This window comes from Rana temporaria, chromosome 1 (genome assembly GCF_905171775.1).
Source record: "Rana temporaria chromosome 1, aRanTem1.1, whole genome shotgun sequence".
Taxonomy (NCBI): Eukaryota; Metazoa; Chordata; class Amphibia; order Anura; family Ranidae; genus Rana; species Rana temporaria.
The window spans coordinates 357,168,542-357,312,720 of record NC_053489.1 but is presented as its reverse complement, the minus strand read 5'-3'; the positions used below and the strand labels follow the sequence as shown (position 1 = coordinate 357,312,720).

The 144,179-nt window shown below is 44.7% G+C and overlaps 1 protein-coding gene across 2 annotated transcripts; it reads left to right on the top strand.

Moving 5' to 3' along the window:
* The first annotated feature begins 57,787 nt into the window (after positions 1-57,787).
* On the top strand, positions 57,788-114,979 carry LOC120909662 (N-acetyllactosaminide beta-1,3-N-acetylglucosaminyltransferase 3-like). 2 transcript variants are annotated; one of them, XM_040321423.1, is made up of 3 exons: positions 57,788-58,175; positions 77,987-78,071; positions 113,506-114,979. In XM_040321423.1, exon 3 carries the CDS (start codon positions 113,513-113,515, stop codon positions 114,659-114,661), a length of 1,149 nt encoding a protein of 382 aa, XP_040177357.1. In that variant the 5' UTR covers positions 57,788-58,175; positions 77,987-78,071; positions 113,506-113,512; the 3' UTR covers positions 114,662-114,979. The 2 variants fall into 2 exon arrangements, with proteins under 2 accessions (XP_040177357.1, XP_040177356.1); XM_040321422.1 differs by lacking the exon at positions 77,987-78,071 and having other exon boundaries at positions 57,789-58,175.
* The last annotated feature ends 29,200 nt before the right edge of the window (positions 114,980-144,179 follow it).

The following is a 144,179-nucleotide window of genomic DNA, read 5'->3' as shown; positions in this document are numbered from 1 at the left end:
TCACGGGGGGGGGGGGGCCATAGTGCCACATGTGTGCAATCAATGGCCCCCACGGTGCGTGGGAATCCTGCAATTCTGACGAAATCTGCCATTGCCTTCTGCTGCAGATGCTCCTGGGTGGGTCGGATGAAGTGGTGGGACATGCGTCTGAGAATTGCGGGGACAACCTGGTGCACACATCTGCTCATGGAGTATTGTGACATCCCAGCCACTACTCCACTTGTTCTTTGAAAAGATCCACTGGCAAGGAAATGCAGTGTTGCCAGTACCTTGACCAGTGGCTGCACTGCATGTACGCGGTGTGTCTTGCTGGTGATGTCATCGTGCAGGGTTCTGGCTAATTCCAGGATGGCATCAGGGCTGAATCTGAACATGCGATACACCTCAGATTCACCCATGCCAAAGACGTCTATGCGCGTTCGATATATCCTCTCCCGTGCCCTCCCCCGTGCCCTCCTACGTGCCCGTAGATGCAGTAGTGCTATGACCACGGCTGCCCCTGGCATGTTGGCATACAGATGTGTTGTCCTGCAAGTGTTGTTGCTCAGCTCGTCTGAAATGGTGCTGCTGTAGCTGCTCTCCAGCTGACTTGAGCAAGTCTGGTGCAAAGTTACCCATGCTTTATGAGGGGTAACTTTACGCCAGATATTCCACTTACGCACACCGCGCGTAGCCTGCGCCGGCCAAACGTACGTTTCTGAATTGGCGTATCTCGCTCATTTGCATATTTGAATACGAAAACAATGGGAGCGGCAGATGCGTCCAGCGTAAATATGCGCCTACGATACGCCGGCGTAAAAAATTTACATCGGTCGGAGGAAGCCTATTTTACGGCGTATCTAGTTTTCTGGGTACGGCGCAAAGATACGACGGCGCAAATTTACACTTACGCGGCGTATATCGAGATACGTCAGCGTAAGTGCTATCTGAATCCGGCCCACAGTGAATAACTTTGCTTTTGTCTCTCACATATAAACATGTGCATTACATTTAGGTTCTTAGCAGGTTTAGCTGTATATACAGTACAGACCAAAAGTTTGGACACACCTTCTCATTCAAAGAGTTTTCTTTATTTTCATGACTATGAAAATTGTAGATTCACACTAAAGGCATCAAAACTAAATATAAAAATAAATAAAATATATTTCATATTCTAGGTTCTTCAAAGTAGCCACCTTTTGCTTTGATTACTGCTTGGCACACTCTTGCCATTCTCTTGATGAGCTTCAAGAGGTAGTCACCTGGCGCAGCACCCCATCACTCTCCTTCTTGGTCAAATAGCCCTTACACAGCCTGAATGTGTGTTTGGGGTCATTGTCCTGTTGAAAAATAAATGATGGTCCAACTAAACGCAAACCGGATGGAATAGCATGCCGCTGCAAGATGCTGTGGTAGCCATGCTGGTTCAGTATGCCTTCAATTTTTATTAAATCCCCAACAGTGTCACCAGCAAAGCACCCCCACACCATCACACCTCCTCCTCCATGCTTCACGGTGGGAACCAGGCATGTAGAGTCCATCTGTTCACCTTTTCTGCGTCGCACAAAGACATGGGGGTTGGAACCAAAGATCTCAAGTTTGGACTCATCAGACCAAAGCACAGATTTCCACTGGTCTAATGTCCCTTCATTGTGTTCTTTAGCCCAAACAAGTCTCTTCTGCTTGTTGCCTTTCTTTAGCAGTGGTTTCCTAGCAGATATTCTACCATGAAGGTCTGATTCACACAGTCTCCCCCTAACAGTTCTAGAGATGTGTCTGCTGCAAAAGGTGGCTACTTTGAAGAACCTAGAATATGAAATATATTTTCAGTTGTTTCACACTTTTTTGTTATGTATAATTCCACATGTGTTAATTCATAGTTGTGATGCCTTCAGTGTGAATCTACAATTTTCATAGTCATGAAAATAAAGAAAACTCTTTGATTGCGAAGGTGTGTCCAAACTTTTGGTCTGTACTGTACATGTAGGTTATATTAGCTACCTAGGACAGGTTCTAGCTGGCCAGCTACACTCCCACCAAAATTACCTAGAATTCTTGTTCTCTATAGTAGGATGTGAACATGAATTTGGGGAATTTTCCATCAGGTTCTCAACTTCCAAGTGTCTTTTATTACTCTCAAGTAGAACAACTAACTTATGTATAGGACTTTCCAACCCGAGTGGAGTAGTGAGACGTTTTTCCCTTTTTGTCAAGTTTTGAGTCTCCTATTTGTAACAACGCTCTTCTTTCTAGTTTGTCTTCATCCTTTTGAACTTCTAGAACTTTGGCCAATTTCCATTGACTTCTAGGTAAATCTTCTTCTTTCACTAATACTATTGGCTGGATTCAGATACGGCGCCGCATCTTTAACCAGTTCCCGACCACCGCATGTACATATACGTCCACAATATGGCACGTACAGGCACATGGGCGTATAGGTACGTCCCCGCCTTACCTCGGTTCAGGGGTCCGATCGGGACCCCCTCCGGTACATGCGGCGGCCGGGAACGGTGTACGGGAGGTCCGGGAGGAGGGGGCGGCTATTGGTTTCCAGCCGTCCCCTCTCGATCTCCCTCGGCGAATCGGATTGCAGCAGAGCCCTCCCTGCCTGTGTAACTGTAAACACAGGCAGGGAGGAAGTGACGTTTTCTCCCCTCTGGCGGTCTTTTCGTTTGATTCCAGAGGAGAGAAGACGTCAGTACTGTGAGTTGCACCAACAGCACACTGACACAGCACACATAGGCACATAACCCCCCCCGATCACCCCCCCAGCACCCCCAGATCACCCCCTGTCACAGTGTCACTGATTGCAGTGATCATTTATTTTCTGATCACTGCTTTTAGTGTCAGTGTGACAGAAAAAAGTGTCAGGGCAGTTAGGTTTAGGCCCCTTTAGGTCCAGGGTAGCCCCCTACCCCCCCCCCAATAAAGGTTTAACCCCTGATTGCCCCTAAAGTTAACCCTTTCACCCCTATTGCCAGTGTCACTAAGCGATCGGTTTCTGATCGCTGTATTAGTGTCACTGTTGCCGCTAGGCAGTTAGTTTTTTTTGAGGTTCGCCGCCAGGTTTATATAGCGTTAGGTACCCCCATAAATAAAGGTTTTAACCCCTGATTGCCCCTAGAGTTAACCCTTTCACCCCTATTGCCAGTGTCACTAAGCGATCGGTTTCTGATCGCTGTATTAGTGTCACTGTTGCCGCTAGGCAGTTAGTTTTTTTTGAGGTTCGCCGCCAGGTTTATATAGCGTTAGGTACCCCCATAAATAAAGGTTTTAACCCCTGATTGCCCCTAGAGTTAACCCTTTCACCCCTATTGCCAGTGTCACTAAGCGATCGGTTTCTGATCGCTGTATTAGTGTCACTGTTGCCGCTAGGCAGTTAGTTTTTTTTGAGGTTCGCCGCCAGGTTTATATAGCGTTAGGTACCCCCATAAATAAAGGTTTTAACCCCTGATTGCCCCTAGAGTTAACCCTTTCACCACTGATCACTGTATAAGTGTCACTGGTGACGTGGTTAGCCAGTTAGTTATTTAGTTATTTTAGGTTCGCCACCAGGTTTTTAGAAAGCGTTAGGTACCCCCATATATTACCGAATAAAGGTTTTAACCCCCTGATTGCCCCCTAGTTAACCCTTTCACCAGTGATCACCGTATAAGTGTTACGGTTGACGCTGGTTGGTTAGTTTGCTGTTTATAGCATCAGAGCACCCGCCGTATATAACCCAATAGGTTTAACCCCCTGATCACCCGGCGGGTGATATAAATTTAATTTTAGCGCCAGTCAGGGTCTGCGTCACCCCAGGCAGCGTTAGGTTAGAGCCAGTACCGCTTACACCCACTCGCTAAGCATACACCCCCCTTAGTGGTATAGGATCTGAACGGATCGATACCTGATCTGATCAGATCTATACTAGCGTACCCAGCAGTTTAGGGTACCCAAAAACGCATTGTTAGCGGAATCAGCCCAGATACCCGCTAGCACCTGCGTTTTCCCCCTCTGCCCAGCCCAACCCACCCAAGTGCAGTATCGATCGATCACTGTCACTTACAAAACACAAGACACATAACTGCAGCGTTCGCAGAGACAGGCCTGATCCCTGCGATCGCTTACAGTTTTTTTTGAAGCGTTTTCTACATTTGCTTTTCTATAGTCAGGTGCTTTTTTTACCTGTGAATCCTTACCATTGTACCACTAAATTTAGAGTCCAAAATGGCAAACCGAAGGTACAATGATAAGCAGGCCTTGGAGTTCATGTGCATGTCAGATAGTGAAGAGGAGGAGGTCACGCATCTGACAGATTCTGGCTCAGAATATGAACCCATTTACGACAGCGGCTCCATGTCAGATAGCTCGCACGACGAAGTTGAGGTCCCTGCTAAGGCCAGGCGTACCCGATCCCATTCTGATGTTGTTGAGCAGCAAGAACCGCAGGACCCTCGTATGGAGCAGAGATCCAGTACTAGCGCCGCTATTCCTTCTGGTGAATTGGCAAGCACCAGCGGCCTAGTACACCCTGGTCGTTTATCCAGCACTGCAGTAACACTTGGTGACGTGGCGAGTCCCATAAGTGCAGTTGAAGCTGGCGATGTGGCAAGCACAAGTAGTGTCCCGCTGCCACCAAGAAAAAGACAGAGACAGGCCCGTCGTGCCCATAGTGCCCTTCCTGTAGAATTTGCCTATCCTGATTGGGTCCCCACCACTTCTACAGCACCTGTACTTCCCCCATTCACTGGCCAACCCGGTATTCAGGTGGATACAGCGAACTTTATGTCACTTGATTTTTATTCGCTGTATTTCACGGAAGATCTCTATAGATCTATTGTGGACCAGACTAATTTATATGCTGGTACTTACATCGCCGCTAACCCCCAGTCTCGCCTTGCCAAAGAATGGAAACCTCTCGAGGTTTCCGAATTTAAGACCTTTCTGGGCCTTACCCTCAACATGGGCATACACAAATTTCCGTCATTGCGGATGTATTGGTCCACACATCCCATTGACCATATGTACATTTTCTCTGCTCACATGGCCAGGAGACGATACGAGGCGATCCTGCGGTTCCTGCATTTCAGTGACAATGCACTTTGTCGTCCACGTGGAGACCCTGAATTTGACCGGCTCTACAAAATTCGGCCCCTCGTAAACCATTTCAACGAACGTTTTGCAGCCTTGTTTAATCCCCAGCAGGTTGTATGCGTTGATGAGTCCCTGATTAAATTTGCTGGCCGCTTGTCTTTCAAACAGTTCCTTCCCAGCAAGCGTGCCAGATACGGGGTCAAGCTCTATAAGCTCTGTGACAGGGCCACAGGCTACACATGGAGCTTTAGGGTTTACGAGGGAAAAGATAGTCAGGTAGAGCCGGAAGGATGCCCAGATTACATGGGGAGCGCTGGCAAGATTGTTTGGGACTTGGTGTCACCCTTATTCGGAAAGGGGTACCATTTGTATGTGGACAATTTTTACAGCAGCGTGCCACTTTTTAGCCACTTATTTGATCAACAGATTGGAGCATGTGGCACCGTGCGACCTAATCGCCGGGGCTTCCCCCAGCGGCTTGTAGATGCCCGTGTTAGGCCGGGGGCGAGAGCCTGCTGCAGATGTAAAAATTTGCTCGCTGTGAAGTGGCGGGACAATAGGAATGTTTTCGTTCTTACCACCCTTCACGCAGACACGACAGTCCAAATTCGTACGGCGACTGGTGTTGTGGAGAAACCCCTCTGTGTCCACAAATATAACCTTAATATGGGAGGGGTGGACCTCAACGACCAGTTGATGGCGCCGTATCATATTGCCCGTAAGACGAGACGCTGGTACAAAAAAGTGTCTCTACATTTATTTCAATTGGCTCTACTGAATGCTCATGTCGTATACAGAGCTTCAGGACGGAATGAATCCTTCCTTCAATTCCAGAGGGATATCATCACAGAACTCCTGTATCCAGGCGGTATTGTACCTCACCATCTCCTACCAAATGCAGTAAGCCGACTGCATGAGAGGCATTTTTCTTATGTCCTCCCGAGTACCCCTACCCAACGAGCCCCCCAAAGAAAATGTCGTGTCTGTACCAAGCGCGGATTTAGGCGTGACACCCGTTATTTTTGTCCCAAATGTCCTGGCAATCCTGGTCTTTGTATTGGTGAATGTTTTGAACGCTTCCACACACACGTTAATTATTAGTGTAGGGTGAAACATTTCACAGGCTAGGCACACTCACACAGGGTCTCCCAAGATGCCATCGCATTTTGAGAGACCCAAACCTGGAACCGAAAAGTTGAAGTTACAGTTCACAGTTACAAAAAAAAGTGTTAAAAAAAAAAAAAAAAAAAGTAAAAAATAAAAACACACAAAAAAATATAAAATAAAAAAACCAAAAATAGTTGTCGTTTTATTGTTCTCTCCCTCTCTATTCTCTCTCTATTGTTCTGCTCTTTTTTACTGTATTCTATTCTGCAAAGTTTTATTGTTGTTATGTTTTTTCATGCTTGCTTTTCAGGTATGTAATTTATTTTACTGTTTTCAGGTACGCCATTCAGCTGTTGCGCGGACTTATTTATCTTGACAGCAACAGCGTTTGCTCCCACGATATATAAAGCCGCGACTCCAGTGCTGTAGGAGGTGATTTCACCACCACAGTTAAAAAAAAGAGCATATATGCCGAAGCATGCGGGCAGCAGGGGCGGAGGAGCGATTTTGCTCCTAATGCCGCGTACATACGGTTGACATTCCTACGGAGGCTTTCCCGTGGAAAAGTCTGACCATGTGTACACGGCATAGAAAAGTCCGACCGTGTGTACGCGGCATAGAAAAGTCCGACCGTACGCGGCATAACTTTTTTGCGGGAGGATGCCCCCATGCTTTGGCATATATATATATTTTAGGCACAGGTTGCGTTAAAAAATGTTTTATTTTTTACTATGTTTTTTTATAGGTATTTGCTTTGCAGGTATGGTATGATCTTACTGTTATACTGGAATGTTACTTTGTTTTAATGTTAACCATCATTTGCTTAGCAGGTACGCCATTCAGTTGCAGTGCGGATTTATTTAGCGTGACAGCAACAGCGTTTGCTCCCACGATATATAAAGCCGCGACTCCAATGCTGTAGGAGGTGATTTCACCACTACAGTTCAAAAAAGAGCATATATGCCGGAGCATGGGGGCATTAGGGGCGGAGGAGCGATTTTGCTCCTAATGCCGCGTACATACGGTTGACATTCCTACGGAGGCTTTCCTGTGGAAAAGTCTGACCATGTGTACACGGCATAGAAAAGTCCGACCGTGTGTACGCGGCATAGAAAAGTCCGACCGTACGCGGCATAACTTTTTTGCGGGAGGATGCCCCCATGCTTCGGCATATATAAATGGTGCATGTATGCCCATCATTAGAAGTGGGTGGATGAAGGGAGGTATTCTAATGGTGGGCATACCCACCGATCAATCTTTTTTTTGTTCAGCCAACAGACTGCATGAAAAAAAAAAAGATTACAATACATGTCCAACAAGAACCATCAACGTACTGGTATGTTGCAGGACTTTGAATGGTTATACCAGAATGATGCCTGCGGGTTTAGGCATCATCTTGGTATCATTCTTTTCAGCCAGCGGTCGGCTTTCATGTAAAAGCAGTCCTAGCGGCTAATTAGCCTCTAGACTGCTTTTACATTCAGTGGGAGGGAATGTCCCCCCCCCCAGATATAAACGGCGCCATTGAGAATATGGGAAAGCATTTTATCACACCGATCTTGGTGTGGTCAGATGCTTTGAGGGCAGAGGAAAGATCTAGGGTCTAATAGACCCCATTTAAAAAAAAAAAAGAGTACCTGTCACTAACTATTGCTATCATAAGGGATATTTACATTCCCTGAGATAACAATAAAAATGGTAAAAAAATAAATAAATGGAAGGAACAGTTAACAAATAAAATAAAAAAAGCGAAATAAATATATAAAAAAATAAAAAAATAAAAAAAAGCATCCCTGTCCCCCCCTGCTCTTGCGCAAAGACGAACGCAAGCGTCGGTCTGGAGTCATATGTAAACAGCAATTGCACCATGCATGTGAGGTATCACCGCGAAGGGCAGATCGAGGGCAGTCATTTTAGCAGTAGACCTACTCTGTAAATCTAATGTGGTAACCTGTAAAGGCTTTTAAAGGCTTTTAAAAATGTATGTAGTTTGTCGCCACTGCGCGTTTGTGCGCAATTTTAAAGTATGTCGTGTTTGGTATCCATGTACTCGGCCTAAGATCATAATTTTTATTTCATCAATAATTTGGGCAATATAGTGTGTTTTAGTGCTTTAAAATAAAAAAAAGTGTATTTTTTCCCCAAAAAATGCGTTTGAAAAAACGCTGCGCAAATACTGTGTGGAAATTTTTTTTGCAACACCTACCATTTTAATCTGTAGGGCCTTTGCTTTAAAAAAATATATAATGTTTGGGGGTTCAACTTTACTTTCTTGCAAAAAAATAATATGTTTTTATGTAAACAAACAGTGTCAGAAAGGGCTTTTTCTTCAAGTGGTTAGAAGAGTGGGTGATGTGTGACATAAGCTTCTAATTGTTGTGCATAAAATGCCAGGACAATTGAAAACCCCCCCAAATGACCCCATTTTGGAAAGTAGACACCCCAAGCTATTTGCTGAGAGGCATCTTAAGTCCATGGAATATTTTAGATTTTGACCCAAGTTGCGGGAAATATAAATATATATATATATATATATATTTTTTTTGCGCAAAGTTGTCACTAAATGATATATTGCTCAAACATGCCATGGGCATATGTGGAATTACACCCCAAAATGCATTCTGCTGCTTCTCCTGAGTACGGGGATACCACATGTGTGAGACTTTTTGGGAGCCTAGCCGCGTACGGGACCCCAAAAACCAATCACCGCCTTCAGGCTTTCTAAGGGTGTAAATTTTTGATTTCACTCCTCACTACCTATCACAGTTTCGAAGGTCATAAAATGCCAAAATAGCACAAAAAAAACCCAAATGACCCCATTTTGGAAAGAAGACACCCCAAGGAAACTGCTGAGAGGCATGTTGAGTCCATTGATTTTTTTTTTTTTGTCCAAAGTGATTGAATAATGAGAAAAAAAAAAAAAAAAAAAAAAAATGTGTCACTAAATGATATATTGCTCACACATGCCATGGTTATATGTGGAGTTGCACCCTAAAATACATTCTGCTGCTTCTCCTGAGTACGGGGATACCACATGTTTGGGACTTTTTGGGAGCCTAGCCGCGTACGGGACCCCGAAAACCAAGCACCGCCTTCAGCATTTCTAAGGGCGCAAATTTTTGATTTCACTCCTCACTACCTATCACAGTTTCGAAGGCCATAAAATGCCAAAATAGCACAAAAAACCCCCAAATGACCCCATTTTGGAAAGTAGACACCCCAAGCTATTTGCTGAGAGGCATGTTGAGTCCATGGAATATTTAATTTTTTTGCCCCAAGTGATTGAATCATGACCAAAAAAAATTAAAATAAAAAAATGTACAAAACATTGTCACTAAATGATATATTTCTCACACATGCCATGGTTATATGTGGAATTGCACCCCAAAATACATTCTGCTACTTCTCCTGAGTACGGGGATACCACATGTGTGGGACTTTTTGGGAGCCTAGCCGCGTATGAGACCCCGAAAACCAAGCACCGCCTTCAAGATTTCTAAGGACATAAATTTTTGATTTCACTCACACAAATCTTGAAGGCAGTGCTTGGTTTTCGGGGCCCCGTACGTGGCTAGGCTCCCAAAAAGTCCCACACATGTAGTATCCCCGTACTCAGGAGAAGCAGCAGAATGTATTTTGGGGTGCAATTCCACATATAACCGTGGCATGTGTGAGAAATATATCATTTAGTGACAACGTTTTGTATTTTTTTTTTTTTGGTCATTATTCAGTGACTTGGGGCAAAAAAATTAAATATTCCATGGACTCAACATGCCTCTCAGCAAATAGCTTGGGGTGTCTACTTTCCAAAATGGGGTCATTTGGGGGGGTTTTGTGCTGTTTTGGCATTTTATTGCCTTCGAAACTGTGATAGGTAGTGAGGAGTGAAATCAAAAATTTATGCCCTTAGAAATCCTGAAGGCGGTGATTGGTTTTCGGGGTCCCGTACGCGGCTAGGCTCCCAAAAAGTCCCACACATGTGGTATCCCCGTACTCAGGAGAAGCAGCAGAATGTATTTTGGGGTGCAATTCCACATATAACCGTGGCATGTGTGAGAAATATATCATTTAGTGACAACGTTTTGTATTTTTTTTTTTTTGGTCATTATTCAGTGACTTGGGGCAAAAAAATTAAATATTCCATGGACTCAACATGCCTCTCAGCAAATAGCTTGGGGTGTCTACTTTCCAAAATGGGGTCATTTGGGGGGGTTTTGTGCTGTTTTGGCATTTTATTGCCTTCGAAACTGTGATAGGTAGTGAGGAGTGAAATCAAAAATGTATGCCCTTAGAAATCTTGAAGGCGGTGCTTTGTTTTCGGGGTCCCGTACGCGGCTAGGCTCCCAAAAAGTCCCACACATGTGGTATCCCCGTACTCAGGAGAAGCAGCAGAATGTATTTTGGGGTGCAATTCCACATATGCCCATGGCATATGTGAGAAATATATCATTTAGTGACAACGTTTTGTAAAAAAAAATCAGTTTGTCATATTCCCGCAACTTGTGTCAAAATATAAAATATTCCATGGACTCGACATGCCTCTCAGCAAATAGCTTAGGGTGTCTACTTTCCAAAATGGGGTCATTTGGTTTTTTTTTTTGCTATTTTGGCATTTTATGGCCTTCGAAACCTTGATAGGTAGTGAGGAGTGAAATCAAAAATTTGTGCCCTTAGAAATGCTGAAGGCGGTGCTTGGGTTTTGGGGCCCCGTATGCGGCTAGGCTCCCAAAAAGTCCCACACATGTGGTATCCCCGTACTCAGGAGAAGCAGCAGAATGTATTTTGGGGTGCAATTCCACATATAACCATGGCATGTGTGAGAAATATATCATTTAGTGACAACTTTTTGTAAACATTTTTTTTTTTTTTTTTTTTCGTCATTATTCAATCACTTGGGACAAAAAAATTAAATATTCAATGGACTCAACATGCCTCTCAGCAGTTTCCTTGGGGTGTCTACTTTCCAAAATGGGGTCATTTGGGGGGGTTTTGTACTGCCTTGCCATTTTAGCACCTCAAGAAATGAGATAGGCAGTCATAAAATAAAAGCTGTGTAAATTCCAGAAAATGTACCCTAGTTTGTAGACGCTATAACTTTTGCGAAAACCAATAAATATACGCTTATTGCGATTTTTTTTACTAAAGACATGTGGCTGAATACATTTTGGCCTAAATGTTTGACTAAAATTTAGTTTATTCGATTTTTTTTACTTTTTGTTATAAGAAAAATCATTTTTTTTCAAAATTTACGGTCTTTTTGCGTTTATATCGCAAAAAATAAAAATCGCAGAGGCGATCAAATACCATCAAAATAAAGCTCTATTTGTGGGAAGAAAAGGACGCAAGTTTCGTTTCGGTACAACATTGCATGACCGCGCAATTACCAGTTAAAGCAGCGCATTGCCAAATTGTAAAAACACCTCTGGTCTTTAGACAGCGTATTGGTCCGGAGCTTAAGTGGTTAAGGCGGCGTAGCGTATCGTATTTACGCTACGCCGCCTTAAGTCAGAGAGACAAGTACTGTATTCACAAAGTACTTGCCTCCTAACTTACGGCGGCGTATCGTAAATGTGGCTGGCGTAAGCTCGCCTAATTCAAATGAGGATGGGGGGCGTGTTTTATGAAGAAAAAGGAAATCTTGCTCCAAAATATTTTAAACTAAATACTTAATTCCTTAAGTGAATTACTAAGTGAAGCTGCTCCCTAAAAAAATGCAGAATTTTCATAGTATGTGGTTGTGGGTAAGGGGCGCTAGATAGTGAATAAACTATATCATAAAATACACAATAAAAGATTGCAGTGAAATCCAACTTGACTGCATGCATAGAAACTTGTGATAGTATCCTAGTGTAACAGTCAGATGACTAAATGGTGTCCATGTGTACAGTTGAACCAATAACAAAATATTATAATACACAGTCAAATGTACTGAAGGAGTCCATGTGCAAATTATTGCAAATAGATGGGTAAAGTGCAACGTGCTCATATGTCTTCCAAATCCAAAGTACAAAAGGGAAGTGATCCACCTTCACCAATAAGTCACCAAAGATAAAGATAGATGGCTCCTTACCAAAAGATGTTGACCTAATTCATTAAAATAAGGTCAATAGTAGCTTAGTGTTAATATGGGTCGGCTGGATGTCATACAGGTTCCGGTGTCAGCAACAGATAGCAGAACGAATGCCAAAAAGAAGAAAAAAGGCCGCCATAGTGTAAAACGTTTATTTTAAAACATAGAAGTAAAAACACAGTGCCGAGTGGCCCCTTACTTTTACTGGTGCCTGTGTCTGGGCACTGAGGCTGTACGCTTGTAGGAAGTTTTGGAGAGAGATGGTCGTGTCCTGGGAAGCTGGCGTGCGTTCCACCGCTAGCAGCTCGTTGACCAATGAGACCGGAAGTGCGTGGCTTGTGAGTGCCCAGGTACCACCTCGACGTACGTTTCGTCTAAAACGTCATCAGGAAGCGTACCTGGTGCACGCACCAGACGTATAATATAGGTCTGTCTATCAGCCAGTGGGAGGGGCAATCAGATCGAATGACAGCCTCTGTCCCGGTTACCGCAGCCGCAATGGTAATTCCAACCCAATTGTACAATTGCGACCTATTTACATAAAGATATATCTACATTATCGTAATCCTTTGCTCCATAGGTGCTATGAAATGCACATAATAAGATCACATATACTATGATGCATTTAAAAGATTAACATTGAGTGGGGATGGCAGTTCACCACCCAGGGATAAGCCCTACCAGAGGGAACTGAATACTCATTGCGCCATCTAAGGGCAATCCCTAAACATTGTCTTGAGACTAATAATGGTTAGGGAATGCAAACTTATGATTTTTATCTTATTCCCACAAAAAATATTTTTTAATTAGTAAAGTTAAAATGATTAAAATGGTTAAAAAGGGCACAGATAGTGGTGATAATTGGACCGATTGGGATGATACCAGAGCTGCCTTTCCTGTTTTAAGTGAATCTCAGCTAGACGTGAATTGGGTGGATGGGTTACATTTGACCCCTATTGTATTCCTAACCCAGATGTTAACAGTTCACTCGTCAGTTAGAAAACAGTTGAGGTCAAGCTCTATGTTGAGACCCTGTGGCCGCATCGTCCTTAGGCGATGTATCCACTGGGTCTCATTCTGGGATACCGCCTTGGTGAGGTCAGTTCCACGCCAATGGTTGGTGATCCTATCGATCCCATAGAATGTTAACAAACGTGGGTCCCTATTATGGTATAGGTCAAAGTGCTTTGACACGCTGTGCTCAGGGAACCCTTTAATTATGTTAGCCACGTGTTCATTTATTCTAACTTTCAGCTCTCGGGTGGTCCGGCCCACATATTGGAGGGTGCACGTACATTCCAGGACATACGTGACATATTTGGAATGGCATGTTATCAATGGTTTTATAGTAAATTCTTGCTTGGTTACACTAGACCTGAATTTACTGACTTTTTTACCTTGCCTTTTTGTTTTTTTACAGGATCTACAGTGGGTACAGTAGTGGAAACTGGACCCATCAAGAAAGGTGAGTGGTTTTGCTGGGGGATCTGGGACGTTCATTGCAACCATATTTCTCAGACCCGGTGCCCTCTTATATATAAAAGTGGAATGTTTCGGCAGAATTTTGACCAAATCTATATCTTTAAAGGATCACTAAAGGCATTTTTTTTTTTAGCTAAATAGCTTCCTTTACCTTACTGCAGTACTGGTTTCATGTCCTTATTGTTCATTTTTGCTTTGAAGTTGCTGTAATTCTGCTGTGATCTCCACACTTCCTGCTTGTCTGGCTCCTTATAACCACAGTACTGGGAGCTTTTCACGGTGGTCTAAGCTGTCATTACTGTGTGTCTAAAACTTAACAGAACCAATCAGATTCATTTTAAAAACAAAACACTGCCCTGGATTTGTTTGTTTTTGTTCTGTGTGTCTCTCTAGTTCACAGGAACATGAAACCAGTTTAAAAGTGAAAGTGAAACTACAGGCACATTATATGATTGATTTGTATCTATTTGTAATCATTTTTAAAAGGAATCAGTTAACTTTTATGTCTCTATACCCTGTAAACAGTCATTTCAGAAAAAAAATGTTTTTCCTTTAGTGACCCTTTAAGTAGGATAGGCCAAAATTGTCTGAAAATTTTCTCTACACTCTTATATTGCCTGTGGTATCCAGAGAGGAAAGGCACATCCTCTTTTCTTGGGGATCTGCCCCTAGACTCCAGGAGAGACTGCCTATCCATCTCCAGAACCTCTTTTTGAGTTTGCAATAGTGTACTTAGGGTATAACCCTTTTCAATGAATTTCTCAGTTAACATCTCGGCCTGTTGCTCAAAGTCGATTATATCATTGCAGTTTCGGCGGATCCTCATATATTGCCCCTTCGGTATGGCACCCAGCAATTTAGGATGGTGGCAACTTGAGGTGGGTACAAATCCATTGCGGTCCGTCGGTATGAAATATGTTTTGGTATGGACCTGGTTACCCTTTTTCATTAGTGTGAGATCCAAGAAATGGATGGAGGTCTTACTGGACTCTGCTGTGAAACTGAGACCGTAGCTGTTGGCATTCATTTTGGATAGAAAGAGTTCCAATGATGTTTGGGAACCTTCCCATAGTAGTATAATGTCATCAATGTACCTTTTGTAGTATATCAAAGGTGTGACATTATCCCTAAAAATGGTCTCATCCTCCCATCTGTTGAGTACCAAGTTAGCTACACTGGGTGCATAACGTGCACCCATTGCAACTCCTTTAATTTGCTTAAAGAAATCGCCCTGAGCCCAAAAATAGTTGTTACCCATAGCCAATTGGAGTCCTTTGACTAGGAACATAATTTGGGCTTGGGGTAGTGAGGATTTTTCTTCCAATGCCTCTTTAACCGCCGAAATTGCATCTGCTTGTCGGATATTGGTATAAAGCGACTCAACGTCTACCGTTACCAGCCAAGTATTTTCAGAAACTGTTATGGATGCTAATGATTTAATGAGTTCTCTGCTGTCCTTGAGATAGGATTTTCCCTGTGTGACTAGAGGTTGGAGAAAGATGTTCAAGTATTCTCCCACTCTAGAATAGAGTGATCCTATCCCACTGATGATGGGTCTCCCTGGTGGATGGGTTCTGTTTTTGTGAATCTTTGGAACAATGTAAAGGACAGGTGTGCGAGGTACTTTTGGTACTAAATAATGTGCTTCTTTCAGTCATTTGACTGTGTATTATAATATTTTGTTATTGTTTATTTTTTGTTATTGGTTCAACTGTACACATGGACACATTTAGTCATCTGACTGTTACACTAGCATACTATCACAAGTTTCTATGCATGTAGTCAAGGGGCGTGTTTTATGTTAATGTTTGGTGACCCGACGTGATTGACGTTTTTTACGAACGGCGCATGCGCCGTCCGTGTATATATCCCAGTGTGCATTGCTCTAAAGTACGCCGCAAGGACGTATTGGTTTCGACGTGAACGTAAATTACGTCCAGCCCTATTCACGGACGACTTACGCAAACAACGTAAAATTTTCAAATTTCGAAGCTGGAACGACGGCCATACTTAACATTGACTAGGCCAGCTATTTGATGGAATAACTTTACGCCGGAAAACGCCTTACGTAAACGGCGTATCTTTACTGCGACGGGCGCACGTACGTTTGTGAATCGGCGTATCTAGGCATTTACATATTCTACGCCAAACTCAACGGAAGCGCCACCTAGCGGCCAGCCTAAATATTGCACCCTAAGATACGACGGCGCAGGCTGTTGTATCTTAGCTAGGTTTAAGTGTATCTCAGTTTGAGAATACACTTAAACTTACGACGGCGCAGATTCAGAGTTACGTCGGCGTATCTACTGATACGCCGGCGTAACTCTCTCTGAATCTGGCCATATGTCACCAACTTGGACATTTCTCCTGGGTGTTTGCCATTTACTTCTCAGCGTAAGATTGGCTAAGTACTCTTTCCTCCATCTTTTCCAAAACTGTTCTGATATATATTGAACTCTTCGCCACCTCTTTTTGGCATATAAATCCTCTTTGGTGAATTTGTCAGGCGGTAGTTGTGCGCAATCAGACTTAAGGTGAAGTAGATGGTTAGGAGTTAAAGGTTCCAAACTTGTTGGATCATTGATGTTGTCAACTGTAAGTGGACGACTGTTAACAATAGACATTACTTCATAGAATAGAGTCCTGAGTGAAGCATCATCCATTCTTCCGGAGTTCTTTTTCAACATTGAACTTAACACATTTCTTACAGTTCTGATTTGTCTTTCCCAAACTCCTCCTGTGTGGCTTGCATGTGGAGCATTCATATGAAAGTCACATTGATTCTGTAACAAGTACTCAGTTACCTTTTCTTTATCGATCTCTTTTAGAGCTTTCTTCAATTCATTTTTTGCTCCGACAAAATTAGATGCCTGGTCAGATCTAAGCTCTCTGACAGTACCTCTAATGGCTATGAAACCTCAAGGCATTGATGAATGCGACATATCTTCTAACATTTCCAGGTGAATTGCTCTGGAGCTCAGACATGTGAATATTAGTCCATGGGCCAGATTCAGATAGGAGATACGACAGCGTATCTCCTGATACGCCATCGTATCTCTAAGGCCGGCCGGTCGTATCTATGTGACTGATTCATAGAATCAGTTACGCATAGATATCCCTAAGATCCGACAGGTGTAAGTGACTTACATCGTCGGATCTTAGGCTGCAATTCCTGGCTGGGCGCTAGGTGGCGCTTCCGTGTCTTTTACGCATCGAATATGCAAATGAGCATTTACACCGATTCAGAAACGAACGACCGCCCGGCGCTTTTTTTTTAGGTCGTTTGCGTTCGGCTTTTTCCGGCGGAAAGTTACCCCTGCTATAGCAGGGGTAAGTGCGTCGTATCCTATGTTAAGTATGACCGTAGTTCCTGCGCCGAGTTTTGAATTTTTTACGTTGTTTGCGTAAGTCGTTCGCAAATACGGCTGGACGTAATTTACGTTAACGTCGAAACCAATGACGTCCTTGCGACGTCATTTGGAGCAATGCATGCTGGGAAAATTTGTGGACGGCGCATGCGCTGTTGGATCATCGCGGGGACACGCCTGATTTAAATAGTACGCTCCCCCTAGCCGCAGAATTTGAATTCTGCCGGGGGGTTTACGATACGCCCCAAGTTTTGAGGTAAGTGCTTTCTGAATTAAGCACTCACCTCAAAAACTTGCGGCGGCGGATCATAAATCAGATAGGTTAGCGGATCTTTAGATCCGCGTAACCTATCTGAATCCGGCCCTGTATCTCTTGTATTCCTTGCGGTTTTGCTTGGTGATGAATGGGCCAAAGCAATCCATTCCACTATAAAGAAATGGTGATGATGGGTTCACACGATCTACTGGTAAATCTGCCATTCTTTGTTCTTCGGTAGGTCTACGTGCCTTTCTACAGGTTACGCATTTATTCATATACTTTGCTATAACTTTGCTTTCTTTCACTATCCAGTAACCACCTTCTCTCAAACAGTTCTGGGTAAAGCTTCTTCCTTGATGCAAGGATTTGTTGTGGTAATGATCAATAATCAATCTTGTGAAAGTAGAATTTTTGGGTAGAATTGCTGGATGCTTCACTCTGCTGGGTAACAATGCATTTTCCAGTCTCCCTCCCACCTTCAGTATACCATCCTGTAGAACAAGATTGAGCTTGTACAGTGGGTGGTTGTTGGGAATCCTTTTAGGTTCTTGACTGAGTCTCTTGCACTCTTCACTATAGAATCTCTGTTGAATGAGTCTTACGACTGTTTCTTCAGCTTTCATTCTTTCCTCTACATTCAATGATTCAATGATTCCTTCTTTTTGATTCCCCTTGCCAAACGTTGAATTCGAGCCATTCCATTTTGAACATCTGGCTAGTCTTTCAAGTATGTCATCTTGACACTTGGCAGCAGTGCTCAATGTTTGTACAACCTTTACTTCTGGAACACCCATAGACAATTCTGTGTAACCTTCACTGGGTATGATCTCCCTTTCCCAAAGGAACTCTGGACCGGTGAACCAATTTGAATTTTTCAATTCTGTTACATTCAGACCTCTTAAAGCATGATCTGCCGGGTTATGCTTTGTATCAACGTAATGCCAATGTTCCAGATTTGTAATTTCCTGAATTTTCTGAACTCTGTTGGCAACAAAGATATGGAATCTTCGAGCTTCGTTGTTTATGTATCCTAGGACAACTTGTGAGTCCGTCCAGAAATATTGTTCATCTATTTTTAACTCTAATTCTTCTCTTAGAAACTTGCTTACTGATGCTGAAACAACAGCTGCTGTCAGTTCAAGTCTTGGTATTGTCTAAATACTGGTAGGTGCAACTCTGGTTTTTCCCATAACCAGGGCACAATGGCCCATATTCTCTCTAAAAATCCGCGGGCTGTGCTTAAGGCACTTACACTCCGCTGTCCCAACTTACAAGAGCAAGTGTTGTATTCCCCAAACACTTGCTCCATAAGTTGGGACGGCGGAGTGTAAATGCCCCGGCGTAGCCTGGCGGATCTCCAAGGGGGCGGCTTGTATTCAAATTAAGCGCGCCCCCGATTCTAATGAACTGCCCATGCACCGGGCTTCAAAAAGCCCAGTGCGCATGCTCCAGTTCTCGGCGTAAAACGTCAATGACGCCGACGTGTGCGTCATTGACGTAAAGTTGTATTCAAGAACGACTTAGTAAAGCGACGTACCCGACGAAAAAACACGACGCGGACCCGACGCCATCCATAACATGGCCTACGTGGGACTTGCGGAAGTTTACTCCTCATATAGCAGGAGTAAATTTCCGCTTACGCAAACGACGTTAGCGACGGTTACGCGACGCGAACTCGTTCGGGAATCGGCGTAGAAGGATCATTTGCACACGCAAATTAGTCCTTCGCGTAAATGCCATCTAGCGGCGGCCGGCGTCATTACATTTAAGATCCGCCAGTGTAAGTGACTTACAGATGGCGGTTCTTAAGTGTATCTATGCGAAAATGATTCTAAGAATCAGTCGCATAGATACACGGGCCAAAAAAGGGAGTTACGATGGAGTATCCTGAGATACTCCATCGTAACTTCTATGAGAATATGGCCCAATGTATTTTTCCTTCTCCTATCACTCTGATGTAGGAGCACGGAACATAGCCATAACTACTGGTGTCTGAGAAGTGATGAAGTTCTATTCCCTTGTACTCTCCGAAGTCATGAGGTACAAAACATCTGGGTATCCGAACTTCTTTCAAATTTTGCAAGTCTCTTTTCCAAGTCTCCCACCTTGGCCTCAAATCTTCAGGTATGGGTTCATCCCATCCCAACTTCCGTCTGCATAATTCTTGCAGTAATTATTTTGCTTTGAGGATTACTGGGGCCAAGAATCCCAGTGGATCATATATAGAAGCCACTGCGGAAAGAATGGTACGTCTGGTTGCAACTTTCTCTTCAAAGGATATTTCAAAGAAGAACTCATCATTCTCTACATTCCATCCCAAGCCAAGTATATTCTGAACTGGAAGATGATCATAATTGAGATCTACGGGGCCAGATTCACGTAGAATCGCGGCGGCGTAACGTATCGTAGATACATTACACCGCTGCAAGTTTTCATCGCAAGTGCCTGATTCACAAAGCACTTGCGAGAAAACTTCCGCCGGCGGCCTCCGGCGTAAGCCCGCGTAATTCAAAGGGGCGTGTGCCATTTGAATTAGGCGCGCTCCCGCGCCGGACCTACTGTGCATGCTCCCTTTTGAATTTCCTGCCGTGCTTTGCCCGAAGTGACGTCATTTTTTCGAACGGCGACGTGCGTAGCGTACATCCGTATTCCTGGACGTCTTACGCAAGAAGGAAAACATTTTAAATTTTGACGCGGGAACGACGGACATACTTTATACAGCACATACGTGTGCTGTGTAAAGTTAGGGCACCTAAAACGACGACTAACTTTGCGATGGAAAACTAGACTAGCAGCGACGTAGCGAACGCAAAAAAACGTTGTGGATCGCCGTAACTACTAATTTGCATACCCGACGCTGATTTACGACACAAACTCCCCCCAGCGGCGGCCGCGGTATTGCATCCTAAGATCCGACAGTGTAAAACAATTACACCTGTCGGATCAAAGGGATATCTATGCGTAACTGATACTCTGAGAGATACGACGGAGTATCTGAGATACTCCGTCGTATCTCGGCTGTGAATCTGGCCCTACATTCTTCATTGTTGATGCACGTTCAGAGTCACTAATGGATTCCAGTACCTCTCTGTTTGAGATGAATTTGTGAAGGCGCAGGTTTCCTCTTGCACATAATTCTTGGCTTTCCTTTACTAATTTGATTGCAGATTCTGTGGACTCTAGACTTATAAGACCATCATCTACATAGAAGTTTTTCTTAAGAAAATTTGCTGCTGATGGACAATCCTTTTCATTTTTATTAGCCAAGTACTTCATACCATAATTGGCGCAACCTGGAGACGATGCTGCTCCAAACAGATGTACTTTCATTCTGTATTCTGCTGGCTCTGTATCTGTATCTCCGTCCTCCCACCATAGGAACCTCAGGAAGTCTCTATCTTCATTCTTCACATGTAGTACTCCAGGCAGAGTGTTTGTAAGATCTGGTCCTTTCAGCAGATGATAGTTCAATGCAACACCATCATACTTTGCTGAGCAATCAAATACTACTCTAATTTTATCTGGTTTCTTTGGGTGGTAAACACCTTGATGTGGGATGTACCACACTTCTCCTCCTTTAGGTTGGTTATTCACCTTCTCTGCATGTCCTTCTTCAAGGATGCCTTCCATGAATTTCAAATAATCCCGCTTGAATTTGGGATCTCTTCCCATCTTTTTCTTCAAGCATTTCAATCTTGCTAGGGCAAGATTTCTGTTATTTGGCAGACGAGGTCGTTCTCTGAAGGGTAAGGTCATTTCAAGATAACCTTGTTGATTCTGCCGAATACTTTCTTCTAGAGTGTGTACGAACGTTATGTCTTCCTGGGATACACTCTTTTCTTCAGAACTTATGTCTACAAAGTCAGATTCAAGGATCTTGATTACCTTTGCTGAACTTACAGTTGGTAGCTCTTGGACAGATATTTGATGACACAATCCTGTCACATGTCTTGAGTTCGCAATCTGCTGTTTTCCTCCAACAACACCCCATCCTAGATCAGTTCGAACAACGTAGGGTTCACCTTTTCCTCCTGTGATTACCTCTTGTGGTACCAAAGCTTCGGGACAATCGTAGCCTATCAACAGTCCGACACCAAATTCCTTCAGCGGGGACATTTCATGAGATATGATAGATAGGTGCTCCCATTTATTGTCTGTTTCACAGGTAGATATGCAATCTCGATCTAGAGGTATGTCGTCTTTCGTATAAGATGGAGGTAGATTTAATGTGAGGTTTGAATGAAGTCCTCTAACTCTCAGTCCTTTAACCTTTTGACTGTTCACTAATGTGTCTCTCCCCGTCATTGTGGTGAGCTTGAGCTTCACAGGTTCCGTAGCCATTTCTTGCTGATTTCTTGATCAATGAAGGTGACGTCGCTTTGGGCATCCAGTAGTGTATAGGCGTATACCTTCTTGTTCCTCTTTTTAGGATTTAAAATGCACACTGGTACAATCATTGATGTGACGTTGCTTTCTCCTTCCCTTACTCTGCAAGAGAATACTGATACTTTCTTTTCTTCCTCAGCATCTTTATGTATTGAGGATTCATCCTTCTTTGGACGTTCTTCATGTAGTGGGGTAGGATGGCGCTGCATGTAGCCTTTTTCTTACACTCCTTAGTAATATGGCCTTTTCTTAAGCATCCAAAACACAGTTGGTTATCAAGTACAAATTTTTTCTTTTCACTTGAGGACTTCTCTTTCAATTGTTGGCACTTGTGTATGGAGTGGTTCTCTCCACAGAACATACACTTAAAGGTAGTCTGAGGATTTGTCGGTTCTGTCTCTTTACTCAACCCAGTAGTGACTTTAAACTTGCTTCCGCAGGTATCTAGACCTTTAGCTGCTGAGTTGATTGCAAAGCTAGTTTCTCTTGCACGTCTTGTATCTCTTGCATGCCTTTCTTCTAATGATTTTAAGGTATAAGATGCTGTTACTGGATTACATGCTATTCGTGCTTCCCTATTAACGAACTCAGAGAACTTTTGAAAACTTGGGAAGTCCTTATTTAGATCTAACTGTTCAGTCACATAGCAATTCCATCTAGAAGCCACTTCTTCAGGTAGCTTAGCTAGCATCCTGTGATTTTCTAGATAGACGTTCAGTACTTCTAATCCTCGTACATGTGGGATGGCATTGCTGCATGCTTGCAGGAAATCACCATACTCTTGGAGTTTGAAGTGTACCTTGGGACCTATTTTAGGCCAGTTATTCAATTTCTCCCTAAAGGCTCTTTGTACTAAGAAAGGATGACCATATCTCGCATTTAACTTTTCCCAAGCTTGCTTGTAGGCTTCTTCGTCTGTTCTATAGAAGTTACCTTCAAGAGCTTTCTTTGCTTCTCCACCAACATATCTCTGAAGGTAGAATAACTTGTCAACTGATCTGGAACAATGATGCTCAATGATCATTTCAAAACTTGCCTTCCACTCTATGAACTTTAGTATGTCCCCTGAAAATACAGTAGGTTCTGGAATGGGAAGTCTTGCTGGGACTGTTCTCTGCCGTCCTGCTGGGACAATAGTCGCAACATTCTCCTGGTCATTGCAGTGACATCTAGGAGGGGAATTGTCTTAGAACTGTTTTATTTTCTCACTTAGTTCTACATTAAGTGAGTCTCTCTTTTCGTCTTTCTGAGCAGGGATGGAATGGCAATGACTTTTTTCTTCACTACATACTGGAGGTTTCCTCTCATTTTCCTGGATGTATGAAGGTAAGTAGGAGTCTGATTCTTCACTTAGTACAAATTTGGACCTATGACTACCATTCATGTCCTCATCGTGCACTCTTAGTCTGGCTTCTATAATCTTAACTTCTTTCAGCCTTTCCAGACTTTTCAGTTGATGGCGCTGTGCTTCAATGGCAGGTTCCATCTCGATTTCTGCTTTCTTGACAGCAAGTTGTTCAACAAGTTCCTTTCTTTTGGCTAGAGTACTTGAGGGCTCTGATGTATAACTGGCACTTCTGCTAGTGAAGGAAGTCCCACTTGAGATTCTGGTTCCCCCTAAGGACCTAGCATAGTCTGTTGTGAAGAGCTTGTTCATCCTCTTCCTCGCCTTAACTTCATCATAGTTAGCTTCAGATGATAATTCTCTCATGAGCTTTACTAAATCTTTAGGCTGCATTCACACCTCGGCGTACTAAATCGCGGCGTTTTGTCCCGCGAATTGCGGCGACAAATAGCGGCGTTTTGTACCGCGATTGTGAATGCAGCCTTCACCCCCTCTATGGAGATGGTTCCCATCTCCTATGCCGAACGCCGAAAGACGCCTGAAAAAAAGGTCCGGGACTTTTTTTCAGGCGACAGGCGGCAGGCGGCAGGCGTGGAGATGTGAACCATCTCCATAGAGGGCAATGTTACATCATCCCTCTGGTGTGTCGGGGCGGCAGCGGGCGTCACACTACAGGCGACAAAACGCCTAGGTGTGAATGGGCTCTTAGTGACTGCAGTACATTAAGAGTCGGCTGCAATTTGAGTAAACCCACTTCTATGGCCTCTATAGTAGCTCCGCTGAGGTGTCTTTACTTGCTCACTCAGGGATCGGTTGCTGCGCAGCAGTATATGCTGGTGCTCCGCTGCTCAAATGCGTTCTTTACTGTGCAAGTTTAGGAGTGCTATCGCTTTTCCCTCAAAGGGAAAAATAGTTCCACTGTGGCAGGCGCAACACTATAAAGTGCCTCATGTGCTGTGGCATTAGAAGAATTGTGATATCTCTGACTTTTCAGTCCAACAAGACTGTCTATTACTCTGAAAATTCCTCTATTGCAGTTCTATGGAAGCAGTAAGGTTTAAAGAGCACACCAAATGCTTAAATAACTTCTTTATTAACTTCACTTTCTTCATAGACAACACTGCTGCTTTGCAGCAGACAGTCCATGTACAAACACGTGTTGAATAAGTATCACAAAATGTCGGTTCAAATATTCAATCTTGTCATTCAACATAAAATGGTGGGTATATTTCTTTCTTCAGTATTTATACTCTCTCTCTCTCTCTCTCTCTCTCTCTCTCTCTCTCTCTCTCTCTCTCTCTATGTAAGTTATCAAAGCATTCTCGGATTTCTCTGAAAGGTATAACTGTGGTTTGCAACTTGGTTTGCAGGGTTGCTTTAGTTCGGTTAGTTTGTTAGAGTGGATGGATGGATGTGACTTAGTTCGTTCGAGTGCAGTTAGGGCGGTTAGATGACTTTGTTTAGTGGAACTACAAGTGAACACACAACTAGATCAGTATTCAGTTCTGATCACACTATGTACAATAAGAACATATATATATATATATTAGGGCTGTGCGTTAAACGCGATATTAACGGCGTTAACGCAAACCCATGTTAACGCGTCAATATTTTTATCGCGCGATTAACGCGGGAGCGCTCGGGGTGGACGTGCAGAGTGTGCAGCGGCGCGGCGCGGCTTACCTTCTCGCTGGATTCACAGGCAAGTTACTCACCTTGTCCCTGGATCCAGCGATGCCACCCCGCTGTGTGATCGGCGATGCCACCCCGCTGTGTGATCGAGCGGGTCCTCCTCGCTTGGCGGGTCCTCCTCGCTCGGCGGGTCCTCCTCGCTCGGCGGGTCCTCCTCGCTTGATTCACAGTGTCTGTGTGCCGCCGATCTCCGTTCCCTGCGACGTTACGACGCACGGGAGCGGAGAACGGCGCCAAATTCAAAAAAGTAAACAAACACAATACACACAGTATACTGTAATCTTATAGATTACAGTACTGTATGTAAAAAATACACACCCCCCTTGTCCCTAGTGGTCTGCCCAGTGTCCTACATGTACTTTTATAAAATAAAAACTATTCTTTCTGCCTGAAAACTGTAGATTGTCCAAAAGTGTCCCTTTATGTCAAAAATGGTTTTAGATCAGCTAGAAAACAGCGATCATAAATTATAATCACTTGCAGAATTGTGCGATATTTGTGGGGAAATTCGTCATAAATTAGATAGATTAATCGTGAGTTAACTATGACATTAATGCGATTAATCGCGATTAAAAATTTTAATCGTTTGACAGCACTAATATATATATATATATATATATATATATAACTTGTGTAACGTACCTATTTAGGCCCTTGCTTCCATAAAACTGAACTCTGTATGTCTGCTCTGCTCTCTGTCTTTATGTGGAATAAACTTGCAGCACATGTACAGTATTAGGAACCTCCCAGACAGAATGGATGCAAAGGTGGCTGTGATAGGTCAAGACTCTGCTCAATGTGAGATTAGCTGTGATTGGGCAAGGCTACTGATGAGTCACAAAAGCTTAACTCTATGTTTTCTGGCATGAATTCTACTGTGTTATTTGAGCTTACCTTCACTGTCATATAAATAAACGATTCTTAAAGGCATATTTTTTCTTTTGCCTCTGTGAACACAACATACAACTGTTATATGACATTCAAGCATAAAATCTTCTTAGCAGGTTTAGCTGTATATACATGTAGGTTATATTAGCTACCTAGGACATGAAATTGAATTCCCCGCGGTGTGACGCTCCTTGGACCCCACCCCCCTCTGACGCCACAGATAAACTCATAAGACAGTCCCCGTGTGGTACATGTGCGTCCGGGGAATTCAATTTCAAGCGCAGTGTCCGGGGAAGAAGAAGAAGATGCGGGGCGAGAAGGCCGACGGAAGGAGAAGAAGATGGAAGAATACGCCGGTCAAGAAGCGGACGAGAAGACCCAAGAAAGAAGCAGAGGAAGATGGAGGAAGAAACCTGAATAAAAGAAGAAGATTAAGGAAGAAGAAGAAGAAGCACCCTCCCCATGTTGAGGGCATGTGGCCTGGTACGGTTCAGGAGAGGGGGGGGGCGCACTCTGTCCCCCCTCCTTTCTGTGGCCGGCCAGGTTAACGTGCTTGGATAAGGGTCTGGTGTGGATTTTTGGGGGGACTCCACGCCATTTTTTTTTAAATTTGGGGTGGAGTTCCCCTTAAAATCCATACCACACCTGAAGGGCCTGGTAATTGAATTTGGGGGGACCCCCACGTTTTTTTTTTTTTTAATGAGCAATGACTATGAACCAGATTCACGTAGAGCGGCGCAAATTTAGTTTGCCCTAACGTATGTCAGTTAAGTTAAGGCGGCTGAATTTTGTGACGTAAGTGCAGTATCCACAGAGCATTTGCGCCCAAATTTGCGCCATCGCGACGTAAATACCGAGGCGTAAGGCTGGGTTATTGCAAGTGGGAAGGAAGTGGGCGTGCTCCATTGAAATGAGCCGTGACCCCATGCAAATGAAGGGCCGGCTGTACTGCGCATGTGCGCACGAATCTGTGCAGAACTCGGCTCGGCGCAATCAGTGAGATAGGAAAAAGGCCAAGCATACTTAGTTTGAGAATCGCCCTGTGCTTAAATAGCCCCAGACAAATGCACTTCAATTGCAAAAGTACATCCCTGTGTTCCCCTTTCCTAAAGCAAGTTGCTTTTGCTCTGTTGTCTGTTGCTGTTTGTTGGTGAGTGTATTGTTAGCTAAAAGATTTATTGTAGTAGGAAGTTGTAGTAGTTGTGTTTTTTTTCTGAGTGTTTTTTCTGTGTTTGTTTTTGAATTTGTATTAGCTGTCTGCTTGTGTTGTTTGATATTGCTGTCTTGTGTTTGCGGTTGGATTTTTGTGTGTGTTTGTTCAGTGTCTTTTTGTGTGTGTTTGGTCTGTGTCTTTTTGTGTGTGTTTGTTCTGTGTGTATTTGTGTTTGTTTGTTGTGTTTGATTTTTGTGTGTGTGTTTGGTGCTGAGTGTTGGGTGTTATGGCACCAAAGAGACACAAGTTGAACTTTTCAGTGAGAGAAAAGCAAATACTTGCCAGGGCTATCACCCGATTTGGGCGATATTTGCATGGCCCTGAGAGCCGGGACACCCCCCCGGCCAGGAAGAGAGCCATCATCCAGGAGATTACGGATCAGATCAATGCGGAGGGGGGGGAGACGAGGACCCCCAGTGGGATCTCTAAGAAGATAAATGACCTGAGGAGCCTGGTCCGTGACAAGATGGCCAAGATAAATGCCCATGCCACGGGTACAGGCGGTGGACCACCCTGCTCCGTCAGGCTGACTGAGGAGGAGTGGGCAGTGGCCCGGTGCTTCCACCGACAACAAGTGGTGGGCCTGCCTGGCTTTGACTCCGAGGAGGTCGTGAGGACAGGTTATTTTTTTTATTTTTTTCTATCTGGTGTGTAGCATGTGTGGGGGGGAAGGGAATATGTGCCAAGTGTGTGGATCCTCCAACCTGTGAATGTTTTGTGTCTTCCACAGATGGCCAGGAGATTGCTGGGCCATCAGGCCAGGCTGCACCACCCCCAGGACAACAGGCTGCTGAAGAGCCCCAAAAAGGGCAGGAGTCCTCAGGGGAGGGGAGTGGCCACACCTCCCCTCATGAGGAGGTTGAGGGGGGGGGATGAGGGGGAGGAGGATGGGGATGATCCGATGGACCTTGCAAGGGAAATATTTTTGACTTCGGATGTGGTTCCCCATGAGGCTACCCCTGAGGCTAGCAGCAGTCAGGCCTCCATCAGGAGTAGCCCCTCCCACTCCTCCCCCAACAGGGCTCCCCTCACAAGGGTCTCTCTCCCCTCCTCCCAGGCCACAAGCCTCATCTGTAGGCAGGAAGGCTACCCAGAAGACCAGGGGGGTGGCCGAGGTTCTGCCGGCCAGTCTGCGGAGGGACCAGGCCCGGCAGACCCAACATCTGGGTCAGCTCACCCAGTCTTTGGCCCAGATGGAGGACAGCCTGGGCTTAATTAAGGACTCGGTCAGTGATGTGGGCACCAACTCCTTGGCGGTCATAACATGCATTTGTGACCTGCAGACCGCCACAGCAGGCGTGGCCCTGGAGGTGTCTGCCCTGACCCAGGCTGTCAATGCAAATACCCAGGCTGTCCAGGCCAATACGGCTGCCCTCACTGTGGGTCTGATCAGGATCGCCGTGGCCTTGGAGGGCAGGCCAGCAGGAGGACAGTCACCAGGGGAGGCTCCTCCTTCCCCTGCTCCCCCCCATGAGGCTCCTCCTTCCCCTGCTCCCCCCCATGAGTCTCCCCTGGTTGGCCGTGGCCGTGCCCGTGGCCGGCCCAGGAGTAGCTCACGCCGTCGCCATTAATTGTTGGTTGTACTTTTGTTTTTTTATTTTTATTTATTTTTTTCTTATACTGTGATTATGATTTGGTTTATGTGTGTGAATGATGTGTGAATGTGGGGGTGACATTCCTGGTGAAAAAGGGTGTCACCCTCAGTTTTGGTGGATTAGGGATCCCCAGGACCAGGGAGAAGTGATCCCAGGTCCATGTGAAAGGTATATGAATGCACAGTGACATAATTGGAGCCGTGGCGTGGCGTTGCTGCTCCCTAATACCATTGGGGGTACTTGGGTCTAATCCAATTCAATGTGCATGTGATGTGTCTGTGCTAGGGACCACAGTGGGTGTGCATGCATGCATTCTCATTGTGCCATGATTAATGTGTGTGTTTACTGTGCAAAGATGCCTTCTGCGAGGCGTCTCCTGGCTGCTGTTCCCTCAGAAGAGGGGGTACCCTTGGTTACTAAAGTCACTAGTATAGCTATGAGCATGGATGCCCCTGGCATGTTGGCATACAGATTGTTGTCCTGCAAGTGTGTGTGCTCAGCTCTTTCCTAACGGTGTTGCTTTAGCTGACATTTACACGGCTGGTGTAAAGTTAGGGCACGTTTTATAAGGTGTAATTTTACACCATGAAACTAGCAGATGCGCATAGGGCGTAATCTACGCCGCACAAACGTACTTTTGTGGATCGCCCTATCTCCTTCATTTGTATATTAGCATCGAAAATCAATGGTGTGTCTAGCGTATTTTGCGCTTCAAGACGCGCCGGTGTAATCGTTTTAAGTAGGACGGAAAAATCTGGATTTCAGGCGTATTTCGTTTTGAGGATCAGGCGCAAAGATACGCGCGGCGCATTTTTCAATTACGCCGCGCAACTTTATATACGTCGGCGTAAGGGCTTTGTGAATCTGGCACCTTTATTCTTTATAGCCATGATTACTTTTAAATTACTTTTTTTTTCACTTTAGAAATGACATCTTGTACAGGGACAGTTCTAAGCACGGGAAACATGCGCTACTTCACAGGCATGTTTTTCCCCCCTTCCCCCTGTATGAAATTTAAAGGAATATTTCACTTTTATTGTTTCACTTTAACCACTTCCATACCGTGCCTATTCTAGCACTTCTCTCCTTCATGTAAAAATTATATTTTGTTCCTGGAAAATTACTCAGGACCCCCAAACATTATATATATTTTATTATAAGACACCCTAGGGAATAAAGTGGCGGTCATTATTTTTTTTATTTCCAACGGTATTTGCCAAAAAAAAAAACGGTTTCATGAATTAAAAAATAACAAAGCAGTAAAGTTATCACAATTTTTAGGGATAACGTGAAAGACGATGTTACACCGAGTAAATAGATACCTAACTTGTCACGCTTTAATATTGCGCACACTCATGGAATGGCGCCAAACTTCGGGACTTAATATCCATAGGCGACGCTTTAATTTTTTTTACATGTTACTAGTTTAGAGTTATAGAGGAGGTCTAGTGCTAAAATTATTGCTCTCGCTCTAACGCACGCGTCAATACCTCACATGTGTGGTTTGAACGGCGTTTACATATGTGGCCGGGACTTACATGCATGTTCACTTCTGAGTGCGAGCTACTAGGGACAGGGGCGTTTTAATGTTTTAATTGTTTTTGTTCTTTTTTTTAACGTAATATTTTTCTTTTTGCACTTTTTTGTCTCTTTTTATCACTTTTATTCCTATTACAAGGAATGTAAACATCCCTTGTAATAGGACTAGTGTGTGACAGGTCCTCTTTATGGAGAGAGGCAGGGTCAATAAGACCCCACATCTGTCCACATCTGTCCTCCAGTCATGAGATCGGAAAAAAAAAAACACTGATCTCATGCTCTCAGCCGCGATCATGTTCGTTCAGCACAGTGGTGTAGTGGATAGCACTTTCACCTAGCAGCAAAAAGGGTCGCTGGTTCGAATCCCGCCCGTGACACCATCTTCCTGGAGTTTGCATATTCTCCTTGTGCCTGCGTGGGTTTCCTCCCACAATCTAAAAAACATGCTGTAAATCGGATCCTGTCTAAATAAGCCCTAATATGCAGTAGTATATTTAGGTTTTGTGCTGCCCTAGGCCTGACTAAACTTCTGCACCTCCTAATAGAAAAATTACCCACCCCTTCCTATCAAGGCCACACCCTGTTTTTTTATGACCCGCCCAGAAATTTTCAGGGGACACACACACTAGTTCTGGGGGGGAGGGGGGGCACTGGATTCCCTTAATTTGCATAGTTTTTCTCTCACTTCCTGTTTGGCTATGGGGCAGGAAGTGAAGGCAAATCTCCCTAATTAGACAGGGATGGTACAAAATGAACTGACAGGGCCTATAACCCTCCCTCACATCCAAAATGAAAGAAAAAAAAAAGTGTTGATTATAGTTCTACTTTAACCACTTCCCGACCTCCTCATGTACATTTACGTCAGCAGAATGGCACGGACAGGCACATGTACGTACCTGTACGTCCTCTGCTAGACGTGGGTGTGGGGTCCGATCGGGACCCCCCCCGGTACATGCGGAGGTCGGGTCCGCTCGGGGAGCGATCCGGGACGACGGCGCGGCTATTTGTTTATAGCCGCTCTGTCGCGATCGCTCCCCGGAGCTGAAGAACGGGGAGAGCCGTGTGTAAACACGGCTTCCCCGTGCTTCACTGTGGCGGCGCATCGATCGGGTGATTCCCTTTATAGGGAAGACCCGATCGATGATGTCATTCCTACAGCCACACCCCCCTACACTAGTAAACACACACTAGGTGATCCCTAAATGTTACAGCGCCCCCTGTGTTTAACTCCCAAACTGCAACTGTCATTATCAGAAATTTGTGCTTAACCACTTAAGCCCCGGACCATATTGCTGCCTAAAGACCCAAGGGGTTTTTACAGTTCGGGACTGCGTCGCTTTAACAGACAATTGCGCGGTCGTGCGACGTGGCTCCCAAACAAAATTGGCGTCCCTTTTTCCCCACAAATAGAGCTTTCTTTTGGTGGTATTTGATCACCTCTGCGGTTTTTATTTTTTGCGCTATAAACAAAAATAGAGCGACAATTTTGAAAAAAATGCAATATTTTTTACTTTTTGCTGTAATAAATATCCCCCAAAAACATTTATAAAAATTTTTTTTCCTCAGTTTAGGCCGATACGTATTCTTCTACCTATTTTTGGTAAAAAAAAATCGCAATAATCGTTTATCGGTTGGTTTGCGCAAAATTTATAGCGTTTACAAAATAGGGGATAGTTTTTTTGCATTTTTATTTTTTTTATTTTTTTTACTACTAATGGCGGCGATCAGCGATTTTTTTCGTGACTGCGACATTATGGCGGACACTTCGGACAATTTTGACACATTTTTGGGACAATTGTCATTTTCACAGCAAAAAATGCATTTAAATTGCATTCTTTATTGTGAAAATGACAGTTGCAGTTTGGGAGTTAACCACAGGGGGCGCTGTAGGAGTTAGGGTTTACTTTGTGTGTGTTTACTAGTGTAGGGGGTGTGGCTGTAGGAATGACGTCATCGATCGTGTCTTCCCTATAAAGGGAATGACGCGATCGATGCGCCGACACAGTGAAGCACGGGGAAGCCGTGTTTACACACGGCTCTCCCCGTTCTTCAGCTCCGGGGAGCGATCGCGACGGAGCGGCTATAAACAAATAGTCGCGCCGTCGTCCCGGATCGCTCCCCGAGCGGACCCGACCTCCGCATGTACCGGGGGGGGGGTCCCGATCGGACCCCCCACCCACGTCTAGCAGAGGACGTACAGGTACGTGATTGTGCCTGTTCCGTGCCATTCTGCCGACGTAAATGTACATGAGGAGGTCGGGAAGTGGTTAATGCAATTGAAAACACATGGACAAAGTTCAGTCTCTACAATGGGTGAACTTGTAAGTGGGTCCACCTGTTAAGGATGTCCTTAAATTACTAACCCTAGAAGTCTTCAATACCTCCCTCAAGGAGGGGCATCTGCCGCCCTTGATGGCCAGGGCAAATGTCATCTTGCTACTTAAGCCTGGGAAGGATCCGGTTGACCCGGGTTCCTACAGACCTATTTCTCTCCTTCAGAGTGATGTTAAAATCCTGGCTAAGGTCTTGGCACTGCGGGTCAACGGGATCATAGCTTCTATAATACACCCTGACCAGGCAGGTTTTATGCCGCAAAAGTCCACAGCCACCAATCTTAAGCACCTTTTCCATGATTAAGCACTAGTTCAGTGCGAGGTGACCACCATGATATCAAGATTCGGACACTTCTCCGGCCTGACAATTAACTGGTCCAAGTCGGCCCTGATGGTGCTGGATGGGGAACGAGCGGTGGATCTACCTAATTCCTGCCCGATCCCGGTGGTGATCTCATTTAAATACCTGGGGGTACAAATCTCACCTAAACTTACGGACTATTGCTCTTTAAATATACACCCCCTACAGTCTAGATTTAGAGACATAGGGCCAGATTCAGATACATTTGCACTTGCGCCGCGTATCATTGATACGCTACGCCACCGTATCTTACCTGGCGGAATTTCAGATCCACAGCGAAATCGCGCCGTAAGTTACGGTGGCGTAGTGTTTTTCTGGCGGCGTATTTGAAATTGGGCGGGTTGGGGGCGTGCTTCATTTAAATGAAGCGCGTCCCTGCGCCGAATGAACTGCGCATGCTCCGTTTTAAAAATTTCCCGCCGTGCTTTGCGCGAAATGACGTCGCACCGACGTCATTTTTTGAATGTAGACGTGAGTTACGTCCTTTCCTATTCACGGACGACTTACGCAAAAAAAAATATTTAAAAATTTGACGCGGGAACGACGGCCATACTTTAACATGGCACGTCTATCTATACGCCACGAAATAGCAGCTTTAACTATACGCCAGGAAAAGCCGACTAGCGACGATGTAAAAGGATGCGACAGCCGTGCGTACCTTCGTGGATCGCCGGAAAAAGCTAATTAGCATACCCGACGTGGAAAACGATGCAAACTCCACCCAGCGGGCGCCAAAGTATTGCACCTACGATCCAAAGGCGTACGAAGCCGTACGCCTGTCGGATCGAAGCCAGAAGCCGTCGTATCTTGGTTTGAGCATTCAAACTAAAGATACGACGCGGCAAATTTGAAAGTACGCCGGAGTATCAGTAGATACTCCAGCGTACTTCTTTTGTGAATCTGGCCCAAAATTAACACCTGGAACAATCTTAAACTTTCGCTGGCAGGTAGGGACAATTTAATAAAAATGATACTGATGCTGCAGCTACTATACTTTATACACAACTCTCCGGTTGTGATCCCCCTGAAAATCTTTCGGGTGGTTAACACTCTCTTTAGACGTTTACTATGGAAGGCAGGTCCCCCCAGAATTAAACTAGAACAGTTGCAGAATCCTAAGGAAAGTGGAGGATTGGCAGTGCCCAACCCTTGGCTGTATTACATTGCGGCCCAAATGCAACATTTGATTGGATCCATGGACAAGGATCCAACCGGCTCCTCGGCACGATTGATACTGATTGGATCTGGAGCAGAGACTGTCCCGATGGGCCTGGAGGCTAAGATGTTCCACGGGTCTAATAAACAGACACCCACCTTTACTTTAATCCAGAAAATATGGAATAAGGGCAGACAGATACAAGAGGTGACAGGCTTTACTGACTATAGTCCGATATGGGGGAATCTCTCCTATGTTGAACTGGGGCCCCAGGTGGCGCTCCGGTGTGACTTTGCTATCACACATATTTCAAGACGGCAAGTTGTTATCCTTCCCTGAGTTGAGAACCAAGTTCAATCTGCCCTCTAACTACTACTGTACAACTCTTATCTCTAGCTCCGACATGCGGTGGGCGCGCAGGAAGACGCTGCCGGCTGGGCCCTGTCAAGCACCCCCATTTTTCACTTGCTACAGACTAGCACTGGAACTAAGGGGATCATATCACTTTGTTACCAAATGCTACTGACACACCACTTAAAAGCCCACCCCACTAAGGCACCATCCCTGTGGGAGAAAGATGTAGGTCCACTCACGAAAGACCAATGGGAAGAAGTCCTGCAGTCAATTACTACTTGCTCTTTAACCACTTGACCACTGGGCACGTAAACCCCCTTAATAACCAGACCAATTTTCAGCTTTCGGTGCTCTCACAATTTGAATGACAATTACTCAGTCAAACAACACTGTACCCAAATGAAATTTTCGTCCTTTTTTTCACACAAATAGAGCTTTCTTTTGGTGGTATTTAATCACCGTTGGGTTTTTTATTTTTTGCGCTATAAGAGAAAAAAGACTGAAAATTCTGTAAAAAATAATAATTTTTCTTTGTTTCTGTTATAAAATTTGCCACATTTAGTATTTTTTCTTCATTCTTTTGCTTAAATGTGAAAGATGAAGTTACGCCGAGTAAATAGATACCCAACATGTCACCCTTCAAAATTGCACACGCTTGTGGAATGGCGCCAAACTTTGCTACTTAAAAATCCCCATAGACGACGTTGCAGGGTATTGTGGAGTATTGTGGGGTATTGCGGAGTATTGTGGGGTATTGTAGAGTATTGTGGGGTATTGTAGAGTATTGTGGGGTATTGTAGAGTATTGTGTGGTATTGCAGGGTATTGCGGGGTATTGTGGAGTATTGCGGGGTATTGTGGGGTATTGTGGGGTATTGCAGGGTATTGCGGGGTATTGCGGGGTATTGCGGGGTATTTCGGGGTATTGCGGGGTATTCTGGGGTATTGTGGGGTATTGTGGGGCATTGCGGAGTATTGCGGGGCATTGCGGAGTATTGCGGGGCATTGCAGAGTATTGCGGGGCATTGCGGAGTATTTTGGGGCATTGCAGAGTATTTTGGGGCATTGCAGAGTATGGGTGCATTGCAGAGTATGGGGGCATTGCAGAGTATGGGGGCATTGTAGAGTATGGGGGCATTGTAGAGTATGGGGGCATTGTAGAGTATGGGGGCATTGCAGAGTATTGCACAGGGAGGGATGGATGGATGGCTGGATCTGTGACTACATGTGTCACAGATCCAGCCCGCAGCAGCAGCAGCTGCCCTCTCTCCCCTCTCCTCTCTCACACTGTACCGTTCTGTACAGAGAGGAGAGGGAGGAACCGGCGTCATCACATGACGCCGGTTTGTTTACTAGTGATCGCTCCGTCATTGGACGGAGCGATCACGTGGTAAATCGCCGCTATCAGCGGGGATTTACCGTGATCCGTGATCAGCCGGGTCCGGAGGACCCGGCGGTCACGGAGACTCCCGTGTGCGCGCCCCACAGGGCGCGCGGGAGCGCGACTCTGGGAGGACGTACATTGACGCCCTCCCAGAGTTAAGCAACCGCCTTGTAGACGTATTTCGTCTATAGGGCGGTTGCTAACTGGTTAAACGTGGCTCAAAAAGTTTCCCAACAGTACATTGTACTTAGGGTGCATTACACCCCACTTAGATTGTATAGGATGGGCAGGCGGCCTGACTCCCTGTGTAGCAGATGCAAGCGCCATCAGGGTGACCTCATCCATCTGCTGTGGAGGTGCCCAAAACTCCACAGATATTGGAATGAGGTGTTGGGAACGCTTAATCAACCGTCCCCTTGGACCCGATTCATTGCATATTAGGGGTGCTGGGATTGGTTAAAGGGGTTGATATCCGGGGCGTGGTCTGGAGCTGCATGTAGCAGGACGTGCAGAGTGAGAGCTCCGCCGAGACTTATCCTTTTTGACCGATCCTGGGGGATTTTCTTCCCAATCACAGGCTACCTGAAGTCCCCGGACACTGCTCACCTGCGGACCTCCATGTCTTCTCCTAAGAGATCCGGGGCTCTAGCCAAACTGGCCAAATTCCGCCACGATGGGCACGACACGGAGGAGGAAGATGGCGCCGACCAGCCGCGTGCGGAAGAGACCCAGGCCTCGGGAGACACGGCCAGAGTGCTGGAGGCGATCGCCCTTTGCCAATCTACCCTCACGTCCAGAATCGAGGAGGTGAAGATTGACATCTCCCTGATCTGCCAAGATGTCTAGAAGCTACGCGAGCGGGTGTCTGAGACGGAGCGCCGGGTCGACCACGTGGAGGAAGGCCTGCATCCCCTCCAGGTCACCATGGAACAGCTGCAATACCAACTCCACGCTGTTCTCTCCAAACAGGACGACATGGAGAATCGTCTTAGGAGATGTAATCTGCGCTTCGTGGGCATCCCCGAGAGATCAGAAGGCGCCGACCCCCCAACATACCTTGAGAATCTGCTGATCAGGTCGTTCGGGAGGGAGGCCTTCTCCTCGACTTTCATTGTGGAACGTGCGCATCGCCTTGCCGCAAAGCCCCCTCCCGCCGGGGCCCCCGCCACAGACCTTCATTGCAAAGTTCCTCAACTACCGAGACCGAGACGCAATCCTTCGGCTCACCCGTGAGAGAGCAAATATCCTCATCGGCAAAGTGCACGTGGCGGTGTATCCGGATTTCTCGGCCGAGGTCCAGAAGAAGAGGGCGCGATTTATTGAGGCCAAGCGGCAGCTCCGCGCCCGCCACCTTCCGTATGCCATGCTCTTCCCCGCGAGGCTCCGTGTGGTGTGTGAGGGCAAGGCCCAGTTTTTCGAAGACCCACAGGCTGTCCTATCCTGGGTGGAGTACCGCGGAGCGGCCGACCAGGCTCCGGTCTAGGCCCTGGCTATCCCTTCCGCCGCCCCATCGATTCATAACGGCTGAGGACCCCCGCTCTCTGGACACCCCGCAAATCCAGGTTCCCCGGTGAAACCGTGAGTCAACAAAGCTCCCCCTTTTCTCTTTTTATGCTCTGACGGGTACCCTGTTACATCCCTAGTCTGCGGTACCAGGCAGTGTTTACTTTCCCCTTTCTCCTTGGCAGACCTCCTCCACCTCCCCCTTGCACTAAGAAGCGGCCTGCGGGTCCTGGCCTGGATCCACATTACCTTGTTGGCCATTCCCGCCAACCCGCTGCAGCTGAGATCCTTCGCTCCATGGTCATCATGCACGCCTGACATCCTCCACAGAACCGTGAGTTGTCTTTTGTAATTTCTCCCCCCCGTGCATTTACCCCTCTGCCTGGTGCCCTCCATGCCCAGATGGATACTACACCTCCGGACTGGGGTGTGAAGCGGTGTCTGTTCCCCCCTTCCCTGTGATTGAATTCCCCTCCTCTCCCCCTTTGTCTCAATGGGTCTCGGGCGGCTCACCTGCACCCACATGCAAAGTGACTGGATACCCCCCCTGCACCGTTGTGCGCTCTTCAGTTTGGTCGCCCCCCCGACCCCACCATCACTATGGCACCTACGCCATACAGGAACACTGTTCTTCAACCCATGTTTCCCTGGCCAGCCCCTGCCCACCTATGTTTGGTGAACGGTAGTGTGACGGATCTGCACTGCTGGTCCAGTGCCTGTGCAGACTGTTTAGCTTCGGCTTATATGTACATATGTTTTTTTTTTTTTTTCTTTTTTCTTTTTCATTATTTGACTCCATTTTGACTTGTGATGTGCGCCGGGGCCTCCCCCGTGCGTTTATGCTCCTGGGAATAGCCTGGCTCCTCAATGTTATGCTATACTGTGTGGTATGCCGGTCTAATTGTTGCTTCTTTTGCTGTGTGCTGCCCCCTGGGTGTCCGACTGCTCACTCCATCCCCCCTAACCTGTCATGGCCTCCCTTAAGATTCTAACGTGGAATGTCTGGGGCCTCGGGGAGAAGGCGAAGCGCACTGCTGTCCTCTCGTATCTCAAATCACTCCGGGCCGACATATCCATCCTGGTCGAGACCCACCTAGTGGGCCAGAAACAGCTGTGCCTCAAAAAAACATGGGTTGGCTGGCTTTACCAGGCCCCACACACCTCTAACTCTCGTGGAATTGCGGTTCTCATAGCCAAGACAGCGCAATTCTGCCTCCATTCCTTGCAGTCGGACCCCCAGGGCAGATCATTGTTTATACATGCAACTGTGGGGGGCCTTGAGGTTCTCCTTCTTGCCTTTTACATTCCTCCCCCCTTCCAGTTTACTATGCTTCAGGAGGGGGTGGCCTTCATGGCCCGGCATCCTCTGGTGCCGGCCCTCTGGGCCGGAGACTTTAATATGGTAATTTCCCCTACCCTAGACAGACTGAGTCCCACTGCCACCCCCCCTCAGCCCCTGACATCACCAGATTTGGGAGGTTTCTTGCAGACTTCACCCTCACGGACACGTGGCGCCACATACACCCGACACAAACGCACTTCTCATGCTTCACCCCTTCACGTTCAGCAATGTCCCGCATTGACCTCATACTCACTACCCCTTCCCTCCTCCCTCACCTCCTTGAGGCAGAAATTGGTACTAGAGTACTCTCTGACCACTCCCCGTGTTGGATTACGCTACGGCTCCCGGACCCTCCCACCGCCAGAATCTTGAAACTGAACCCGTTCTGGCTCACTGTCCTATCGGACCTGGACCAGGTCCAGCTCGAGTGGGACCACTTTTTCCGCACAAACGCTGGCTCCGCTTCATTCGGCTCCATCTGGGAGACTTTTAAATCACATGCCCGCCTGATTCTGTCTACGCGCATTAATAGGCATAAAGCCACCTCCAAGGTACTGCTCCGCCAGGCGGAAGAGTGCCTTGACGCCCTCGAACAGGATTTTCAGAGTGATCCTACTGCAGTCAACTCCACCCGCGTCCGGGTACAGACCAGACTCACGGACCAGTTGCACTTTAAAAAGGCCAAGCAAGGCATTTTCTTTTGCAAACAGCGCATCTATGAATTTGGTGAGCGCGCTGGCAAGCTCCTCACCTACCTTGCCCACCTAGAGTACAAACCCCCAGTGGTAGTCACACTCCAGTTGGCCTCCGGGGCCAGGGTGACTGACCCTGACCAGGTGGCCACGGAGTTTAGATCCTTCTACTCCGAACTCTACTCCTCCACTGTCCACCACACCCAGGACGAGTTGTCAACCTTCCTGCGTGACGTTGACTTCCCCACGCTTACTCCCCCCCAGGTAGCCCAACTGGAGGCACCCGTAACCGAAGAATGTATTGCAGAGGCCCTGGCGTCGCTCCCCACATCTAAGGCGCCCGGTTCCGACGGACTCCCCCTCGAATTCTACAAACAATTTGGTGAAACCCTTATCCCGCGACTCTGTCAGTTGTACACGCACATATTCGACACGGGCTCCCTCCCACCATCCATGGGCAAGGCAATGATTGTCCTTATCCCCAAACCGGGCAAGGACCCCTTGTTCCCCGAATCCTATAGGCCCATTTCCCTCCTCCAGCTCGACGTCAAAATCCTGGCCAAGATCCTAGCCCTGTGCCTCAACAAGGTTATCCTCAGTCTCATACACCCACACCAGTCTGGGTTTATGCCAGGCAAAAACACGGCCTTCAACCTCAGACGGTTACACATGAATCTCCAAGCGCGGCACTCGGAAGTCGGCTCCAGGGTGGTTTTTAGTCTGAACGCTGCCAAGGCATTCGACTCCGTCGAATGGAGCTATCTGTGGGAATGCCTCTATAGATTTGGGTTTGGCCCCAGGTTTGTCAAGTGGCTCCAACTCCTCTATCAGTCCCCTTCGGCACGCGTCCAGGTTAACGGTCGGATTTCGGCCCCCTTCTCCCTCTCCCGAGGCACGCGACAGGGGTGTCCTATTCCTCCCCTGCTCTACGCCCTGGCTGTGGAGCCCCTTGCCATCGCCCTCAGAGCTCACACCAACATCAGGGGTCTCCGGTGCGGCCAGCTGACCGAGGTTGTTAGCCTCTACGCTGACGACATGCTCCTGCTCCTGACCTCGCGGACGCGGGTCCCTCACTCCAGACAGCTCTCCAGGTCATCACGGACTTCGGGTCGTACTCGGGACTCCGGATAAATTGGACCAAATCTCAAATTCTCCCCATAGACATTGGTGCTCCCACTGCCGACCAGGCCTCCCTCCCCCTTATTAGAGCCAGTACTATTAAATACCTTGGTGTGCCGGAGGGAGAGGGGGGTGTGACCGGAAGATGGTGGAGTAGAGACAGACACGCTCCACAGCTACAGCCACGCTCCTCCACCCCTGACCAGGACTAGATGAAGTATCTATCCCACAACACCTGGAAATCCTGAAAAATATTCAAAAATTTGTCGAAATTTTTTTGCATGCTACGGCGGTACGGACAGTGAATATCGCACCTCACAAAACCCTCCTGGATAGAGGGTACCGGGGGATCAGGCTCGAACGGGAGATCGGGTAATGAGGAGGAAAAAGGAGGCTATTGAATTACCTGGAGAGGAGCGGCTTAAGGAGCTGTCCCTGGAGCCGCAGACACTTGAGCCGTCCGTACTGGGTAGACAGCCTAAGCAGATCCCCCTGTCTCAGCCGGAGATTCAGCGCTACTTCCCGCTGACAAGGTCGGCTGCAAACAGACATCGCGAGACCTGGTCACGTGTAGTCGTGACGTGCGAGGAGACGCTCAAGCCCGCGGCGGTTCTTTCTACGAAGCCGACAGGGGGGACGGTGATGCTGCAGTCCGGAGGAGGAGAGGTAAGGGGGAGCGGAGGAGGAGGAGGAGGAGGTGAAAACCTGCAGGCTCAGAGAGACCTGGACGGCACAGTTAACACAAGTCCATCACTAGGAGACCAGGGGTCAGAGCTGAAAGAGCTGAAAGCTATGTTATTGGCTATGCCGACTAAGATTGATATGGAGACCCTGGTGAAGCGAATGGAGGAAGCCCACCGAAAGGATATGGAGGTGGTCCGAGAGGAAGTAATGCAGTTAAATTGGATAGAGATGAACAGTTGTTGGCAAATATAGATGCACGGGTCTCAGTTATAGAACAGACATATAGGTCAAAAGTTGACGACATGCAGCTGAAGTTGGAGGAAATGGAGGACCGGAGCAGACGAAGGAATTTAAGATTTACAGGGGTCCCTGAGACGGTGGAGAAGGAGACTTTGCAGACAATGATAAATGGCCTATGTAACCAGTTGGTGCGATCCCCTCCCCCCCAGGGGTTTGAATTTGAAAGACTCCATAGAGCACTGGGACCTCGTTCAGCGAACCTGGACAGGCCTAGGGACATAATTGGGTGCTTCCATAGATACGCTCATAAAGAGATGGTCAGCAGAGCAGCATGGGAAGCCGGCGAGATTGTGTGTGAAGGGGTGCAAATAAAAATCCTCCCTGATCTATCTAAGGCAACGTTGCAACGAAGGGCCATGTTGCGCCCTTTATTGGACAAAGTGAAAGGGTTGGGGGGGAGTTACAGATGGGGGTACCCAATATCGGTATCAATTAGAAAGGGGACGGAGTCTTTCCCTCTACAGCAGCATAAGGACCTTCCAGCCCTGTTTAAGTTTTTGGGAATGGAACCTATGGAGGTACCAGATTGGCTACAGCAAATACCGGGGTTACCCAGACTAAGAAAATAAGGGAAGATAAAGACTGAGGAGTATCAGAAGGGACCCCCGCTCCTTTTTTTTTTTTTGCGGGTCCCCTCCAAAGGAGAAGAGAGGAGGGGAAGGGAGGAAATACACCTCCTTTTTTTCCCCAGGTTTTGGAAGTTGTTGCGTCCCCTACCCACCGGTTGGCCCACCAAACTGCTTTTTTTTTATTTTTAATTATTCTCTCTCTCACTGGAGGGAGGGTTTTTTTTTTTTGGGACACAATAGCACAAGTCACAGGACTAGAAATGAAGACAAAATTTGAGATAAGAAGAAGATTAGAACTAGGGGTCCGAGACACGAGACACGAGACGAACACTGAATTTTTAAATTTATATATTTTTTTTTTTTGGGGGGAGGGGTGTATATTATGGGGCAGTAGATTTTGGGGGTATATATTTTCCCCCCTGCGCCCCTTTGGGAGGGAGCAGCGGGGATCTTCTGGGGGAAAGGTTGCAGTGTCTTTCTTAGGCCCCATGGGAAATAGAACCATGGGGTAAAATGTAGTAGTTTTTTTTGTTTTTATATGTTTATGTGTTTTTTTTTTCTTTTTTTTGCACAAAATGTCACAAAATGCCACTGAGTCACAGTAAACACAGGAATGCATAGGCTTGAGTTATGAGAACTTGTGTATAGGAAATTGGACAGTAGAGATTGATAAGCACAATTTTTTTTTTCTTTCACTAAATATGGAGGGCCGAGGGAGGGAGGGGGGTGGAGAGAGAACAGAGGGGATGGGCAACGCCCGGGGGTTAGGCGGTTTTTCTGGGTTCCCGGTTTGATATAGGCTGGATATGTGTTGGGTACATGGTAACAAAGATAATAAGAAAAGGGGGAAGAGACCAGGGTGAGGGGTAGGGGAGTGAAGATAGTGAAGATAGCTAGGCCGTAGCGGTTGATAGGACGGCAGGAGGAGGGTGGTTTTTATTTTTTATTTTTCTTCCCCATTGCCGTTTATGTGTACAGGTTTTTTTTCGCTTTCCCTGAAATGAGCCCCCGCCTCACCTTACCAGTATGAATAAGTTTTAGTGGTCAGCTTTATTGGTCAAGGAGGTAAGGAATGGAGGGGGGATCCCCTCGAGGAAGAGGGCATAGGACCTTTGGAGGGTAGTAGTACTAAAATAAATAAATAAATAAATAAAGATAATTTGGTGTTAAATGGACCGGAAAGTGTGAACGACTGAGTAAGAAAGTAATGAAGTAAGAGATAAGGCAAAAGAAGAATAACTGGTAGGAGAGACGGGGGGGAGGGAAGGAAAGGGAAGGGGAGAATGGAATGGGGAAGAAAGAAAGAAAAAGGGATAGAAAAACAGGACGAAGAAGGTCGGGGGGGGGCGGAGGGGAGCTGGGTGGGAGCCACTTGACCATTCTGTCAAATCCCCCTATAGTAGCACACACCCACGGTGATCGCTGGAGAAGGATCCAGCCTTGGGTGGTTTTTCCCTTAGGGGCATAGAAAAGGGGGTGGAGGTAGGTACAGAGGTACCAGGGTAGTTTCCCCCCCCCCTTTTTTTTTTTTGGGCTAAATTTTATTCCCCCTTTTTAGTGGGGACATTAATTTTTTTTTTTTCTCTCTCTTCTTTTTCCTCTCTCTCCTTTCCTCGCGGTCTCCCTCTCTTCCCTCCCTTGCCTCTATTCGGTCTCCTTAAGTAATATTGAGATGGGGACAATAAAGGTAACCTCCCTGAATGCTAAGGGACTTAATATTCCAGAAAAACGGAAAATGATGTTAAAGGACCTAAGTAGATGGGGGACAGATGTGGCTTTTGTACAGGAAACCCATTTTAGGGGAGGGAGCCTGCCATTCCTACAGAACAGATTCTTCCCATGCGTATATCATGCGATGAATCAAGAGGCGAAGTCTAAGGGAGTATCAGTTTTGATCTCAAATCGAATAGCGTGGACTCTACAAGAAAAACGTTTAGACCCTAATGGCAGGTTCCTTTTCCTAAAGGGGAGTATAGGAGGGGTCAAGGTAACCCTGGCTACGCTGTACGCACCAAATATTAAACAAGACATATTCATTAAGAAAGTGCTCACAGATCTGGTAGAATTTTCAGAGGGGAAATTAATATTGGGATGAGATTTCAATATTACTTTAGAGCCCAAAATGGACGCATCCTCAGGGGTCTCGTCGATTCCAGGAAGAGTCAGAAGGGGGATAATAAAGAAACTATGCGAGGTACAATTAGTGGATGTGTGGAGGACTTTTCATGCAGATGAAAAGGACTATACTTTTTTTTCGGTTCCACATCAGGTATATACACGCATAGACATGTTTATTGTCCCTCATTATCTGATTACTTCAGTATCTGAAATTACAATTGGAAATATAACCTGGTCAGATCACGCCCCGATCAGTATGAATCTCTCCCTATCTAACATGGTATTTGCTCAAGATAGAAGATGGAGGCTGAATGAGAGCTTGCTGCAAAACCCAGAAGTTAAGGAGGATGTAACTAGGGAGATTGCGGCATACTTCCAGGTCAACGATATACCAGGTAGCGACCCAGGAATAGTGTGGGAAGCACATAAAACTGTGATCAGGGGGATCCTGATAAAACATGGGTCCTACCTGAAGAAAAAACGCGAGAAACAGATTAAGGAGATACTGGAAGAAATTCAGAGATTAGAAACTCAACATAAGGAAAAACTATCAGCGGAGGTAGGGAGGGAATTGGGACAATTGAAGAGGCAGATATCAGAGATTATGCGATTTAAAGCTAAAGCAAGTATACAGAGAGGGAGGAAGGCTAAATATGAGATGGGGGACAAATGCAGTAAGTTGTTGGCAGGGAAATTGAAAGAGAAGAGTAGAACAATTTATGTCCCTCAAATTAAAGGGAAAGAGGGGAAACTGTTAAAAAAACCAAGAGAAATAGCGCAGTCGTTTGAGGAATATTATTCAGCCCTATATAACCTGTCATCAGAAGGGGACACACAGTCGGGGATAGAGGAATATCTGCAGGGAGCAGGTATGCCCAGATTACCTTCACTGGCCCGAAAGAAATTGGAGTTACCTATATCTACGCAAGAAGTAGGGGAAATTTTAAAAAAAGTTAAGTTAGGGAAATCCCCAGGCCCGGATGGATTCTCGGTGAGTTACTACAGAGAATTCTCCGGGCTATTGAATGGACAGATGGCAAAGTTTTTTAATGCACTGGGGGGTACGGCGGCATTCCCTCCGGAAGCCCTTCTGGCACATATTACCGTGATCCCAAAAGAGGGGAAGGACCCGGCGGACTGCGGTAGTTACAGACCTATTTCACTGTTAAACGCAGACTTAAAGTTTTTTTCAAAAATAATAGCATCTAGACTTCAACCATGGATAGCGCAGCTGGTAGATATGGATCAGGTGGGATTTGTGCCGGGGAGGGAGGCCAAAGACAATACGATCAAAATCCTTAACCTGGTACATTATGTAGGAGAAAAGAAAATTCCATGTGTATTTTTGAATACCGACGCAGAAAAAGCTTTTGACCGGGTGAGCTGGCGGTTTTTGGAAGAAGTACTGAGACAGGTGGGTTTGGGAAATTGTATGATCAGATGGATTATGAGTGTATACACAAACCCACGGGCCTCAGTAAGGGTTAATGGAGTACTTTCATCTCCCTTTAAAATTAAAAATGGTACAAGACAGGGATGTCCACTGTCGCCCCTGTTGTTCGTACTCACAGTAGAGCCTTTACTAAACAGAATTCGACAAAATTTAGACATTCAGGGAATACAGACGGGAAAACAGGTACATAAAATCGCAGCATATGCGGATGACCTGCTTTTCTCAGTAACTAACCCCCATATGTCACTCCCCAACCTTCTACGAGAAATTGAGCAGTATGGGAAAGTCTCAAATATGAAGATTAACAATACCAAATCAGAAGCGATGAGTGTAGAGAGTCGGGGAGTAATAGGAGATACAATAAAACAGAACTTAGGTTTAAATGGGTGTCAGTACTAAAATACTTAGGCACATATATAACATCAAATATCAAGAACATCTTTGCTCTGAATTTCTCTCCACTATATAATGCAATGAAATTACTGTTAGATAAATGGGGACAAGGAATGCATTCATGGTTTGGGAGAGGAAGCATAGTAAAGATGTGCATTCTACCAAAAATGCTGTATATGATCCAGGCCTTGCCAATTTCCATACCGATAACTTTCTTAAAGCGGATGTGCCATGGGAACAAAATATTAAAAGCCAGCAGCTACAAATACTGCAGCTGCTGACTTTTAATATTAGGACACTTACCTGTCCTGGAGTCCAGCGCCGATCGCAGCAGAGCACGAGCGATCGCTCGTCACTCTGCTGCTCCCCCCGCCATCCACGCTGAGGGAACCAGGAAGTGAAGCGCTGCGGCTTCACTGCCTGGTTCCCTACGGCGCATGCGCGAGCCGCGCTGCGCCCGCCGATTGGCTCACACGCTGTGTGCTGGGAGCCGAGTGTTCCCAGCACACAACGGGCGACAGACGGGATGTGACGGAATGCCCGTCTTTCGCCCGTAGCGTGTGGCCGGAAGTGGGTGCAAATACCTGTCTTTAGACAGGTGTATGCACCCCCCTCCCCCCTGAAAGGTGTCAAATGTGACACCGGAGGGGGGGAGGGTTCCGATCAGCGGGACTCCACTTTAGGGTGGAGAACCGCTTTAAGACAGGTAAATACTTTGTTTATGAGTTTTATATGGGCAGGGAAAAAACCTAGAATCAAAAGGGAACTATTGAGAATGCCTGAAAAGGTAGGAGGGATGGCAATGCCAAATATAATAAATTACTATAGAGCATCTCACCTGACCAGATTGATAGACTGGTGTAGACATGGAGAGTTCAAAAGGTGGGTAAATATAGAGCAAGATGTAAGCCCGATCCCGTTATCTAGAGCAGCATGGTGTTATCCGGCACTCCCTAGATATCTAAAGAGACATCCTATAATAGGTCCAACACTGCAAATCTCAGCTAAAATATGTGGAGATAAGAAATACACACCAGGCAAATCACCATTGATACCGGTAATAGGAAACCCTAATTTTACTCCAGGGTTGGAGCAGGCTATAGGTGAAAAGTTCAGAAGAAAGAGCCTTAGTCAGGTGTTAGACTTTACAAAATCAAGTGAGTGGCCCTCAATTAGAGACTTAACAGAAATAGGAGGTGCATATGAACTTGCACTGTGGCAGGCACTGCAGGTAAGCCATTTCCTAAGATCTTTGGGACGGATAGGGGAATTTCAAAGACAATTGACATTACTGGAGAGATGTTGTAATGAAGTGGAACCATTATCTGGAGTGTTGTCGAAAATGTATGGGTTTTTGAACGCACCTCCAGAAGATTTTGTGATGCCAAGTATTCGGAAATGGGAGAGGGATTTGGGGAGAACTTTCACCCCAACCCAATATAAACAGATAATCTTTATGGCAGTAAATTCCTCGGTGTGTTCAAAGACGCAAGAAGCGAACTATAAGCTCTTAACACAATGGTACTACACTCCAGAAAGGTTACACCAATTTGACAAACAGGTAGATGGAAATTGTTGGAGATGCGGTAGAGAACAGGGTACACTTTTACATATTTTTTGGTCCTGTAATAAAATGAGGCATTATTGGGAGGAGGTACGAAGAATAAGTCAAAAATTTATTGAAGATTCGATACCAGATGATCCCGCTTTCTTTTTACTGCATAGTTCACAAATATCTTGGAAAAAATATAGAAAATCAGTGGTGTGCCACATGATAAATGCAGCAAGGGCAGAAGTCACGTTGAGGTGGAGAGATACAAGGACACCCTGTATTTCAGGGTGGCTCAATAGGATCCAAGAGGTAGGAGCAATGGAAGATTTGGTGCTTTCAGCGCAGAATAGGAGGACACAGTATAACGATACTTGGTCAGGATGGAATATGTTCACGAGATCTGAAGAGGGAAGGAGGCTTATGGAGGGGAGGGGAGGGGATTCGTAGAGGACGGGAGGGAAGGAGGGAGGGGGTTTTCTCTCTTTCTTTTTTCCTTTTTTTTTTTTTGGGGGGAAGGGTGGGGGGGTGGGGAGATATGGAGTAATAGGAATGAATACTGTATAGATAAGGATCTTGAGTAGGATAGTCTACGTGAATTATGTATTTGAAAATGTAATATTATTGGAAGAAGTAATTTAAGTCAACTGTATGGTATACGTTGGAGAAAATAAAAATAAAAGATAAGTAAAAAAATAAATAAATACCTTGGTGTCACAGTCTCTAGGTCCCTCTTTGACTTTGTCACTCTTAATGTGGAACCCTTATTTGCGCTGTTAAAACTGAAAACACAAGTCTGGTCCCGTCTCCCCCTTGGGGTGATGGGCCACATCAACTTGGTCAAGATGATCCTTCTCCCCAAATTGCTCTACGTTCTCTGGCAAGCCCCCCTGTACCTTCCCCCGCGCATATTCAAGGCCATTGAGACCATCCTCAATACATTCGTGTGGGGCTCCTCTCATCACAAATTGTCCTGGCGGGTCCTGAAGTGCCCGGCCGACTTGGGCGGCTCTGCCCTCCCGGACCTCCTTCTCTACTACATAGCCTCTCAGCTCTCGCACTTCTTCCACTATAACCAGTCTGACAAGGACCGTTATTCTACCCTGGTCTGCTCGCACGCCCCGGGTCCCTTGTTTCACCCCTTCCAACTCTTGTTCCGTGGCCCACGCGCCCTCCCCCCCCGTGATGACGACGTCAGGCACATGCTATTTCACCATTGTAAGATTTGGCAGCTGGCCGTGCGCATCGACGAGGCCCCTTCTCCCCACTCTCACACGCCTCTCTGGGATAACCCTCTCCTGCCCGAGCTTGCCTCTGTCCCCGACCACAGCCTGTGGATCAACAGGGGCATTATTTACCTGTCACAGGTCGTGGCTCGTGGTTTGGTCAAACCATTTCAAACACTTAAAGACAACTTTGCACTACCCAACCACATGTTCTTCCGCTTCCTTCAACTCCAGCACGCACTTAACACGCAGCTCGGTGGCCCCATTCCAGCCCTCGAGGTCCCCAACTCTATATATATCTCCTCCAGCCCGCCACGACCGCCGTATCCTACCGGCTGAAGACCCGATGGGAACCTGACCTCGGTGCGGTGACTGACGGGGATTGGGAGGAGGCCCTCGCCAACTGTAAGACTGTTTCCCCTAAGCTCTCTGACTGCCTCACTCACCTATTTATTATTCACAGGTCATACCTGACGCCCTACCGCATCTCCAAGTGCAGACGGGGCCACGACCCCAATTGCCCCAGCTGTGGCCACTCCAATGAACACATGGAGATCAGGTTAGACGTGACCGGAAGTGACGCGATACCCTGACCGTCCACCGGAAGTGCCGCTGTTTGGCCTTTTTTACCCGTTTTCTTGATGTAAGCACATTTTTTATCTTCATTAAACGTAAAAGTGCTTACATACTTCACTATGAGAGCTTTTTATTTCCATATTTGCTCCTGATAAATGTTGTGGCTATCCTGTTGAGTTGACTTCGCTGCTGCCTGGACCTGTACTGCTATTGGACACAGAGAACCTCCCTCGACTCTATCTCAGCACTTGGAGGATTCTGTGGAATACGAGTTACCCATTGTTTGGATCCTGTCCCAGGCTTTGGAGGATTTCGTTGATGCACATTACCCAGTGACTGGAGGTAAGCGCTCTGTGAGCCCAGGCTTAGCGAAGTGTATCCAGATTCTTCACATTGATGTCCCAAGGGCAGAAGACTTGTTTATCACTGACACAGCACATTTATCCACTCAAATTTTAGTTTTGGACTTTATTATTGGATATAGTATCAGATTTGTTTTTGTTTTTTCACTTTTAATGCACAGCCTATTGGTTTAGTTTATAAATAGATTGTTATCAGTCCCTATGGACTGTCTTGTTATTTACTGTTAGATTTTCAGTTTGCGCTCATCATCCTTTATTCATACTCTTTATTTGCTGTTAGCACATTTTAGATTCGAGCAGCATTTTGTTTTTTCACTGGTTACATATCAATTTTCACGGTTGGCCAGCGCTTTAGTTCACCCACTTTTTAGATCTCTGGAGTACAGAATGACCCACAGGACAGTCCAAAAACGACAGAGACCCAATTTAGAAAAACATCACGGATGAGAGCAAGGTAACTCTCTCATCCCTCAACTAAATTTATCATAGCACCTGTACTGAAAGTGAGTACTTGTGAGGGTGGGAGGAGGGCACTGGGTCCCCCTGTAAAGAGGCTTGACATGTTAAGGACCGATCCTCAGTGATGACCCATCCAATGGGTGGGACGCTTCTTCCTCACTGTAAGATGGGAGGACTGACGAAACGTCACTCCCCCTGGCTAACTCTCCCTGCAGCACCTCCTAACCCAGACCACTCCCCTTTTCTTAAAGGAGAACTGTTACTGCCACTGTCTGCTGCACTGTCCCTCCCTGTCATGCCGTCCCTTCGCCTATTGTTCCTTTTTCTGCTCCTTGACTCTCTTTCTTGGGAGGATGTGCCTTCTCTAGGGGTAAGTTCCTCTGTGTCAGGACCCTGGATTGCTGACTGCCCGGCAGTTGCTAGCATTTCAGTCTGCATAGATGAAAGGAATTTTTTCATCATTGCAGCAGCCTCCTTCCCTGATAAATGATTTATACATTTATAGCAGAAGGACTTTGAGTGGGAGTTGGGGAGTTTATCCTTACAATTCCCACATTTCCTTGAGGAACTATGCCCTGTTGCAGCAGGAGATTGTACTGAGGCCTCCTGGGTTTCTGTAGGGGATTCTGTAGGACAAGAGATACAACACATATGCATAACATTATGCTGACCATACACTATACAAAAATTCGGCCGACATTCGGTCGTTAAGAAAGATCTTTCGTTTTTCGAACAGTTAATGGGCGAAAAATGGATAATTGTTTGGACGTTTTTGAGCCAAAAAAAACGTCCGAACTTTCTGCACTAGGTATATGTAAAAAAAACGAACCATTTTTTTTTTATTTATGTCCACTGAACGATTTATCGGTCATTACATGATGGTACTATCTTTTGCGCTCACGACCGAACTTTCGTTTTTCGAAAGTTCTTTCGTGCGATTTTACGTGGAGTGTATGGCCAGCATTACTCTGTCTTCCCCTAAAACTGCAGGTTTGTACTGGGGAGGGGAAAGGGTAAGGTGAGAAATGAAATCCAGTTCCTGTTATGGCTGGCCCCGGGATCTCAGACCCCTGGAAGCCAGGACCTCTCACTCCCTTTCCAAGGGGGGTTTGTACTCACCGGTCCCCGAACTGGATCTGCCTGCAGTCGCATTTGCCTTCCCTTTCTCTTGTTCCATGAGGAGGTTGGCTGGGTCCTGGGCTGCTGGTACCACTAGAGGGGCTGGTACAGCAAGCCAACCGCTTCTCACCACCTTGCTCTCCACGCCACTCTCCACGCCACTCTCCACGCCGTCTCCCGCCGTTTCCTAGCACTTCCGGGTTGCACTGTGTCGGTGCCACCCACTTCCTGTGATGCGGCTGTTCAGAATGAGGCTTGGAGATCAGTGCTTCCTATATAGGAAAACCCGGAAGTGCAGAGAGCAGCTAATGGCGGCGATTTTGAAATACAACGATGGTGCACACTCCCTGCGGCCAGAGCGCTGGTGCACACTTGGGGCGACCTGTGAGAAGGACAAGCCTACAGGTTAGTTCAGGCCTCCCCGGCCTCCCTAAAACCTGTCTCAACAGGGGTACCATTAGACCCTCCCCGGTCTTTAAAACAAAACAATCATGTCGCTGTGTTCGGGAGAAACACAATCAATACTGGGGATCAAGGGGAAGGGTGGGGACTTATAACAAGCTGTCAATTGATTGGGTTTCCTGTAGGGAGGAGCCCTCATCTCTCAGGTGTGCTGTCCTGGAAGGTGATAGGAGAAATAAAAATGAATTCTTCATCAGTTTAGGCCAATACATTCTTTTTTTGGAAAAAAAAAATATATCACAATAAGCATATATTGATTGGTTCGCACAAAAGTTATAGCGTCTATAAAATAGGAGATAGATTTATGGCATTTTTATTATAATTTTTATTTTGCAAGTAATGGTGGTGATCAGCACAGATCGAACACTTTTTTTTGGGACCAGTGACATCTATACAGTGATAAGTGCTATAAAAATGCACTGATTACTGTATAAATGACACTGGCAGGGAAGGGGTTAACACTAGTGGTGATCAAGGGGTTAACAATGTGTTCTCTGGGAGGTGTTTCTAACTGTGGGGGGAGGGGACTGACTGGGAGTAGAGACAGATCGCTGTTCCTAATCACTAGGAACAGACAATCACACTGTACTTCCTTGACAGAAAGGAGATCTGGTTGACAGATCCCCGTTCTGGCTCTCTGAGGAGCGATCGTGGGTGGCCGACAGGAACGCGCATCTGCTCCCCTGTAGTGAAGCGGGAGGGTGCGCCTGATATAGCTGTAAAACAGAGCGATGTACAGCTATGTCGATTTGAGGGAACAAGCTGACCTGCCGCAGTATAATGACCTAGGGGCTGATTTACCAAGCCTTTACTCCATGACTCATGGAGTAAAAGCAGGAGTAGCAGCCGTTTTGCCATTTACTAAAGAAATACGCTGCTAGTGCAGTGTATTTCCCTAGTTATTAATGTGCTCCGTGCGCCCAGGAGAGGGTGCATTGTGCACCAGTACAGACCTGGCGCACGGCACATTGAAATGTAAATTGCGGGGGTTCGGGCGGGAGTTTATTAGGGGGGGAGGTGGGGGGATGCACGGGAAGTGAAGTGACATGTGTTTGAATGTGTTTGGCGGGCCGAATTGAAAGGGAAAGTGTTTTTTGAAAACAGATCCCCGTACGCTTGCACAGTGCGCCTGAACCTCGGGAGGTTCATTTGCATACTGGGCATGCGCAGAGAGAAATTTCGGCGCTTCCCGTGCGCCTTGTCAGTACGCCGTGAAAATCTTGGTAAATACCAAGCGGCGTACCCGTGAATGCGCTGCGTGACGCGGCACACGGGAATCTCCGAGCTGTTTTCAGCCATGAAGGGGAACTCCGCGCCAAATTTCAAACTTGAAATCGGCGCGGGTCCCCCTTCAGGGCTACATTAGGCTCTTAGGCTTGGTCCGGAACGTGAGGGGTTAAACCCGTGCCGATTCGGCGTGGTGGTCCCCCCCCCCAGATCCAAACCAAGCCCTCATCCCAAGCACGCAGTCTGGCCCGGACAGGAATGGGGGTGGGGACGAGCGAGCGCCCCCCCCTCCTGAGCCGTACCAGACCGCATGCCCTCAACATGGGGAGGATGTCCCCATGTTGATGGGGACAAGGGCCTCATCCCCACAACCCTTGCCCGGTGGTTGTGGGGGTCTGCGGGCGGGGGGCTTATCAGAATCTGGGAGACCCCTTTAACAAAGGGGACCCCCAGATCCTGGCCCCCCCCCATGTGAAATGGTAATGGGGTACATTGTACCTCTACCATTTCACCCCCAAAAAAATGTCAAAAGTGTTAAAAATGACAGTAGCCGGTTTTTGACAAATCTTTTAATAAAATCTTCTTTTCTTCTTTCCTTTGGGTTTCTTCCGCTGCTTCTTTCTTGGGTCTTCTCATCCACATCTTGCCCGACGTCTTCTTCTATCTTCTCCGTCCGTCCTTCAGCCTTCTGGTCCCGCATCTTGCCCGACGTCTTCCTCTGTCTTCTTCTCCGTCCGTCCGCCAGCCTCCTCGTCCGCATTTTGTGTCTTCTCCGGTCTTCTTCTCGGTCCGCCAGCCTTCTCGTCCACATCTTTTTCTTCCCCGCCGTGTTCCCGCTCCTGGGACCCACCCCCCTGACGCCACAAGTAAACTCATATGAAAGTCCGCGTGTGGCATATGTGCGTCAGAGGGGGGCAGGGTCACATGAGTGTGACACGGCGGGAACTTCTTCTCCGGGCGGCGCACTTGAAATTGAATTCCCCCGCTGTGTGACGCTCTGTGACCCCGCCCCCCTCTGACGCACATGACCTTCTAAGGAGTTTACTTGTGGCGTCAGAGGGGGGCGGGTCCCAGGAGCGGGAACACGGCGGCCAAATCAAATTCAAACGCTGGGTCCGGGGAAGAAAAAGATGTGGACGAGAAGGCTGGCGGACCGAGAAGAAGACCGGAGAAGACACAAGATGCGGACGAGGAGGCTGGCGGACGGACGGAGAAGAAGACAGGAGAAGACGTCGGGCAAGATGCGGGACCAGAAGGCTGAAGGACGGACGGAGAGGATAGAAGAAGACGTCGGGCAAGATGTGGACGAGAAGACCCAAGAAAGAAGCAGCGGAAGAAACCCGAAGGAAAGAAGAAAAGAAGATTTTATTAAAAGATTTGTCAAAAACCGGCTACTGTCATTTTTAACACTTTGACATTTTTTTTGGGGTGAAATGGTAGAGGTACAATGTACCCCATTACCATTTCACATAGGGGGGGGGGGCAGGATCTGGGGGTCCCCTTTGTTAAAGGGGTCTTCCAGATTCTGATAAGCCCCCCGCCCGCAGACCCCCACAACCACCGGGCAAGGGTTGTGGGGATGAGGCCCTTGTCCCCATCAACATGGGGACATCCTCCCCATGTTGAGGGCATGTGGCCTGGTGCGGTTCAGGAGAGGGGGGGGCCGCACTCTGTCCCCCCCTCTTTTCTGCAGCCGGCCAGGTCAACGTGCTCGGATAAGGGTCTGGTGTGGATTTTTAGGGGGACTCCACGCCATTTTTTTTTTCAATTTGGGGTGGAGTTCCCCTTAAAATCCACACCAGACCTGAAGGGCCTGGAATGGATATTTGCCGGGAACCGCACGTCTTTTTTTTTTTTGGTTTTTACGGCGGGGTTCCCCTTAATATCCATTCCAGACCTGAAGGGCCTGGTAATTTAATTTGGGGGAACCCCTACACATTTTTTTGTTTGTTTTATGAATGAATCTCTTTAGAATTGTCAGAGCCGACAATTCATTATAGCCGCGTGTGAATTTTTAAATGACTTTTTTCCTTCTGAATGTCATTTTGTGCAGGGGCAGTTCTAAGTGCGGGAAAAATGCGCTATTTCACATGCTGACATTACACCCCCCCTAGGTACGAAATTTAAAGGAATATTTCACTTTTATTGTTTCACTTTAAGAATTATTAATTTCACTGCTCCCGAAAAAACGGCCGTTTTAAAAAATAAAAAAAACATTGATACATGTCCCCTGGGGCAGGACTGAGGTCCCCAAACACTTTTTAGGACAAAAGTAGCAGATTAGCCTTTAAAATGAACACTTTTGATTTCTCCCATAGACTTCTATAGGGAGTTCGGCGCGGCTTTACATATTACTTTCAATGCGCCGCCTGCTACGCTGGTTCATGCGCCCAATTAAGCCTCCACCCGGCACACTAATTAAGGCATGAACCAGCGCAGCGCACAGAGCATAGTAAATCAGGCCCTTTGTCCGGTCAGCAAGTGGTTAAACATCTAAACATCATAATATGTGTGGACACATTGACTAAAATAGAGCTGCGTACAAAGGCATGGAAAAAAAGTATATAGTAACTCTAAAATTGGCGTTTTTTTTCTGCCTGTGTGCATGAGGACTTATGTCATGTGATATGTCTGATCTAATGTTGGCAATTTTTTATACAAGAGAATTTACCATCACTTCTATTATCTAATCAGAGATACGATCAAAAAGACCATTCAATGCATAATACACCTAACGCACTGGTTCGCATCCCACTACGGGCTCCCACATCATATAGAGCTGGCAGGCAGTTCACAATGGGGTTATTTACGAAAGGCAAATCCACTTTGCACTGCAAGTGCACTTGGAAGTGCAGTCACTGTAAATCTGAGGGGGTAGATCTGAAATGAGGGGAAGCTCTGCTGATTTTATCATCCAATAATGTGCAAGCTAAAATGCTATTTTTTATTTTCCTTGCATGTCTCCCTCAGATCTGCAGCGACTGCACTTCCAAGTGCACTTTCAGTGTAATTTCAAGTGCACTTGTAGTGCAAAGTGGATCAATAAAAACAACCACAGATCGGTTTGCGTATTGCAGTGCAAACTGTGAATTCAGATAGGGAACACCTATGCGATCCGATTATGGTGCGGACAAAAAAAAAAAGGTCCTGCATGATTTTGGTCTGAATGTGATGCAAATTCAGCCATACAATCTGTATGGCTGAATTCACATCGCATGTAATCTGCACAGCAGTGCTGTGCGAATCACATGCAATGTCTGACATCGCTATAGTGTGAGGCGGCTCAACTATCATATCACATTATCTTCTTTCCTACAGACTAATCGGAAATTTAAAGTCACACGGTATCTGATTCTTTAACCATTTAAGCCCCGGACCAAAATGCAGCTAAAGACCCAGGCCAGGTTTTGCGATTCGGCACTGCGTCGCTTTAACAGACAATTGCGCGGTCGTGCGATGTGGCTCCCAAACAAAATTTACGTCCTTTTTTCCCACAAATAGAGCTTTCGTTTGGTGGTATTTGATCACCTCTGCGGCTTTTATTTTTTGTGCGATAAACAAAAATAGAGCAACATTTTTGAAAAAAATTCAATATTTTTTACTTTTTGCTATAATAAATATCCCCCAAAAATATATAAAAAAAAATTTTTTTTCCTCAGTTTAGGCCGATACGTATTCTTCTACCTATTTTTGGTAAAAAAAAAATTGCAATAAGCGTTTATCGGTTGGATTGCGCAAAATGTATAGCGTTTACAAAATAGGGGATAGTTTTATTGCATTTTTTATTAATTATTTTTTTTTACTACTAATGGCGGCGATCAGCGATTTTTTTCGTGACTGCGACATTATGGCGGACACTTCGGACAATTTTGACACATTTTTGGGACCAAAAAATGCATTTAAATTGCATTGTTTATTGTGAAAATGACAGTTGCAGTTTGGGAGTTAACCACAGGGGGCGCTGAAGGAGTTATGTTTCACCTAGTGTGTGTTTACAACTGTAGGGGTGTGTGGCTGTAGGTCTGACGTCATCGATCGAGTCTCCCTATGACACATTCGATGCAGCCGCCACAGTGAAGCACGGGGAAGCCGTGTTTACATACGGCTCTCCCCGTTCTTCAGCTTCAGGGAGCGATCGCGAGGGGGTGGCTAGAAACGAATAGCCGCCCCCCTCATCCCGGATCGCTCCCACACGATTTCCGACCGCCGCATGTACCGGGGGGGGGGGGTCCCGATCGGACCCCCGACCCACGTCTAGGCAGGGACGTACGGGTACGCCCATCTGCCTGTACGTGCCATTCTGTGGACGTATATGTAGATGCGGCGGTCGTTAAGTGGTTAAAGCAGGTGTGCCCAACCTTTTGAAGAGCAAGGGCCACTTATGCGACTTTGTAACCGGTTGCAATGAGTGGAGTGGGTTGATGGCAGCCCACTCGGCTCTGTAGAGCCCACTCTACTCTCCGCACACCAAACCCGCAGGTAATAGAAGTCTATGACTCAGTGCAGGTAACCCTCAGGTGCAGCCCAGTAACCCCTGCAGAACAGAGATGCCCATATATACACACACTGTGATTTTCGTAATAAAAACGTACATTTACAGTGGGTACGATTTGGTTCGATTTGAGATGTGATTTCACTTGTGAAATCGCATCTCAAATCGGCCGGCAATTATCAGCAATGACACCGTCCTAATTGGTGCGACGCCGCATCTGCGGCGCTGCACCGATTTCAAAAAGTAGTTCCTATACTACTTTTTGCGATTTAGGGCCGCGACTTACATAGACATCTGTGCAGAAACCTGCACAGATGTCTCTTAAATCGCGGCCGAAATCGGGACTGCCAGCGGGAGTGAAATTGTGCGAGTTCAGCTGAACTCGCACAGCTTCACTCCCGCAGCCCAGTGTGAACCAGGGCTTAATAACAGTATTCTATTCCATCCCAGAGCAGGAGGTCATGAGCCACATGAGAGGGCTCCATGATGGTTGGGCACACCTGCTTTAAAGGATGGTTTGATGAGATTGTTGTGTGTGTGTGTATGGCCAGGATAAGAGGAGCTGGGCTGGCTGTACTCTGTGCAGTACGTAGTATTAGAGGAAGGGGATGAGAGGACAGAAGTTATCAGAAGCAGAACATGTTGAAGGAGATCAGTGGTGAGGTGATGAGGAAGAAGCCTGTGTGCTGAATAAAGATAAGGCGGGCGTGGACGGGTTACAGGTGGTGGAAGGAGGGGGAGCTGTTATTAAAGTCCAGTATGGGGTGTAGATGTCCTAGAACTGACATAAGAAGTAGGAGTGAGTGAGTGGGGGGGGGGAAGGGCCAGCCTACTGAGTGTTCAAGAGCTACTACCGGAGAAGTGTGACAAGTAGTTGTACAAGGACAGCAGCACACTGCATATGGCTGAGACCATTGCTGGAACACAACGGCTTTTCTAAGGAAGTAAGTAGACACTTTTATTATTGTTGGCTTCAAGGGTCGCCATACAGATTACAATCTCTGTACAAATAACTTTACATTTACCAAAACTATCTAATATAAGAACAAACCTAAAGTATCCAATCAGATTGCATCCAGACAGATCCTTCTGCTACAATCTGACCATACAATTAACTTTAGATCTACTAAAACTATGTAATATGAGGATCTACCTACTAAACTATCTGCTTACTTTACATCCAATTAGGAAGGCCCTTCTATGAGATCTAAGGGAGATTATAAAGTTGTTCATATGTGGTGAGAAACCCAGACTATGTGGTGAAAGTTACGGTCACCATACACGATGCAATCTTTGTACATTCAACTTATAGTTCTCAAAACTAATATAAAGACGTACTTAAACTATGTAATCAGGAAGGCCCATGTGCAACATAATTGTTGGATTGTCTAAGGCTGGGTTCACACCATGGCAAATTGGATGTGGGTTCTCTGCATCCAATTACCAGGCGTTTTTCACCGGTTCACATTTCTCTGCTGCGGCTCCGGTGCAAATTTGCAAGAAGTCCTGTGTGTTTATTTGGTCCATTTCAGGTCAGAATTCAGGCTGAAATTGGACCTGAAACGGTGAGCGGGGACCCCTGCTGTTCGCATGTGAAGATCGTGTGAACCTAGCCTGAAGGTGGTTGTAGTAACGTGATGTGTGGTGATCATTAAGAGGAAAGGATGAAGAGGTGTGTGTATGTGTGTGTGTGTATATATATATATATATATATATATATATATATATATATATATATATATATATATATATATATGTATGTATGTGTATATATATATATATGTGTATATGTATGTATGTATGTATGTATGTATGTATGTATGTGTGTGTATATATATACTGATAATTGTAAGCACCCCTGCCAGTAGTAAATGGGTTGTCTCATCTCTTTAACTGATACATTCTGCTAAAGAGGTTGTTCCAAAAGAACAAAATTGTTCATAAAAAAAAAAAAAATATATATATATATATATATATATATATATATATATATATATATATATATATATATATATATATATATATATTCTTATTTTATTTACACACACACTTTTTTAATTTATGAACAATTGTGTATTAAACAAAAAACAAACTTATCATATTGCTGCTTACCAATTCTTCAATATGGTGGCGGTGTTTGTTTGTTTTTTTTGATTTTCATCACGTGATCCAGCAAGTAGGTCTGTGTCCCCCCCCCCCCCTTTTTTATTTATTCGTTTTTATAAACAAGCTCTTCAGCAGAATGTATGTATGTATGTAATTTTTTTTTTTTTTTGTAAAACCTTTATCCCAAAAGTGGGAAAACCAATGTTTGCTGTTACGGATTATAAAATGTGAGCTGGAGTTTGGCGCAATCTGCTAGTACACCCCCTCCCCCCCCCCCCCCCAGGCTAGCAAGGCTGCTGCTTGCTCTCCCTCCTGTTCTCATTCCTCCAGAGTGGGGACACTCTAATATAGGAGATGTGTTACTGGCCAGATCAGTGAAAACTGAGGGGAAAAAGACAAAAAAAAAAAAAAACGATGCGGCCACCACATCTAATGATTGGTAAGCTGCAATATATAAAATGTTTGGTTTTGGGGTTTAATACCGCTTTAACCACTTGAGACCCACGCTGTAGACGTAAGACGTCCAGAGCGCGGCTCTCAACTGCCGGGTGGACATCCTTTTATCTGGGGGCGCGCAGCGGGGAAAAACTGTGCCCAGTGCATCGCTAGGATGCCGATGCGCGTGCCTGGCGGCCGCGATGTCCACCAGGTACCCGCGATCGGCAGGGACGTGGAGCTCTGTGTGTAAACACAGAGCTCCACGTCCTGTCAGGGAGAGAGGAGACCGATCTGTGTCCCTTGTACATAGGGACACAGCATCAGTCACCTCCCCCAGTCAGTCCCCTCCACACACAGTAAGAATCACACCCAGGGAATACATTTAACCCCTTCCTCACCCCCTCGTGTTAACCCCTATCCTGCCAGTCACATTTACACAGTAATCAGTGCATTTTATAGCACTGATCGCTGTATAAATGTGAAAGGTCCCAAAATAGTGTCAAAAGTGGCCGATTATGTCCACCGCAATATCGCAGGCCTGACAAAAAACAAATCGCAGATCGCCGCCATTACTAGTAAAAAAAAAAAAAAATCATAAATCTATCCCCTATTTTGTAGGCGCTATAACTTTTGCGCAAACCAATCCATATACGCTTATTACGATTTTATTTATTTTTTTAAACAAAAATATGTAAAAGAATAAGTATCGGCCTAAACTGAGGAAATTTTTTTTTTATAACAAAAAGTAATTTCTGCAAATATCTCCTGAAAGCGGACAGCCGCTGCCCGAGACTTATCAGAGCTGTGACCACGGCGAGAAGGGGGATTGTTGCGCCGGTCCCAGATGTGCTAACTGGCTCGGGTGCGGCCCACCCCCCCCTGCAAAGCCACTACCTGCTCGGGCACTTCATGTGTGTTCTGTTTCCTTAAAGTCGCGGAGGGCAGGGGGGGGGGGGGGGATCGCCGGCCTGACACCCCCCCAGTGTGTGGCACATGGTGCGGCCCGCACCCCCTTAGTACGCCACTGCTTCAACTTTGTAATGTAAGGGCCTTCCTGATTGCATACAAATTGAAAGTATTTAGGTCTGACCTCCTATTATATGGTTTTGGTAAATCCAAAGGAAAATTGGACAAGGCAATTTTGTATAATTTTATGACCAGCCTAACGCTGGCCATACATAAATCCATTTAAAAAAAAATGGATGTGGTCATCCCCTTAAAGGGGGTTGTAAAGGTTCAAATATAAAAAAAAAACAAAAAAAATGTCATACTTGCCTCCACTGTGCAGCTAGTTTTGCACAGTGTTGCCCCGATCCTGGTCTTCTGGGGTCCCTCGGCGGCTGTCTCGGCTCCTCCCGGCAAAGAGCTAACCCCCCTTCATGGGAAGCTCCCTCAAGGGGGGGATAGCTTGTGGGCGCGCACCCGCTATAGCCGCCGGCTGTAATCGCTCTGCCCCACCCCCTGGAGTGCCGCGTCATTGATTTGATTGACAGCAGCGGGAGCCAATGGCTGGGCTGCTATCAATCATCCAATTAATTAGCCGCGAAGAGCCGAAAAGCCCTGTCGAGAAGCCTACTTATTCACGACGCAAGACCTTCGAGGGCTCAAGTAAGTAAACTGGGGGGCTGGCAAACATCAGAGGTTTCAACTTAATGCATTAAGGTGAAAAAACATAAACCTTTACAACCCCTTTAAGCAAGGGTAGGCAACCTGGGGCCCTCCAGCTGTTGCAAAACTATAAGTCCCATCATGCCTCTGGGAGTAATTGTAACTACCAGCCTTGAAATGCCTCATGGGAAATGTAGTTCCACATCAGCTGGGGGGGGGGGGGGGGGGCCTCAGGTTGCTGCAGGTACGGCAAAAATGATAAACTGGTGTTGAGTGGGCAGTACTGGAGCAACTGCATGGTAGTGCAGGTTTGTAGGAGTTAAAACAGGGGGTGATATAACGCCTCCAAGGGCTAACACTGCTGTAAAAACTATGCAGCACAAATGAATGAATTTCCCGCTGAGGTTTTTGTAGTCCGACATCTGCTGACTGATGGAATACAGTGACTGCAGCTGATGTTCACATTGAAGAATGTCGTATGGTTGGGTGCCGACAGGGATAGTTGCTGCTCAAATTTTAGCCGGCTCATCAGAAAGCAACAAGCCATGCATGCTCCCTCAGGCTATGTCCACACAAGTGTTTCCTGTTTGTCAGATCGCTGTTGGGATTCCTAGCATATATGCAGCCTAATGACCATCTGAAGGAACTCGCAAGACATGCTGATAATGCTTCTGCTAAATTTTGAGGCAGTGGCTTAAAGGGTAACTCCACTTTCACCGGGGGGGGGGGGGTATACTATAGCATATACGATTGCGACACAAATCATATTGTTATTAAAAATGACCTCATCTTTAATGTGAACATTTTCCTGTAATTTTCTAAAAATGCAATGCAATATGGCTGCCTGGAGGTGTTCTGTTACACAGATGGTGTACAGAACACTCAAGCCCCCCCGAAACCATCATTTTATACTTGTGTGATTGCTCACCAATTTTCCCAGAAGTCTGCACTTTAGCCTCATACACACAATCTGATTTTAATTGGACAAAGCGTAGGACTTTTGTCCGAAGTGTGGTGGCCGTGTATTGCATACAAATTGCAAAGAATTTTCGGCCAACAAACCCAAAACGATGTGGTTTTTCAGCTTTTTAGCACCACCTTTTGGGCAACTTCTGCTAATGTTGTAAACATTGCTTCTGAGCATGCGTGTTTGTACTTTGGAGTTTTGTCCAACGGACTTGTGTCAGATAATCCGGCGGACAAATTTAAAGCATACGATCCTAATGGGCTTCAATATAGGATGGGCTGAGGTCACAGAGAGTGCGCTCCGAGCCCCCCCCAGGTGTGTTACAACAGCGAATCAATATTCAGTGATATTTAAGGACGCGGTGGTCGGCTTCCCAGCCCTTTCCTTAACCAGCTGTTAAAGACACCGGTGGCCTCCGACTCTGAAAATTTGCATCTGAACCGTATCTAAAATCAGCTGCTTTAGAAATTTGCAGTGACAACGGACAGGAAATTCGCACCAGACATGTGTGAACCTAGCCTAAGTGTTGGTTCATAGTGATGTGGTAAGCCACATGTGAATCGCGCAGCATTCCTGTTCAAATGTGATTCTTTGCAGTGCGATTTATTTATTTATTTTTTTGCACTGGAATCGAATCACATGGGTGTTCACACGGGACGGAAGAAGAAATGAAAGGACCAGGTCATGCCTATTTTGGTCCTATATAAGCCGAACCCAAGGGGGATTTTATATTAAAATGCCACACTGCAACCATGAAGTGAGCATTCGTAGCATACTCCCATTGATCTCAAGGGCAGGTTTGACAGGTGGTGCAGGCTGAGGTAAATTTCGTCATGGAATGTATACAGCTCTTTCTGGCTGTAATGTTGGATTTAAGGTGGGTGGCTAAGGGTTGTAAAACTATGACTCTTTTTTTTTTTATGCCTGCCACCTGTGTGTGAAAATCTAAAGAGCTGGTTCATACTAGTGCGATTTCGGATGCAACTTGCATCCCATAGAATCGCATGGAAATGTTCACCTTAATGCAGCACAGCATAAAGCGATTTACGAAAAGGGTACTTTTTTTTTTTTTTTCAAATGACACAGCAGATATGCTCATCATTGGACAAAACCAAAAATGCAGAGGCATTATAATCTTATCAAAATCATGTCAAAACACTTAAAATGTGTCAAAAATGCAACCAAGTTGCACAGAAAATTGAATCAAATTGAAGTCACAGTGGTGTGAACCTAGCCTTACTCATTCAGTTTATTACAATATTTCTCAAACTTTTCTTCTAGTTTTATGACCTACACTGGTAACGTGGTGTGGTAACCTAAAAACACATTGGTGTGATATTGCAGTTGTCCCACCTCGGCTCTAAGGCTGGCCATAGACGGCTCAAATCTCAGCCAGTTCAGCAGGGTTGTGTATGGGCAAGCTGAATGTACTAAGTTGATTGATTAACTTGGGTATAACCAGCCTGCCAGATTTAACATGCGATTTATCGCTAGCAGCTGGTATAGCAGCTAGCAAAAATCACTTGGCGGTGGTGGCTTCTCCCGCCCCCCGCAGGAAGAATAAAATTACCCAGCAGGAAGGATTCCCCTGTAAACACTGTCTGTGTTGATGGGGGGGGGGGGGGGGTCAAATTCCTTTCTTGCAACCCGTGGTTGGAGAAATTTAATTTGGCCTTTGTATGGCCTGTCTTAGATTGAGAACCAAGTGATCACATGACCACTGATCGCCCTGTTTTCAGTCTGCTCAGAGTGGAGAGAGCAAGGGGGCAGAGCTTTGCTGGGCAAAAACGGTGCAACAGAGTAGAAAATGCCTTTAACCCAGAAATGAGCATAACCAACACGATTAAAGCTTGGTAAGCACCTACTTGCACATCAGACTCAAAAAACAATATAAAATTCACTTGGGCGTGTTATGTGATCAAGTAATTGTCAGCCAAAGCATCACAGTGCTGAAAACTGATAAATGGCCTGAACAGGTCTTGGTGGAGGTGGGTGTAGGAGCTCAGGAATTTCTTTGTATCCTCATAGTAATGGTATGATGTGTGCGGCACCTCACTGGTCTTGGCGCCTATTCTACTCCTCATGGAGGCTTTAGAATGTGCATAATTGAAGAAGCAAATGGGTGTGTGTGTGGTTTTTTTATTTTATTTTTTTGCACTTTTTTTGTTTCTCTGGTGATTTTCTTGTTGGGGTGTGTGTGTGTGTGTGTGTGTGTGTGTGTGTGTATATTGTGTATATAATGTCATTCTCAAAAAATTAGCATATTGTGATAAAGTTCATTATTTTCTGTAATGTACTGATAAACATTAGACTTTCATATATTTTAGATTCATTACACACAACTGAAGTAGTTCAAGCCTTTTATTGTTTTAATATTGATGATTTTGGCATACAGCTCATGAAAACCCCAAATTCCTATCTCAAAAAATTAGCATATCATGAAAAGGTTCTCTGAACGAGCTCTTAACCTAATCATCTGAATCAACTAATTAACTCTAAACACCTGCAAAAGATTCCTGAGGCTTTTAAAAACTCCCAGCCTGGTTCATTACTCCAAACCGCAATCATGGGTAAGACTGCTGTCCAGAAGGCCATCATTGACACCCTTAAGCAAGAGGGTAAGACACAGAAAGAAATTTCTGAACGAATAGGCTGTTCCCAGAGTGCTGTATCAAGGCACCTCAGTGGGAAGTCTGTGGGAAGGAAAAAGTGTGGCAGAAAATGCTGCACAACGAGAAGAGGTGACCGGACCCTGAGGAAGATTGTGGAGAAGGACCGATTCCAGACCTTGGGGGACCTGCGGAAGCAGTGGACTGAGTCTGGAGTAGAAACATCCAGAGCCACCGTGTACAGGCGTGTGTAGGAAATGGGCTACAGGTGCCGCATTCCCCAGGTCAAGCCACTTTTGAACCAGAAACAGCGGCAGAAGCGCCTGACCTGGGCTACAGAGAAGCAACACTGGACTGTTGCTCAGTGGTCCAAAGTACTTTTTTCGGATGAAAGCAAATTTTGCATGTCATTCGGTAATCAAGGTGCCAGAGTCTGGAGGAAGACTGGGGAGAGGGAAATGCCAAAATGCCTGAAGTCCAGTGTCAAGTACCCACAGTCAGTGATGGTCTGGGGTGCCATGTGAGCTGCTGGTGTTGGTCCACTGTGTTTTATCAAGGGCAGGGTGAATGCAGCTAGCTATCAGGAGATTGTGGAGCACTTCATGCTTCCATCTACTGAAAAGCTTTATGGAGATGAAGATTTCATTTTTCAGCACGACCTGGCACCTGCTCACAGTGCCAAAACCACTGGTAAATGGTTTACTGACCATGGTATTACTGTGCTCAATTGGCCTGCCAACTCTCCTGACCTGAACCCCATAGAGAATCTGTGGGATATTGGGAAGAGAAAGTTGAGAGACGCAAGACCCAACACTCTGGATGAGCTTAAGGCCGCTACCGAAGCATCCTGGGCCTCCATAACACCTCAGCAGTGCCACAGGCTGATTGCCTCCATGCCACGCCGCATTGAAGCAGTCATTTCTGCAAAAGGATTCCCGACCAAGTATTGAGTGCATAACTGAACAGAATTATTTGAACGTTGACATTTTTTTTTATTAAAAACACTTTTCTTTTATTGGTCGGATGAAATATGCTAATTTTTTGAGATAGGAATTTGGGGTTTTCATGAGCTGTATGCCAAAATCATCAATATTAAAACAATAAAAGGCTTGAACTACTTCAGTTGTGTGTAATGAATCTAAAATATATGAAAGTCTAATGTTTATCAGTACATTACAGAAAATAATGAACTTTATCACAATATGCAAATTTTTTGAGAATGACCTGTATATAAAAAAAAAATTGTGTTCAACTCTGTAAAAATAATTTTGCAAAAAATGGCCTAAACAGGAAGAGGGTTTTAATGAGATAACATTATTTTCCTATTATTCAGCTATCTTGAAGGGAGATCCAGCATTTAAAGCGGTGGTTCTCAACTTTACTAGTGCCGTGACCCCTTGATAAAATTTCCCAAGTTGTGGGGACCCCTAACAGTAAAATTATTTTCCTATCGTGGGTTGTCCGCACCCAAGGTAAGACAAGTAATTTGCGCCCCTAACCCACAGACATTTGGCGCTCCCCGAGTCCCTTCCATACGTACAGTAAAACCCCTTATAGTACATTTTAGGATGTAGCACTCTTTCTCTTTGTTCTCCTTTCTTTCCGTTTTTTCTGTCACTATACTAATTTCTTGTTTGTTTTCACCATCCCTCTCTAGCTGTCTTTCTTGTTCTTTCTCTTATTGTTTCTCTCCTTTTTTTTTTTTTTTCCTCCCCCTTTTTTCCTCTCACTTCCACGTATTCTCTATTTTTATTCCTTCTCTTACTCCCTGGTGGGGAGTTGGGATCAGTGGCAGTGCTGCTGGGGAGTTGGGATCAGCCAACTTGGGCATACCTCCCAACTTTCTGAGATGGGAATGAGGGACACCTATTAGCAAAAGCATGCAGGCAAAGGACACACCCCTTGCCACGCCCCCTAAAAGGAGAATTTTACAAAAAAACAAGATTGGTTAAACTCACAAGTGCTTTTTTACCACTACTATTCCTTTTTTATATTGGTTTTTGGAATTTACAAAGGCAGCAATTTAGAAATCGGATGAAAGGTTTTGCGCTGGAAAACACTTTTTGATGGATAAAAGGTGCATTTTATATACATCTATATTAACCAGACCAAAATGAGGGACAAATGAGGGACATTGCTTGAAATCGGGGACAGTCCCTCGAAATCGGGGACAGTTGGGAGCTATGACTTAGGTGCTCTTGATCAAGGTCATCTGCTGATCTGAGAACTGTAGTTGGGACATTCAAAGGCAACTCTAATCACAGGTAGTGTTACTCACTGTCTCCGACTTTGTGGTTTCTCGTAGCAGTGACACTTATGCTGAAATCAGCAGATGGCTTCTCCTCCAGCCCTTCCCACTTCACATTCCTCACCAGTCAGATGACCTCTAGTCCCTGCCCCCCAGCTATGCCATGAACTGAATTGGCGGCTGTGAAGAGGCTGAATGGGCGGCCGCGGGCTTCAGGAACAGCACAGGTTTCGGTGACCCCTGGCAAATCCTCATTTGACCCCAGGTTGAGAACCACTGATTTACAGCATCTCTATACAGCATGTATACCGAAAATTTCCCCTAAAAAATTTTTTCCCCTAGATTTGAGATCTGGCCAGTAACACATGTTTTGTATTGGGGAGACAACTCTCTGGGGGAATGCGCTCAAGCAGCCCAGCCCAGCGGAACTGTCAGGGGAGATATGCTTAGTGTGTGTGTGTGTGTTTGTTGTTGTTGTTTGTTGTTTTTTTTTTTTTTTTACCAAAAATATGTAGCTTAATACATATTGGACTAAACTGATGAAGAAAATTAGATTTTTTATTTTTTTTACTTGGATTTGGTTTATAGCGCAAAAAAATAAAAACCGCAGAGGTGATCAAATGGCACCAAAAGAAAGCTCCATTTGTGGGGGGGGGGGAAAGGGACATCAATTTTATTTGGGTACAACATCGCGCAATTGTCAGTTAAAGTAACACTGTGCCGTATTTTAAAAAGTGACCTGGTCATGAATGGGATAAAACCTTTCCGGAGCTCAAGTGGTTAAACATCAAAGTGAAAAAGCCGTTAAAGTAACATCAGGCCATTCAATTTATGATGCCTTTCCATCTCTAGAGCAGAGAAAAGTTTAAGGGATCATTCAGACATGTGCCATGACCCATTCTGCATGCTAAGCATCGGTCTTCTGTGTCTGCATCCCCCCAAGGGCTGCATGCAGGCAGCCTATATAAGTGGATGCAGACACAGAATACACTGGCTCAATATGCATAACGAGGCTTGGTGCTTATCTGATAGAGCCCTTAAAGTAATTGTAAAGTCTCTTGTTTGTTTTTATAGAAAAAAAAAAGTTATACTTGCCTTCTCTGTGCAGTGGTTTTGCGCAGGGCAGCCTGGATCCTTCTCTTCTCTGATCCCTCTTCTGTGCCCCCACAACAAGAAGCTCCAGCTCTGTGTGTCTATTCAGGCACTGCGGTTTGGGCCCCACCCCCTCTCTCCCCTGATTGTCTCCTGCTGCTGTCAAAGTCAGTTAGCCAATGTTGTGTCTCAGTCAATCAGGAGGGCCAATGCCTGATGGCTGAGACAGTCGTGGACATCTCTGGAAAGAGATGGTGGTTGGGGGGGATGGGGAGCTGCTGCACACAAAAGGCTTATCTTGTAGCATAGAATGCATTAAGATAAAAAACCTTCTGCCTTTACAACCCCTTTAACCACTTGCCATCCTGCCCACAGTAATTTTACTGTGGCCGGGTGGCACAGCCAGGCATAAACATTTATGTTGATGGATGCGCAGCGTGTCACTCCCATGACCACTGTGTCCACCAGTGAATTGTGGCTCCCTATACAGTGCCTCTTTGAACGGCTGGGGTAGCAATGTAAACACAACTGTTATGAATGGGTTTCATTTATAACAGCTGTGCTTTGATATTGTGATATTGTGATGTTGTAATTGGCCCACAGCTATCACATGGTACCTGGACCAGTCACAGCACCCTGTACCATGTGATAGCTGTGCTCCAATCACAGAACACAGTAGTAATCACTGGTGTTAATGCATGTAGCCAATTAATGACCGTTCAAAATATTTAAAAAATAAATAAAAATACAGTCAGTATACCTGATCACAACACATCAGATGACGCTGTACTGCACTGACGACAGTATGTTAAAAATAAATAAATACATTTTTATTTAATACCTCAGACTGTCTACTTTCTACTTTAATACCTCACACTGTCTAAGGGTCATTTAGGGCATTTGTACTGTCCTGGCATTTTGGGAGCCTCAAGAAATGAGATGTGCAGTCAGTACATCGGGACTGATCACACAAGCCAATTAATATGCACTTATTGAGATTGTTTTTATTATCAAATACATATAGCTGAAAACATTTTATTGGATGTTTTATAACAATGTAGAACCTTCTTTTTTTAGTTTAAACTTCTCACCTTTTTTTTTTTTCATTTATATAACAAAAAAAGAAAATCTCACCAAAAGAAAGTGTTTTTTTTTGTGTGTGGGGGGGGGGGGGAAATTATATCCATTTAATTTGGGTGCGGCATTGCATGACTGCAATTGCTAGTTAAAGTAGCATAGTGCTGAATAGCAAAAATGCCCTGGTCATGAAGGGGAGCGGGGTAAAATCTTTCAGAGGTCAAGTAGTGCAGAGAAAACCATTTTAGCCCAGGTTCACATTGCTGCGGGATAGAAGATCGTGCAAATTCAGTTGAACTCGCATAATTTCAACCCGGCAATGCAGTCCGACTTGTTCAGGGCAATTTGACAGACATCTGTGCGGGATCATGCACAGATGTCTATACAATTGGCCCCCTGAAATCGCCAAAAGTAGTGCAGAGAATCGGTGCAATTCAGACGATAATAGCTGGCGATTTGACATGTCAAATCGCTCCCATGTGAACCTGGGCTTAAAGTAATGATGGGCCCACGGGCATCTACTGAAGTTGGATGCCTATTGTGCCTGCATGCATATCTACAAACCTTGCAGAGCACCCCCTTGACCCCCCCCCCAAAGCTGTGGTGGATTATTTATATGCTAATAAGGAGTTTATTCTGTTACTAGTAAGAAATAAAAAAATAAAAAACAACGGTCCATGGTAGTGTATGATGATGATAGTTTATTGCAATCAGATAAGTGTATGACTCATTCTGCTGCACCTTGTACAGTACTTTTGTCCAAAGGCAGTTAACGTGACAGTTTACACAGTAATCAGATAAACAGATATAACATTGGTTTATGACTTCTCATTGCATCAACATTAAACATGGTATCCCTATAAAGAAAAAAATAAAGAAAAAAAAAAAAAATTCTCACAAATGGCCATCTGAGTTCAAAAATGTTTAAACTATCAGAGTGCCTTGGGTGCACACCACACCTTGTGTTCTGAGGGTTTACGTTGTAGGAAATTCCAAAGCAATGTTACCCAACTCGCTTTACATACCTGACATTAACAGTCTCTACCTTCAAGGAACATACAATCCCTAAGGCTTCCCTCTCGCATATGTCTATAGGGTAAGGTGACCAGATTTAACCACGGAAGGACCTTGCCTGTTTTTCAGATTTAGTGTTTACAAGATTAAAACATTTTTTTTTTTTTTTTGCTAGAAAATCACTTAAAACCCCCAAACATATTATTTATATATAATACATATTTTTTTAACACCCTAGAGAATAAAATGGCGGTCATTGCAATACTTTTTGTCACACCATATTTCCTCAGCGGTCTTACAAGCGCACTTTTTTTGGAATTACTTTTTTTAATTAAATAAAATAAGACAACAGTAAAGTTAGCCCATTTTTTTTTATATTGTGAAAGATAATTTTACGCCGAGTAAAATGATACCCAACATGTCACGCTTCAAAATTGCGCCTGCTCGTGGAATGATGTCAAACTTTTACCCGTAAAAATTTCCATAGGCGACATTTAAAAAATTCTATAGGTTGCATCTTTTGAGTTAGAGGAGGTCTAGGGCTAGAATTATTGCTCTCGCTCCAACGATCGCGGTGATACCTCACTTGTGTGGTTTGAACACAGTTTTCATATGCGGGCACTACTCGCGTATGTGTTCGCTTCTACGCGCAAGCTCGTCGGGACGGGTCGCTTTAAAAAACATTTTTTTTGCTTTCTTATTTATTTTTATTTAAATTTTTACACAAAAAAAAAAAAAAAAAAAAAAAATGGGTCACTTTTATTCCTATTACAAGAAATGTAAACATCACTTGCAATAGAAAAAAGCATGACAGGATCTCTTAAATATGAGATCTGGGGTCAAAAAGACCTAAGATCTCATATTTAGACTAAAATGCAAATAAATAAATAAATTTGTCATTTGAAAAAATGACAACAAGAAAATATGCCTTTTTTAAGAAGCATGGGCAGAAGTGATGTTTTGACGTCGCTTCCGCCCTGCTATGCTATGGAGATGGGTGGGGGGCCATCTTGCCCTCACTTGTATCCCAGCAGAGCAGGAGAAAGGGCCCGATCGCCTCCGCCGCTGCTGACGGCTCCGGTAAGCGGCGGGAGGGGGGCCCTCTCCCGCCGCCAATAATGGTGATCTCGTGGCGAATCCACCACGGAGACCACTGTTATCATTTAGAGGACCGCTCACTGAAAAGATGGATATCTCGGTTGTGGCAGCGGCTGCTGCCGTTACCGAGTTATCCATCTTTAAAGTACAGACGTATATGTACATGAGCGGGTCCTTAAGTGGTTAAAGTGAAATCCGGAGACAATTTTTATTTTTACTAGTAATGGCGGCAATCGGCGACTCATAGCGGGACTGAGATATTGCGGTGGACAAATCGGACACTAAAAGGCCCATACACACTGATCTGACTTTTTGACACCAACGGTCCAACGGACATGTTTTAACGGACATTCCGACCATCTGTATGCTCCATTGGACAATTGTGTTCGGTTTTCAAATGTTCGCTGTGAATACTCTCAAACTTTCTGACAACAAATGTCAGATGGAGGATAAAACACGCATGCTCAGAACTAATGCTAAAGATCAGACAACAATAGCAGAAGTTGCCCAAAGGGTGGTGGAGCTGAAAAAAACACGTGATTTGGTGAAAGTTGGCTGAAAATGTTCTGCCGTGTGTGTGCAGTACAAGTTCACGGCCAACGCCCCTTCAGACAAAAATCCACGGAAAAGTCAGACGGAAGTCCAAACGTGTGTATGAGGCTTGAGTGACACTTTTGACACTTTGTGGGAACCAGTGAAACGAATGCAGGAATCGGTGCTAAATATTGCACTGTCACTGTACTAATGACACTGGCTGGGAAAGGGATAGCATCTAGGGCAGGCATGTCCAAAGTCTGTCCCGTGGGCTCATCCTTGCCCTGATCGGAGCTTGGGGCCACAGAAGAGATAAAGGCCAGATTTCTCAGGGTATAAAGAAGAGAAAAAAAAATATCTCTTATCTCTATCCTGAGCTCATCCTTACCCTGAGCGGAGCTCTGGGATTTGTTGGGGGCCAAAGAGGAGATTATATATATATATATATATATATATATTTCACCACACACAGCCACAAAGGTTAGGATGACCAGACATCCCCAGTTTCAGGGGACAGTCCCCTGATTGAGGACACTGTCCCCGGACCAAGTCTGTCCCTGGTTTTGTCCCCAGATTGGATTTAATAGGGGGCAGGGGCAATTTCAAAGACAGTCCGTGCAGAATTAAAATAAAAAAAATAGAATTACAACCCCCCCCCCGCTCCGCCGTGCCTACTAGCATAGGGGGTTGTATTTTTCCCGTTATCTGTGCCCCCTTTCTGATGATCAGGTGCTGGTCAGAGTGGAGGGAATATTTCTTCAGTTTCTGGCGCATGCCCATTCAGCTTCGCTCGCATGTTCTTCTGCTTTGGCTCAAATCCTGGCCAGCCACCTGCCTGCTTATCTCCTTGCCTTCCCTGGCGGAGTGATCTTTCTCCTCTCCCCATCCAGTCGTAGCTGTGGCCCGAAGAGTAAGACTTGAGAGGCTGTGAGGCGACTGGCAGAGAGTCGCTGATTGTTGCCATTACTAGTAAAGAAAAAATATGTCCCTGGATTTCATTTTAAAAATCAGGTCACCTTGGCTTAACAGACCACTGTTCTGCCTATGTACATATCGATCAGCGGGTACCAGTGGTCATCAAGTCCGGTGGACCCGCTGATTGGCTCCGATACCCAGAAATGCAGGATCACGTATATAAGTGAACCTGCACAGGGCGACCGCCCTGTAGCAGTAAATCTGCTATGGGACGATCAGCAACTGGTTATGATCATCAGCATTATGATAACTTGCAGGCACTCTATCATGATTCTGGCTGTCAGTGTGTCACATAACATGGGTGCTGATTTTTTTTTTTTTTTATCTTATGACCAATGGGTGCCTGCTGCCTGTGAGTTATACCATCCATTATGCCAGAGAGACAAAGTGCAATGTAGTCTATTCCGACACCCCCAAAGCACACCCGTGTTAAAGCCATTAAGGCACTGGCAGCCCCACGATCAGATCCTCTTTCCCTCTGTTCCTGCTGCTGGAAACTGTCGGCTGAGCTCAGCTGCCTCTCTCTGCCATTCACAGCCTCTCAAGTCTAACTCTTTGGGCCACGGCTACTACTGGGTGGGGAGCGGAGGAAGATCACTCTGCCAGGGAAGGCAAGGACATAAGCAGGCAGGCGGCTGGCTGGGATTTAAGCCAAGGCAGAAGAACATGCAAGCGGAGCTGAATGGGCATGCACCCGAAAATGAAAAGAAAAGGTCCCTCTGCTCCGACCGGCACGTTGTCCTCAGAAAGGGGCGCAGATAATGGAAAGAATACCCCACCCCCCCCTTAAGCTAGTAGGTTGTCTAATTCAGATATATTTTTTTTTTTATTCTGCACTTACTGTCTTTGAAATTACCCCAGCTCCTGTTGAAATCCAAACTGGGGACAGACTTGGTCCGGGGACAGTGTCCTCAATTCGGGGACTGTCCCCAGAAACCGGGGACATCTGGTCAGGGCCAATTTAGACAGGAGCCAGTTAACCCACCAGCATGTCTCCATGCCTACTCAAACCGAGGATCCCGGTGCTACTAAGCAAATTTTCTAACCACTAAACCACTGTTGCCCAATAGATGTTAATGGGTTGTAAATGAAGAGGATTTAAGTACTGACGAGAGGTAGTCTGAGAAATATAGACATTTAGCTACAAATCTAGACAGAATTTTTACAATATTTGAAATATCCCAATTGAGTGGATGATCGGCCCCCCTTAAAGGATAATTCCAGTCACCTGTTCATAGTATGTTAAATATCTTTATATATTTTTAATTTTCTGGCTAGCTGATTGTCTGGATTCAATAAGACTTTCTAAGCTAAACAATCTGCTTCTTCCTGTTCTTCACAGACAACACCATCTCCCGTTATCTGAATTTGCTAAACTGTCTTTCGCTTCCTGTAAAGGTTAACGATCGTTCTTGGACAGGCATGCCTATAGACCTGCCCAGCCCCATCCCTCCTATCCTTCACAGAATATGATCTCCTCCTGTCTTCATATTCTTAGCCTTGTTTTGGCCAGCAGCAGGAGAGCGAGTGAAAGAGATTATGCTCACTCCCCATGGTTCCAGCAGCACATAACACACACTGTTTGTAAGATTAAAATGTAACATGCTGCAGATTTTCTATAGTGTACAACCACGTGGTTGTTTCTGCATGGTACTGTGATGGGCATGGTGTGGCACATGCCCAGCTGCTGTGAACAGCGAAGGGAGTTGGGGGAGAAATGTCACTTGACCGGGGCAATATATGAAAGGAATTTTTTTTTTTTTTTTGAAAGTTTGGAAGGATACAGATCTATTGCTCCATTGAGTAATGAGTTTAAGGCTCTGTTTCCACTAGTGCAACTTTGGAAACCAAGTCACATGACAAGTCACAGCCTATTAATTTCAATGGCACCCGTTCCCATCTATGCGACTTCGAAAAGTTGCCTGCATTACCTTTTGATGCGACTTTGATCCAGAGAGTAAAGTTGGATCAAAGCTGCCTTCAAAGTCTCACTCTAAATCGCGCAAATTTGGAGTGGCACTAGTGGAAACATAGCCTGAGGCTAGCGTGCAACTTTGGTGCAACTTTACACTATCTATATCAAATATGCATAAAAGTAGTGCAGGCACCGTTTTCAAAGTCGCATAGATGGGGATGGGTGCCATTGAAATCAATGGGCTATGACTAGTCATACTAGTATAAACGGAACCTTATGCCCCATACACACAATCGTAAATTCCTACAGCAAAAGTCTGTGAGCTTTTAAACGGAAATTCAGATCGTGTGTATGCTCCATCGGACTTTTGCTGTCGGAATTTCCACCAACAAAAGATTGAGCTGGTTCTCAAATTTTCCGTCGGAAAAAATTCAGACACATGCTCGGAAACAATTTTGACGTATGCTCAGAATCATTGCACTTCATTTTCTCGGCTCGTTGTAGTGTTGTACGTCACAGTGTTCTTAGCGGTCGAAAGTTCCGAGAACTTTTGTGTGACTGTGTGTATGCAAGCCAAGCTTGAACGGAATTCTGTCAGAAAAACCATCCAAGGTTTTTTCCGATGGAAAATCCGATCAAGTCTACGTTTCCACTATTGCGATCCCAAAGTCGTGCGATTTTAAAGTGAGTGTAGCTTTGATCCAACTTTACACTCTGTGGATAAAAGTCGCACCAAAATAATTGCAGGTACCTTTTTCAAAGCAGGTGCTTTTCAAAGTTGAATAGATTGGAACGGGTGCCATTGAAATCAATGGGCTGTCACTTGTCATGCCACTCTGTTCATATGCTAGGCCACCGGATTATCATATGCCACTACTATTCCTTTAAACTGGCTTTTGGAAATTACAAATGCAGCAATTTAAAAATCGGATGAAAGGTTTAGCACTGGGAAACACTTTTTGATAGATAAAAAGTGCTTTTTATATACATCTATATAGATCAGACCAAAATGAGGGACATTGCTCGAAATCGGGGACAGTTGGGAGCTATGGTTTAGACCCCATTCAGAGTCTATGTCCAGGGCTGATCATCGGCAGGTAATCCCTGCATTACCAATAAAAAAGCAACAGGGAACCCTGCCAAGTCTCCTACCGTTTTATCTCAAACAGTCCTAATCACAAGTGTGAATGAGAACCTGTAATGTCGGAACTAGGAATGAGCTCGGACTTGTTCGGACACAAGTACGGTCCTGATCTCCTCCTTGGTTAGAACCTTGCTATCCTGACTGACCGGAATGTCTGCATTGTATAGTACACACCTTTTGCCCCACCACAAACTACATTCTATAAATTTAAAATACAAAAATGCCAAAGAAATTAATGTGAAAAAGTTTTTGCCTTTTTAAACCCTTTGGGGTTTAAAATGTATTTTAACTTTAACTTAAAGGGGGGATCTTCTTTTTATTTATTTTTTAAGTCAGCAGTTACAAACACTATAGCTGCTGACTTTTAATAAGGACACTTATCTGTCCTAGTCGCCCGCGATGTCGGCCCCCACCGAGGCCGATCCTGGCAGCTCCAGGCACTGCCATCCACAGTATGGGAAACGGGCAGTGAAGTTTTCTACTGCCAGTTTTCTACTGCGAATGCGCAAGCGGCGCTTTGTGGATGGGCCGGCTGCTCTCTGGGATACACACAGAAGATCCACCGCGGAGGATGAAGAGGCAGATTAGGGACTTCCACATAGCAATCGCTATTTCTGGTAAGTAAAAAAAATATATATATTATTTTTTTTTTTTTTTTTTTGTGTACATTTATTTTTTATCAGGGTGGAACTCCACTTTAAACCGCTGTATTTCCTCTCATCTTCTCACCAGTAACACCAGGCAGACTTTACTTTGCACAACTTTCTTAGGGCTTGTTCACACTTGACTCAAAATGCTGACCCTAAGTCCCCATTCACATCTAGGCGTTTTGTCACCTGTAGTGCGACGCTGCTGCCGCCAGAGGGATGAAAAGACATTGCCCTCTGTGGAGATGGTTCACATCGCCTGAAAAGAGGTCCCGGACCTTTTTTTCAGGCGGCTTTCGGCATTCGGGAACCATCTCCATAGAGGGGCACATCTAGGCGGACAATCGCGGCGTTTTGTCGCCGCAAATCGCGGTACAATACGCCGCTATTTGCCGCCGCAATTCGCGGGACAAAACGCCGCAAATTTGTCTGCCTAGATGTGAATGGAGCCTTAGCCTCGTACACACGGTTCGATTGTCGTACGACCAGGCATATGATTTTTGTCAAAAGCGCGTGTGCAGGATTTTGTCTAGCATACTAACAATCTGCAAATTGCCATTTCGACAAACATGAACGTAGTGACGTACTATGATGGCGCGTACACATGATCATTTTTTGGCATGAAAAAAGACGTTTTTAAAAACGTCATTTTTAAATGATCGTGTGTGGGCTTCACATCGTTTTTCGGCTTCTGAAAAAAAAAAAAAATCAAATGCTGCATTTTTTAACGTTTTTAAAAAATGAAGTTTTTCAGATTGTAAAAAATGATCATGTGTGGGCTAAAACGACGTTTTAAATCCGCGCATGCCCAAAAGCAAGTTGAGACGGGAGCGCTCGTTCAGGTAAAACTACCATTTATAATGGAGTAAGCACATTCATCACGTGCAACGCAGCTCTGAACTGGAACAGAAACCAATAATTTGACCTAATCATTCCGCGCTAAACTACAGCTCAGATAACTTAACTTATATATATATATATATATATATATGTGTGTGTGTGTATGTGTGTGTGTGTGTGTGTGTGTGTGTGTGTGTGTGTGTGTGTGTGTGTGTGTATATATATATATATATATATATATATATATATGTGTGTATATATATATATATATATATATATATATATATATATATATATATATATAATACATATATACATTTTAGTATTACTTAAATTTTTTTTTTTTTTTTTTAATACTCTAAACATCGCTTAATAAGATTATTTACATTAAACTGATTTCCCTTTTCAAGCATTGAAAATGTTATGTTTCTTTCTTTTTGTAGAACTCAAGCATTTGGAGTATTGGATCATCTCCTCCCGTGCACAGCTTTGATATTACAGACCATTTCAGTGCAGTCATTTAAATAGGTAAAATGCATTACAACACTTATGCCGCGTACACATGACCGGTCAAACCGATGAGAACGGTCTGATGGACCGTTTTCATCGGACCAAGCCGATCGTGTGTGGGCCCCATCAGTTAATTATCCATAGGTTTAAAAAAAAAAGCAATCTTGTTTTAAATTTAACCGATGGATACCTAACCGATATAACAAAACCGATCGTTTGTAGGCACGTCCATCGTTTCAGAATCAAGTCGACGCATGCTTGGAAGCATTGAACTTCGTTTTTTTTCAGCATGTTGTTGTGTTTTACGTCACCGCGTTCTGATACGATCGTTTTTTTAACTGATGGTATGTAGGCGCGACTGACCATCAGTCAGCTTCATTGGTTAACCGATAAACGGTCCATCAGACCGTTCTCATCGGATGGACCGATCGTGTGTACAGGGCTTTATACATTTTTAAAATGCCTTTATCTCAAAGCATGTTACGTCAGTAGGGTTTGCTAAAATAAATATAATTGTAAGCTTGAATACTTTTAGACTTTACTTTAAACAAAAAAACAAAACAAAAAGACAGGTCGGTAACCTTTTTAAATGTCAGGGTTTGCTTGTACAGATATAAAGGACAGTTGGGAGTGTAGGCGTGATGTGACCAACCTTAGGCTTTTCAGCCTAATCATTCAGTGCTTGGCATGTTTAGTGTGTGTTGCGTAGAGGAAAGCTGGGGGGTTGGGGTTGCACAATGCGCAGACACTCCCTGCACAAGCTTATCAGGTACACAAAGAGCAAGAGCAGTCAATTTTTTTTTTATTTTTTTTTTTGCAGAGGTCTGTTGGCTTGAGAATATATATGCAACATTTTCTGATTCCATTTTACAAAAGAATATAGGTTTTGGTAATGATAAAAAATAATCCCCTTTTTAGCACATAAGGCGGAGCTCCACCCTAAAGTGGAACTTCCGCTTATCGGAACCCCCCCCTCCGGTGTCACATTTGACACCTTTCAGGGGGGAAGGGGGGTGCAGATACCTGTCTAAGACAGGTATTTGCACCCACTTCTGGCCACACAGTCTGCATGTAGACTGCGGGCAGGATGTCGGATCCCCCCCCCCCCCCCCCACGTTCTGGGAAACACACGGCTCCCAGAACACGGCAGGGACCAGTGAGCGTGGCGCAGTGCGACTCGCGCATACGCCTTAGGGAACCGGGCAGTGAAGCCGCAAGGATTCACTTCCTGCTTCCCTCACCGAGGATGGAGGTGGGGGCAGCAGAGTGACGAACGATCGCTCGTCCTCTGCTGCCGATGGCGCTGGACTCCAGGACAGGTAAGTGTTCATATATTAAAAGTCAGCAGCTACCCTCCTGCTTCCTCATCCTTTTCATGGTGCATCTCTGCTGCCCGTTCCCACCATTTTGAAAATTCTTTCTGGGATCACCTTGCAGTATGTTATGTTAGATTTTATCCCTGGTTCAATTCCAGGATATATGTTCTATTCTGCCTCTGATCCAATAGACATAACATATAGTCATTTTATCAACTCCATCACAGTTATCATATATGTTGTCATATAGAAAAGAATCATCTCCACCCCCCCCCCCCCCTTTCTAAAATAATCAATTTTGTTGCTTTGCAGACTGAACCAATAACGGACAGCTTTTGTTTTATCCAGCCGTATTTACTAGTGCAACTTTTAACATCCAAGTTAAAGATCTAACACCAACATGTCAGAAAAAAATAAAACCATTCAAAAACAGAATCACTGAGTTGGAAAAATGATCACCCCCCTTGTGTCAGTATTTTGTTGAACGACATTTTGCTTTAATTACAGCCTTCAGTCTGTTGGGATATGTCTCTACTAACTTTGCACATCTAGGCCCAGATTCTCGTAGGAGATACGACGGCGTATCTCCAGATACGCCGTTGTATCTCTGAGTCTGAGCCGTCGTATCTTGGCGCCTGATTCAAAGAATCAGATACGCCAGAATTTGTATAAGATACGACCAGCGTAAGTCTCCTACGCCGTCGTATCTTAACTGCATATTTACGCTGGCCGCTAGGGGCGTGTACGCTGATTTACGCCTAGAAATATGTAAATCGGCTAGATACGCCAATTCACAAACGTATGCCTGGTTGTCGCATTACAGATACGCTGTTTACGTTAGGCTTTTCCCGGCGTAAAGTTACCCCTGCTATATGAGGCGTACCAATGTTAAGTATGGACGTCGGAACAGTGTCGAATTTTTCATGTTTTACTTCGTTTGCGTAAGTCGTACGCGAATAGGGCTGGGCGTCATTTCCGTTGGCTTCTTGCGGGTTAATTTGGAGCATGCACACTGGGATACTTTCACGGACGGCGCATGCGCCGTTCGTAAAAAGCGTCATTTACGTGGGGTCACATTAAATGTACATGACACGCCCACATCTTCCACATTTGAATTGGGCAGGCTTACGCCGGCCTATTTACGCTACGCCGCCGCAACTTTGGTTTGAGAATAATGCACTTGCCTGTCAAAGTTGCGGAGGCGTAACGTAAATAGGATATGTTACGCCCGCACAAAGATGCACGCTTCTAGGCGAATCCGGGCCCTAGACTTTGCAATATTTGCCCACTCTTCTTTGCAGAACTGCTCAAGTTCAGTTAAATCTGATGGTGATAAGTCATTCCACAGATTTTCTATGGGGTTTAGATCTGGGCTCTGACTAGGCCACGCAGGGACATTCACCTTTTTTCTCCTTCATCCACTGTGTGGGTCCTTGTCATGTTGGAAGGACAACTTTCTGGCAGAGGGCAGCAGATTTACTGCTAGAATTTGATTGTATTTGCCGCATCCATTCTTCCTTCTATCCTGACAAGTACTCTTGTCCCTGCCGCAGAGAAACACCCCCCATAACAGGATATTACCACTTCCATGCTTTACTGTAGGAATGCTATTATTTGGATGGTCAGCTGAATTGGATTTCTGCCAGACAAATCGTTTGGTGTTGTGGCCAAATAATACAATGTTAGTCTCATCTGACCATAACATATTTTTTCCATGTGTTCTCAGAAGCTTTAAGGTGAGTTTTTTTTTTTTTTTTTTTTTTATGGTGGTCAGATGAGACTAAAACGAACACTTAATACTAATATCTGCCGTTTTGAGATATAAAGAAAATGTATTCTGCTTGTTGCTACTGTAAAGCTCTGACTCTGCTAGCTCAATGTCTGATCCCCTGTTCTTGCAGAAAAATGCTAAACCTGGGGGGAGAATAATGCATCTCTTGGTTATCTGTGGGGCTGGTGGCGAGGAATGTGCCAGATCAAAAGTTGGCAACGAGAGACAATTTTGTCTTGTCACCTTGGATGCAGGAGGATAAGTGATTAATACAATTTAAACTCAAAAACTGGCAGGGGTTTGAGGGCCACAGCTGTTTTTATTGACCTCTTGCAACCCATATAACACATATGTGCAGCGGCAAGGCAAATGGACTTTACCACCACCATGCCACACACATGCCTCCTTGGACGCACAGCTTTCTGTGCTGAGAGCGCGCTCATTGCGCACTCCCAACACAGTGACCGAGCTGTCAAAGGCAGCTCTTAGTTCCTACCTGTGATCACGTGACCACTGTGACAGCTAGTCACAGTGGTCATGTTCTCGAGTGATCCGGCCCACCTCCTATGTCGTACATATCCTGTTAACCACTTCTGGACCGCCGAATGCCGATTATATGTCGGCTGTTTGAAGAGTGATATCTTTGTTATGGCAGCAGCTAGCTGTGAAAACCCAGGTATCCTCTTCAGCGGGCAGTCCAGTTTCCGATAATGGTGGTTTTAGCAGTGGAGGCGATTGGATCCTTTTCCCTCAGTGGCCTGGAGACAAGTGAGGGAAAGATGGCCCCCACCCGTCTCCATACCAGAGCAGGGCGGAAGCGGCATCAAAACATCTCTTCCGCCCATAGCTCTTTAAAGGGCCTTTTTTTTTGCACTTTAGTGTAAATATGAGATCTGAGGTATTTTTGACCCAAGATCTCATGTTTAACCAATTAAGGACCGCCTCCTGCAAATATACGTCGGCAGAATGGCACGGCTGGGCACAGGCACGTCGCCTTTAAGAGCCCAGCTGTGGGTCGCATGCCGCCGACACGCGCACCGGTCCGAAGCTCCGTGGCTGCGGGACCCGCGGACCCCATCGCCGCCGGTGTCCCGCGATCGGTCACAGGAGCTGAAGAACTGGGAGAGGTGTGTGTAAACGCACCTTCCCCGTTCTTCACAGTGGCACTGTCATTGATCGTCTGTTCTCTGATATAGGGAAAGATGATCAATGACGTCATACGTCCAGCCCTGCCCCCCTACAGTTAGAAACACATATGAGGTCACATTTAAACACTACAGCGCCCCCTAGTGGTTAACTCCTAAACTGCAATTGTAATTTTCACAGTAATCAATGCATTTTTATAGTGAAAAATATGTGAATGGGGGTGATGGCGCTGCCTACCCCTATAAACGGGTAGGGGGATGGGACTCCTAGACAAGAGTCCTATAGTATGAACTGCTATTGTGTGAACTGTTAAAAATATTCAGTGTGCAAAAACTTCCATAGATGAAATATATTAATAAACACGATATGGATAGTGCAATAGTGTGACGTGTAAGTATACCTATACCAACCCTAATATAGGTATGTGCAGTATTGGCACGATCCCAGTCACAATAGTAAAGTGACAAAAAACGTAATAACCATAAAGTAAAATGTGCCACAAACAGTGCAGTGTTATATACACCTTATATCAAGTAATTAGAAATAATAATATATAAACAACCAGATGCCAAAAAGCAAACAATAAACAGCAACAGCTATGTAGTACGGCAAATATGAATCACATAGATGAAGAAATGTCCCATGAGAAAACTGTAACAGAAAGTTCTATACGGTATGACATAAAGTATTGCAACGACCATCATTTTTATTCTCTAGGGTGTTAGAAAAAAAATGTTTAGTGTTTGGGGGTTCCAAATAATTTTCTAGCATAAAAAAATGTTTTTAACTTGTAAATCACAAATCTCCGAAAGAGGCTCGGTACTTGAATGGTTAAAAGGGATGCTAGACTGGGCAGGAAGGGTTTAAAGCAGAACAAGCCTTTAAATCCACAGATGGAACATGTGCATATATGGAAGCAGTTTTACCTGCCAAAGGATTTGTATTTCTCCCCATCCATTTCTGAGATTTAAGCTGGTTATGCATGGCATGGATCGAAAAAAAAAATTCAAAAGGAATTGAGCGTGCCAAATTTTATAACAAAAAAATGGCAACTTCACACTCGATTGCAAAAAGGATTTTTTTTTATAAAGTGAATTCTGTTAACTAGCGAAGTGACAAATTTAACATCCTGCACTTTCATGCCTCAGACCAGCCCCAATTCATGCCATTTCACACCTCCAGATCGCTGTACCCCTTGCTAATCTATTTCACCACTGTAAACCTTGCTCATCTGGCCCACCACTGTACCCCCCTGCTCATCTCTCGCACCAATGTACCTCCTTTCTCCTCTGCCCCACCAATGCACCTCCTTTCAGATCTGTCCCACCGCTGTAACCCTCTTCCTCTCCTGTCCCACCGCTGAACCCTTTTCTCATCTGCCCCAACATGGAACCCCCCCTTCTCTTTTACAATGCCTCCCCCTCAGTGCAGGTGCAGCGTGGGGAATTCTGAGATTGGAATGCATGACTGGTGTATTACTAGTGTCACTGGTGTATATGAACCACCCACTACCATGCCCATAATAACTTGCCACTAAATTGACCACAGACACCTTCTGGATTAATGGCCAATAAAGGCCCATTTATTAAATCCAAAAGGATAACAAAACCAAATAACTTTATAAAATTAACCATTTAAAAAATATATATATATATATATTATTTAGCCATAACAAAATAATTTAACCCAAACAATTATTTTCAACTGCTCCATAAGAGGTTCTTGAGAGAAGGTAAAGAAATGCTATGTAATCGGCTGTCTTCCATCACAAAGTATTCTGGCCTCTAGCCGTGCTCCCACCAGCTCCGAGACAATGACTTCCTCCTTCATTTTACTCTTCAGCCTGATTGACCAATAGCCCGCCTAACCAGATAGGGAAGGTGCCCATCCCATGACAGGCCCCAACTCCTACCAACCACTCTGATATATATATATCAACCACCAACCAACCCTCAGGAACCCCAAACCCATGCCAACGCCACCTGAAACAAAAGACACATGAAAAACAAATACCCATTCCAGACCCTTCCACAGGGAGGGAAAATCAGTCTGTGTGTTACCTCTTCCTTGGATGGCGCCAGAATGACTCAGCCCCGCCTACCCCTTACTATCTAACACCACCTCGTGCATACTAACTACCGCCCCCTAGCAATACTGCACCCGCCCCCACATCCTTTTTCCTGTGCAACCTCCACAATGTTACCCCAGTCATGGGGCCCCTGCGCCTAGGTTCCCTTTACTACGGGGCTTGCTTTAGTGTCTCACTGACACTTCTCTGCGTTGGTGGGGAGGGAGACGCGTGGCGGCAAAAGAGGCTTTGCGTGCGCTTACGGCACCCGTCCGTGCCGGGGGTAGCCTTCCCCTGTATTACGATGTATTGGCTGCTGCTTTAGTAACATGCTGTATTCAGGGTGTAACATGTTACCAAGGTGAACTTCACCTTTTTAAAACCTTTTTAGGATGGTCACTATTGAAGAATTAAATAATTATGATTACTGAAGCAAAGGGCCAGCATGACTGGCAAATACCTACATTTTTTTTAAAAAAAGAGGTCTGCGGTTGAACCTTACATATTTCTCTTGTGAAAGGTTTTCCCCGTCTCCACTTGATCCAATCAAGCAAAAATTGTTCTGCATTGATTTAGAAAATTCAAACCATTCTCTGAATGGCACTAGTGCTGAGTGGCTGACCTTTTGTGTTCACAATGCAGCAGGCCAGCCACTCATCGCAGGACCCAGAAGCAAGTGGAGATCATTGGAGTAGTGGTGTCCACTTCAGTGAATTCCAGCTTCCAGGGCCATCGATCGTGTATGGCAGGGATCCTCAAACTACGGCCCTCCAGCTGTTGTAGAACTACACATCCCATGAGACATTGTAATACATTGACATTCACAGACAAGACTAGGCATGGTGGGAATTGTAGTTCTTGAACAACTGGAGGGCCGTAGTTTGAAGACCCATGGTGTATGGTATATACAGATTTACCTTGGTCCAAGCTGGACCAGTGTAACTACATGCTATTCCTCTTTTAGTGACAACTCCTATCATTTTAAAGTGGAGTTCCAGCCTGTATAAAAAATTAAAATTCAAAGTCAGCACTTGCTGTCCAGGGTTCCCACAATGTTGGCACCCCAAGCTGATCCATCCATCCGGGGCAGGCCCCGGCATTGTTGGTAAGGGAATCTGGCAGTGAAGCCTTCACAGCCAGTTTCCTACTGCACATCTGTGGGTCATGCTGCGCTTTGAGTGGTCCCATCTTCTTCTGGGACATACACAGGTCCCAGAAGGCAGCAAGGGGAAGGGGAAGGAGGAGGGCCAGATGAAATCGTTGATGTGACGTACCTCGCCGTGGTGAGGTACGATGGAAGTCCACCTGAAAAACATCAGAAAAGGTAGAAAAAATACAAAAAAAATATCCAAATATTGTTTAAGGCTGGCCATACATTATACAGTGTTTTTTTTTTTTTTTTTTTTCTTGTACAATTTTTCCTTTTAGATTTACCAAAACCATACAATATCAGGTCAAACCTAAACACTTTCAATGTGCATGCAATCAGGCAGGCCCTTGCACTACATAGATGAAGGTAAATCTAAAGAAAATTGAATAAGAAAATTGTACAGTGTATGGCCAGCCTTAGACTGTCAAATTCCAGAACACATGCAACCCACTAAGCCCCAAAAACACTTGGATTTTCTGAAGATTTTTGATTTACCAAAACCATGTAGTGCAAGGGCCTGCCTGATTGCCTAGAAATTGAAACTCTTAAGGTTTGGCCTCATATTATATGGTTTTGGTAAATCTGAAGACAAAAATCTGCAGAAAATCTAATAGTGTGTGGGATTTTTGGCTGTCGTACATTTAACCAATTTTCCTTTAGATTTACCAAAACCCTAAAATAGAAGGTCCAACCTAAACCCTTTCAATTTGAATGCAATCAGGCAGGCCCTTGAACTATATAGTGGAAGGTAAATCTAAAGGGAATTGAATAACAAAATTGTATAATGTATGGCCAGCCTGTGGCTGGCCATACATTTATACAATTTTCTTACAATTTTCTTTAGTTTTACCTTAAACTATATAGTGCAAAGGCCTGCCTAATTGGATACAATTGAAAGCGTTGTTTAGTTTTAACCTCATAGTCAGGGGCGGACTGACCATTGAGTCACTCGGGCACTGCCCGAGGGCCCCATGCCACTAGGGGGCCCCATCCGGGTTGCCAGGCTCAGTAAAACCAGGGACAGTATGTAAAAATCTGTGTTTTTTTTTAGATCTGTCCCTGATATGTCCGAAAATGACATGCTTTTAATGTGAATATCCCAAGATTTTAGCTGCCCGCCTCTGCACTACCTCCTGGCTTGGTGGCCATCTGTAAGCCAGAGGGGCCCCATAATCTTCTATTGCCCGGGGGCCCCATGAGTTGTCAGTCCGCCCCTGCTCATAGTGTGTAAGGTTTTTGGTAAATCTAAAGGAAAATTGAACATGTATGGCCAGCCTAATGCCACGTACTCACGATCATTTTTCGGCATGTAAACAACGTTTTTAAAAAATGTCATTTAAAATGATAGTGTGTGGGCTTCACATCATTTTTCGGGTTCTGAAAAACGACAAAAAAAAAGATTAGAACATGCTGCATTTTTTAACGACGTTTTAAACAATGTAGTTTTTCAGGTTGTAAAAAATGATTGTGTGCGGGCTAAAACGACGCTAAAAACCTGCGCATGCTCAGAAGCAAGTTATGAGACGGGAGCGCTCGTTCTGGTAAAACTACCGTTTGTAATGGAGTAAGCACATTCATCACGCTGTAACAGACAGAAAAGCGCAAATCGTCTTTTACTAACATGAAATCGGCTAAAGGGTGACGTCATCCGAATGGAACTTCCCCTTTATAGTGCCGTCATATGTGGTGTACGTCACCGCACTTTGCTAGAGCATTTTTTTAAACGACCGTGTGGGCACCGTCGTTTTTATAATGATGAAGTTGGAAAAAAAACATTTTTTTTTTTTCTACATGCTGGAAAAACGATTGTGTGTACGCGGCATGAGGCTCTGTCATTTGACTCGGTTCCTGGCACTTTCTCAACAGCTAGATTTCTGTGAATGAATGAAGTTGTCATCAGGACGCAATGAATAACTAGAGAAAGGCACATTGTAAAATTGCTCGGGGGCATATTTCTTTTCTCATTACTGCAATCAGTCAGTTTCACAATGACCTAAAGATGCAATCTTTCAGCTTGTCTGAACCATACCTCATGTGTAATGTCACTTCCCATCACCTCCATATGAAGCAATAGTTGAGAAACTAGTCTGGTCAGCAAATGTTTACCCATGTCAGGATACCCATTGACCCCCCCCCCCCCATTGTCCTTTTCTTAAAGAAAAATGTGCACAATGATGCATAGTTTGAACTTGTCAAACTTTCTTCTTCTTTCTATAAATGGTACTAAAAATTTACTATAAATGATCCGCAGTCGCTGTAATTTTGTGTAAGGCTCCATGCACACTGGCTTAAACGTTGCGTCTACAGGAGTTTTGTGTTCTGCCTGTGGAAGCAGCTCAATGTTATCCTGTGTGTCCATACACATTAGGACGTTAAGAGGCATATTTTGAGTTTAACATTTAGAGGCCGAAAAAAAAACCTTCTCTTTCTTTGTAGAAAAAATGCTCCTATATGAGCGTTTTTTACTCCTGAGAGAACAGACGTGTTTTATTTTTTATTTTTAAGCCCAGTGTGCATGGAGCCTAAAATGTAATGCAGTATGGCAACCTGCAGGTGTTCTATACACAGTTGGCGTACCTTGAAATTGTATTTCCTGCTTTTGCGATTGGTTCACAAATTTTCCCTAAAGTCTGCACTAAGGTACCCTGTGCAGTAGGAATTTCAGTTTTGGTGAGCGATTTCAAAAGAGAGGCAGTCTACAGCTTTCATTTGAACACGAATGCCTCGTTTCCACTGAGCAGATCGGTACGGTACGCTTTTTTGGGTGTTTCCATTATGAAAGTGTGCCATAAAACCGAACCGTACTGTACCATTCTGGGTCCTGCTTCAGATGTGGGGCCATAGAAAATGGAACGGTTCGGTTAGGGCGGAGCTATAAAACATTCCACTAGGGCTGCAACGAACGATTATTTTCATAATCGATTAGTTGGCCGATTATTGTTTCGATTAATCGACTAATCGGATAATAGCCTTAAAAAAAAATTGCATTTAAAAAAACACAAATTGCCGCAAAAACACATTACATGCTTTTCTGCAGCTTCTCTATTGAAGTATATTGAACCAAAAAAAATAAAAAGCACAAAGTCCTTGCCCTTTCCAAATACGCAGCAGCTGAAAAAAAATCATGGATGTGAACGTGTCCCATAGGAAAACATGTAAATGAACTGTAGTGCGTTTCTGCAAAAAACAACAGAAGTGTGAACCCAGGCCTGAGATGTTTAGTAACATAATGGGGTTAAAAAAAACAAAAATGTACACACAAAAAAAAGGAGATGATCACTACTGTAAGGGGTTCATTTTTTTACTGTGGGACAGTGACTAATATTTACAGTAGCGATTTGCTTTTTTGTACTATAAAGGGCTAATTTTAGTTTTTTTAACCCCATTATGTTACTGGCCGATTAATCATAATCGATTAGTTGCTTCGGCCCTACATTCCACTGATTGGTGGACGCGCTATGCATTTTTTTTAAAACCTGTATGTCCCCTGACGGTCCGATTTGCAGTGGAATTGCTCACCTGAATAGACCGGGCCATTCTAACTGTTCCAAACTGTACCGAACCGTTCCGCCAGAGGCGTCTCTCTAATTGGGCAGATAAGGCGGTCGCCTAAGGCCTCGCACGCACAGGGGCCTCGCAATCACCTAATTAAAGAGCCGCCTCTGCTGAGTGACAACAATGTTGCCGCGGCGTTAAGCTCCGGCCAGCAGCGGGTGAACATCCCTTTGAGCTCCACGGCCAGGCAGTGAAGAGAGTCATGAGGAGGAGGCGAGGCCAGCGCTGTGTTGTCTGGGGGGAGAAGGAGAGGAGATTTCAGCAGCCGGAGCACAATTCCCGCTGCTAGGGAGACACAGATCGCGCCCCCCCCCCCCCCAGCCGTCACCCCCACCGCTGGAGTGCTCAGCGGAGTGGTCCCCGCACACCCGGAGGAGGCATCTGGCATGTCGTGGCGAGGAGGGGAAGAGGAAGGGACCGCGGAGGAGGCCCCACGAGCGCTGTATGGAGCCGATTGAAGGGAAGGTAGGAGAGAAGAGCGAGGTGTCATAGCCGCCCCTCTCTGGGGCTGTCAATTAGTGCGGGGGGACTGGGGCTCCAGCTGCAGAGAGAGGCACGGTTACCATGCAATGATGCCACAACCCCTTCTGCAGCCAGCGACCACCAACATGAGAGAGAGCCACCCCCCCCCCCCCCCAACCATCCATGTTCCTGCAGCATGCCACAGCCAGAGACTAAGCTTTATATTCACTCCCTGTCCCACCCCCTCCACTTTCTTCCTCCTGATCATGTCACTAACAGTAAGTGCAGATCAGTCCTGTGCCAGTGTCCAGTGTACCCTCCTATGATTGGCAGCCCCTGACCCCTCTCTTCGGCCTGCCCTTACCCCGCCTATGCAGGGCTCCACTGCGGGGGGGGGGTGTTGAAAGGTCCCCGTCCAGTGCTGATCCTCAGCCATGGTTGGCCTGGAGCTCTGCATCCTGCGCTGGCACTGCCTGCTGATTGGCTTCTCCGCTGCTATCTCCTTCACTGACACCAGCACCAAGATAGAGAACACTGACGCCAACACTGAGAGAACGCCGACGCCAGCACCGTGATGGGGGGAATGCCGACGCCAGCACCGTGATGGGGGGAATGCCGACGCCAGCACCGTGATGGGGGGAATGCCGACGCCAGCACCGTGATGGGGGGAATGCCGACGCCAGCACCGTGATGGGGGGGAATGCCGACGCCAGCACCGTGATGGGGGAACCTTGAGAATTTCTACTACATCCATCAAACCAGATATTGATTGATGTATTAGTTTACCAAAGACTGTGCCAAATGTCGCACCAGTTTTATGTCGCCCTCTTTTACAATAAAAGAAAAAAAAATCACAAATCGATTTTATTACTCAGGCACATTAACTATATTGGCGAGCTTTAGAGCATAAAAGGAATTTGGTACAAAATTTTGTTAAACTGTACCAACATACCTACATATGTGTTTTTTTTATGGGGGTTTTTTTGTGGGGTTTTTTTCTCAACGTGCAGTTACTCCTTTTTTTTTTTTTTTTTTTTTTAACTACCACATCTTGGCCTGCCTTGCCTCACCACATGGGAGCAACACATCAGCTCGGCCACCCACCTCAGCAGATTTTCTGCTTCCAACCCTATTCGATCTGATATCACTACTCCTGTGTATAGTAAAGTGAATACTCGGCAAATATTTATTTAAAATTATATATAAAAATGTAACAGTTTCCAGGAATCAAAATGTAACAAGTTTAATGTATGGTCACATTCTTACTAACAGCTGGGATTCATGTCTTTGAGCCATCTGCCAGGTTCAAACCTGCCCTAGAAGTTAGATAGAAGTAGAAAAATGGCTTTCGTTTTTTTTAGCACAGACATGGTTGGGGTTTTTAGGATTAATTTTAATAAACGCCACAACTCTGCTGCTATTTATACTATAATGTGAGTGCTTTGTCCATATTATTTTACATATTTGTGTTTTTTATCTACACAAAATGTGTAGTCACTGGTGTTTGCTTGCAGTTAATTATTACTGTATGTTGTCTAATCAGAAAAGTCTCAAGTCTGAAAGGTTGTTCAAAGTGCAGTCTAAGGCCCCATGCACACGAGAAGCAAATGCAAACTCATCTAAACACAAGTTTTCAAACGCAAAAACCGGCGTTTAAAACGCCCGTTTTTGCCGCGATTTTCGCTGCGTTTTACCGCGGTTGCGTTTATAAGCATTTGGTTAAACATCATAAGACCCTCCCTAAGCTCAAAAAACAGTATTATTTAACCATTTCAGCCATTTTGTGAGACCAGAGCAGCTGAGAGAGCAGCAGTGTACGTGTATTTAGCGTGTCAATTGCCACGTCACCCGCCTCAAGTTGTGAATTGTCCAATTGCCACGTCATCTGCCACGCCACCTGCCACAAGTTGTGGATTGTCCACTGGCCACGTCACCTAGCCATATCACCTGCCACGTAACCTGCCACATCACCTGCCACAAGTTGTGGATTGTCCACTTGCCACGTCACCTGGCCACGTCACCTGCCACATGACCTGGCCACGTCACCTGCCACAAGTTGTGGATTGTCCACTGGCCACGTCACCTGCCACAAGTTGTGGATTGTCCACTTGCCACGTCACCTGACCACGACACCTGCCACAAGTTGTGGATTGTCCACTTGTCACGTCACCTGCCACAAGTGGATTATCTAATGTAAAAAAATAGGTCACCTTTAAAAAGCCTATAAACGAAATCGCGGCAGAACGCCGGTACCGCGTTTTGCCGCGATTAGCGGCGTTTTACCGCGATTTGCGTCTGAAACGCGAAAACTGAACGCTTCTGAACCCAAAATTTTGCGTCTGAAAAAACGGACATAAACCCAACTGCTTTAAAACGCCAAAAAACGTGATTGTGTGCATGGACACATAGGATAACATTAAATGTGTTCAGGGGCAGTTGAAAAAAATGCCCAAATGCCTCTGAACTCGAGTTTAGCAGCGTCTCGTGTGCATGGGGCCTTACAGAAGCCAAGGACATGGAGACGTGAATCTGTTAAAATATGTTGAGCTTTTGCCCTGGGCCTCCATAGTCTGCTAAATGGAACCAATCTGTTCCAAACTTCATATTAAAGGGGTTGTAATCCCACAAGGTTTTTCACCTTAAGGCATTCTATGCCTTAAGGTGAGAAACCTTCTGTTGTGCAGAACCTGATCATTATGGGGACGAGCAAAGTCGTTCTATCTGCTGTCTCAGGTCCTCATTGGGTAGATTGGTAACAGCAGGTGCCATTGGCTCCTGCTGCTGTCAATCAAAGCCAGTGACATGGGAGCTGGGGGGCGGGGGCGAGTCCTGCTGTCTGAGTCAATGGACACAGCAGCAGGACTCAGGAGCGCACCTGCACGAGTGCCCCCATGGAAAGTGGCTTTCCATGGGGGCATTCAAGAAAAGAAGGATGCAGGCGCGTGACGCCGGGGGAATCCAGAAGGGAAGGATCGGGGCTGCACTGTGCAAATCCCCTGCACAGAGGAGATAAGTATAACATGTTTGTTTTTTACGTAAAAACAAAACAAAAAAAACAAAGCTTTAGAGCCGGTTCACTCACAGGCGGCACGACTTTGGGGGCGACTCGGCAAGATGATCTCAAGGCGACTTGAGAGGCAATTTGCAAAATGACTTCTGTATTGAAGTCAATGCAAGTCGCCCCCAAAGTCGTACAGGAACCTTTTTCTAAGTCGGAGCGACTTGCGTCGCTCCTATTAGAACGGTTCCATTGACTACTGCGGACCGTGACCTGTCAGGCGGCTGAGTCGTTTGACGGGTCGCCCCTGTGTGAACCGGCTCTAACAATCACTTTAAGTTGTTTCTTTTTGAAATAATCTAGTAACACTTTTTTGCCAGTTTAGGTGACACCTCTGATCCTTTGCTCATGGAATAATCTGGCAGCTCTGGACTTTTTTGCTCTTGGTTGCAAGGCCCAAGCATTTTACTGTGAGTTTGAACCTAAAAAGCAAAGATTCGCTTTATTGTAGGGAACACTTATACAGTGATGGGGGGAAAAAAAAAGTATTTGATCCCCTGCTGATTTTGTACGTTTGCCCACTAACAAAGAATTTTAACAGTGGGAAGCAGAATAACAACAAAAATATGCAGAAAAACGCATTTTTTTTTTTTAAAAAGTTCTAAAGCGTGAAATAAGTATTTGATCCCATATCGATCAGCAAGATTTCTGGCTCCCAGGTGTCTTCTATACAGGTAAGAGCTCTCTTTTAAGGGAATGCTCCTAATCTCAGGTTGTATAAAACACACCTGTCCACAGAAGCAATCGATCAGATTCCAATCTCTCCACCGTGGCCAAGACCAAGGATGTCAGGGACAAGATTGTAGACCTACACAACGCTGGAAATGGCTACAAGACCATCACCAAGCAGCTTGGTGAAAGGGTGACAACAGTTGGTGCGATTTTATTCATAAATGGTAGAAGCACAAAATAACTGTCAATCTCCCTCGGTCTGGGGCTCCATGCAAGGTCTCAATACATGAGGTTTAATGATCTTGAGAAGGGTGAGGAATCGGCCCAGAAGTACACAGGAGGATCTTGTCAATGATCTCAAGGCAGCTGGGGCCATAGTTGCCAAGAAAACAATTAGTAACACACTACGGCATGAAGGACTGAAATCCTGCAGTGCCCGCAAGGTCCCCCTGCTCAAGAAAGCACATGTACAGGCTCATCTTAAGTTTGCCAACGAACATCTGAATTATTCAGAGAAGAACTGGGTGAAAGTGTTGTGGTCAGAAGGGACAGGACAACTTCACTGCATCAAAGGGACTAAGGACAGGGCCATGTACTGTCGGATCTTGGGTCAGAACCTCCTTCCCTCAACCAGGGCATTTAAAAATGTGGCTCAAGAAGAATCACATTAAGGTCCTGGAGTGGCCTATCCAGTCTCCAGACCTTAATCCCATAGAAAATATGTAGAGAGAGCTGACGGTTTGAGTTGCCAAACGTCGGCCACGAAATCTTAAAGCGGGGGTTCACCCTATCGACAGGAAAAAAAAAATTTTTTTTTCTTTTACCTTTAAATCAGGCACTGTAGCGCGAGCTACAGTATGCCTGTCCCGAATTTTTTCCCCCCATACTCACCTTGTAGTCGTCCATCGAAGATACCGGGGAATGGGCGTGCCTCTGGAGACGGAGGATGATTGACGGCCGGCTCTGGCGCGTCACGCTTCTCCGGAAATAGCCGAAATAGGCTTGGTCTTCACGACGCGTGCGCATAGCCTGTGCGCACGCGCCGTGAAGAGCCGAGACCTACTCCGGCTGTCTTCGGGGAGAGTGACGTGCCAGGGCCGGCCGTCAATCATCCTCCCTCTCCATAGGCACGCCCATTCCCCGCGGGAGCCGAAATCTACGATGGACGACTACGAGGTGAGTACGGGGTTAAAAAAATCGGGACAGGCATACTGTAGCTCGCGCTACAATGCCTGTCTCGATGGTAACATCATGTGGGTCAGGGTGAACTACCGCTTTAATGACTTGGAGAGGATCTGCAAAGAAGAGTGGGACAAAATCCCTCCTGAGATGTGTGCAAACCTGGTGGAAAACTAAAAGAAATGTCTGACCTCTGTGGTTGCCAACAAGGGTTTTGCCACCAAGTCCTAAGTCATGTTTTGCAAATGGGACAAATACTTATTTCACTCATTAAAATGCAAATCGGTTTAAAACTTTTTAAATGCGTTTTTCTGGATATTTTTGTTTTGTCTCCTTTTTTTATTCAGTTAAAATGAACCTATTAAAATCTTATAGACTGATCATTTCTCTGTCAGTGGGCAAATGTACAACATCAGCACGGGATCAAATACTTTTCCCCTCACTGTAAACGTTAACCACATGCCCACCGCCGCATGCAGATGTATGTTGGCAGAATGGCACAGGCAGGCAAAAGGACGTGTGTGTGTGTATGTATAATATTATAATCTATCCCCTTTATGAAGCCGCATTGTGGACACGCACGAGCTCCGTTACTCCGACTGCGGGTCCTGGGGACTCGATGTCCGCAGGCATACCGGCGATCGTGTCACGGTGAGGAGAGAAAGGGGAAATGCTAATGTAAACAAGCATTTCTGCAGTCTTCCTAGTGACAGGACAGATCGTGTCACACATAGCCCAGCCCCCTCACAGTTCGAACACGTCCCTAGGCACACTTAAAGGATCACTAAAGGAATTTTTTTTTTTTAGCTAAATAGCTTCCTTTACCTTACTGCAGTCCTGGTTTCATGTCCTCATTGTTCGTTTTTTGCTTTGAAGTTGCTGTAATTCTGCTGTGATCTCCACACTTCCTGCTTGTCTGGCTCCTTATAACCACAGTACTGGGAGCTTTTCACTGTGGTCTACGCTGTCATTACTGTGTGTCTAAAACTTAACAGAACCAATCGGATTCATTTTAAAAACAAAACACTGCCCTGGATTTGTTTGTTTTTGTTCTGTCTCTCTCTACTTCACAGAAACATGAAACCAGTTTAAAACCGAAAGTGAAACTAGAGGCACATTATATGATTGAATTTAATCTATTTTTAATCATTTTTAAAAGGAATCAGTAAACTTTTATGTCTCTATACCCTGTAAACAGTAATTTCAGCAAAAAAATGTTTTTCCTTTAGTGACCCTTTAACCCCTTCAGCGCCACCTAGTGGTTAACCCCTTCAGTGTCATTTTCACAGTAATCGGTGCATTTTTATAGCACTGATCGCTGTAAAAATGACAATGGTCCCAAAAATGTCCGATGTGACCGCCATAATTTTGCAGTCACGATAAAAATCGCTGATCACAGCCATTACTAGTAAAAAAAAATTTAAAGTTAAATTAATAAAAATGCCATAAAACTATGCCCTATTTCAGGGATATGCAATTAGCGGACCTCCGAGTCCCATGAGGCATTGCAAGATTCTGCAGGCCACAAGCAGGACATCCAGAGGCATGATGGGACTTGTAGTTTTACAACAGCTGGAGGTCCGCTAATTGCATATGCCTGCCCTATTTTGTAGACGCTGTAACTTTTGCACAAACCGATCAATAAACTCTTATTGCGATTTTTTTTTTTTTTTTTTTTGATTAACCAAAAATATGTAGAATACATATCGGCCTAAACTGAGGGGCAAAAACTTTTTTTGTTATTATATTATAGCAAAAAGTAAAAAAAATTTGTAAAAAAAAATAAAATAAATTGCCACTTTTTTTTGTTTTATAGCGCAGAAAATAAAAACTGCAGAGGGGGTCAAATACCACCAAAAGAAAGCTCTATTTGTGGGGGGGAAAAAAAGGATGTCCATTTTGTTTGGGAAGATAATACGTAGAATAGGGGTTAATCTGCGCTTAGGCTCTAGCCAGGCTAATATATATGACAGTAGATACTAGACAGATGTCTAATCAAATCCAGAAAAACCGATAAATAAAATAATCAGAATAATTGTAATAAAAATATTCAATAATCAGGCTGCAGCCCCCCAAAAACAAATCCCCATAGGAGATAGTAAAAGGACTGGATGAACGTGTGGAGGGGTAGTGGCGCTGCCCTACCTGCAACTGGGCACAACAATAATTGTGAACAGTAACCCAAATGGGTGTGAGGTGACGTGTAGTGGTCAGTACAGTAAGTAAACCAGACCTGTATACCGACAAAATATTAGGTGAAAATACAATATTAAAAAATTATAACATAAAATGCCCCACCACATATAAATATGTGTTATGGGGTGGGGATATATGCAAATATCACTGGTAGGCTATAAACTAGCCTGTGAAAATTCCAATGTGCTATAAGTGAAACAATAATGCGAATACATATACATGTGACAAAAGAAAAGCATGTAGCCAAAATATAAAATTGTGGTACTTATAAAAAATATATAAAAAATGTATATAAGCACATTATTGGACTATTACTATATATACATTTTTTATATATTTTTTATAAGTACCACAATTTTATATTTTGGCTACATGCTTTTCTTTTGTCACATGTATATGTATTCGCATTATTGTTTCACTTATAGCACATTGGAATTTTCACAGGCTAGTTTATAGCCTACCAGTGATATTTGCATATATCCCCACCCCATAACACATATTTATATGTGGTGGGGCATTTTATGTTATAATTTTTTAATATTGTACATTTTGTTTGGGAGCCATGACGCACAACCGCGCAACTGTCAGTTAAAGCGACGCAGTGCCGAATCGCAAAAAGTGGCCTGGTCTTTGACCAGCAAAATGGTCTGGGGCTGAAGTGGTTGTAAACCCAACCAGACAACTTGCACCTACAGGTAAGCCCAGGGCCGTACTGGCCTACCGGGATTGCGGGAAATCTCCCGGTAGGCTGGCTGTCCTGGGGCCACTCTGACGGCTAGGAACTGTGAACAGGACTCGGGGCTGGCTGAGGAAATGTATTCTAGCAGTGCAGCGGAGGGCTGGAGGAGTATGTGACTACCGCGTGGCAGGCAGGTCTGTGCTGTGGTGTGGAGGGGGATAATGCAGGTGGGAGGGAGAATGGACACTTATTGTGTGTTCTCTGGTCAGTGGACTGATCATTTTTCTAGTAGGGAACCCACAGCCAATAGCGCTGTTTAGATGAGTACAAGGGAGAACCTGCTTCTCCTCCGTTCCATCCACAGCCAATCGGCATGCAGTGTAGCTCTTCCCCGCTCACATTTAACTGTAAGTGCTGGTGTGAGGCTGAATGGGGACGCCAGGAGGGAGATACAAGAAAGGTATGATAACAATCTTCTGCAGCCTCAGGACACAGAAACCTGGCTGAATGGAAAAACAGGATCATCAGGAGAACAGTAACATGTTGGTGGCCGGCTGCAGTGTCTTCCAGATATCTATGTGATCAGGCAGCATGCAGGTTACCAATCTCTTGTCTCCCTGGTTACTTTTTATCTACCTAGCCTGACTTGCACATTGTCTGTCTGATCACACTGATAAGATTTCTGGAAGACACTGCAGTAGCATTCTATGAGACCAGGGACACATGGCTATTAACCATTTCAGCTTATAATCAGCTATTTACCCAGAGCTGTGTGTGTGCTGCACAGATTGTTTGTTTGATTGATATATATATATATCAATCAATCAATCAATCAATCAATTTTTTTGGAGGATTTACTACTGGTTTAGGCTAAAAGCTTAACAGACAAATTAACTGGTTACGGTCCTCCACTAATTCTGAGCAGTTCAGTGTTTGCAAGTGTAGCGCCTGTGTACTTTTCAGTACAGGTGCTATATCAAATTTAGTTGGGGGATGAGAGAGTTACTTGCTCTCATCTATATTGATTTGCTAAATTTTGGCTGTCGCCAGCCCTGAACTGTCCTGTGGGTCATTCTGTGCTCCTGAGATGTAGTTTCATCTCTGGATGGCAGGTGGCGCCAGAGGGGTCCAGGCTGAGCCGCTTCTCCCCAGTAGCCAATTAATTAGAGGAGTTTTTCCCTCACGGAGCATGCTGGGGAGGGGTATTTCTGTGGCGGAGGCCATTGCTTGGGGTTCTTCGCAGGTTCCAGGTGCGGCACACACCTTTAGGGTGTGCGCACATCACGGGCCCTGGCGATATGGCCTACCAGGCCGGGGCGCACGTGCTACATGGAGTTCCTGGCTCCGGGCCCTCATGGCTCGGAGCAACTGATGCTGCAAAGGGACCCCAGTGACTTACTGGGTTCCCCTTCCCTCATCAAGGAGATCCCAAGCGAGTTGTGCTGTTCGATGGGGAGTCGGTCTGAGGTGGGCCCCGGAGGCAGGTGATCCTACAGGGCTTAGACGAACCATTGGGAATCTGAGTGGCCGGACACTGACAGGTTGTATGCTGCAAACTGTCAGTCGGTGACTCAAGGACAGGAAGTCTACCTGAGGGAGATTCAGGCCAATTATCAACGGGGAGGATTCGCTCTGCTGTTCATGTTCTCGATGTACTAGGCCTGTGGCAGAGGTCACCTACAAATCCTAAATTCCACATAGAGCCAGGTCTGTGGCAGAGACCTGTTTCCTCCTCAAAAGTTCTAAGTGACGATCTCGCTGCCAGGCCTGTGAGAGGGGTCTGTCCAGGGGCACTTTACCCACTCCGGCTGGAGTGGCGACGAGACAAGTGTGATCATTGGCGGCAGGACTGCTTCTTCTATCCATAGCCTGAATCTGCGAAGTTTATTCTCCTTTCACCAACCTATGCTATCTACCCTGAGTTGACTGTTGGTCGTGTTGGACCAGAAATAAAAGCATTGAAAACGTCAACTATCTGTCTGGACATTCCGTCACTGCTCTCATCATCATCACCCTTAGACACATCACGAGGTAACTTAATTATGCCGTCCCAAATCTAACCAGCGGCTCCTTCGGGGGTAGCGCTACACAAGAAAATTTTGTATTTTGGAAATTATATGCGATTTATTTCTTCTGTCACTTGGTTGTACTTGGAAAGGAAAAAGATTGACTTGATATTGCTGAGATGGTTTAGAGTGTAGCAACCCTGCAATACTATATACCTGTGTAGCGCCGCCTTACTTTCAGTATGGGCACTACGCTAAAGTTAGTGGGGAATGGGAGAGTTATTTTGCCCAAATTCGCAATTGGTTAAATTGGACGTTCCAGAAATGTCCACTGGGTCAGTCTGTGCTCCAGGGATGCGGTACCATCCCTGGCCAGCAGTTGGCATCAGAAGGGTCCTGGCAGAGCAAGTTTTCCCCAGCAGCCAATCAGGAGTTTTTCCCTCGCAGGGCATGCTGGGGAAGGGTATATCTGTGACGGGTGTCATGTGCTCAAAACTCTTTGCGGGGTCCCGGTTCCAGGACAGACAGCTGACTTTGCGGGGTCCCATCCACCTTCAGGTTGCGCGCATCCATGGACCCTGCCGGCGCGGCCAACCTGGCCAAAATTGCAGACTACACGGAACCTAATCCGGAGGTAAAAGGGGACTCCAGTGACTTACTGGGTCCCCAGTTCTATTGAAAGGATCCCAGGCTGGGTGCCGTTCGTTTGGGGGGTCGGCTAGAGGAGAACCCAGAGGCAGGTTGTCCAACAGGGCTTGAACCAACCAATCGGGGATCTGGTGACAGGAATGCTGACAGGTACGCTTTGCTGTCATCCGGTGACCTATTCTAAAAACCTACTGGGAGGATTCGCTCCATTCATCCATTTAGCTCACTTAAAGTAATAGGCCTGTGGCAGAGGCCCTAGAGCCAGGTCTGTGAGAGAGATCTGTTCCTCCTTTCTATCAAACCAGGCGACGGGCAACTCAAGCTTGACAGCAGGCTGTTCAGGCAAGGGCATCAGGCACCTCAGGGCAGACAGCGGGCACCTCAGGGCTGTTGAGCTGGGCAGCAGGCTCCGGGTCGTCGGGCTGGGCAGCAGGCTCCAGGTCATCGGGCTGGGCAGCAGGCAGGGACACCTCGGGCTGGGCAGCAGGCAGGGACACCTCGGGCTGGGCAGCAGGCAGGGACACCTCGGGCTGGGCAGCAGGCAGGGACACCTCGGGCTGGGCAGCAGGCAGGGACACCTCGGGCTGGGCAGCAGGCAGGGACACCTCGGGCTGGGCACTTCAGGCAGGGACACCTCGGGCTGGGCACTTCAGGCAGGGACACCTCGGGCTGGGCACTTCAGGCAGGGACACCGGCTCTGGCACTTCAGGCAGGGACACCGGCTCTGGCACTTCAGGCAGGGACACCGGCACCTTAGACGGAAAGGCAGACACCAGGACATCAGGCTTGAAGGCAGGCGCCGAGACATCAGGCCGGCAGACTGGCACAGGATCTTCAGGCTGGATGGACGGCACCAGGACTTCCCATCTCAGAAGTTTGGGGGGGACTGACTGACATATACACGCTTGGCCATCTGCTGTCGGACGAGCATGCTGGAAAACCATCAGCCAACCGACTCAGCTGAGAACGCTGACTGGAGTGTTTGGGGGGGGGGGGGGTTTGACACAATTGTTCAGTGGGAGGGATCACTGTACTAACATCTGACTGTTAGTGCAGTGGATCTAAATGGAACTGTCAGTTTTTGTTGGGGGGGGTGGGGGGGGGGACACAACTTGGCTGTAATTTACTGCAAGTCTCGGGAGATTTGGAATGAGATTTGGTGATGACACTATTGTGCTGCTCACTATTCTCCTTGCTGGAGGCTCTGACATGAGTAAACAAAGTCTGCCTCTACCAAGATACAGTGCAGAGCAAGGCATGGTAAGATTAGCTGCAGGTAGACCACAGAGAATATTCGTGACTAGTCCCTTACCCTCCCTCAACCTGCCTTTTCTCTGGACATGGCTTACAGAGTTCTGTTTTCACTTCAGCATGGGAAGTGGGGATGTGCCTAATTCTATGAAAACACAATCATCTGCATTGTTTTTTTCAGGGGGTGCAGTGGGGGCTTTGAGGATACAAGCCTCTAGTTTCTGTCAGTTTACTTGCATCAAACAGATTAGAGGTTCATTTTAAGTTTTTTTAAATCAGATTAAAAAACAAGGCCAACCACAGAGAAGAACACTTTTTCTGCTGGATACTGTATCCCTCTGGCCCATGGGAGAAGGACAAACAAACCATCGCTGCTCTCCTTTTTGTTTATCTTGTATCCATGCCATCTCTGACATTTGCAACCTATGACACTTATTGAGGCAAACCCTCAATGGGCTACTGGTCTGATGCCAGCTCAAGTGAGTTGTGTAGATGCCATTCTTTGTTCTTTGGTTTTGCTCCTGTGTTTGCTTATGTTTATATGCATATGTAAGCCAGTGCTGTATACTCTGGCTTATTGAATGTTTTTCTTTTGTTTTTGTTTTTTTCTTGTACTAAAATTGCCTCTTTTTTTTTTTTTTTTTTTTTTTTTGTATTCCGAAAACCATAAATTTTTAGAATGAAGGCATTTTTAGTGAAAGCTGTAGTAGTATATGGCAATAGTGATTTTTTTTTTTCTACAAATTTTCAGGAGCAGTGATTCTAATTATGCTTAAAGTGCAACAATAAAAATGAACAATTCTTTTAAATATAGTGCCTGGGGGGGGGTCCCCTGGTCCCCTTAGAAAAAAAACACGTCAAATCACATTTAAATTGACTCATGGGTATTGAGAAACAAAAAACATAGTGCCCCCTAGTCCATACCAGACCCCTAGGGCTCTGCCCCCCCCCACCCCAAAGCACCTTGTCCTCATCCTACCCTGGCTGGTGGTTGTTGTGGCATGTAGGTAGGGGGGATTATCAGAATCTGGAAGCCCCCCAAAGGGTCTGGAATGGACTAGAGAAAGGGGGGCCCAACGCAGTGTTTTTTTTTGTTTTTGTTTTTCTATTGGCAGCTTTTCTTTTATTCAGCTGTCAGCGGGGAAGCCCATTGATGGCTGATGACTCATCAGTTGTTAAGGATGCCGGCTTCCCAGCCCCGCTCCTTAACAACCAGCTTTTACTGCGCCCTGGTTGGGCGCAGGGCATTTGGCGGGGCGAACACCCTGGGCTGGGAAACGGACCGTTTCCATTGTCAGCTCATTCCAAGACACTGTATTGTCCTGGAAATGAAGGTGCCCGGGACAGAACTGCAAAATGCTGGACTGTTCCTGGCAATCCGGGACACGTGGTCAACCTAGTGGACGTGTGTTGTGCTGCCCCGCCTACTAGGCTGGGGCTTAAGCCGGGACATATGACTGCTAGGCTGTCTAGAAGCAAGAGAGCAGCGCAGTGTTGGAAATGCGGCTTGCAGTCCAACCAGAAGTGACGGAGGGGAAGCTGTCGCCACAAAGGGCCTTATTACCAGGGACCACAGTGAGTAGCTGTAGCAAGTAATGGAGCAGTATTCTCACCAACTGGGAACGATGAAGAATCAAAATGTCAATGGGTATCAAGGCATCAACCCAGCCAGCGGAGGTGATGCTTGCAGAGCAGCCTTGTTTATCAAGCCAGGGGCCGAGCAGGCCAGTGGGGTTTGAAGGAGCTCATGGGAGCTTGCTACATAAAGGTTCTTCTCCTTTCCTTTTATTTTTATTTTATTTTTTTTGTTCTTTTTAATACCAAACTTGCAGGGGTTTGGGCTCCTCCTCTTCTCATCGTGCCACCATAGAAAGCCGGTTCCTATGGTGGCACATGTGTGGGCTCGATCCCGACCCACACTGTGAGTGTCTGTTGACACACACACAGTGCAGCTCGGCAATGCTCCCTCATCACTAGATTTGCTGGACAGCAGAAGCTAATGGTTCCTGCTGCTCAGTCCAGTGGGGGAGGCAAGTGATGGCAGCTTTGGATCAAGATTTGGCTCGGGTAAGTATTCTTTCCTGGGTTCCCTAATATACATTGTACTTTTGCTTTTTGGGGAACCCTCCTCCTTTTTTTTTACAACTTGGGGCTGTTACTGCTGTTTTCTAGTGAGTACAGTTGGTCATACAGTGGGCATCCAACCGGTGACCAGCGTAAGTCCTGCATGTGCACACAGGGCACATACTGGTTTCTATGAGCTGTTCAGTGCATCTCCAACAGTGGCCCGTATGAGTCCTATATGTGCATGCAAGATTTGCCGCTGTCGGCTGTACTCTTGGCATTGGACATGTGCAATTAGTTTAGTTCCAAATACATTTTTTTTTATTTAATTTTGAAATTTCCGAGTTTTTAAATTTTTACGATTTTCCCGAAAAAGCGAAAAACAAATTAAATGAAAATGAACAAATTTTTCAGCAATGCACATGTCTACTTGGCATGCTCTGGGTCTGTGTCTCCTGCATGTGCATGCCATGCTAAAGTTTCTTAAAGTTCTGCCTGTAGACACTATTGTGTCTCTGTTGTGTGAAGCTACCCCATACAGCTCCTTCAGTAGCACAACCATGCCACCCCAAATTGTATTAATAGTAATAATATTTTTTAATGCATATAATAATACGTTTTTATTTGTTACGTTCCATTCGTTTAGATACGGCATTCGTTATTATAGATAATTCGTAACTTCGAATAAATTTGTATTCGTTATGTTCACTAATGACCAAATTTAAAAGGAAATTCTAATACCTATAATTTAATGGTTATTGGTTGGTTATTTCAGATTTTCAGGTTTTTGGATTTTCGGATTTCCGAATTAATGGATTTGCCTAAATTTGTTAAACAAACTACGGTAATTCGGAACTGAACAAATTGCACATGTCTAGGTTTGATAAAAGTATGCCTAATATTTTTGAGGAAGTTCAAGGTCCACACTTCTGAAGGATCCCCATTTTTTTCCTGGGACCAAATTAACCTCATTAAAAAAAAAAAATACTTTTGGTATCTCTAAGTACTCCAAATACAATCGGACTGTACATACTTCTAGCCTGTGCGGACTCCAGTGATCTAAGGTTTATATAATGGCAGGGAGGATGTGCAGGTAAAATTGCGAGTTAAGTCACAGGGATGATCTTTGCGGAAGAGGCAACTGTGATGTTTATGATTGTTGTCACTGTTGTGTTGATTGAGCTCTAATTTTATTATTATAATTGCAACTGTAAAAGGCAAGAATACCTGTTTAGATTGTGAGTATTTTAAGTATTTGGCCTCATGCACATGGGATGGTGAGCGGCAGAGAATTGTTGGGGAGCAGCAGGTGCACATACAGCTTGCCATACAAGTGCATGGCTATACTCTTCTAAGCATAGATGCTTCTTCTTCAGTGCATTGTCATTTACCCATTCATAAATGCAAGATGTATTTGCCGAACATGGACCATTTACTTGTATGTGGCTCCCTCGGCATGAGAAATCGTCCAAAATGTTACACCCAGCATATTTTCAGCCTCTCACTCTGTGTGGATGAGGTGCTGGCCATACACCTATAGGGGGTTATTTACGAAAGGCAAATCCACTTTGCACTACAGGTGCACTGCAAGTGCACTTGGAAGTTCAGTCACTGTAAATCTGAGGGGGACATGCAAGGAAAATAAAAAAAACATAGTTTTAGCTTGCACATGATTAGATGATAAAATCAGCAGAGCTTCCCCCTCATTTCAGATCTTCCCCTCAGATCTAAAGTGACTGCACTTACAAGTGCACTTTCAGTGCACTTGCAATGCACTTGTAGTGCAAAGTTGATTTTCCTTTTGTAAATAACCCCCACAGATTATCTGCAGATTTTATATGGTTAGATGGAAAAAGTGGAACAGATTCCTCCCATCTACGCTGTGTGGATGGAAGAATCTCCCACGGCCCAAGCTACCATGTCTTGCTAGTTGGCTCTCTCAATACCTGAACATTATGATTGGGTGCAGGCAATGTTTAGTTTGAGAGCCAGGGGGCCGACTAGCAAGATATGGAAGCTTGAGCCAGTGGGGAGATTCTCCCATCCACACAGATCAGCGTAGATGGAGGAATCTGTTCCACTTTTTCCATCTAACCATAGAAAGTCTGCAGATAATCTAAAGGTGTATGGCCAGTATAACTATAGAATTTGTTTTCACGTAGTTTACAATTAAAGTAAAATATTATTTTACCTAGACTTTAGGCAAAGTAAAAGAGCATATCAGATTTCTATCTTTAACAGGGTGTTGTTGTTTTTTTACCTTGTACAGGTAATTTTGGTATTTTGGGCTTGGTAATTTTACCCCAGCCATGTAATCTAAGGGAAATTCTTAAAACCTGGTTGGTTTGGGTTACATGACGATCGTGGCTGAGAAACATTGATCTACACCATTTAGTTACTCAATACCAAACAATTCCCAGCTTGAATTTCAGCACAAAGACTTTTTAGTAAGTGTAGCGTGTAGTCCAGGTGCCATCTTAAATTTAGAGGGGGTCGAGAGAGATAGTTTACTCTCATCCAGCTAATTCATGTAAATTGGGCCTCTGCTCTAGCTGGGCTATACTGTCAGTTCATTCTTTGTTCCAGAGGTGCCTTTCCATCTCTGGGCGACAGGTGGCAGCAGTGGAGTTCAAGTTCAGTCAGGCGCCTCTTGCCAGCAGCCAATCAGGAGGGGTTTTCCCTCGCAGGGCATGCTGGGGGAGGGTACTTCTTGGGCAGACGCCATTTTCGTGGGGAGTTCTGTTCCGGGTGCGGCACCCACCTTCAGGGTGTGCGCAAATCACGGACCCCGGCATTATGGCCTACCAGGCCGGGGCGCACGTGCTACGTGGAGTTCTCAGTTCTGGGCTATGTTGGCCTGCAGCCACCGAAGCTATGAAGGGGCCCCAGTGACTGACTGGGTCCCCGATTCCTGAGAGGAAGATCCCAAGTGAGTTGTGCTGTTCGGTGAGGAGTCAGTCTGAGGTGAGCCCAGAGGCAGGCAATCCAACAGGGCCTAGACAATCCACCGGGGATCGAGGTGACCGGACATTGACAGTTTGTTTGATGGCAACCTGTTAGTCGGTGACCATTTGAAAGACTACCTGAGGGAGATTCGGGCACTAATTTACCAAGGAGGATTTACCTCAATATCTATGTTCTGGAGAAGGGGCCTGTGGCAGAGGTCCCGTTCTGATCCGTCAGTTCTATTAAGTCTGTGGCAGAGACTTATTTTATCCTCAAGCTCTGAGTGATGCCCTGGCTGCCAGGTCGGTGTGAGAGGCCTGTCCAGGTACACTATACCCCTTCGGCTGAGGGGCGACGAAAGTGAAGTTTATTTGAAGCAGGACTGCTTCTGTATCATCCAAGCCTAAGTCGGCAACTTTCTTCTCTTCATCCATCTTTCTCCTATCTACCTCAAGTTACCGTTTGCCATGTTGGGCAAGAATAAAAGCACAGAAAAAGACACCTTTGCTTTTTGGACATTCCGCCATTGCTCTCATTGTTTCATCACCACCCCTTGACACTCAGAGGCAACACGCAATCCCTAATCTATCCAGCGGCTCCTGCGGGGGTAGCGCTACATAAGGATTTACCGATCTACATAAAGCAGTCTATAATCTTGCACTAGAAAGTCTACACATTTTTTAATTCTTAACCCCTTAGGGGCTTGAGTGTTGTACGCCATACAAATGAATGCATTTCTGCACCCTAAAGTCGCAGGTGTTTGAGTAAAAATCAAATCATTGACCGTCTGTGTTTGTATGCTGGTAACTGCACATCTGGGCATTTGCCTATATACAGTGATGGCGGTGCACTGTGGACACAAGCCGTTTCCTTCGATTTCCCTTCTAAATGTTTTTTTTCTTTTGTCTGAATTTCTCACTTCCTGTTCTCATCAGTAAGCTTGCCCCCATTATCCATGGGGTTTAGTCAGCCAGAACCGCTTACTGAGGAGGAACAGGAAGTGAGAAATTCAGACAAAGAAAACAAATAAAAAAAACATTTAGAAGGGAAATGGAAGTAAAAGGTTAGTGAACCAACAATGCACTAGCTTAAAGGAACCAATTTAGAAAATAAACAACCCCTTTTAATGCCTTGTTTGACCCTCCCTTTCCCCTCTCCGTCAGCACTGAGGTCATTAGCTGAGGGAGGAAGAGAAACTAAGGAAGAAGATAAACAATGGAACGGTATGAGTGTGCAAAGAAGTATTTGCTTTAGAAGAATAAATCCTCTCTAACATTGGCCATCTTATGTGTGTGGATGTTACTGTGTTATAAATCTATTCATTTCGTGCAGTGATGGCAAACCTTGGCACCCCAGATATTTAGGATATATATGCTGCAGAGTACGTGAGCATCATGGGAAACGTAGTTCCAAAACATCTGGGGTGCCAAGTTTCGCCATCACTGGTTAAGCTTTTAACATAATTGAGCATAATTCTAAAGGGCATCACAGCGTAAAAATGCTGAGAATTACTGACCTGACCGGCCTGCAGCCAGCAAAGTGTAAAAAGTGTGTACTGTGCCTACTTTAGGTCAGGAATTCTTAGCTCGGTGCAGATGGGCATGACCACTTCAGAGCCTACAACTTTAAATCCAAGTCGGCAATGGCAGTTTCTGTATTGCTACCCTTTATAGATTCCCTTTGTATTGTAATCAAGCTCCAATTTCCATTAAAGTTTTTTTTTTTTTTTTTTTTGGGGAATTTTTGTTTTGAATTCTCCTAATGATTTTTTTTCCCCTGAATAATCTAATCCTAAAATCTTAGATTCACTTTTATAAGATTCCCTTTTATATGCTTATGTACCATACTTTTATTTATGAATCGCTTTTTAAAGGGTCAACTCAGAAATATTTTCATTATAGAAGGTCCCTGGTGCACAGAGTGTTTTTTGTTGGCTTAAACTGGCGTTTTGATGGCACAGTTGCTGCGTTTTGATGGCACAGTGGCAACAATTGATGGGCACAGTGAGGCTGCAATTGATTATGTTTTTTTTTTTTTTTTTTCATTTGAGCACCAGCTGCCACTGGTTGTGGGGGAATAAACAACACGGTCGAATTAGCTCTTTTTCCTTTTTTACCTCGATCACTATCTAAAACCAAAAAATCTCTTCTTTTTTTTTTCTCTCAGAAATGAGACAATTGATGCCAAGATACTGGAAATCTCTCACTGCTCCCTCAATTCCAGAGTGGATTGAGACTCTTAATAGTATTCTGCATATAGAGATACTGGTAGCTGAAAATGATACTATACAGAAGTTTAACCATTTGCTTACTGGGCACATAAACACCCTTCGTTCCCAGGCGAAATTTCAGCTTTAACGCTTTAACTGACATTTGCGCGGTCGTGCGACGTGGCTCCCAAACAAAAAAATGGCACGGAGTTCCCCCAAAAATTCACACCAGACCCCTTATCCGAGCACGTTAACCTGGCCGGCCCCAGAAAAGAGGGGGGACAGAGTGCGGCCCCTCCCTCTCCTGAACCGTACCAGGCCACATGCCCTCAACATGGGGAGGATGTCCCCATGTTGATGGGGACAAGGGCCTCATCCCACAACCCTTGCCCGGTGGTTGTGGGGGTCTGCGGGCGGGGGGCTAATCAGAATCTGGAAGACCCCTTTAACAAAGGGGACCCCCATATCCTGCCCCCCCCTATGTGACTTGGTAATGGGGTGATAATCCACTTGTTCCCGGCATCATGCTCCAACGTTGTCTGTATCCAGCGACGGTCGGTGATCTCCGGTCCAGCGATGAGAAGATCAATCCATCCAGAGCGCAGCCACGCCGACCTCCTCTCTCCGCTGGACACAGCCCAGCAAATGACGCGGCTGAAGCAGTGACCTTTCTTATATAGGGGAGGTGGGGCCACCCGTCACGTGACCCCGCCCCCTCTGACGCACCCTCTGCTACGTCACTGGGGAAGCCCAGTCTTCCCCCTTGCTGGGCTTCCCCAGTGACATAGCAGAGGGTGCATCAGAGGGTCATGTGACAGGTGGGCCCCGCCTCCCCTATATAAGAAATTTTTTTCTTTTATTTTGTTTTTTATTAATAAAGGACTTTTTTCTAGTGTGTGTGTGTGTGTGTGTGTGTGTGTGTGTGTGTGTGTGTTTTCCAACTATTTGTACCCCTACCATTTCACGAAGGAAGTGTAATGTACCCCATTACCAATTCACATGGGGGGGGGGGGGCAGGATCTGGGGGTCCCCTTTGTTAAAGGGGTCTTCCAGATTCTGATAAGCCCCCCCGCCCGAAACCCTCACAACCACCGGACAAGGGTTGTGGGGATGAGGCCCTTGTCCCCATCAACATGGGGACATACTCCCCATGTTGAGGGCATGTGGCCTGGTACGGTTCAGGAGAGGGGGGGCCGCACTCTGCCCCCCCTCTTTTCTGCAGCCGGCCAGGTTAACGTGCTCGGATAAGGGGTCTGGTGTGAATTTTTGGGGGAACTCCACGCCTTTTTTTTTTTTTTTTTTTTTTTTTTTTTTTTTTACATTTGGCATGGAGTTCCCCTTAACCACTTGAGACCCAGAGGACGTCCTGGGACGTCCTCGGCTTTGTGCGGTGATATCTGAATGATGCCTGCAGCTGCAGGCATCATTCGGATATCGCCGTCTTCAGCCGGCGATTCTGTGCACCAGAAGAACGATCAAAGCGGCGGTTCCGCCACTCGATCGTTCTTCTAGGCAGCGGGAGGGGACGTCCCCCCCCCTGCCGCCATCCGGTGCTTTGCCGGGCTCTCCCGTGCCATCGGGGGCCCGGAGAGCGAATCGGCCGGTGTATTGTCACAGTTTGCTGCCTATCCTAGAATGCTCCGGAAGTCACATGGCGGCCAACTGCGCATGCGCGATGCGTTCCAAACGCAAATGCGATACGTTCCAATGGATTCACGACAGTGCACACCAGTGAAACCTCGGTCGGCATCCAGGCTCTTTCCTTAACATCCCCGTGGATTGGAGGATGTTAAAAAAAGAGCCAGGAGGCCGAGCGAGCGGAGATAGCCGTCCGAGCGAAGCGAGGACGTGAGGCCGACTGGCCACTTTCCTCTAAATCCACGTCGCCCTGAATGCCGGGTTCGCTGGTGTGTACTGTCGAAAATCCATTGGAACGCATCGCACTTGCGTTTGGAACGCATCGTGCATGCGCAGTTGGCTGCCACGTGACTTCTGCAGCATTCTACGATGGGCAGCAAACTGTGACACTACACCGGCGCTCGTTGGTGAACCATAGAGATGACTGGTGACCAGACGGTCACAGTCATCTCTATGACCGTCGGAGGACCAGGTGCAACGTTATGACGTCACGCCCGGTACCCGAGAGTAAACAAAGCCGCTATCGCGGCTGTCGGCATGTAATCAGTGTTTTTTTTTTTTTTTTTTCACCGATTTCATGCTTGTAAGCCTATAGGAGAGATGTGGGGTCTTATTGAATAAAGAGGACCTGTCACAGTGATTCTTATTACAAGGGATGTTTACAAGTGATCAAAAAAAAAAAAATGTCAAAAAAAGTGTAAAAATAAAAAAATTAAGTAAAAAAAAAAAATTTAAACTTCCCTGTCCCGGTCACTCGCGTGCAGAAGCGAACGTGCATGCAAGTCCCACCCACATATGTAAACACCGTTCAAACCCCACATGTGAGGTATCATCGCGTGCGTTAGAGCGTGTGCAACAATTCTAGCACTAGACCTCCTCTGTAACTCAAAAATAGTAACCTGTAAAAAATTAAAGCGTCGCCTATGGAGATTTTTAAGTACCGAAGTTTGGCGCCATTCCATGAGTGTGCGCAATTTTAAAGCGTGACATGTTAGGTATCTGTTTACTCGGCGTAACATCGTCTTTCACATTATACAAATAAATTGGGCTAACTTTACTGTTTTGTTGTTTTTTTAACTCCTGAAACTGTTTTTTTCCCTAAAAAAAAAAAAAAAAGGCGTTTGAAAAATTATTGCGCAAATACCTTGCGAGGAAAAAAAGTTGCAATGACTGCCATTTTATTCCCTAGGGTGTCTGCTAAAAAAAATATATAATGTTTGGGGGTTCTGATTTTCTAGCAAAAAAATTGAGATTTTTACATAAAGGAGAAAAGTGCCAAAATAGGCCCGGTAACGAAGTGGTTAAAATCCACACCAGACCTAAAGGGTCTGGAATGGATATTTGGGGGGAACCCCACGTAATTTTTTTTTAATTGACGGTGGGGTTCCCCTTAATATCCATTCCAGACCTGAAGGGCCTGGTAATGGAATTTGGGGGGACCCCCACGCTATATATATAAAAAACATTTTTTTTTTTTTAATGAATGAATTCTCTCTGAATTGCCAGAGCCGACAATTCATTATAGCCGCAAGTCCGGTTTTAAAAGTCTTTTTTTCCTTTCAGAAATGACACTTTGTGCAGGGACAGTTCTATGTACTGGAAACATGCGCTATTTCACATGCTAACTTTACACCCCCCCTAGGTACGAAATTTAAAGTAATATTTAACTTTTATTGTTTCACTTTAAGCATTATTAAATTCACTGCTCCCGAAAAAACGGCCGTTTTTAAAACTTTTTTTTGCATTGATACATGTCCCCTGGGACAGGACCCAGGTCCCCAAACACTTTTTAGGACAATAAATTGCATATTAGCCTTTAAAATTAGCACTTTAGATTTCTCCCATAGACTTTAACAGGGTGTTCCGCGGCTTTTCGAATTTGCCGCGAACACCACTAATTGTTTGTTCGTTCACCGAATAGGCAATGTTCGAGTCGAACAGGAGTTCATCCCTAGTTAGTAATTATAAATTCAATGAACATCTCGGCTATTAACATGTATTCAGGATGATTGTATTTGTTTGTGTATGGTTTCTTTGCTGTTTTGTGAAATTTTTTGAAAAATAATAAAAAATATATTGGAATGAAAAAACTGATTTAAAGACAACATTTACCAATAACCACTTGCTAAAATGTTTTTTTAGCCGTGAAAGTGCATTCCACATTAATTATGATACCAAAATGAGTGTGTGCTGTACATTGTCTCCAGCATTAATTTAGTTTTTTTTCTTGCCGGAGGCTGCCATTTTTGCAGCAGTAAATTGTTAGGCTATCAGCTGATTTTAAACCATATAGGCACTTATTTTTAATGTTTTACACATATACCTTACTATACCTGCAGAAGGGGCCAGCATTAAGTGATCTAGCAGGACTTAGTCTTCTGACTAAAGTTCCACTTTAACCACTTGCCGCCCGCCCTATTACAAAATGACACGGCAAAGTGGTTTCAATATCCTGACCCGACGACGTCTTAAGGATATTGAGCCGCTGCACACCCCCGGGGGCGCGCATCACGACGATCGTTGTTGCGAGGTGTCAGTTTGACACCCGCAACACCGATCTAGGTAGAGTCTCTGACGGACACTCTTTACCACGTGATCAGCCGTGTCCAATCAAGGCTGATCACAATGTAAACCAGAAGAGCCGGTTATCGGCTTTTCCTCACTCGCGTCTGTCAGACGTGAGTAGAGGAGAGCCGATCGGCTGCTCCTCTGACAGGGGGAGGGGGTTTGTGCTGATCGATTATCAGCGCGGCCCCCCCCCCCCCCCGAGGATGCCCACACTAGACTACCAGGGATGCCACCAGACCACCAGAGATGCCAATCAGTGCCCACAGTGGGCATCACTGATTGGCAGGCATTATTGTTTGGCACTGATTGGAATCCATCAGTACAATATAATACAACCCACCCGTGCCGCCTTTCTGTGCCCGCCCGTGCCGCCTATCTGTGCCCACCCATGCCGCATATTAGTGTCCATCAGTGCCCATCAATTTACACCTCATTGGTGCCACCTCATAGATGCCCATCAGTGCCGCCTTAATAGTGCCCATCAGTGCAGCCCCATCAGTGTCCATCAGTGAAGGAGAAAACGTACTTGTTTACGAAGTTTTGTAACGGAAACAAAAAAAAAGTATTTGTTTTTCAACATTTTCGGTCATTTTTAATTTTTTTGTGCAGAAAATAAAAATCCCAGAGGTGATCAAATACCACCAAAAAGCTCTATTTGTGGGAACAAAATGATAAAAAATGTAGTTTGGGTACAGTGTAGCACGACCGCGCAATTGTCATTCAAAGTGCAACAGCGCTGAAAGCTGAAAATTGGTCTGGGCAGGAAGGTGTATAAGTGCCCTGTATGGAAGTGGTTAATAAATATTGCAATGCATTTGTTGTGAAAAATAAGACTTTCTTTACATACAATTTTTTTTTTTTTTTTTTCAGAGTCACCATGAGGCGGTCTATTTTAAAAGTGGAAAGCATACTACTACTATGCGTGGGGCTGGTTGGTCTCTTGTTCATTATGCAAGAAAGTAAAGATGGAATAAAAAAAATTGTTGAACAGCCTGTTCTTGCTCCTCATATTACTCATGGACCTGTTGGACCTGTTACACTCCAAAAAATTGAATGGGTCTCTCAGTGTCAGGAGAACTCCTCAGTGGAAAGTATTGATGGATTTTCCAAACTGCCTGAACACATTAAAGACTTCTTGAGATATAGACATTGCAGAAGCTTTCCACAGATCCTTAACGCACCACAGAAGTGCGGTGGAAGAGCTGAATCTAAAGGGGTATTTCTGCTTCTTGCCATAAAGTCTTCCCCTGGGAATTATGAAAGAAGAGCTATCATTCGCCAGACTTGGGGGGAGGAGAACAGCTATAATGGTGCCCATGTCAGAAGGATTTTTCTCTCTGGAACTGCCAAAAATGAGAGGGAGAACAATCATTTGAGGCAACTTCTAAAAATTGAAAGCGAAACCTACGGTGATATTTTACAGTGGAACTTCCATGACACTTTTTTTAACCTGACATTGAAACAGTTCCTCTTCCATCAGTGGTTAGAGGATAACTGCCCAGGAGCTCATTTTATTTTTAATGGTGATGATGATGTATTTGTGAACACTTTCAATGTTGTCACCTATCTAAGTGGACTGAAGGCAGATGATCACCTCTTTGTTGGACAGCTAATAGCCAATGTCGGACCTATTCGTGAATCTGGTAGCAAATATTATGTGCCCATCCAGGTAACCAGTTCCAATTCCTACCCAATGTATTGTGGCGGTGGGGGAATTCTTCTATCCAGATACACTGCTCTTACCATTTACAATAAGTCCTTGGAAATTTCCCTATTCCCTATTGATGACGTTTATCTAGGCATGTGTCTGGCAAAGGCTGGCTTAGTCCCAGCCTCTCATATGGGAATGAGGACAGTAGGCGTGCATGTGCCATCTGAAAAATTAGACTCTTTTAACCCGTGCTATTATAGAGAACTTCTAATGGTACACCGTTTTGTGCCATACCAGATGCTGGTCATGTGGAAAGCTATACAAGATCCTCATCTCAACTGTGGACAGAAGCTCTCTCTATATATAGGCCAGTAACAGGGATGGACTTGGGAAGATTTTTAAGCCATATACCATTTGACACTTCTAACAAAAACCGCCTTACCTAGAAGACCCGAAGAAAGGAAAATCTGTAATGCCCATGCAAACTGGAAACCAGAGTAGAAATCTGAATCAAACTGTTCATTCTCTCATTCTCTCATTTACACTGTGAATGAGAATGTTGCAACATTTTTCCTTTCTTTTATTTTTTATTAAGAACCATTGTGTTACTTGATTAAGCACCTGTCTTCAGACTTGTTTATGCTTCTTTTTGTTAACTTATTCTCAATTTTGTATTAAAGTAATTTAACTTGAGCCATATGTTGTACATGCCTTTTATCATATTGTTGGCCTATGCTATTGAAGTGTTGTTTTGGCATCGAACCTACCTACTATCAGCACAAAGGACCTTGAGGTAGGACAAGGAAAATAAGCAGCAGGATATACATAGTTACATAGTTAGTTACGTTGAAAAAAGACACATGTCCATCTAGTTCAACAATAAAAAAATGAAAAAATAGCGAACAATACCATATACCCACAGTTGATCCAGAGGAAGGCAAAAACAAACAGCAGACCATGCTTCAATTTGCTACAGTAGGGGAAAAAATTCCTTCCTGATACCCAGAGAGGCAATCGGATTTTCCCTGGATAAACTTTACCTATAAATGTTAGTACCCAGTTATGTTATGTACATTTAGGAAAGTATCCAGGCCTTTCTTAAAACAATCTACTGATCTGGCCACAACCACCTCTGCAGGGAGTCTGTTTCACATTTTCACAGCTCTTACTGTGAAGAAACCTTTCCGTATTTGGAGATAAAATCTATTTTCCTCTAGACGTAAAGAGTGCCCCCGTCCCCTCTGTGTTGACCTTAAAGTGAATAACTCAACACCAAGTTCATTACATGGAACCCTTTTATATATTTGTATAGTTGTACATGTTGATCTTATCCCCTCTTCTCAAGAGTGAATAAATTCAGTTCCTCTAATCTTTACTCATCGCTGAGTTCCTCCATGCCTCTTATCAGTTTGGTTGCCCTTCTCCTTTTGAGAACTGGTGGCCAAAACTGAACTGCATATTCCAGATGAGGTCTTACTAATGATTTGAGCAGGGGCAAAATTCTCTTTATAGGCCAATATGTACAAATAATGGGGAAAAACAGAATCATAAACAGGGCCAGGCCAGGGTCGTCAATGGGAGGTCAGCAGCTGGGGAAAGGAAAAACAAACTGGACAAGAAGAGGATGGATGGATCACAGGAGGGACGGGTACAGGTACAAGGCTCAGGGTTCAGATAAGACGGGATCAGGTACAGATGTAGAGCTTTTCAGGGTCAGGGCACAAGGAGAGATACCAAGGCAAAGTATGATTGTGTCTGCTGGGTATTTGTACACCTCTCCTGCAATCAGCCTCAGGTGACGCCTGATTGCAGGAGAAGATGTCGGCCCCACACTGCCAGGAACCCACCGCTGGTGGACGCCAGTACTGCGGCCCAAAGATCACACAATACCACCACCAGGGGAGAGCTCCCCTGGCAGTTTCAGACTGCCAGGAGACACCTGCTGGTGGACCACAGTACTGCACGCCAAATATCAGGCAGTGTCACCAGCGGATGGAACTTTTCCTGACACACTTGCTTTGAGATCACTTCTCACATAAAGACAGACCCTGCCACCCTTCCTTTTTACCCTGTCTCTCCGAAAGAGTGCTGTGGCAAACCTAGCCACTTCTGGAACACTGGACGTTACATGTCATAGGGTTGTCTGTATTGCATGCTATGTATTCTGCTGGGTCTTATGTGGGCATAGTAATTTGTATGCTATCTAGCATTCAAGTACTTTGTTTTATGTTGCCCAATCGGTGTTCGGCAGTTTTAAACCGAACTGCCACAACACATAACCCCAGACCCCAGCTATCAACCGACTTTTCCCTCGTGCAGCAATGCCTGATGGGAGAATTATCCAAACTGTTAAGTTCCCCATGTGGTCCTCACTTTATTACCCCTGTTAAATCTGTTTGGCTGTTTGGAAACCCCTTGCATGGGGAATTATATAAATATGGAAGCCTGTGAATAAAAAGTCAGTTGACTCCCAGAGCTGTGTTTCGTCCGGTTACTGGGGGAGATTTGGGACATTGCCTTACTTTTCAGCGCTGACTGTGGATTCACCCTGGTTACCAGCGGAGATCGTGGATCTTAATATTGTACTCCGCTACAAGTGCATAGCCAGGAATATTAATAGCCCAGTAATGTGAGGATTGAAGCCAAGTTTCAGCAATACCGATTTACATCATAGCTCTCCTCATGAACCACAGCTTCCAACTCGCCTATTTTGCTTGGCAGACTTCTGGCATTGGTGAACAAACACTTTAATGTAATATTACATTTTGCTCTGGTGTTTTTTCATATCATTTTTAGTAGTACAAATGGCACTATAGTTTCCATTGGCTGTTTGCACCATGGGAACTTTCTTGTCACCTGCCATAACCCTCTCCCATCTATCCCCATTCCACCCTCCATTAATGTCTGACCCCTAAATGACCTGTCTGCTCGATGGAATTCTAGTTCACCCTCCCCCCTCAATCCTAGTTTAAATACTCCTCTAGCCTTCCCATAAACGTCTCCCCCAGCACAGCAGACCCCCTTCCATTCAAGTGTAAACAGTCTTTAGCATATAGGTTGTACCCCAGGAAAAATCAGCCCAGTGCTCTAGAAACCCAAATTCCTGCTCCCTACACCAGGTCTTTAGCCATGCATTCAGCTCTCTAATCTCCCCCTGCCTTTCCTGTATTTCACATTGCACAGGCAATATTTCAGAGAATATCACCTTGGAGGTCCTTCCCTTCAACTTGCAGCCTAGTTCTTTAAATTGATTCTTAAAGGAGTTGTAAAGGAATTTTTTTTCACCTTAATGCAATCTATGCATTAGCCAAAGGTGGTGGAACTGGGTTCCCCCCTGAAAAAAAGCCCTGCTCTTAGGGATTAGATTTGGTTTGTGTCAGTAGTAGACACTGGGATTCGGTGTTTTAGAGGTTGTTGCACCTACATTTAAGTGTTAACTTCCCAAAAAGTGTGTCCTTAAGTGTTAGATACTTTTAGTGGTTAAATGTTTGGGAAAGGAGATAAACGCTCACATAGGAGTTAATTTTAGGTGAGAGTTTAATGGCTCAGAATGTTTAGGGGGGTTAGACTAAGTATTCAGATATGGAAAGGTTAAGAAAGATCTAAGGGAGGGAGAGGGCAAAGGACTTGTTAATAATATTCCATGTGGTTTACCTGCAGCCAAGAGCCGCTAGCAACTAGAAAACTAAGAAGTACAACAATAACCCCATCACAGCGCCTTAGACTTGCAGTCAGAGACAGCAGTGCCTTACGCTGGCCATAGATGTGTTTTTTTTTTTGGTTAATTTACTAATGGGTTGAATGGAAAAAAGACCAGGGCCCTGATTCACAAAGGACTTACAACGGCGTATCTCCTGATACGCCGTCATAAGTCCGAATGTGAGGCATCGCATCTATGCGCCTGATTCATAGAATCAGATATGCCTCACTGTTGCCAAGATACGACTGACGTAAGTCTCTTACGCCGTTGTATCTTGGGGTGCATATTTACGCTGGCCACTAGGGGCGCTACCGTATATTTCTGCGTCGAATATACAAATGAGCTAGATACGCTGATTCACTAACGTACTTGCGCCCGGCGTATTAAAATACGCTGTTTACGTAAGGCGTACGACCAGCATAACTTTACCCCTCATAAAGCAGGGGTAAGTCATGTTAAGGTATGGACGTCGGAACAGCGTCTTATTTTATGTCGTTTGCGTAAGTCGTACGTGAATGGGGATGGACGTAGGTTATGTTCACGTTGACTAAGCATTGAGCCGGCGTAAATTGGGAAGAAAATTCGACATGATACTGAGCATGCGTGCGCATGCGCCGTTCGTTAGGCGCGTCATTTACGAGGGGTCACGATTCATTTCCATACAACACGCCCCCTACCAGCCCACTTTGAATTACGCTGGCTTATGCCAGCCCATTTACGCTACGCCGCCGCAACCTACGGAGCAAGTTCTTTGTGAATACTGCACTTGCCTGTCTAAGTTGCGGCGGCGTAGCGTAAATAGGATACGCTACGCCCACACAAAGATGCACCTTCCTACGTGAATCTGGCCCCTGATTCCCCCATCCACACATTCAAGGGGGATGGGGGGGGGGGGGAATGCTCCCGCTGTGTCATTGTATTCTGACAGCAGAGAGACTTCAGAATACACTGGCTATAAAATAAAATTTTCCAGCAGGGCAGTTGTAAAGAAGTCGATTGATAGAGTGAGTTTGGGGACTGCTTTAGCAGTAAAGTTATGACTAATGCCAGTCATATACAGTATATAACCCTTTTTGCATTGATATGTTATAAAGTATGCCAGAGTGATTTAGAGGACTGGATTAAAAGTTTATTTTCACTTTTGCAGCCGAATTGGAATAATACCTATTTTATATTTGTTACATGTCCTCATTCACAGAATACAACTAAAAAAAATCTAACATTTTTAAATATTATAAAATAATTCTAAAAAAAATATTTAAATATTGCAGCACCATCGACGTATCTTGATTATAGTGCCTACATATACCGTCAGAATGTTTATACTGAAATATAAAATATTATTGTATTTTATGGAAATATGTAAATCTGTGCTTTGGGAGAGATACAATTTTCCTACAATATCAAAACAAGAAATCTAAAATTCTTTTATCCGTGCTATTTTGAAGACAAGTAACACAAATTAATATTTAAAACATATATATTTATTAACTAAAGATATAGTGCAAAATTAAAATCGGGTACAATTCCTGATAAAACAAAAAATTGTAGAAGTATATCAATCGGAGATACATGATGTTTGAATGTTCAGATAATATTTACATTATATGACCAGGTAAATTCACAGCTCTTATTTAAATCATCCTGGTATATTTAAAATCTGGTAACTTGTAAAATAACCTTCCTGTGATTTCCACAGACTCTAGTAAATGGTTAGTGTTTACCTTGACACTGTGTTATCTCTTCTCAACACAAACAGATCTATTTCTTACTACTTATATGTGTACAGATCGAAGAACATTTTGTACACAAGCTCTGCAATGCAGACAAGCTTAATTTAAATTTAGAGAGAATTTTTTTTCACAGACATCACCCTAAAACCATTGTACAACTGTTGGCATTTAGCTTTTTAAAGACAAACATAATTTGTGTGTGTGTGTCTCCTAATATTTGGAATATAATTATTTCATACTGCAGTTAAAAATATAACCCAAATTGCTTAGCCAGATACATTTAAATGGTTTCAGTTATGTGTATGTAAAAACATTCATTACCAAAAGGTAAATAAACACAATTATACATTACCAGTTTTTAAGAGTTCTTTCTGTTTGAGAAGCAAGGTCCCCCATGAGGGACCTCTTTCACCCCCAAAGATAGAGAGATGGCCTTCAGAGATGGAGTGAGAGCTCTCCCATCAGCGAACCTCCAAGATTCCTTCCTGGATCCATCCGCTTGCTCCCCTTGTGTCTTCTGCAATCCCTCTTTAACACACCCAAGAAGTGGGTGTGTATCTCACTTTACTATGTCACTGACGATGTCATATGATGCTATTTAGGTGACGCTCGTGCAGTGCACTCGGATGGAGCCGTGACAGCCCTACGGACACCCGATGCCCATTATCGGCAATTTTTAAGCTGTTTCTGCATGTCGTCAAAACGGCTGTTTTTGGCCGATATGTATCGGCACCGATATATCGGTGCATCCCTAATCTCAACTATACTGATTGTGAGAGAACTGAGAAAGTTCATATGTATGGCCTTATCATATGAAACCATATAACATTTAAATAAAATCACAATAGGATTTAATATTTTTAAGGAGATCGATACCAAGATGTAATCGATTGTTGGGCGTATTAAATATAAATGCGGGAATATAAATGACTTCATTCCCTTAAGTTGAAATACAACTGGGCTTTTTATTATTTATTTGATTTCAGGGCAGTGCTGAAATATTTACAAAGTCAGCTTAAAAAAAAAAATTTTTAGCGATGTATTTTTCAGAAAATAAATTCTTTAATTTATTTTAAATATTTCTGAAACAAAATAATTGCTTGGATTTATTTTAAATATTTCTTCTTTAGGTATCCTGTTAATATAAAATACCTGTAAGGAAAATGATATAAAACAAACCTATACTTGGAATGAATGACATGTAACCGTTTTGGTTTCACTTTGTCAGCTGTGTGTGTGTTTGTATAAGGAGTGAGTCAGCCCCTCCTTTGCATCACACAGACAGACCTGCATTCCTTAAACCTGTCACGCCTAAACAAGGTTTTGGCTGCGAGCAGAAATCATTCTACTCTTTTCACCCCCCCCCTTACTTTTTACAAAGGTGGGTGTGACAACTCCCTTTTAGAGAAAAGAAAAAAAAAATTATGCTGGCTTTTTACCGTATTTTTCGGACCATAAGGTGCAGCGGGTTATAAGGCGCAATATCATTGATCAACTGCTAATGGGTTCATTTTCATACATAAGGCACACCGGGTTATAAGGTGCATTAAATGAAACAAAACTCTGATAAGTCAAACTTTATTCAACTCTTTATTCAACTCTTTCACAATAACTCTCAACATTGTTCAGTTGTAACCAGGGCTTTTTTTCAGCGGGAACGTGGGGGAACGCAGTTCCGGCACCTCTTGGACTGACTGTATGTAATGTCAAGGGGTGCTGGGGTGTGCTGCAGGGTATTGATGCTCACTGCTGGCGGATCTATTCTAGCTGGAGGGGATCTATTTTTGCAGAGGGGTCTATTGTTGCTGAGGAGGTCTAGTGTTGCTGGTGGGGACCTATTGTTGCAGGGGGGTCAGTTGTTGCTGAAGGAGATCTACTGTTGGGGGAGGGGTCTATTGTTGAAGCTGCCGGGAGTCTATTGTTGCTGTGGGGGGATATTGTTGTGGGTGGTACATTGTTAGGGGGATCTATTGTTGCTGGCTGAAGGGGAAACCAAATTCCATACAAATTACTTAGCACAACAAAATGATACTTGGCTCTGTATTGTCTAAAAGGGGCGGTACTGGGAGGCGGGTAGGTGATGGAACCAAGGGACGTTGCTCGGAGGTGGGTAGGGGCGGAGAAAACAAGTGACTCGGAAAAGGGGAGTTCCTGCACCTATTGTCTGAGAAAAAAAGCCCTGGTTGTAACACATAAAATACAAAACAATACACTGACTTTTTTAGTTTATTCCTCTACCACAAATCCATCAAATTCTTCATCTTCAGTGTCCGAGTTTAACAGTTGGGCGATTTCGGCATCAAGCATGCCCGGATCCGTCTCATCATTATCAGAGTCAGTCTCGTTGCTGTTAGCTGTTCAGTGATGATTTCGGCCTTCCTGAAAGCTGGGATGACACTGGAGACTGATACCTTCGCCCAGGCATACATGATCCACTGGCAGATAGTGGCATAACTTGCCCGGCGTTGCCTTCCTGTCTTGGTGAATGTGTGTTCACCTTCTGTCATTCAATGCTCCCACGCAGCTCGCAATTTAACTTTAAACGACCTGTTGACACCAATATCTAGTGGTTGGAGTTCTTTGGTTAATCCACCCGGAATTATGGCAAGCACCGAATTCGTTTTCTTCACTTGGGCTTTGACAGTATCGGTCAGATGGGCGCACATGGAGTCACAGATCAGTAGGGACGGAGATTTGTGGAAAAAGCCACCCGGTCTCTTGACGTAAACCTCTCTCAGCCACTCACTCATCTTTTCCTCGTCCATCCAGCCCTTTGGGTTAGCCTTTAAAATTACGCCAACCGGAAACTTTTCTTTTGGCAAAGTCTGCCTCTTGAAAATTACCATGGGTGGTAGTTTTTGGCCATTAGCCTGGCAACCGAGAACTACAGTGAAGGATGACTTCTCGTTTCCTGTAGTGCGTATAGATATCGTACTGGTCCCCGTTTTCGCAACAGTACGGGTTACGGGGATATCAAAGGTGAGAGGGACCTCGTCCATGTTGGTGATGTGTTCTGGCCGGATCTTCTTTTCATTGATCTTGTTTGTGCAGTAGGTGCGGAAAATAGCCAGCTTTTCTTCGTAATCCTTTGGCAGTTGCTGTGAGATAGTAGTTTTTGTGCGTGTAGCGCTCACCCCCGAAGGAGCCGCTGGTTATAGATTGGGATGGCGTGTTACCTCTGTGAGCATCTAGGGGTAGATGAATAGAGCAGCAATGATGGAATGTCCAAATAGCAGGTGTCTTTTCTTGTGCTTTTATATTACCCAACACGGTAAGCAATCAACTTGAGGTAGATAGCAAAGATGGATGAGGAAGAGAAATAGCAGATTCAGGTTCAGTAGTACAGAAGCAGTCCTGCTTCCCACAACCCTTTTACTTTCGTTGCCACTCCAGCCGGAGTAGGTATAGTGTACCTGGACAGCCCTCTCACACCGACCTGGCAGCCAGAGTATCACTGGGAACTTTGAGGGAAAAGATCTCTGCCACAGACCTTCCCTAGAGCTTAGATCATGGAGACAATCCTCCTTGGTAGAATTTGCGCTTGAATTTTCCTCAGGTAGTTTTCAGTTAGGTCACCGACTGACAGGTTGCTGACATCCAACCTCTCAGTGTCCGGCTACCTCGATCCCCGATGGATTGTTTAGGCCCTGTTGGATGGCCAACCTCTCTTGGCTCTCCTCAGGCGGACTCCCCACCGAACAGCTATCTTGCTTGGGATCTTCTCAGAATTGGGGACCCAGTCGAATACTGGGGCCCCGCCACAGCTTTAAATGTTCCAGGCTGACATGGTCCCGGAACCAGGAACACCGCGTGGCACGCGCACCCCGGCCTGGAAAGCCATCCCCCCGGGGAGCTGTGACGTGTGGTCACCCTAAAGGTGGGCGCCACCAGGAACAAGACTCCTGCCTAATGGCGTCTGCTCCAGAAGTACCCTCCCCCAGCATGCCCCGCGAGGGAAAACCCCTCCCGATTGGCTTCTGGCAAGAGGCACCCTAGCCTGGACTTCACTGGTGCCACCTGTCGCTCCAGGGTGATATAACACCCCAGCAACAACAGAATGGACCCACAGCACAGCCCAGATAAAGCAGAGGCCCAATTTAGCCAAATCAACTGGATGAGAGCCAACTAACTCTCTCATCCCCCCCCTTAAATTTAGAATAGCACCTGTACAGAAAGTACACAGGCGCTACACACTCCCCCCACTTAAATAGACACTGTCCTCCGTGTCCAAACAGAAGGCATTCAAGCCTGAATGCCTGACCTGAATCTGAATAACAGTAAGAGAAATATGGAAAAGATATAAAACATTGCTTTATACAAATATTTACAGCAATACACTATGACATTACACATTCATAACTATCTATTCTGCCCCATTCTCCAACAGCGTTGATAGAAGGTCAACAACCTGCAAAACAAAATGGAAGAACACACACACAAGGATATATATACGAACACACTCACTAAGGTTGGAATTGAAACTGCACCCTCTCGTCAGAGGGCAACATTTCCCTTCCTCCCAAAGAGACATTTTCAATAAGTGCTGAGAATTTCCTAAGTTGCAAAACTGTTTAGAAAAATAAATAAATATATACAAGTTAGTCTTTTCTGGGGTAGTAAAAGTGCAAAACACTGCCCCTAGTGGTCAGTGCGCTGGTACTACAAGGCTGTCCACTGTTCACTTCGGCACAAATAGCAGCAAAAGGGAGATGTAAAAAATGGTATCTTCTCCTCTTTTCCTTTTCCTGGTGCTGTGAAGAAGCCGGCAAGACCCTATCCTTTCTAACTGGTCAAACCCCCCAAAGTCCTGCACAAGTAACAAAATGTGGATCCGGAGGGATGAAAACACAAACTGGAAAGGGGCAACAGTCCTTGTCCGTAACTTCTTTAAAAGCAGCAGCAGGGATGACAAAATAGGCATGAGGCCTCTTTGTAGAACCATGGATCCAGCAGAGCAATGATGTCCCCTCGGGAATTTGTAGTGGTGACTGAAAAAACTAGATCCACTCTCCCGGGACACTTGAGGACCACTTCATCACTAAAGATGTACCGGCCTGGGCTCCAATCTTTTAAACAGCCTTCAAGTCTGTAATTCAAATGAATGAAAGTGAAATCTGTATCACGCGCACACCTAGGTACATTCAAGTGCTCCCAGACTGCGTCATGACACCAACCCTCTCTTGCTTGCTCGATCACGGGTAGAAGGGCTGGAGGCACATATGGGTATTCCCAACCGTAATCAGCGGCCACCTTTCGGATAACGATGCGCTGCAGACAGGCCAATCTAGGCAAAACACGGGGATCTCCAAGTCCCGGTAACGCAATGGCGTCAGGTGCCCTTTTTAGAACAGGCACTGTGGCAGGTATGTGGTTGGCAACACTGGTGCTGGATGCACCAACTCCCCATGTGAGTTGCAGAACATCTGGGCTCGGTGCGCTCCGGCCAGAGTGTTTCTTTCGTCGCCTCCAAGACTTGTTGGCTCGGGAACCTCCACCAAATTGAGACTCGGGACATTCGGGCTCGAACCAGTGGTCATCCCCGCCGTCAGACAAGGAGTCTAGGTCGTAGGTGTCGTACTCCTCGACAGGCAGGTATGTGCGTTCCCCAACAGGAACACTGGACAAGTCACGTGTTTGGGCAGGCAGGCCTCGACCGCAGCCGCGGGAAGCCTGTGCGGGGCCCACTTTTGCAATGGCACGCCATACGGAGACCACATTAGTAGCGGTAGCCTCCGGTACGGCATCGGTTTGCACACTGGCCACACTTTCTTTCTCTTCCACTTCGCTTACCTCCGGCGATCGGATTGAAGAAACAGCCGATGGCATGGTAAGCGTGGACGAAACGGTCATGACCTCCGGATCAGCAACCACAGCAGGTGGGGAGGGTTCCGGCCATGGGGCCTCCTCCTCCGTGGTCACAGTCCCAGCGATCCAGTCGACCTTGTACTCCCGGGGAGTTTCAGTCGGTGACTCGACCTGGAATAGATAGGCCCGGCATCTCTTGCACCGAGCGAAGGTCAGGATCCGGATGGCCAGCTCTGAGCAGCGGGGGCAGGACAGTCCGAGGGCCTCCACGCTACCACTCGAGAATAACACGAATTTCCCCTTGGTCCGCATTCGGATCCCGGTATCAGTCAAAGGAACTCCGGCAGCAGCAGACAGCAGACGGACTCCAGTAGTAGACATTGGAGGTCTCAATCTCTCAATGGCTGTAGAGGAGCAGACATGTTGCACGTGTCTCTCTCGTGGGCGGGCAATCACTCTGCTGCTTGGCGCCAGACTCACCCTACGTCTCACGCAGGGGTGGGTAACTCCTCCCACTTAATGTTCTTTTCTGGGCATGTTGCAGGCACACGTCACTCCTCTGCATGTGCACCAAGACTTTTGCTACCTGAGATTAACTCCTTCCTCACTGCACAGTCCAACACTACGACAATTCCTGGCTCTCAATAGTAGAAATAAAATCTCACAGTTCCGTTGTCAGAGGCAACAGCCGATCCCGGACGAGCCCCCACATGTATCGCTCACCCCCGAAAGAGCCGCTGGTTATAGATTGGGATGACGTGTTACCTCTATGAGTGTCTAGGGGTAGATGAATAGAGCAGAAATGATGGAATCTCCAAACAGCAGGTGTCTTTTCTTGTGCTTTTGTTTTACCCAACACGGTAAACAATCAACTTGAGGTAGATAGCAAAGATGGATGAGGAGGAGAAATAGCAGATTCAGGTTCAGTAGTACAGAAGCAGTCCTGCTTCCCACAACACTTTTACTTTCGTCGGCACTTCAGCCGGAGTGGGTATAGTGTACCTGGACAGGCCTCTCACACCGACCTGGCAGCCAGAGTATCACTCGGAACTTTGAGGGAAAAGATCTCTGCCACAGACCTTCCCTAGAGCTTAGATCATGGAGACAATCCTCCTTGGTAGAATTTGCGCTTGGATTTTCCTCAGGTAGTTTTCAGTTAGGTCACCAACTGACAGGTTGCTGACATCCAACCTCTGTGTCCTGCTACCTTGATCCCCGATGGATTGTCTAGGCCCTGTTGGATCGCCAGCCTCTCTTGGCTCTCCTCAGGCGGACTCCCCACCGAACAGCTATCTTGCTTGGGATCTTCTCAGAATTGGGGACCCAGTCGAATACTGGGGCCCTGCCACAGCTTTAAATGTTCCGGGCCAACATGGTCCCAGAACCAGGAACACCGCGTGGCACGCGCACCCCGGCCTGGTAGGCCATCTCGCCGGGGAGCCTCGACGTGTGGTCACCCTAAAGGTGGGCGCCACCAGGAACAAGACTCCCGCCTAATGGTGTCTGCTCCAGAAGTACCCTCCCCCAGCATGCCCCACGAGGGAAAACCCCTCCTGATTGGCTGCTGGCAAGAGGCCCAATTTAGCCAAATCCCCCCCCTTAAATTTAGAATAGCACCTGTACACAGGCGCTACATGCGGATGGAGAGATTACGCCTTTTCATAAAACGGAAGCACGAAGAGGGACCTCCTCGAAAGTCGTTGATCTCCATGTCGCGTGCTATCGCTGTTGCTTTGAGTTGAATAGAGACCGTAGAGACGCTTCTACCTGCGGTTCTCTGTTCAATAACCCACTGTTCAATTTTGTCCTCCAACTGTGGCCATCTTGCTTTGTTTCCTCGGAAACTCAGTTTGGTCTTCTTTACCTGGCGCAGAGCATCTTCTTGTTTCCTCCACTTCTGTACCATTGATTCATTAATGTTGAATTCTCTCGCAGCTGCTCTATTTCCATGTTGTACTGCGTGACTGATAGTGTTGAGTTTGAAATCCGCTTCGTAAGCATGTCTCTTAACACGAGCCATTTTTGGGGCAGCTGGTATAGAAAATTAATGAATGAATGCACACACCTCCTGACTACGTTGGCCATAATGCTCAATCCAAGCAGTGCAGCTTCGTAGCTTACCAAGGCCGTGTACCACATAAAAAACATACATTAGGCGCATTGCATTTTAAGGCGCACTGTCGATTTTTGAGAAAACAAAAGGATTTTACGTGCGCCTTATCGTCCGAAAAGTACGGTATGTAAAAACATTCATTACCAAAAAGTAAATAAACAAAATTATACATTACCAGTATTTAAGAGTTCTTTCTGTTTGAGAAGCAAGGTGCCCCATGAGGGACCTCTTTCACCCCCTACATGTTTGCGTTCAATCTCTCCTTCCAAAGATAGAGAGATAGCCTTCAGAGATGGAGTGAGAGCTCTCCCATCAGCGACCCTCCAAGATTCCTTCCTGGATCCATCCGCTCGCTCCCCTTGTGTCTTCTGCAACCCTCTTTAACACACCCAAGAAGTTGGTGTGTATCTCACTTTACTACGTCACTGATGATGTCATATGATGCTATGTTAGGTAGGCTTCCATAGCAACCAAGGATGCGGCCATTTTGAGTAATGCCACTTTTAACCTGTAGGGGCGGTGGTGTATAAGGAATAATGATTCTAATGTTGACTGACGTGACCTTTGCCCCTAGCTTGGTGGAACACTATTACTTGTTAAACAATGTCAAATAAATAACAACAAACCCAGACACTGTGGCAACTTCTCAATTTATGATTGAGATAAGGTTTATGATCAACACTAATGGTTTGGGAAGTTCCTTTGAACTAATACTGGAATTTAAGTTAAGCAGTTTCTAGTACTTTTAAGCTATGATGGGATTTTATACTTGGGACCCTTGTTACAATGATGTCTATGTATAAAACAGGTTTATATATGGATGTATAATTAATGCGTAGATGTACCGTGCAGATATATTTAAAAGGAACATTATTTTAAATAGACAGTACCACAGTAATTATGTATGAGCCCCATGGCCTCACTATATAAAGACAATACCAGTTGTTTGGTGTCATGCTGTGCAAGGCCCTTTATCTTGTTTATCTTACTGGGAGTCCAAAAACTTTTGAGTTACAACCTGGGGAGTTTGGTTTTTACCAGACATCTATATAGCCAGATTCACGTAGACGTGCCTAACGTTAGGCAGGCGTAGCGTATCTCATATACGCTATGCCGCCGTAAGTTAGAGAGGCAAGTGCTGTATTCACAAAGCACTTGCGTCCTAAGTTACGGCGGCGTAGTGTAAATGTGCCGGCGTAAGCGCGCCTAATTCAAATTGGGAAGAGGTGGGCGTGTTTTAAGTTAATAAGGCATTACCCCACGTAATTGACGTTTTGAGCGTACGGCGCATGCGCCTTCCGTGGACATAACCCAGTGCGCATGCTCCAAATTACGCCGCAAAGACTCATTGGTTTTGACGTGAACGTAAATTATGGCCAGCCCCATTCACGGACGACTTACGCAAACGACGTAAAAAATTTTTTATTTGACACAGGTCCGACGTCCATACTTAACATTGACTATGCCATCTTTTTGGTGGTTTATCTTTACACCTGAAAACGGCTTACATAAACGGCGTATCTTTACTGCGATGGGCAAGCGTACATTCGTGAATAGGCGTATCTTGCTGATTTACGCATTCTAGGCGTAAATCAGCGTATACACCCCTAGCGGCCAGCGGAAATAGTCAGTTAAGATACGACGGCGCAGGCGGTCGTATCTTAGCAACATTTAAGCGTATCTCAATTTGAGAATATGCTTAAATATACGACGGCGCAGATTCGGAGTTACGACGGCGTATCTACCTTAATCTGGCTAATAGTCTCTTATAAAGGCATAGAATCCTTGTCTATTTATGATCTCATGAACTTAATTTCACCCTTTGAAGAGAATATGGCTGTCCTTCTGTTCATAATATACATGAATAGGAAAAATACATAGGCCCGGATTCAGAAAGACTTACGACAGGCGTATCTGTAGATACGCCGTCGTAAGTCCGAATCTGCGCCGTCGCAACTTTAAGCGTATGCTCAAACTGATATATGCTTAAATGTTGCTAAGATACGACCGGCGTAAGTCTCCTACGCCGTCGTATCTTAACTGCATATTTACGCTGGCCGCTAGGGGTGTGTACGCTGATTTACGCCTAGAATATGTAAATCAGCTAGATACGCCTATTCACGAACGTACGCCCGGCCGTCGCAGTACAGATACGCCGTTTACGTAAGGCTTTTTCCGGCATAAAGTTACCCCTGCTATATGAGGCGCAGCCAATGTTAAGTATGAACGTCGGGCCAGCGTTGAATTTTCTGTCAATTACGTTGTTTGCGTAAGTCGTTCGCGAATAGGGCTGTGCGTAATTTACGTTCACGTCGAAAGCATTGGCTTTTTGGGGGTTAATTTGGAGCATGCGCACTGGGATACTTTCACGGACGGCGCATGCGCCGTTCGGAAAAAGCGTAATTTACGTGGGGGTCACAATAAATTTACATAAAACACGCCCACATTTGAATTAGGCGGGCTTACGCTGGCCTATTTACGCTACGCCGCCACAACTTTGCTTTGTGAATACTGCACTTGCCTGTCAAAGTTGCGGAGGCGTAGCGTAAATAGGATACGTTACGCCCGCACACAAATACGCGCTCCCTACCTGAATCTACCCGAAATATGCATATTATAAAGGCCTATGTGTATATTCTTTTAACTCCAAATGTTCCAACACTATCTTTAGAAATGCTATGTTCTGAACCCTCCAGCAAGTAAAACTGCTACTATAGGGGGCTGGGCGGCTGGGTTTGCCATAATTAAGGCAAGCCATAGATGATTTGATTTTCTTTCCTTCCACTACAGATGGAAATTCCCCTATCAACGCATTCAGTGCAAATGGGGAATACCTCCTGCAGCGCTTTTGTGTTCTGCCATCAGGGAGCCTTCCCAGACAGCAGAACGCAATGATTACCAACAGTGATCGCATGTAAAAAACATCGACTTGGGTACAACCAGCCTGCCCATAGATGAATGTAATCTCGTTCAGTCCCTGCTGAACCAGCCAAGATTTGATTTGTCTATGGCCAGCTTAATCCTGTCTGTACTGTGTAGGCAGATTTTAATTCTAAATTATAACTAGATTTTAAGTTACAATTTATCCTAACAAAGGGTTAAAAATGTAGAAATTTCCCTACTGCAATGTATGTTATGGAGAACCTCCCTTGGGACAGATTCGCTCTAAAGACTGGTACACAGGGGCTGAGAATCGGCCGGTTCAACAAAACCGGCCAACATTCAGCCAGTGTGTACAGCAGCCTGTCCGACAGAAGCCGGTCTAAGGACGGGCATGCTGGAAATCCATGATCCAAACAGCGCTGGCAGTCAATGGCTATGAGCGCTAATTAGTGTGCTGGCGGGGGAAGACCCCCTGTTAGAACATAATGGCACAGCGGAGGAGATTGCTGCACTAACATCTTAATTAGTACCATGACCTCTCTGTTAAATTAGGTTCCCAGCAGGCATGCACTTTTATGTCGACAGAATGGCACGGCTGGGCAAATGGGCGTATATATACGTCCCCTTTAATTTGCCGGCCGTGTGGTTGCGCGCTCCGTGACCATGCCCGCAGGACTGTCTGTTCCCTGTCATCAGGAAAAGCAATCACTGACGTGTCAGCAACACTTAACCCCTTCAGCGCCGCCTACAGGTTAGCCCCTTCACTACCAGTGTAATTTTTACAGTAATCGGTGCATTTTTATAGCACTGATCACTGTAAAAATTACAATGGTCCCAAAATGGTGTCAAGTGTCCGATGTGTCCGCCATAAACTTGCAGTCATGATAAAAATCGATGATTCCAGCCATTACTAGTAAAAAAAAAATATTATTAATAAAAATGCAATAAAACTATCCCCTATTTTTTAGACGCTATAACATTTGCGCAAACCAATCAATGCTTATTGCGATTTTTGTTTTTACTAAAAATATGTAGAAGAATACGTATCGGCCTAAACTAAGTGAAAAAAAAAGTTTTTTTATATAATTTTTTGGAATATTTATTATAGCAAAAAGTAAAAAATATAGAATTTTTTTCAAAATTGTCGCTCTATTTTTGTTTATAGCACAAAAAATAAAAACCGCAAAAGTGATCAAATACCACCAAAATAAAAGTCTATTTGAGAGGAAAAAAAGGACGTCAATTTTGTTTGGGAGCCACGTCGCACAACCGCGCAATTGTCAGTTAAAACTAAACGAGTGCCGAACCGCAAAAAAAGTGGCCTGTTCTGCGGCCAGCCAAATGGTCCGGGGCTTAAGTCAGACATGGCACCTCCTCCTAAGAAACATCTATAAGGTAAAAAGTAGTTCTAAAAAAAAATGTTGGGTTCACACTATAGTCCAGTGCCGCTTCCCGCATCGCATCTTCCTCACAGGCAGTTCACACTGTGGGTGTCAATACAAAGTAATTGACACCCCCAGATCGGTACCCTGTTAATTCGGACAGGAATCAGATAGCATGGGTGTGAATACCCATGTGATCCGATTCCAGTAAGGGGGAAAAAAAAGTTCCCGTACCTTCTTTGTGCGAAACCAATGCGAGTTCAGCCATACAACTGGCTGAATTCACATTGCACAGACAACGCACGTGATCTGATCAGCACAGCAATGCAGTGTCTGTGTTTACAATAGTGTGAAACCAGGCTCAAGGTGATATTCTACTGTTGTATTGGGAAGCATCTAGTAACAGAAGAAACCAGGAGTTGAGAAAAAAATTCAAGGAAATGCTGTGTTTAGTATTGCATACAGTACATCTCTATGTGATCAAGCAAGTTTTGAAAAAGATGAGTAAGGGTATAAGGCACAGATACTTAAAGGTTATGTTTGTAAAGTTGGAAATCTTGGCTATTAAGGTGTGTATAAGTACAAAGAAAGCACACCCTCGACTTTATTTTCACTAAAGTATTTTACATGCTATGTCGCAATATTATCTAGTTCTAATAAAAAGCTTAGCACTGCCTTTATGAAAGGATGATAAATATGAGAAAAATCTAGACAACCATTGCTAAATTTCTGAGCAAACTAGAAACTGGCTTTCAATATTCTTTGAGTTCCTCACTTGGAGCACATATACAATATTTGTAAAGTCAGAAGGGTTAAGTTTTTTTTGTTTGCATAATTTTCAATGTCACTGGCAGAAAATTATTAAAGCAAGAGAATAAGCATGTTAGCTACGCATTCTGGAACAGTCATGCTAAACACAAATGATATTAAATCTTGCAAAATGGTAAAAGTACAACATAAACAAAGTCCCAAACATGATAAAACAGATTTTCAGTTGAGCTTGCAGGCAACACTTCAGACATGGATCTCAGTCAGGGTGACACTTGGTCATTAAACAGTCCACTGTGTGACTGACCAGCATTAGAACCGCCACCTAGGGGAGGGGCATGCGTGGAGCTCACAGAGACAGACATGTCCTGCTGAGGCTCCCCTTTTCTCAGGACTTCACGGCCAGCATACACACCTGAATGGAAGGGTAATTATTTCAAAAGCTTACCCTGGTCTTCCTCAGTACCCTGGGAACATTTTAAGATGGTTTATGGAGCTGTCCGGGGAAAAAAATAAGATGAAACCCATCAGGGATAATTCATCTAGAGGCCCCAGTAAAATGCCTAAATCTCCTCACACAGTTTTACCTCACGCTGCCAAGCAGCAGCTGCAGTTACCTCATGAACTATATGATACAGACTGTGAGGACAGCACCATCTGCCAGCCACAACAGACAGGCTCTTTACACCCAAATGTTCTAACTCAAATAGAAAAAATGCTACAGAAAGCATTAAAGCAGACCTCCGACCATATTACCGAGAAATTAACAAAAGAAATACGTGACTTAGGTCAGCGCACGGCTGAATTAGAAAACAGAGTGCATGACATAGAAACTAATGTAATGATTCATGAAACTGAATTGGACACACTTAAAGATGAAAATTTCTCGCTGCAAACTCGTTTAGAAGATTTTGAAAATCGCGCACGTCGCTCAAACCTTCGCATACGAGGTATACCGGAGTCTATTATTGATCTACAATCAACAATTACTGCCCTATTTCAAGAGTTATCACCGTCAATTCCAATTGAGAGACTGGAAATGGACAGAATACATAGAGCATTAGCACCGCGCAAATCTGAAGGTCCCCCCCGCGACATAATTGCGAAATTCCATTTCTTCCACACCAAAGAACAGCTTATGGTCGCTGCAAGGAACAAAGAATCCCTTATCTTCCAAGGCCACCCGTATCAGATCTTTGCTGACCTTTCCCCAATAACAGTCGCTAAACGGCGCTCAATGAAACCCTTATTACAAAACCTACAACAACATCAGATCCCATACCAATTGGGATTCCCTTTTTCACTACGCTTCACATATCAAGGTACCAAGCACTCATGCAGAACCCCTGATGAACTACAGAACACCCTACAAAAACTTCATCTCTGTGAAAGACCTTCAGCCAGCCCTCGCCGACGTACAGCATCCAGTTCTCCACAAAATTTCTCCAAAGTCCAAAATGACAGAACCAGACAAAGCTCATCTAAGAGGGGTCGATTCAACTCTCCAAACCAAGATACTCCGGACTCAATGGACTGAATACATTTTGCATATCAAATCGAATTTCACTAAATATTTTTGATCTTTCATCTACTTTTTGGATGCTAAACACTTAATGTCATTTAACCTTCTTGAATTTACTTCCCCTAAGCAGGCTATTGTCCTTTTTTTTATTATTATTATTATTATTATTATTATATATTTTTTTTTTATTCCAATTTTTATCCCCTTTTTGGTCTAGGATAATTGAAGTTTTAAATTGTCCAAATTTTTTTTTTTTCCTATTCCCATTGCACCCTTCCCTCCTCATCCCATCCTTACCCGCCTCACCCCCTTCTACTTCCCTCATATTACCCCCTCCTCCCCGCCCCTTTCCCCTAATCCTTTTTTACCCACAACAAGGGTTCTATATTATTTTTGTACAAAACTGTTTACTAAATAGAAGTAAATATTACTAATATATTATTAATAATTGGTATTTTATTTCTTCTCATCCTAATTATTAATGACATTACTGCCTCTCCTACAACTGGCAACCCAGAGGTAATTTGTATAATTCAACAAAATTTATAATCTAACACTCTCCCTGTGAAAACATAAAACACAATTGTTAGATTAAAATTTTACATCTACTAATGTTGAAAATATTATAATATTTCTTAGATTTAATTTATTTTTGCTTACTTCCAGTATGGGTGTCATAATATATTTTTTCTTCTCTAGATATATATATATTTTTTTTTTAATCAAAAAGGTTTTTATTGCTCACACAACACATTGACACGAAAAGGATGACATTTTACACTTTGTAAGTAAACATGCATAACAACAGATTTACAGTTTAAACCGTTTGAACAGATGCACTTCTTCCCACCATATTATCTAGATATATTTTTGGTCGTGAGGGACTCGAGAAACTGTCACTGCTCCCTCCATTTTTCTGTCCTTGGACTCTCCCACACACCTTTTTGTGTGAGGAGCCTCCCTGGTCAGACTCTGTGCCTCCGAGCTTGCACTTTTGCACGCCCGAAACGCCAACGTTTTACCTTCTTGCATTCTAAACGTTTTTGTTAATTATTTGTTTAATAATGACTCTCATTTTCTCTTTATTTCTCAACATTCTGTCTCCACTCTCCCTTTTCTCTTTGCTCCTCCCCGGGGTAAGTATGGATTTTCAATTGTTTTTAAATATGTCTTATAATATTCTCTATAAAATATCATTATGGCTCCTTTACATATACTTACCTTAAATGTCCAAGGTCTAAAACCAAAGTTTTTAGATCATTATCTTCTTCAAAGGCGCATATAATTTGCCTACAAGAAACCCATTTCACTGAAACCTCGACACCTAAATATTTTGGTACAGTTTATCCCCAAGTTTTTACTGCTTCCGCTAAAACTAAACAAAGGGGAGTGCTAATTGCATTCCATAGAGCTACACCCTTCTCTCTTCTGACAGAAACCAAAGACCCAGAAGGTCACTATCTCATTCTTACAGGGCATTTATGTGATACACCAATCACAGTAGTATCCTATTATGCTCCTAATAAAAATCCAACAGCATTCCTCTCCCATTTGTTCCAGGTAATAGAGACTCATAAAATGGGCACACTTTTGATCTGTGGAGATTCGAACCAAGTTCTATACCCTTATTTAGATAAGTCCCCAATTCCTATCACTTCCAATTCTCAATCTCGTAGGTTCCAAAGACTTCTACAGCAACATTCCTTGCTAGATTCCTGGCGAGAAATCAATCCCACGAAACGTCAATATTCCTTCTATTCCCATCCACATAAGTCTTTTTCCCTTATTGACCATATACTAATCTCTATTAGTATGTCCCCGGAATTGCTCACATCTTCTGTAATACCCTTTACATGGACTGATCATTGTGCAATACTTTCTACTCTCACTTCCCTCATACCTAAAAATCAAGACCCCACATGGCACATAAATGATTCAACCCTATCCCATCCATCACACTCTACAGACTTAGAATTAGCCATAAAAGACTATCTGAAAAATAATAAAACCCCTGATATTTCTCCATTAACCTTATGGGAGGCACACAAACCCGTCCTTCGAGGAATCTGCTTACGCCAAGCATCATATCTTAAAAAAGAAAAAAACAAGCTACAACTAATATTAGAAAAAAAATTCTTGCCATGCAAATTTTCAAGCGAATCCTACCCCTGTGACAAAAAATCAACTAGATGAAGCTAGCTTGAATCTTGATCTTTTCCTATCTGAATCCGCAGATAAAACCATACGCAAATCCAAGCATAAATTTTATATCAAAGCTAACAAGCCTGGCACGCTTCTCGCTCGAGCACTTAAAAAATTAAACAACCCACACAAGCCGATTCGATTAAAATTACCTCATAATACTTACACCAGTAATCCAGAAAAAATCCTACAAACCTTCCACAAACACCTTACATCTCTTTACAACAATCAGGGATCTTTTGACCAATCCTCTGCAGAATTATTTTTCTCACAAATCAAACTTCCAATGATTCCTTTAACTCAGTGCTTCTCAAATAGTGGGGCGCGCCCCCCAGGGGGGGCCCGAGGCTCCATAAAGGGGGGCTCGTTCCGGACCGCGGCGATCGCGCCATTTAGTATCCGCTTCTGTCCCCAGCCTCCTCCGCTAGTTAGAGGAGCGGGAGGCGGGACATTTTTGAACTGGGGGACGGGACCAGAGAGGTAGCAGCCTGTCATGTTGGACGGCAGGTGATTAGCTGCTAGGAGGCGGTCCTAGCAGCCAATCACCAGTTCGCCCAAAAGTCTCCCCGCCCAGTGCTGCTGCGGCTTCACTTGACGAATGTCCCGCCTCCTGCTCTCTGCGCTGAAAAGTTACAGGTAGGAGTGGAGAGGGAGGAAAAATATATGGAAATGTTAAGGACGAGGAGTGGGGGCTGTGCTGTGGGGGGAAAAGGGGGGTTATGTGATGGGGGAAACTGTGTGCAGGATATGTGATGGGGGTCATGTAAAGGGGGCAATACTTTGTGGGGGGGGGTATGTGATGGGGTCATGTAAAGGGGGCAATACTGTGTGGGGGGATATGTGATGGGGCAATACTGTGCGTGGGGGGATATGTGAAGAAGGGCAATACTGTGTGGGGGGGATATGTGAAGAAGGGCAATACTGTGTGGGGGGGGGATATGTGAAGAAGGGCAATACTGTGTGTGGGGGGATATGTGAAGAAGGGCAATACTGTGCGTGGGGGGATATGTGAAGAAGGGCAATACTGTGTGTGGGGGGATATGTGAAGAAGGGCAATACTGTGTGGGGGGATATGTGGATACAGTGTTATGCAGTGGTGTACTTATAACAATTTTATAGACAAATGATACTATTTACAGTCACAGGGGGCGCGAAATGTTTTCTTCTTCCTAGGGGGGGCATGACAGAAAATAATTGAGAAGCACTGCTTTAACTCAACATGAACATCTTGAAAGTCCCATTACATCTGCTGAGGTTGAATTAGCCATTAAATCCCTTAAACCAAATAAACGCCCGGGTCCTGATGGCTTCTCTGCCCTATATTACAAAAAATGTACTTATCTTTTTGCGCCATTGCTGACAGATGCTTTCAATTCACTTCTGAACAACCAATCCTTTCGTCCTGAAACCTTAACAGCAATAATCACAATGATCCCCAAACCTCATTCAGATGACTCAGCTTGTGCTAATTACAGGCTCATATCCCTACTTAATCTTGATATCAAACTACTAGCGAAAATTCTAGCAACTCGTTTGAACAATATTATTGGTTCATTAATAAATAAAGACCAAGTTGGTTTTATTCCTTTTCGCCAAGCAGCTGATAACGTACGTAGGGCAACGTTATTAATCCAAACAGCTAAAACACGACAAATACCTATGTGTCTTCTGTCGTTAGATATTAAAAAAGCATTTGACACAGTATCATGGCCCTATCTACATTTTGCCTTACAAAAATGGGGGTTCGGTCCTCACTTTCTTAACTGGGTTTCATCACTATATAATAATCCCAAAGCCTATATTAAATATGCTGGATATAAATCTGGTTGCTTTAACATAAATAGAGGAACACATCAGGGTTGTCCACTCTCCCCACTTTTATTTGCCCTACTTATTGAACCCCTAGCTCAGGCTATACGATCTGACCCTTCAATCAAAGGGATAGACTTAGCAGGTCATCAGCACAAATTATGTTTGTTTGCTGACGATATACTAATATTTATGTCTTCCCCTCATATTTCTGCTCCCAACCTTATAAGTAAGCTTGATCATTTTGCACAGCTATCTGGACTTATTATCAACTCTCAAAAATCTACAGCCTTAAATATCTCCTTACCTTCCCATACTTTACAACAAGCACAAACTTCCCTCCCATTCTCTTGGTCTACATCGCACCTGACCTACCTAGGAATTACTCTTACTCCCAATTTAACTGAATTCTTCTCGGCTAACTTTCCGCCATTACTAAAGCAAATTACCAATCTCCTTAAACAATGGTCCTCTTTACCAATCTCATGGATTGGTAAAATAAACATAATAAAGATGACCATTTTACCCAAGATACTATATCTACTATATAGCGTTCATTTGGGACTCTTTAAAACATTGTGTATCTAAACAGACACTTTATTTTTCCAAACTTAAAGGTGGACTAGGATTCCCCAATTTCGCCTCTTATTACCATGCAGCTCAAATAGCATGCATCCCCAAATATCACGCAAAATATGAAACCCCACTCTGGGTTGCAATTGAAGCAATTGACTGTGATCCATTTTCTATAACAAATTTAATTTGGTCCAAACCCTCAGATCGTAAAAATATTAAAAATAAGATTACCAAACACACAGTTACCATCTGGGATAAATTTAAACTTATCAAAGGACTGCAATCTCCTCATGTTCCCCTTCTATTATTTATTAGAAACCCACTATTCTACCCAGCCTGCACATTCCCTAATTCATTTAAAAAATTGATTTCCTCTGACATAACTCAACTCTGTGATATGTCAACATCTACCTCACTTAAAACATTTCCTGAACTATGTGATAGACATCAACTCCCCCAATCAGAACTTTTTCGATATCTGCAGATCAAAAACTTTTTCATGCCATATATACAAAATATGAGTAAACTCGATGAACTCACGCAATTTGAACATATATGTAAACGCGAACCTCACTCTAAGGGTCTCATATCAATAATATATAAACACCTTATTACTTTGCCTACTGCAGATCCACCATCATACGTGGAAAAATGGGAGAGAGACCTTGGACTTCAGTTGGAATCATCTGATTGGGATAAAATTTGGACCACTACAAAATCATCTTCACAAAATATAATAGCTCTAGAGACAAATTATAAAGTACTTTTGCGCTGGTACTTGGTTCCTGTCAGAATTGCGAAATATATTCCGCAATACTCCCCACTCTGCTTCCGTGGCTGTGGTGAACTAGGATCACATATACACATATTTTGGGAATGTGCGGTTACAAAATGTTTTTGGAAAGAGGTTTTTCTAATCCTCTCCACCTTATTCAAAAAAACAATCAAACCTGACCCTTCAATTGCACTACTAAATCTAAAACCGACTTCTATTTCCCACACTCAATTCAAACTCCTTCTACAAATCACTATGGCAGCAAAGCAGACAATCGCCAAAGCGTGGAAAACCCCAACATTAATGATCTCAGAAACCAAAACCAGAATAAACCAAGCCATGACCCACTCAAGAACGGAAGCCATTAGCAATGATAATATTGCAAAATTTGAAAAAATCTGGAATCCTTGGGTGACTAATTTTTTCCCTCCCAACTTTGACATCACATTATTAAGACCTTGGTAACATAACTATTAATAGCTATTTAATATGCTAATAACATAAGACAAACATAATAAGATACCCCGGGGACCCTTTTGACCTTTTCTATCTTATCTACGTACTATCTTTATTTTTTTTCTCTTCTTCTTCCCCTTCCCTCTATTCTATCTTGCCTCTTTAGTTTTTTTTTGTTGTTTTTTCTTTCTTAGCATATATTGTTATTATATGCAAAAATGGTAGCAGCACTTTTTTTTTTATGTTTTTATTTATCAGTATATTTCAGCTTTAGAGCTCCATTGAAACAGTACAAACCTAATGTCTATACAATAAATCCCTGTTTATCTTCATTATATATTACCCCAACATTATACAAGGTCTAGAAATTATGACCCTTAATTTTTTTCTTTATGTATTCTCATATTACCTTACACTGTTAATATATTACTATATCTGGTTTTTAATTACTAAATTCAACACTAAGCATATATTTTAGCAAGTCTCCAGATAATGGTCAACATATGTTAAACTCAAATTACTGTTTTTTTTCTTTTGTTGTTGCCTTCTAAAAAACACTGGAGCTTGATGTAAATCTCTAACTTGTGTTCTCCTTAACTGCTACTATTTATAATGTCTATGTTTATTGACAATATATGCTTGTAATTTTGAAAATGTAATAAAAAAAAAAAAAAAAGAAAAAAAAAAAAAAAAGAACCGCCACCTAAGTGTGGGAAGAATGCCCACTTACCAGCAGTACTGGACCTCTTTATTACAAAAAGGCCAGTAATGCTTTTGACTGATTACCCCGTCACTGCGCCAGGGCCTTTAGATGTTCCTGCAGACACACAATGGACCTCAATGGACTTTTGAAAGAATCCTCCTGTCGGGGTGTCCGTGATGCCAGGCTCAAAAATAAAAGATGCTCCACATAGTGTAAAATCCCAATGCAGTTTATTTATAAAAAGAGTTGGATTACACTCACATTTTCATAGTTGCATAAAAAAATCACCGGCTGGCGGTTACAATGGCATGTCCAGCAGCAGAAGCTGATTTTGAGCATTTGGGAAGCAGAGAAAAATGAAAGCAGCAACTATGAAAGAGGGGTGAAAAAGACATATGCATGCATCTTGGGTGTTATGACGTTTTTTAATGTCATTTAAAACAATGGTGTGTGGGCTTCAGAGCATTTTTTGGGTTCTGAAAAACGGGTAAAAAAAATTCCGAACATGCTCTATTTTTTAACAACGTTTTTAACGTTGTCGTCTTTCAGGTTGTAAAAAAAATGGTCGTGTGTGGGCTTTAACGACGTGAAAATAACGTGCATGCTCAAAAGCAAGTTATGAGAGCGCTTGTTCTGGTAAAAGTAAGCACATTCATCACGCTGTAACAGACAGAAAAGCGCAAATTGTCTTTTACTAACACGAAATCAGCTCAAGCCGCCCATCCGAATGGAACTTCCCCTTTATAGTGCCATCATATGTGCATTTTTTTCACGATCGTGTGTAGTCAAGGCCGTTTTAATGATTGGGTTTTTCGAGAGCCTGAAAAACTTCATTTTTTACAACCTGAAAAATGGTCGTGTGTACGCGGCATAAGATACAATTCTGCAAAGAAACCAATCCGCTTTCAGGTCAAATCTTAATTGATCAAGCTGAAGTTAGAAGCTGATTGGCTACCATGCAGAGCTTGCACTCTCCAGTTTTAGAAAATCAAGCCCACAGTGTATTTGTGAGCCTGTAAGTGGAGTGAGAACAAGAGGCCCACACCGCCCATTAAAAGTCCAGACTGCATATTAGAGCACTGCAACAGAAGGCATAGTGTATATGAGAATGATAGCTAGATTTTTGGCGATGGCAAAATTGTGGGGATAACTAGAAATTAAAAGTAGATGGCGGCTAGTTTGTTGTAATCAGATTCAGCTCTTTATAACACAAAACAGGAAATTAAAAATGGTGTAGGGCTGGAAGATGCATGACTGCTAGTATAGGCAGAAGGTAAGTCAGTGAGGCTGCAAGGAAGCAGCAATGTCACCAAGATGATGTAAAGTGATATGCAGAACCAATATAGAAAACTGATGTTTGTAAAATGGATAATGTTAGGATAGTATGAGGTTGTAGAGCTAACAGAACTACAGAGAATGCTAGGCTGATATGACAAATGCGCATATTAACCACTTAAGGATCGGGCCTATTTTTCAATTTAATATAAAAAAAATTGCTAGAAAATTACTTGGAAACTCCCAAAAATATGTATGTATGTATGTATGTATGTATGTATATGTGATATATATATATATATATATACCGTATAAGCTGACCTGAATAGAAGCCGAGGCACCTTTTACCACACAAATCTAGGAAAACTTATTGACTCGAGTATAAGCCTAGGGTGAGAAATGCAGCAGCTACTGTAAATGAAAAAGCAAGTCAACAATGTCCATTTGCAGCCTCACTGTGCTCATTTGCAGCCTCACTGTGCTCATTTGCAGCCTCACTATGTCCATCTGACGCCTCACTGTGCCCTCACTCATTTACCTTTGATCTCCTGCTGTGTCATGCTGCAGTAGGCGGCCATCCATTGTAACAAAACCCCACCTCCTCCTTGTCCGTGATAGGCGGAACACTAATCCCAGCATTGTATCAGTTTTCCATCTATCACAGACGTGGAGGAGGCGGGGCTTTGTTACAATGGACTGACACGGCAGCATGCCACGGGGATATCCGAGTATAAGCCTAGGGGGGCTTTTTCAGCATCAAAAAATGTGCTGAAAAAGTTGGCTTATACTCAAGTATATACTGTGTGTGTGTGTGTGAGCACAATGTCTCTAACATCTACTAGCTCTGTGATGTCATCATGGAGAAGTCGAAGAGGACTCCAGTGGCAACCTGTGAAGTTTTGATGAACTCCATGCCCAAAAGTGTTAAGGCAGTGCTGGAAAATAATGGTGGCCACACAAAATATTGATACTTTGGGACCAATTTGGACATTTTCACTTAAGGGTGTACTCACTTTTGCTGCCAGCAGTTTAGACATTAATGGCTGTGTGTTGAGTTATTTTGAGGGGACAGCAAATTTACACTGTTATGCAAGCTGTACACTCACTTATTTACATTGTAGCAAAGTGTAATTTCTTCAGTGTTGTCACATGAAAAGATAGAATAAAATATTTACAAAAATGTGAGGGGTGTACTCTTGTGAGATACTGTGTGTTTATGTATGTATGATATGTGTATATGTCTATATATATATATATATATATATATATATATATATATATATATATATATATATATATATATATATATATATATACACATCATGGGCCAGATCCACGAAGTGCGGCGCTTCTCTCCGTCCGGCGTAGTGTATCTCTGATACACTACGCCGCCGTAACTTACATCTTTTTTTTGTATCCTCAAAGAATTTCCGCCGTAAGTTACGGCGGTGTAGTGTAACTTAGGCGGCGTAAGGGCGCGAAATTCAAATGTATGTGATGGGGGCGTGTTTTATGTTAATACGTCGTGACCCAACGTAAATGACGTTTTTTTTAATGGCGCATGCGCCGTCTGTGGGGGTATCCCAGTGCGCATGCTCGTAATTAAACCGGAACAAGCCAATGCTTACGACGGTGACGTCATTCTACGCAAAGCCCTATTCGCGAACGACTTACGCAAACGACGTAACATTTTCAAAATTCAACGCGGGAACGACGGCCATACTTAACATAGGATACGCCTCATATAGCAGGGGTAGTTGCTATATGCAGAAAAAAGCCTTACGTACGTTCGTGGATCGCCGTATCTAGCTAATTTGCATACTCGACGCGGAATTCGACGGAAACGCCACCTAGTGCCCAGCGTAAATATCCACCTACGATCCGACGGTGTACTAAGACGTACGCCTGTCGGATCGAGCCCAGATTCAAGTCGTATCTTGTTTTGTGGATACATAACAGAGATACGACGGGGCATTTTAAAAATTATGCGGCGTAATTAGGGGTGCAACAGATCAAAAAACTGACGGATTGGATGAATCCTCGGATCAGAGTCACGGATCAGATAATTTTTCAGATCAGAAAAAAAAGACAAGACAAATCCTTGTTACACCCACCGGAGTTTTAGATTTCACAGTTATTTTCAACACACAACTGAGCTTATGTGTTTAAATACAGTTGGCCGGATTCAGAA

Coding starts and splice junctions, on each gene's coding strand:
- LOC120909662 (XM_040321423.1), top strand. CDS start 113,513: ATGAGGCGGTCTATTTTAAAAGTGGAAAGCATACTACTACTATGCGTG.